At 40.4% G+C, this 134,614-nt stretch overlaps 4 protein-coding genes and 2 pseudogenes across 10 annotated transcripts; all 6 read right to left on the reverse strand.

Moving 5' to 3' along the window:
• Nucleotides 1–9,519: 9,519 nt before the first annotated feature.
• On the reverse strand, nt 9,520–10,258 carry LOC132867631 (free fatty acid receptor 2-like; annotated as a pseudogene).
• A 6,187-nt stretch (nt 10,259–16,445) lies between these two features.
• On the reverse strand, nt 16,446–17,817 carry LOC132867988 (free fatty acid receptor 2-like). Its single transcript, XM_060900957.1, has 2 exons — nt 17,786–17,817; nt 16,446–17,429 (listed from the first exon to the last, which is right to left on the reverse strand). Exon 2 carries the CDS (start codon nt 17,409–17,411, stop codon nt 16,446–16,448), a length of 966 nt encoding a protein of 321 aa, XP_060756940.1. The 5' UTR covers nt 17,412–17,429; nt 17,786–17,817.
• Nucleotides 17,818–25,862: 8,045 nt separating this feature from the next.
• Nucleotides 25,863–26,601, reverse strand: LOC132867632 (free fatty acid receptor 2-like; annotated as a pseudogene).
• A 6,199-nt stretch (nt 26,602–32,800) lies between these two features.
• LOC132867989 (free fatty acid receptor 2-like) lies at nt 32,801–33,766 on the reverse strand. Its single transcript, XM_060900958.1, has one exon. The coding sequence runs from the start codon at nt 33,764–33,766 to the stop codon at nt 32,801–32,803; it is 966 nt and encodes a 321-aa protein (XP_060756941.1).
• Nucleotides 33,767–42,267: 8,501 nt separating this feature from the next.
• Nucleotides 42,268–43,239, reverse strand: LOC132867991 (free fatty acid receptor 2-like). Its single transcript, XM_060900959.1, has one exon. It carries the CDS (start codon nt 43,237–43,239, stop codon nt 42,268–42,270), a length of 972 nt encoding a protein of 323 aa, XP_060756942.1.
• A 10,294-nt stretch (nt 43,240–53,533) lies between these two features.
• On the reverse strand, nt 53,534–117,699 carry LOC132867992 (myelin-associated glycoprotein-like). 7 transcript variants are annotated; one of them, XM_060900963.1, is made up of 10 exons: nt 117,604–117,699; nt 112,804–112,854; nt 99,594–99,947; nt 96,420–96,716; nt 87,860–88,126; nt 82,463–82,723; nt 68,204–68,470; nt 68,015–68,117; nt 62,615–62,759; nt 53,534–54,366 (listed from the first exon to the last, which is right to left on the reverse strand). In XM_060900963.1, exons 2-10 carry the CDS (start codon nt 112,838–112,840, stop codon nt 54,322–54,324), a joined length of 1,776 nt encoding a protein of 591 aa, XP_060756946.1. In that variant the 5' UTR covers nt 112,841–112,854; nt 117,604–117,699; the 3' UTR covers nt 53,534–54,321. The 7 variants fall into 7 exon arrangements, with proteins under 7 accessions (XP_060756946.1, XP_060756945.1, XP_060756944.1 ...); XM_060900962.1 differs by lacking the exon at nt 117,604–117,699 and adding an exon at nt 113,405–113,655; XM_060900961.1 differs by lacking the exon at nt 117,604–117,699 and adding an exon at nt 113,128–113,210.
• Nucleotides 117,700–134,614: the final 16,915 nt, after the last annotated feature.

Below are 134,614 nucleotides of genomic sequence, written 5' to 3' on the forward strand. Positions count from 1 at the left end.
AAGACATCTCCAGCCAATGGAAGGGATATTTAACCAAGAAGGAGAGTGAAGGAGTGCTGAATCAGATGACCTGGGCACTACAATCACTTGACCTAAACTCAGTTGAGATGGTTTGGGATGAATAGGAGCACAGAATGAAAGAAAATTCACCAACAAGTGCTCAAGATGTATGGGAAATCGATCCATTCATTATCTGTAGCTGCTTATCCTGTAGAGGGTTGCAGGCAAGCTGGAGCCTATCCCAGCTGACTATGGGCGAGAGGCGGAATACACCCTGGACAAGTTGCCAGGTGGGAACTCCTTGAAGATTGTTGGAAAACCATTTCAGGTGAAGTTGGTTGAGAGAATGTCAAGAGTGTGCAAAGCTCTCATCAAAACAAAAGATGGCTACTTTGAAGAATCTGAAATATCAAACGTTTTGCTTTGTTTGCTTACTACATAATTCCATATGTATTGTTTCGTAGTCATGATGCCTTCAGCATCTGTCTGCAATGTAGAAAATAATAATAAATAAACAAAAACCATTGAATTAGTAGGTGTGGCCAAACATTTGACTGGTAGTCTAGGTTGAAAAGGATATGCAAATCACTCCATTGTGTTTTTCGTTATTTATATTTTACACAGCATCTCAACTTTTTTTTTGAATCTGAGTAATAATTGCTACTTATGCACTCTAGACTTAACATCTGTATCAAAAGTGTGTTAGTACGTTCTCTTTCTGTATTTTCTGTTTTATTTAAGTACAGTTATTTCAGCAGAACAGTAATAGAACAGCATTATCTCCTGCATCAGGGTCAGAAAACTGAACCTATTTATCATCACAGAATCAGCTGCTCTTAGTCAAACTATCATCCTGCTGCCTTCACTTGCAACATGAGCAGCTCAAACATTGACTCATTAACTTCCTTGATGTCTCTAAAATTTGATATGAATGATCACAATACAAATAAAGAGCATCATTGCTGACGTGCAAACATCCATAAGCAATGGTTGCTATACTGATTTTTATTTCCTGAATTAATAATTATAATTTATGAGCTCTTTATTTGGCTATGTCATACTAGTAAATTTTAAACCGATTTAATAAAATGCTACCTAATTAAACTCAGACTTGCTTACTGAGGCATTCAGTATTAAAAGTGGAGATATCATTAATGATGCATCAACAACAGCGTTTCTCAGTCTTGTTGTTCCCAGAGACCACTTGAACTATAAAATAAATTTCACGGGCTCCTTCCAAATCTAATCCAACTATTCAAATATCATGCTCATTATTTATTGGCACCTTGGAGTGTTTTATTCCTTAAGTTTCCACCAACAGAACACATTAGGTCCAAGTTGATATTATTTATTTATAGCCTTGTTTTTGAGTTTTTAGGGTTTGGATTAAACCCATTCAGTTGACATGATCAAACATCAGTTAGTTGTGATTTCCAGCACTTTAAGAACCACTGATCTATCATATATTAGAAAAAGAAGGAAGACTAGATAGAAGTAATAGGGTAAGAAGAAAGAGAAAACATAGACGGTTGTCATTCTGACATCACAAATTATGGCTATATGAGTATTTGGGTTCTTTGATTGGATATTCTTTACAGTCGAACATTAAGGAACTAAAACTACAGTACAATACTGAACAGTTTCTCTTGCTTCTATGTCTAGATACAGTTCTAGGTTGTGTCACTTAAAAAAAAACAAAAAAACTTACTTAATGATAGTAATAAGCTCTGGTGTTATGATATCCAAAGAAGTCTTCTTCCTTCTTATTGAAACTAATAGCAATCCATATGCTATTAATTTATAATTTCAGCCGATGGGTCCAACTGCACTTGGGTAATTGGCCTAGAAATAATAAAACCTACAGACTTCACAAACTTCAGGATGTCTATTCAAATTTGATTATGTTGATGTCAGTTAGGAAGCGCAACACCCACTGACTGACAATGAGGATTCATTTGATGTCGCTGAGAGCTATGAGTGCTCAATTTGGAGCACTCAAGTGTTAACAAAACTCATTGCTAATGGAAAAGTATATCTAATGTGTGCTTTTTTTGCTTTTACTTTTGAGTAGGTTTTCTTTCAGTTTACTGGCAGCATTGCCTTTTCTGCAGAAGCCTCATGCATCCATATAGTTCACTAACACAACAAAACAGCATACGAGTACAAACCATACTGATAAGATACCACACAAACATTATTTTCTGCAAGTTGCTTTAATGTGGCATGCTGAAAGTGAGGCTTTTGACTTTAATGTAAGGACAGCTGAGATATCAGTTAAGATATCTTACATGGATAGAAAATGTTTCATTTTGCTTTGGTCATATTTATTTGCATTGTTTGGAGACGTTTCCTCAGCAATCTTTTGCACAATGTCTTACTGACATTTCATTTTCCACACAGCATGATTGCACAATACATACAGTGGGGCAAAAAAGTATTTAGTCAGTCACCAATTGTGCAAGTTCTCCCACTTAAAAAGATGAGAGAGGCCTGTAATTTTCATCATAGGTACACTTCAACTATGAGAGACAAAATGAGAAAAAAAAATCCAGAAAATTACATTGTCTGATTTTTAAAGAATTTATTTGCAAATTCTGGTGGAAAATAAGTATTTGGTCAATAACAAAAGTTCATCTCAATACTTTGTTATATACCCTTTGTTGGCAATGACAGAGGTCAAACGTTTTCTGTAAGTCTTCACAAGGTTTTCACACACTGTTGCTGGTATTTTGGCCCATTCCTCCATGCAGATCTCCTCTAGAGCAGTGATGTTTTGGGGCTGTCGCTGGGCAACACGGACTTTCAACTCCCTCCAAAGATTTTCTATGGGGTTGAGATCTGGAGACTGGCTAGGCCACTCCAGGACCTTGAAATGCTTCTTATGAAGCCACTCCTTCGTTGCCCGGGTGGTGTGTTTGGGATCATTGTCATGCTGAAAGACCCAGCCACGTTTCATCTTCAATGCCCTTGCTGATGGAAGGAGGTTTTCACTCAAAATCTCACGATACATGGCCCCATTCATTCTTTCCTTTACACGGATCAGTCGTCCTGGTCCCTTTGCAGAAAAACAGCCCCAAAGCATGATGTTTCCACCCTCATGCTTCACAGTAGGTATGGTGTTTTTTGGATGCAACTCAGCATTCTTTCTCCTCCAAACACGACAAGTTGAGTTTCTACCAAAAAGTTCTATTTTGGTTTCATCTGACCATATGACATTCTCCCAATCCTCTTCTGGATCATCCAAATGCTCTCTAGCAAACTTCAGACGGGCCTGGACATGTACTGGCTTAAGCAGGGGGACACGTCTGGCACTGCAGGATTTGAGTCCCTGGCAGCGTAGTGTGTTACTGATGGTAGCCTTTGTTACTTTGGTCCCAGCTCTCTGCAGGTCATTCACTAGGTCCCCCCGTGTGGTTCTGGGATTTTTGCTCACCATTCTTGTGATCATTTTGACCCCACAGGGTGAGATCTTGCGTGGAGCCCCAGATCGAGGGAGATTATCAGTGGTCTTGTATGTCTTCCATTTTCTAATAATTGCTCCCTCAGTTGATTTCTTCATACCAAGCTGCTTACCTACTGCAGATTCAGTCTTCCCAGCCTGGTGCAGGTCTACAATTTTGTTTCTGGTGTCCTTTGACAGCTCTTTGGTCTTGGCCATAGTGGAGTTTGGAGTGTGACTGTTTGAGGTTGTGGACAGGTGTCTTTTATACTGATAACGAGTTCAAACAGGTGCCATTAATACAGGTAATGAGTGGAGGACAGAGGAGCCTCTTAAAGAAGAAGTTACAGGTCTGTGAGAGCCAGAAATCTAGCTTGTTTGTTGGTGACCAAATACTTATTTTACCGAGGAATTTACCAATTAATTCATTAAAAATCCTACAATGTGATTTCCTGGATTCTTTCCCCCCATTCTGTCTCTCATAGTGGAAGTGTACCTATGATGAAAATTACAGGCCTCTCTCATCTTTTTAAGTGGGAGAACTTGCACAATTGGTGGCTGACTAAATACTTTTTTGCCCCACTGTATTTAAAGACAATTAAAAAAAACCAGTCATCAAAAATAAACCAATAAAAAAGTCATACTTGGTCACACCATTTCCTAAAAGACATTTTCAAACCCATTTCTGACCAGATGTTGTTACTGTGTCAGATTCTTTCCACCACAAAAGCAATTTTTTATCTCTTCTTCAGTGACCACAGAACACTGGACACAAGTGAGTGTCACTTAGGGCTCACACGGGACAGACCCAGCCCTGAATATGACGTTTAGATCATCTGGTTGCTTTGAAAAGTGTTCTCATCTAAGTGTTGAAGGTTGAGGGTCATAAACTATCAAAACATGGTAAGGAACATGGTAAGTATTTGTACCACAGAGTTGCCCTGCAACTTACCCTGCAAAGTACCCTTAAACTTTTTGGCCCCTGCAGAACCCTGGATAGCAAATACTGGATTTATTGACTCCAATAAATAGTTAAAAGCAAACATTGCATGTTGAAGGGCTGAAGACATGTTCTGGCTTCCTCCCCACATAAATAGCTCATTAAAATGAAATGAACTCATTAGACAATAAAGTCTGAATGGCAGAGTGACATAAATTACAACTTTGGGAAGCTCATGGTCCAGGGAGTGGGAGACGCATTGACACATCTTCTTCCTACGACGTGCTAAATTTGGAGGCAATTTTTGTGGTTGTACCTTCATGTTAATGATGACCAAATTTGGTACCAGCTGTTTGACCTCATTGGAACTTGCCTCAAACAAAATAAAGACACCCATTCATGTGGATCCTTCTATACTGTCTACCAACAGTGAAGGTCTTGCAAGACCCCCTAATTTGGTACTAAGAGGTTTGGAGAAGATCAAACTCCCTATGGACATTGTAATTCACCAGCATCTTTATCTTGTTTATTTTCAGTCTGGTTGCCTTGTTTCACTCGATTCTGTGTCATGCAGACATTTTCTGTCCCATTGCCAGTGTAAGTAGTCATAGTCCTGGGTCCTAGGAGACCCTTCAAGTTTCCCTGAAAGGCAGCTGAAGAGAAATAAAAAGTGATTGGGTCGAAGACTGTGTTGACAGTGGTGAGAAGCAAAGCATCAGCTTGCCAGCTTACATTTTTGTGGAAGATGTAGCCCAGGATGTGCGTGGTGTTGTATAAATGGTGGAGAAGAGGAAAGAGGATCGCAGATATACACAACTCCAGAATGTCTCTTGGAACCATTTCTAAACAACTGCAAATTCCAAGATCAGTTCAAACAGTTGTATACAGGTTTTTGTGAGGTATAGTCACTTGGTCAAGCCACTTTGCTTTAAGAAAACCCAAACTGTCACCCTCAGCTGAAAGGAAATTGGTTTGGATGGGTAGGAACAACCTGGGAACCACCATGGCACAGCTCTGCCATGAACTAGAAGCTGATGGATCACTATCTACAGTTCAGAAAATCATGGACTAAGAGGATGCTATCCAAGAAATAACCCCCTGCTCCAAAATTGACACCTTCAAGCTTAACTAAAGTTTGAAGCTGACCACAGGGACAAAGAAAAACCCTTCTGGAGGATAGCTGTATGGTCAGAATGAGATAAAGATTGAGTTGTTTGGTCACAGTGACCACCATGTACAGAGGAACACTGTACCAGCTGGTGGTGGTGGTAGCATCATCATGCTCTGGGGCTGTTTAGCAATCCAGTGGAACTGGTTCATTGTACAAAGTGGATGGAATAATGAAGAAGGAGGACTACCTCAAAATTCTTCAGCATAAACTATCAGAAACTTGAACACGACTTGGGACTTGAGAGTTACAGCAGGACAATGAACCCAAACATGCATCAGAGCTGGTTGTGGAGGATAAAGCAGGCTAACATTAAGCTTAAAACTAGTCCTGACTTCAACCCTATTGAAAATATATGGACCGTGCTTATAAGTCAAGTCCATGCCAAGACGAAAAAAAAAACATTTAATTGAACTCTATTAATTCTACTATGAAGAGTCGTGACATATCCAACCAGAATTCTGCCAGAAGCTTGTTCATGGCAAACAAAAATGTTTAGTTAAGGTTAATCTTGCGAAGAGACATTTTACCCAAATATTAGGTGTGCTGTATGTATATTTTTGACTATGTATGTATAATTTTGACCCTGGTTTGATTTCAGAAAATCCAAAAAAAAATTAAAACTTGTGCACCAAATTCTAGCGGTTTTTTTTTTTATTCAAGATGTATCCTGTACAGTCATTCTGTCACAGAAAAAGAACAGTTCAAAGAAATTACTGAAAGCCTAAATATTGCCATGACATTCATATCCAAGATGGCATTAGAAAAATTATTGGTGTCAGCCTGCCCTCCATCCAAGACCTGTACCTGTCCAGAGTCAGGAAATGGGCAGGTAACATCTCTGCAGACCCATCACACCCTGGTCACAAATTGTTTAAACTTCTCCCCTCTGGGAGACGCGACAGAACACTGTACGCAAAAACAACCAGACACAAGAACAGTTTTTCCCCTCAGGCTCTCTCTGTGATGAACAGCTAAAACCGGACTCAAATATCAGTAACATCATATGTGAAATATCTGCACACTCATACCGTCATTCTGTGCACACTGTATATTTATATTTATATTTACTAAGTCATCCTTGCACTATGCACCATTTTGCACCAAAAGATTTTTTAAAAATCCTTGTCTATATTTACCCTTCTACATGTACACTACCGTTCAAAAGTTTGGGGTCACTTTGAAATTTCTTTATTTTTGAAAGAAAAGCACTGTTCTTTTCAATGAAGATCACTTTAAACTAATCAGAAATCCACTCTATACATTGCTAATGTGGTAAATGACTATTCTAGCTGCAAATGTCTGGTTTTTGGTGCAATATCTACATAGGTGTACTGTATAGAGGCCCATTTCCAGCAACTATCACTCCAGTGTTCTAATGGTACAATGTGTTTGCTCATTGCCTCAGAAGCCAATGATTAGAATACCCTTAGGATTAGGATTAGGATGATTAGAAAACCCTTGCACAATCATGTTAGCACAGCTGAAAACAGTTTAGCTCTTTAGAGAAGCTATAAAACTGACCTTCCTTTGAGCAGATTGAGTTTCTGGAGCATCACATTTGTGGGGTCGATTAAATGCTCATAATGGCCAGAAAAATGTCTTGACTATATTTTCTATTCATTTTACAACTTATGGTGGTAAATAAAAGTGTGACTTTTCATGGAAAACACAAAATTGTCTGGGTGACCCCAAACTTTTGAACGGTAGTGTACGTGTTAGGTTAGACTACTGGTGAAATAATTACAAATAAAATTAAGCAGTTAAAAGCAATGGGGAGACTAATTGATTTGTAATATGATAGGTTAGATGCTTATTCAGTTACTATTTAAACAAGAGCTTTGCTAGTCATCATATCTCAGAAATGGCACATCTGGCTCTGTTTCCAGGTTGCCAAATAGAAATAATTCATTCATTTGGACTTATGACATTAAAACTTCTATTTCAATGGTGGAGAAGTTTCTCTTTTTGGCAGTGTTATGCCTCTCCATGTTGTAAAGCCTAGAGGCGTGGGCTCTAAATTGAGAATATTTAAATGATGATGGTGTTCAGCAACTACATTTATCAATGCCAGTCACTCTTATGCTGTGATTGGTGAGATATGAATGTTTTATGAATCAAATATGAACCCTGTTGTAGGATGGTTTCTACATGAGATTGATAAATTTGGACTGTTGTGTGATTCTTATTAATGCACAGTAAATGTTTCATACACTAAGAATTATGAAATATTTACCTGAACATCAGTAACAAAAATACACTGGCTGCTTTCAGAAATGTCTTTCTTGGTGAAAACCGTCAATAATTAGAAAAATGTGTATCACTTAAAACAACAATCAATCAAGATATTAAATTTGGACCTCTGAGGACCTCGGACCTTATTTAAATCTCTTAAAAGTGAATATGCACACAATTTGCATTTGAGATTCATCTTCAAACTGCCTTGAAGCAGCTTACCAAGCCTCAATCACCAAAAGAAGTGCGTGAGGTTGATATAAACAGTAGCTATGGCCATGCATGTGTGGGCGATGCAGCCTAGTGTGACACTGAATAATTTTCCAGTCTGACATCTTTCTGAAAACTTCCCTGGATCAGAAAATTATATGAGGTACAATGTTCTAGAACCAGCACATTAATATAAACCTGTGCAAGTTCATCACCTTACAGCCAGAACTACTGTCAACACCTTCTGATCAGATTTGAAAATTCAACAATACTGTGTTATAAAGGCAATTAAGAAACACTCAAGAAACTTGGTTAGAATTCATGAAATGCATTTCAAGAAATGTTATATGTGAAGTTGAAATTTGGACTAAATGCAAAATAATGTCAGTAATGTGGCTCAAATGGGAAGCAACTCAACATAAGATACCACACAAAAGTTATTTTCTGCAAGTTGCTTTAATGTGGCATGCTGAAAGTGAGGCTTTTGACTTTAATGTAAGGACAGCTGAGATATCAGTTAAGATATCTTACATGGATAGACAATGTTTCATTTTGCTTTGGTCATATTTATTTGCATTGTTTGGAGACGTTTCCTCAGCAATCTTTTGCACAATGTCTTACTGACATTTCATTTTCCACACAGTGTGATTGCACAATACATATTTAAAGACAATTTTAAAAAAAATAGTCATCAAAAATAAACCAATAAAAAAGTCATACTTGGTCACACCATTTCCTAAAAGACATTTTCAAACCCATTTCTGACCAGATGTTGTTACTGTGTCAGATTCTTTCCACCACAAAAGCAATTTTTTATCTCTTCTTCAGTGACCACAGAACACTGGAAACAAGTGAGTGTCACTTAGGGCTCACACGGAACAGACACAGCCCTGAATATGACGTTTAGATCATCTGATTGTGGATTGTGGTTGCTTTGAAAAGTGTTCTCATCTAAGTGTTGAAGGTTGAGGGTCATAAACTATCAAAACATGGTAAGGAACATGGTAAGTATTTGTACCACAGAGTTGCCCTGCAACTTACCCTGCAAAGTACCCTTAAACTTTTTGGCCCCTGCAGAACCCTGGATAGCAAATACTGGATTTATTGACTCCAATAAATGATCTATGCAGTTAAAAGCAAACATTGCATGTTGAAGGGCTGAAGACATGTTCTGGCTTCCTCCCCACATAAATAGCTCATTAAAATGAAATGAACTCATTAGACAATAAAGTCTGAATGGCAGAGTGACATAAATTACAACTTTGGGAAGCTCATGGTCCAGGGAGTGGGAGATGCATTGACACATCTTCTTCCTACGACGTGCTAAATTTGGAGGCAATTTTTGTGGTTGTACCTTCATGTTAATGATGACCAAATTTGGTACCAGCTGTTTGACCTCATTGGAACTTGCCTCAAACAAAATAAAGACACCCATTCATGTGGATCCTTCTATACTGTCTACCAACAGTGAAGGTCTTGCAAGACCCCCTAATTTGGTACTAAGAGGTTTGGAGAAGATCAAACTCCCTATGGACATTGTAATTCACCAGCATCTTTATCTTGTTTATTTTCAGTCTGGTTGCCTTGTTTCACTCGATTCTGTGTCATGCAGACATTTTCTGTCCCATTGCCAGTGTAAGTAGTCATAGTCCTGGGTCCTAGGAGACCCTTCAAGTTTCCCTGAAAGGCAGCTGAAGAGAAATAAAAAGTGATTGGGTCGAAGACTGTGTTGACAGTGGTGAGAAGCAAAGCATCAGCTCGCCAGCTTACATTTTTGTGGAAGATGTAGCCCAGGATGTGCGTGGTGTTGTAGGGCAATAAGTAGACCACAAAGACCAACAGTGTGCCAATGGCCATACCAACAGCCCTCTGTCGCTTCCCTTTATTGAGGCTGGCTGTGCGCCTGAGAATGAGGATGAATCTTGTGTAGCAGAAGATGCAAATTATGAGTGGGAGATAGTAGAGAATGAGGCATAGCTCCAGGCGCATGGGCAATATTACACTCAGCTGGGACTGAGTAAAGTTATTGTAGCAGTCAGAGTCCTGGCTTTCTCCCCCATTTCAGGTGATCCACAATGAATACAAAGCAGAGATGGGTTAACGTAGTGATCCAGACAAAGATGCTGCAGATGATTCCATACATCGGCTTCTGATGGAGCTTATATTTGACTGGGAATGCTACACACAGATAGCGGTCAATACTAACAGCCATCAGCAGCAGCGAGCTTGTATAAATGGTGGAGAAGAGGAAAGAGGATCGCAGATATACACAACTCCAGAATGTCTCTTGGAACCATTTCTAAACAACTGCAAATTCCAAGATCAGTTCAAACAATTGTATCCAGGTTATTATGAGGTATAGTCACTTGGTCAAGCCACTTTGCTTTAAGAAAACCCAAACTGTCACCCTCAGCTGAAAGGAAATTGGTTTGGATGGGTAGGAACAACCTGGGAACCACCATGGCACAGCTCTGCCATGAACTAGAAGCTGATGGATCACTATCTACAGTTCAGATAATCATGGACTAAGAGGATGCTATCCAAGAAATACAGTAACCCCCTGCTCCAAAATTGACACCTTCAAGCTTAACTAAAGTTTGAAGCTGACCACAGGGACAAAGAAAAACCCTTCTGGAGGATAGCTGTATGGTCAGAATGAGATAAAGATTGAGTTGTTTGGTCACAGTGACCACCATGTACAGAGGAACACTGTACCAGCTGGTGGTGGTGGTAGCATCATCATGCTCTGGTGCTGTTTAGCAATCCAGTGGAACTGGTTCATTGTACAAAATGGATGGAATAATGAAGAAGGAGGACTACCTCAAAATTCTTCAGCATAAACCATCAGAAACTTGAACACGACTTGGGACTTGGGAGTTACAGCAGGACAATGAATCCAAACACGCATCAGAGCTGGTTGTGGAGGATAAAGCAGGCTAACATTAAGCTTAAAACTAGTCCTGACTTCAACCCTATTGAAAATATATGGACCGTGCTTATAAGGTCAAGTCCATGCCAAGAAGAAAAAAAAATTAACTGAACTCTATTAATTCTACTATGAAGAGTCGTGACATATCCAACCAGAATTCTGCCAGAAGCTTGTTCATGGCAAACAAAAATGTTTAGTCAAGATTAATCTTGCGAAGAGACATTTTACCCAAATATTAGGTGTGCTGTATGTATATTTTTGACTCTGTATGTATAATTTTGACCCTGGTTTGATTTCAGAAAATCCAAAAAAAAAAATTAAAACTTGTGCACCAAATTCTAGCGTTTTTTTTTAATTCAAGATGTATGCTGTACAGTCATTCTGTCACACAAAAAGAAGAGTTCAAAGAAATTACTGAAAGCCTAAATATTGCCATGACATTCATATCCAAGATGGCATTAGAAAAATTATTGGTGTCAGCCTGCCCTCCATCCAAGACCTGTACCTGTCCAGAGTCAGGAAATGGGCAGGTAACATCTCTGCAGACCCATCACACCCTGGTCACAAATTGTTTAAACTTCTCCCCTCTGGGAGACGCGACAGAACACTGTACGCAAAAACAACCAGACACAAGAACAGTTTTTCCCCTGAGGCTGTCTCTGTGATGAACAGCTAAAACCGGACTCAAATATCAGTAACATCATATGTGAAATATCTGCACACTCATACCGTCATTCTGTGCACACTGTATATTTATATTTATATTTACTAAGTCATCCTTGCACTATGCACCATTTTGCACCAAAAGATTTTTTAAAAATCCTTGTCTATACATATATTTACTAGTGCTGTCAAGCGATTAAAATATTTAATCGCGATTAAAGGACATGGGACATGGATTTTTTTCTGGGTATAATTATGTATAAAGGACATAAGAAATGCCATCTAAATCACTACAGGGCGTCAAAAATGTGAAAATCATCACATTATTCAACTTTTTTATACATCAGCGTAAAACAATGATTCGTTAATTAGCTAGGTGGTCACGTGACCCGTGACGTCACAAAAACTTTCCAAGGAGCCAGCGCTTGGGTATCTAATGTAAACAGGTTACCGAAATGGACACCATCGACAGTGACATTCCCGATGTTTCACAGAGATGTGAAGTTAGACCCTATCAATTCGAACCGATAGCTGGAAATTCACATGAACATGGATCTTGTCTTTACTCTGACGGGTCAGATGATTCTGAGCGTGAGAGTTCATTCAATCCCCATGAAACTGAAAGCGGTTGGCTCGATAACACATCCTGGTAAGTTAAAAACAATTCTGCTCAAAGGCTAATGATCTGTTGAAAGAAATATTATTTTTGTATCATACATTGAAAGTTGGCGGCACAGTGGTGTAGTGGTTAGCGCTGTCGCCTCACAGCAAGAAGGTCCTGGGTTCGAGCCCCGGGGCCGGCGAGGGCGTTTCTGTGCGGAGTTTGCATGTTCTCCCCGTGTCCGTGTGGGTTTCCTCCAGGTGCTCCGGTTTCCCCCAAAGACATGCAGGTTAGGTTAACTGGTGACTCTAAATTGACCGTAGGTGTGAGTGTGAATGGTTGTCTATGTATCAGCCCTGTGATGACCTGGCGACTTGTCCAGGGTGTACCCCGCCTTTCACCCGTAGTCAGCTGGGATAGGCTCCAGCTTGCCTGCGACCCTGTAGAACAGGATAGTGAATGGGCTTGCTTTGTACCAATGTTTTTTTTTTTTTATTGCAGAGCATAACACGTCTTGTCACAGCCACTGACATCCATAACTTCCATATTAGATGAGAAAACCAAGGGACGAAAAATAAAGTGCATATCACTGTGAAAATAAAAAAATGTTTTATTTTACTCTTCATTAGTTTCTTTTGAAGAGAAGTATTTGCCATGAAAGAAGAAAAAAACAGATAACAAAAATAAAAACATGCATCATACGTTCAAAAACGTTCATCATAGTGTGGCACTGTATTATCTAATTCTCACTGCTTATAACTCTACACCTACCCGGTGGAGATGAGCTGGGAAACTGAAGACTGAAGGAACAGTATTGAAAAGTATTTTTCCAGTCTCACCTGTGAAAGGTAATCCCATGTGATCTCGTTTGGACGGTAAACCTGTTGGTACAGTTAAACGCAGCACATGAATGAGGCATCTTTATTCTCCACTTTGCCCCATCCAATATGGCGGCGAGGATGTTTATATGTCTATGCCTTTCTCCATCACTCACACGTACTCTTATTGAAGCAGCGCGCGACAAGCCTCAACAGGAACTACGGGTGAATCGCAGGGCCAAATTAGAATTTGCATTAACGGCAATATTTTTTTTAATCGCGTTAAATTGAGATCGCGTTAACGCGTTATTATTGCGTTAACTTTGACAGCACTAATATTTACCCTTCTACATGTACACTACCATTCAAAAGTTTGGGGTCACTTTGAAATGTCCTTAGTTTTGAAAGAAAAGCACTGTTCTTTTCAATGAAGATCACTTTAAACTAATCAGAAATCCACTCTATACATTGCTAATGTGGTAAATGACTATTCTAGCTGCAAATGTCTGGTTTTTGGTGCAATATCTCCATAGGTGTATAGAGGCCCATTTCCAGCAACTCTCACTCCAGTGTTCTAATGGTACAATGTGTTTGCTCATTGCCTCAGAAGGCTAATGGATGATTAGAAAACCATTGTACAATCATGTTAGCACAGCTGAAAACAGTTTAGCTCTTTAGGCCCTGTCCACACGGCAACGGATTCAGGTAACTCCGATACAATTGCTTATCATTTAGGCCTGGTGTCCAAAAGGCACCGGCGTTTTGGGTGCCCAAAACGCAATCTTTTTGAGAACGGGTTCCAGAGTGGAAAGATCTGGCAACGTTGCCATTGTGAAGTCGTCTGGATGAGTAGAACGGATTTGTTTACGATGACGTCACAACCACATGACTGTGAGTGCTTCACGCCGGGTAGAAGTGTAACGAACTCGATGCGAGTTGTCAACAAATCCTATAACTTGGTTCATGAAACGCGCTTACAAAATATTTTCACTGTGAATATTTATTGTGTAATGGTGCAAAGTGAGAGAGAGAGAGAGAGAGACTCTGCCCTTAGGGCAGAGTCAATCACGCCAGCAAAAATAGGGAAAAAAAGGAGCGATCTCACCTCTTCAGATGATGGTTTAAGTCCTACAATACATTCCTCAAAAAGGGCGTAGAAGAGCAAATTAATCCATCAACATGTAGCATTCAATTTATTCCGACCATTAAAGACGCCGCCTTCCGCGTAGAATCATATGTCATCCTCACCGCCATATTGGATAGGTCAAAGCGGAGAATAAAGATTCATGTGCTGCGTTTAACTGTACCAACAGGTTTGCCATCCAAATGAGATCACATGGAATTACCTTTCACAGGTGAGAAACAACAAATTAATCCATCAACGTGTAGCATTCAATTTATTCCGGACCATTAAAGACGCCGCCTTCCGCGTAGAATCATACGTCATCCTCGCCGCCATATTGGATAGGTCAAAGCGGAGAATAAAGATTAGCTGCGTTTAACTGTACCAACAGGTTTGCCGTCCAAACGAGATCACATGGGATTACCTTTCACAGGTGAGACTGGAAAAATACTTTTCAATGTATTTGGTCATTATAATGTAATTTTACAAACAGATTTTCCTGACTTTGTGGCTAATATGAAGTCTCGCGCATAATAGTTTATGCGCATGCGTCCTTACTTCTTCTATTGTTCTGGTGTCTCTGAAGGGACCGTCTTACAGCGCCCCTAGAGGTGTGGCATGTGTATTGCATCGTTTTCAGCAAGCGTTGCGTTGCCATATGGACCTGATATTTTACTGATCGTTGCCCATTTGGACGCGATATATTTTTAAATAACATCTCGTTGCCATTGTCGTGTGGATGTAGCCTTAGAGAAGCTATAAAACTGACCTTCCTTTGAGCAGATTGAGTTTCTGGAGCATCACATTTGTGGGGTCGATTAAATGCTCAAAATGGCCAGAAAAATGTCTTGACTATATTTTGTATTCATTTTACAACTTATGGTGGTAAATAAAAGTGTGACTTTTCATGGAAAACACAAAATTGTCTGGGTGACCCCAAACTTTTGAATGGTAGTGTACGTGTTAGGTTAGACTACTGGTGAAATAATTACAAATAAAATTAAGCAGTTAAAAGCAATGGGGAGACTAACTCATTTGTAATATGATAGGTTAGATGATTCAGTTACTATTTAAACAAGAGCTTTGCTAGTCATCATATCTCAGAAATGGCACATCTGGCTCTGTTTCCAGGTTGCCAAATAGAAATAATTAATTCATTTGGACTTATGACATTAAAATTTATATTTCAATGGTGGAGAAGTTTCTCTTTTTGGCAGTGTTATGCCTCTCCATGTTGTAAAGCCTAGAGGCGTGGGCTCTAAATTGAGAATTTTATTTAAATGATGATGGTGTTCAGCGACTACATTTATCAATGCCCGATCACTCTTATGCTGTGATTGGTGAGATATGAATGTTTTATGAATCAAATATGAACCCTGTTGTAGGATGGTTTCTATATGAGATTGATAAATTTGGACCATTGTGTGATTCTTATTAATGCACAGTAAACGTTTCATACACTAAGAATTATGAAATATTTACCTGAACATCAGTAACAAAAATACACTGGCTGCTTTCAGAAATGTCTTCCTTGGTGAAAACCGTCAATAATTAGAAAAATGTGTATCACTTAAAACAACAATCAATCAAGATATTAAATTTGGACCTCTGAGGACCTCGGACTTTATTTAAATCTCTTAAAAGTGAATATGCACACAATTTGCATTTGAGATTCATCTTCAAACTGCCTTGAAGCAGCTTACCAAGCCTCAATCACCAAAAGAAGTGTGTGAGGTTGATATAAACAGTAGCTATGGCCATGCATGTGTGGGCGATGCAGCCTAGTGTGACACTGAATAATTTTCCAGTCTGACATCTTTCTGAAAACTTCCCTATATCAGAAAATTATATGAGGTACAATGTTCTAGAACCAGCACATTAATATAAACCTGTCCAAGTTCATCACCTTACAGCCAAAACTACTGTCAACACCTTCTGATCAGATTTGAAAATTCAACAATACTGTGCTATAAAGGCAATTAAGAAACACTCAAGAAACTCGGTTAGAATTCATGAAATGCATTTCAAGAAATGTTATATGTGAAGTTAAAATTTGGACTAAATGGAAAATAATGTCAGTAATGTGGCTCAAATGGGAAGCAACGCAAATATAAATGATTTAATCTACCTTTTTCTTTACACGTCTGTGATATCATAGTGTATATTTCATCACAGAAAAAAAACCCATGAAATTCAAAAAGAAAAAAAAATCCATTTTGGTTGTTAGGATGTGCCTCATCTGATGAATTTGCCAAAATGTTTATTTTAAGCACAGTGTTTAAGGTGCACAACCACTATACCACTGATCTTGTAGTATCTCTATTGTCTGTTGTCACTATTGTGTCTGTCAAATTCTTTTTCAGAGTTCGAATCTCCCGCAGCACTCAAATTGGGAGGGGTGTTCAAGCCTAGACGGCGCCTGATTGAGAAAACTCTCCAGAGGGACACTTTGGTGGTGTTGCGATACACAGTTGAGGAGAAGTAGAAGATGATGGGGTCCAGGCAAGTGTTGAAGGTGCTTAGGAGCAATGTGTAGTACCTCCAGGATGGGCTGTCATTGGTGCTGAAGCCCACCACATGTGACATGTTGTAGGGCACAAAGCAAATCAAGAAGACACTCAAGGTGCCCAGTGCCATTCCAATGGCCCTTTGCTTCTTCTCTTTTGTTATGCGGGGCCTATGGTAAAGGATCCAGATGCAGTTAAGATAGCAGAACACACATACAAACAGGGGCAGTAAACAAAGAACCACAAAAAACTCCAGGCGCACTGGAAGTACAACTCTTTTCTGGTCATCAGTGAAGTTCTCGTAGCAGGTGTTCATTGGTTCAGTGTTATTATGGATGCCCATATGGACGACGAAAAACACAATTGTGCAGTGTGCACCACTGATCAGCCAGATGAAAATACTGCCAACAATGGCATAGAGAAGCTTGCGAAACTTCATGTAGGTCAGTGGGAAGACCACTCCCAAGTAGCGGTCAATACTGATAGCCATCAGCAACAGAGAGCTGGTGTAGATGGTGCTGAAAAAGACAAATGACATGATAGAGCACAGGACCTGGGAAAGGTGCCATTGCAGGCCTGATGCCGCCTCATACATCTTCAATGGTAGGAAAAGCAAGAAGAGCAGATCGGAGAGAGTCAGGTTCAGCAGGAGGACATCTGTGGGCGTGGGTTTTTTGCTAAGCTTCCTGATGAAGGCATAAATGGCCAGGATATTGGCTGGTAGGCCGATTAAGAAGGTTATAATGTAGGCTGCGAGAAGCACGAAGTGGTTTATCATTTTGGTAACTGCAGGACACTGGTGGAACAAGAATAAGAAACATCATGCAGCATTTGGAATGCAGTTTTTATTTACATCATATGATACATACACACACACACACACAATATATATATATATATATATATATATATATATATATATATATATATATATATATATATATATATATATATATATATATATATTGTGTATATAACACTGGGAAATACACTACTCATATTTTTCATACTAGCTCCATCTGGGACATGGAGAACCAAAACCGTGACATAAATCTCTATATGTCACTCATGAGAAAATCGATAAATTGTTTTTATAAATTTGGGTACTTTTTGTTTGTGAATGTGTCTATATAATAAAAAAGAAGCTCAAACATTGCCTTGAAGATATGATGTTTATCTTCTCTTGTTGAAGAACTTGCATTTTTCATACAAAACACATCATGGATCTGAGGGACACATTTAAATAATATTGGCTGGCTTTTTTTCATGGTCTATCAGATATATTCCATTCAGCTAGCATGATACTGAACTAGTCGAAGACGAGTAGCTGAATGGAATATATCTGATATACCACAAAAAAAGCCAGCCAATATAATAATAATAATAATAATAATAATAATTCTCATCTTCTTCTTATTATTATTATACTGTACATACACATTCCTTTCGGGTGTTCAACGCATCTTTCTCTTTGAAAATTCTCTCAAAATCTTCCATATTTAATGAAGCAAACCTGGCGGCCATATTTGTTTACAAATTGTCACAGTCGCTAGCTAGTGCGGAAGTTTTACTTCGCCGATGTGTGACATCATGTTGTCCTGACAACCATGCAATATCGTACACCATATTCAATGCTCGTTCTCCATTGGGTAGAGTGACATAATACACGTAGGTTAAGCGATATGCTAACAATATTACATGCTATAAAACCAAATTAATGAAACCTGCTAGAAGGGAATAGAGCACATGTTTTTATTCCATCGAAAAAGTGTCCTGTATATATAATAATTTCTGATATTTCACTCCGATGACATCATTCCCAGTGTTTTCCTGCAGACAAGACAAGAATTACGTAGCTTTGCCAGTCTTTGGTTGCCCCATCCCAATTTTTTTGGAAGGTATTGCAGGCATCAAATTGGAATGCACCGACTCATTCATAGGTTTTTCTTTATTTTAACTATTTTATACACTGTAGGATAATACTGAAGACATAAAGTCTATGAAATAGCATAGATGGAATTATGTGATAAACAAAAAAGTGGTAAAGAATCATAATATGTTTCATATTTTACATTATTCAAAATAGCCACCATTTACCTTGATGACACTTTGCACACTATTGGCATTATCTTACCCAGCTTCATGAGGTAGTCACCTGGAACACTTTTCAATTAACAGGTATGCCTCGTCAAAAGTTGATTAGTGGATGAGTTTCTTGCCTTCTTAATGCGTTTGATACCATCAGTGTTGATATCCAGTAAATAGCCCTATTCAAAAACTGTAGTAATCCATATTATGTCAAGAAACACTCTACATAAAGAGAAACGACAGTCCATCATTACTTTAAGGCATGAAAGTCAGTCAATCAAGAAAATTGCAAGAACTTTGAATGCATTTTCAAGTGCAGCAAAACCTTTCCATACCAACCAATAACAACTAACTCGGCTAAATGAAGCACTACAAGCATGCCCCCTGTCATGGTGGTGTAGTTACCGTCGCTATGGGGTCATATGATGGTGCAAAGCCTCTACAGAAAGAAGAGAACTGCTTGGCCAAGAAACGCAAGGAATGGATATTAGATCAGTGGAAATCTGCGCTCTGAACTGATGAGCCCAAGTTTGAGATTTTTGGTTCTAACTACCATGTCTTTGTGAGATGCGGAAAAGAGGCAACAGATGGTGTGGTGCCCACCATGAAGCGTGGAGGATGAGGAGGTGTAATGAATGATGTCAGGGTAATTTGCTGGTGGCACCGTTGGCAATTTATTGAAAACTGAAGGCACACTACCAAAGAATTCTGCACCAACATGCAATCCTATCTGTTTTATGATTAGTGGGACCATCATTTGTTTTTCAACAGGACAATGACCCAAAAGACATCTCCAGCCAATGGAAGGGATATTTAACCAAGAAGGAGAGTGAAGGTGTGCTGAATCAGATGACCTGGGCTAGGGTGCCACTGAGTCTAATGGCCAAAAATTTTTTTCAATATTTTCCTGGTCCCACCCTCTCATTTTGTTCCTTTTATGAAGCATAGTAATTACTCCAAATTTCATACAAATATACGCATATTTTTTGGTAGCTCAATGGGCTGAAATGTTTTCACAGAGTAACTATTCAGTAGCTGTTGCATGCGTGTATTAACACTCTTATTCAACACATTTGTGATAAAGGTCTACCTAAAAGCCTGGTTCACATGCGCATCATCTGCTCCGCAGAATGATTTGCAGCTGCTGCGTGAGCTGGAGAGCTACAAGAAACATGAAGCTGTTGCTAAAGCTGCAATAAAATCATTCTCTGGACACTTGTGGTACTTAAGTGAAATCCTCGTCGGTTTAGCATTCTTTGACTCTGCAGTGTCAGCTGAGGTGAAGTCAGCCATGGTGAAAGTCCTTGACAAGAAAACAACATATCATCCTTGATGCATTGCCTTCAACCCCACAGTACCTCAGAAGCAGTTGTTTGACTTTGTATCACAACACACCAAGCAGCTTTTCACAGCCTTTAACCTACCACAGAAATTCCTCATGAACAGTCCAGATACATGGAGCAGTGACAATGATTACATTGTTGGCCAACAGAAAGTGAGAAGTCTGAAAGTCGTCAATGATGCAACTGAGCGAGGGGTGGCCTTGATTCAGGCATTCAATGGAGTCCTGACCAATCAAGAAGAACAAAAACAGTTCTTGTTGCAAGTCGTGGAGAAACACCGCCATGACTTTCCAAACAGTAACAAATCCACCTTGACTGCACTCACTGCAGCTGCTGTTGACAACTAAATTGCGGACAACTAATTTACATTGTGACATTTTGGTCAGGGGCGGCACGGTGGTGTAGTGGTTAGCGCTGTCGCCTCACAGCAAGAAGGTCCTGGGTTCGAGCCCCGTGGCCGGCGAGGGCCTTTCTGTGTGGAGTTTGCATGTTCTCCCCGTGTCCGCGTGGGTTTCCTCTGGGTGCTCCGGTTTCCCCCACAGTCCAAAGACATGCAGGTTAGGTTAACTGGTGACTCTAAATTGACCGTAGGTGTGAGTGTGAATGGTTGTCTGTGTCTATGTGTCAGCCCTGTGATGACCTGGCGACTTGTCCAGGGTGTACCCCGCCTTTCGCCCGTAGTCAGCTGGGATAGGCTCCAGCTTGCCTGTGACCCTGTAGAACAGGATAAAGCAGCTAGAGATAATGAGATGAGATGAGACATTTTGGTCACTGTTTGTGTTAATCTGTTTGTGTTCAAAAATCATTTGTTGACTTTTGAAGTAACTGCTAGTAACTGTTTGATTTTCATGATTTCTGCAGTATTCTGTTTTTTTATTTTAAATTTAACATTATATGATTATATCAGAATTTTTCGGAAAATTACACATATTGTATAACTTTGGAACTGTTGAGCTACCAGTAAATATTATTATAATACATCCACACTTTGTCACATTTTTTCTTTTCACATTATGAACACATTTAGGGGGTGGGACAATGAAAATTAGAAACTTCATTTTTGAGTGGCACCCTAACCTGGGCACAACAATCACCTGACCTAAACTCAGTTGAGATGGTTTGGGATGAATTGGAGCACAGAATGAAAGAAAATTCACCAACAAGTGCTCAAGATGTATGGGAACTCCATCCATCCATTATCTGTAGCCGCTTATCCTGTAGAGGGTTGCAGGCAAGCTGGAGCCTCTCCCAGCTGACTATGGGCAAGGCAAGGCAAGGCAAGGCAAGGCAAGTTTATTTATATAGCACATTTCATACACAGTGGCAGTTCAATGTGCTTTACAGAGGTAAAAGCAAAACAGTAAGCAACAGAAAATAAAATTACATAAAATAAATGGGGAAGAAGAGAGAAACAAAATAATAAGAATTAAACAATAGTAGAAATAAAATAATAAAATGAAGTAAAAAACAGCAGAATAAAATAGAATAAAAGTTAAGTAAAGTTTAAAACATGCAGAGACTGTAAAAGTTAAGTAAAGTTTAAAACATGTAAAGATGAGGATATTTATCAGTTAGCAGAAAGCATCTGAGAACAGCTTGGTCTTTAGTCTAGATTTGAAGCTGCCAACAGCAGGAGCATTTTTGATGTCCTCTGGGAGTTGGTTCCATAGCTGTACTGCATAGTAGCTAAAAGCTGCTTCACCACACTTTGTTTTAACAACAGGTTTTACCAGTAAATTTTGCTGCTGCGATCTGGTAGATCTGATTGGGTTAGGCCGCTGCAACATATCAGAGAGGTAATTGGGCCCTGTACCATTTAGAGATTTGTACACCAGCAGCAATGCTTTAAAGTCAATTCTGTAGCTTACTGGAAGCCAGTGAAGGGACCATAGAATTGGAGTAATGTGCTCTGTTCTTTTTGTTTGTGTGAGAACCCTAGCCGGTGCATTTTGAATCACCTGAAGTCGTTTGATGGTCTTTTTTGGCAGGCCTGTGAAAAGGTCACTGCAGTAATCAACCCTACTAGAGATGTATAAGTTTTTCCAGATCATTTTTTGACATAAGTCCTCTTAGTTTGGAAATGTTTTTTAGGTGATAAAATGCTGATTTAGTGATTGCTTTCATGTGACTGTCAAATTTTAGCTCGCTGTCAATGAAAACACCAAGATTTTTAACCATATCTTTTGTTTTAATCCCCTTTGTGTCAAGAATAGTGGTAATCCTGAGTCTTTCATATTTTTTCCCAAATAGAATTACTTCTGTTTTATCTGTGTTCAGCTGAAGAAAATTTTGTGACATCCAGTTGTTGATTTGGTCGATACACTGGTAGAGACATTCAAGGGGGGCATAATCATTAGGTGATAGAGCAAAATAAATTTGGGTGTCATCTGCATAGCAGTGATACAAAATTAAGTTGTTCTTGATAATTTGTCCAAGTGGGAGCATATAAAGGTTGAATAGTAATGGTCCAAGGATCGACCCCTGGGGGACACCACAGGTCAAGGACATTGATGTTGAGGTACAGTTTCCCATGGTAACAAAGAAGCTTCTATCTTTTAAGTATGATTTTAACCAATTGATAACTTTACCAGTCAACCCAACCCAGTGTTCAAGTCGATATAGCAGTACGTTGTGATCAACAGTATCAAAAGCCGCACTGAGGTCCAGTAACACCAGGACCGATGTTTTGCCTGCATCAGTATTAAGACGTATGTCATTTATAACTTTAATCAGCGCTGTTTCAGTGCTATGACTGGCATGAAATCCTGACTGAAAGTTATCAAAACAGCTGTTTGATATCAAGAAGGCAGTTAATTGATTGAAGACAATTTTTTCAAGGATTTTCCCGATGAATGGTAGATTTGATATTGGCCTGTAGTTGTTTAATACTGAAGCATCCAGGTTATTCTTTTTAAGTAGGGGCTTTACAACGGCTTTTTTCAGGGCAAGAGGCGGAGTACACCCTGGACAAGTTGCCAGGTGGGAACTCCTTGAAGATTGTTGGAAAACCATTTCAGGTGAATTTGGTTGAGAGAATGTCAAGAGTGTGCAAAGCTCTCATCAAAACAAAAGATGGCTACTTTGAAGAATCTGAAATATCAAACATTTTGCTTTCTTTGCTTACTACATAATTCCATATGTGTTGTTTCATAGTCATGATGCCTTCAGCATCAGTCTGCAATGTAGAAAATAATAATAAATAAACAAACAAAAACCACTGAATTAGTAGGTGTGGCCAAACTTTTGACTGGTAGTCTAGGCTGAATAGGATATGCAAATCACTCCATTTTGTTTTTAGTTATTTATATTTTACACAGCATCTCAACTTTTTTTTGAATCTGAGTTGTAATTGCTACTTATGCACTCTAGACTTAACATCTGTATCAAAAGTGTGTTAGTACGTTCTCTTTCTGTATTTTCTGTTTTATTTAAGTACAGTTATTTCAGCAGAACAGTAATAAAACAGCGTTATCTCCTGCATCAGGGTCAGAAAACTGAACCTATTTATCATCACAGAATCAGCTGCTCTTAGTCAAACTATCATCCTGCTGCCTTCACTTGCAACATGAGCAGCTCAAACATTAACTCGTTAACTTCCTTGATGTCTCTAAAATTTGATATGAATGACCACAATACAAATAAAGAGTATCATATAATTGCTGACACGCAAACATCCATAAGCAATGGTTGCTATACTCGTTTTTATTTCCTGAATTAATAATTATAATTTATGAGCTCTTTATTTGGCTATGTCATACGAGTAAATTTTAAACCGATTTAATAAAATGCTACCTAATTAAACTCAGACTTGCCTACTGAGGCATTCAGTATTAAAAGTGGAGATATCATTAATGATGCATCAACAACAGCGTTTTTGAGTTTTTAGGGTTTGGACTAAACCCATTCAGTTGGCGTGATCAAACATCAGTTAGTTGTGATTTCCAGCACTTTAAGAACCACTGATCTATCATATATTAGAAAAAGAAGGAAGACTAGATAGAAGTAATAGGGTAAGAAGAAAGAGAAAACATAGCCGGTTGTCATTCTGACATCACAAATTATGGCTATATGAATATTTGGGTTCTTTGATTGGATATTCTTTACAGTTGAACATTAAGGAACTAAAACTACAGTACAATACTGAACAGTTTCTCTTGCTTCTATGTCTAGATACAGTTCTAGGTTGTGTCACTTCAAAAACAAAACAAAAAAAACTTACCTAATGTTAGTAATAAGCTCTGGTGTTATGATATCCAAAGAAGTCTTCTTCCTTCTTATTGAAACTAATAGCAATCCATATGCTATTAATTTATAATTTCAGCCGATGGGTCCAACTGCACTTGGGTAATTGGCCTGGAAATAATAAAACCTACAGACTTCGCAAACTTCAGGATCTCTATTCAAATTTGATTGTGTTGATGTCAGTTAGGAAGTGCAACACCCACTGACTGACAATGAGCATTCATTTGATGTCGTTGAGAGCAATGAGTGCTCAATTTGGAGCACTCAAGTGTTAACAAAACTCATTGCTAATGGAAAAGTATATCTAATGTGTGCTTTTTTTACTTTTACTTTTGAGTAGGTTTTCTTTCAGTTTACTGGCAGCATTGCCTTTTCTGCAGAAGCCTCATGCATCCATATAGTTCACTAACACAACAAAACAGCATACGAGTACAAACCATACTGATAAGATACCACACAAAAGTTATTTTCTGCAAGTTGCTTTAATGTGGCATGCTGAAAGTGAGGCTTTAGACTTTAATGTAAGGACAGCTGAGATATCAGTTAAGATATCTTACATGGATAGACAATGTTTCATTTTGCTTTGGTCATATTTATTTGCATTGTTTGGAGACGTTTCCTCAGCAATCTTTTGCACAATGTCTTACTGACATTTCATTTTCCACACAGTGTGATTGCACAATACATATTTAAAGACAATTTAAAAAAAAAAAATAGTCATCAAAAATAAACCAATAAAAAAGTCATACTTGGTCACACCATTTCCTAAAAGACATTTTCAAACCCATTTCTGACCAGATGTTGTTACTGTGTCAGATTCTTTCCACCACAAAAGCAATTTTTTATCTCTTCTTCAGTGACCACAGAACACTGGAAACAAGTGAGTGTCACTTAGGGCTCACACGGCACAGACACAGCCCTGAATATGACGTTTAGATCATCTGGTTGTGGATTGTGGTTGCTTTGAAAAGTGTTCTCATCTAAGTGTTGAAGGTTGAGGGTCATAAACTATCAAAACATGGTAAGGAACATGGTAAGTATTTGTACCACAGAGTTGCCCTGCAACTTACCCTGCAAAGTAACCTTAAACTTTTTGGCCCCTGCAGAACCCTGGATAGCAAATACTGGATTTATTGACTCCAATAAATGATCTATGCAGTTAAAAGCAAACATTGCATGTTGAAGGGCTGAAGACATGTTCTGGCTTCCTCCCCACATAAATAGCTCATTAAAATGAAATGAACTCATTAGACAATAAAGTCTGAATGACAGAGTGACATAAATTACAACTTTGGGAAGCTCATGGTCCAGGGAGTGGGAGACGCATTGACACATCTTCTTCCTACGATGTGCTAAATTTGGAGGCAATTTTTGTGGTTGTACCTTCATGTTAATGATGACCAAATTTGGTACCAGCTGTTTGACCTCATTGGAACTTGCCTCAAACAAAATAAAGACACCCATTCATGTGGATCCTTCTATACTGTCTACCAACAGTGAAGGCCTTGCAAGACCCCCTAATTTGGTACTAAGAGGTTTGGAGAAGATCAAACTCCCTATGGACATTGTAATTCACCAGCATCTTTATCTTGTTTATTTTCAGTCTGGTTGCCTTGTTTCACTCGATTCTGTGTCATGCAGACATTTTCTGTCCCATTGCCAGTGTAAGTAGTCATAGTCCTGGGTCCTAGGAGACCCTTCAAGTTTCCCTGAAAGGCAGCTGAAGAGAAATAAAAAGTGATTGGGTCGAAGACTGTGTTGACAGTGGTGAGAAGCAAAGCATCAGCTCGCCAGCTTACATTTTTGTGGAAGATGTAGCCCAGGATGTGCGTGGTGTTGTAGGGCAATAAGTAGACCACAAAGACCAACAGTGTGCCAATGGCCATACCAACAGCCCTCTGTCGCTTCCCTTTATTGAGGCTGGCTGTGCGCCTGAGAATGAGGATGAATCTTGTGTAGCAGAAGATGCAAATTATGAGTGGGAGATAGTAGAGAATGAGGCATAGCTCCAGGCGCATGGGCAATATTACACTCAGCTGGGACTGAGTAAAGTTATTGTAGCAGTCAGAGTCCTGGCTTTCTCCCCCATTTCAGGTGATCCACAATGAATACAAAGCAGAGATGGGTTAACGTAGTGATCCAGACAAAGATGCTGCAGATGATTCCATACATCGGCTTCTGATGGATCTTATATTTGACTGGGAATGCTACACACAGATAGCGGTCAATACTAACAGCCATCAGCAGCAGCGAGCTTGTATAAATGGTGGAGAAGAGGAAAGAGGATCGCAGATATACACAACTCCAGAATGTCTCTTGGAACCATTTCTAAACAACTGCAAATTCCAAGATCAATTCAAACAATTGTATCCAGGTTATTGTGAGGTATAGTCACTTGGTCAAGCCACTTTGCTTTAAGAAAACCCAAACTGTCACCCTCAGCTGAAAGGAAATTGGTTTGGATGGGTAGGAACAACCTGGGAACCACCATGGCACAGCTCTGCCATGAACTAGAAACTGATGGATCACTATCTACAGTTCAGATAATCATGGACTAAGAGGATGCTATCCAAGAAATACAGTAACCCCCTGCTCCAAAATTGACACCTTCAAGCTTAACTAAAGTTTGAAGCTGACCACAGGGACAAAGAAAAACCCTTCTGGAGGATAGCTGTATGGTCAGAATGAGATAAAGATTGAGTTGTTTGGTCACAGTGACCACCATGTACAGAGGAACACTGTACCAGCTGGTGGTGGTGATAGCATCATCATGCTCTGGGGCTGTTTAGCAATCCAGTGGAACTGGTTCATTGTACAAAGTGGTTGGAATAATGAAGAAGGAGGACTACCTCAAAATTCTTCAGCATAAACCATCAGAAACTTGAACACGACTTGGGACTTGGGAGTTACAGCAGGACAATGAATCCAAACACGCATCAGAGCTGGTTGTGGAGGATAAAGCAGGCTAACATTAAGCTTAAAACTAGTCCTGACTTCAACCCTATTGAAAATATATGGACCGTGCTTATAAGGTCAAGTCCATGCCAAGAAGAAAAAAAAATTAATTGAACTCTATTAATTCTACTATGAAGAGTCGTGACATATCCAACCAGAATTCTGCCAGAAGCTTGTTCATGGCAAACAAAAATGTTTAGTCAAGATTAATCTTGCGAAGAGACATTTTACCCAAATATTAGGTGTGCTGTATGTATATTTTTGACTCTGTATGTATAATTTTGACCCTGGTTTGATTTCAGAAAATCCAAAAAAAAATTAAAACTTGTGCACCAAATTCTAGCGTTTTTTTTTTATTCAAGATGTATGCTGTACAGTCATTCTGTCACAGAAAAAGAAGAGTTCAAAGAAATTACTGAAAGCCTAAATATTGCCATGACATTCATATCCAAGATGGCATTAGAAAAATTATTGGTGTCAGCCTGCCCTCCATCCAAGACCTGTACCTGTCCAGAGTCAGGAAATGGGCAGGTAACATCTCTGCAGACCCATCACACCCTGGTCACAAATTGTTTAAACTTCTCCCCTCTGGGAGACGCTACAGAACACTGTACGCAAAAACAACCAGACACAAGAACAGTTTTTCCCCTGAGGCTGTCTCTGTGATGAACAGCTAAAACCGGACTCAAATATCAGTAACATCATATGTGAAATATCTGCACACTCATACCGTCATTCTGTGCACACTGTATATTTATATTTATATTTACTAAGTCATCCTTGCACTATGCACCATTTTGCACCAAAAGATTTTTTAAAAATCCTTGTCTATACATATATTTACTAGTGCTGTCAAGCGATTAAAATATTTAATCGCGATTAAAGGACATGGGACATGGATTTTTTTCTGGGTATAATTATGTATAAAGGACATAAGAAATGCCATCTAAATCACTACAGGGCGTCAAAAATGTGAAAATCATCACATTATTCAACTTTTTTATACATCAGCGTAAAACAATGATTCGTTAATTAGCTAGGTGGTCACGTGACCCGTGACGTCACAAAAACTTTCCAAGGAGCCAGCGCTTGGGTATCTAATGTAAACAGGTTACCAAAATGGACACCATCGACAGTGACATTCCCGATGTTTCACAGAGATGTGAAGTTAGACCCTATCAATTCGAACCGATAGCTGGAAATTCACATGAACATGGATCTTGTCTTTACTCTGACAGGTCAGATGATTCTGAGCGTGAGAGTTCATTCAATCCCCATGAAACTGAAAGCGGTTGGCTCGATAACACATCCTGGTAAGTTAAAAACAATTCTGCTCAAAGGCTAATGATCTGTTGAAAGAAGTATTATTTTTGTATCATACATTGAAAGTTGGCGGCACAGTGGTGTAGTGGTTAGCGCTGTCGCCTCACAGCAAGAAGGTCCTGGGTTCGAGCCCTGGGGCCGGCGAGGGCGTTTCTGTGCGGAGTTTGCATGTTCTCCCCGTGTCCGTGTGGGTTTCCTCCAGGTGCTCCGGTTTCCCCCAAAGACATGCAGGTTAGGTTAACTGGTGACTCTAAATTGACCGTAGGTGTGAATGTGAGTGTGAATGGTTGTCTATGTATCAGCCCTGTGATGACCTGGCGACTTGTCCAGGGTGTACCCCGCCTTTCGCCCGTAGTCAGCTGGGATAGGCTCCAGCTTGCCTGCGACCCTGTAGAACAGGATAGTGAATGGGCTTGCTTTGTACCAATGTTTTTTTTTTATTGCAGAGCATAACACGTCTTGTCACAGCCACTGACATCCATAACTTCCATATTAGATGAGAAAACCAAGGGACGAAAAATAAAGTGCATATCACTGTGAAAATAAAAAAATGTTTTATTTTACTCTTCATTAGTTTCTTTTGAAGAGAAGTATTTGCCATGAAAGAAGAAAAAAACAGATAACAAAAATAAAAACATGCATCATACGTTCAAAAACGTTCATCATAGTGTGGCACTGTATTATCTAATTCTCACTGCTTATAACTCTACACCTACCCGGTGGAGATGAGCTGGGAAACTGAAGACTGAAGGAACAGTATTGAAAAGTATTTTTCCAGTCTCACCTGTGAAAGGTAATCCCATGTGATCTCGTTTGGACGGTAAACCTGTTGGTACAGTTAAACGCAGCACATGAATGAGGCATCTTTATTCTCCACTTTGCCCCATCCAATATGGCGGCGAGGATGTTTATATGTCTATGCCTTTCTCCATCACTCACACGTACTCTTATTGAAGCAGCGCGCGACAAGCCTCAACAGGAACTACGGGTGAATCGCAGGGCCAAATTAGAATTTGCATTAACGGCAATATTTTTTTTAATCGCGTTAAATTGAGATCGCGTTAACGCGTTATTATCGCGTTAACTTTGACAGCACTAATATTTACCCTTCTACATGTACACTACCATTCAAAAGTTTGGGGTCACTTTGAAATATCCTTAGTTTTGAAAGAAAAGCACTGTTCTTTTCAATGAAGATCACTTTAAACTAATCAGAAATCCACTCTATACATTGCTAATGTGGTAAATGACTATTCTAGCTGCAAATGTCTGGTTTTTGGTGCAATATCTACATAGGTGTATAGAGGCCCATTTCCAGCAACTCTCACTCCAGTGTTCTAATGGTACAATGTGTTTGCTCATTGCCTCAGAAGGCTAATGGATGATTAGAAAACCCTTGTACAATCATGTTAGCACAGCTGAAAACAGTTTAGCTCTTTAGGCCCTGTCCACACGGCAACGGATTCAGGTAACTCCGATACAATTGCTTATCGTTTAGGCCTGGTGTCCAAAAGGCACCAGCATTTTGGGTGCCCAAAACGCAATCTTTTTGAGAACGGGTTCCAGAGTGGAAAGATCTGGCAACGTTGCCGTTGTGAAGTCGTCTGGATGAGTAGAACGGATTTGTTTACGATGACGTCACAACCACATGACTGTGAGTGCTTCACGCCGGGTAGAAGTGTAACGAACTCGATGCGAGTTGTCAACAAATCCTATAACTTGGTTCATGAAACGCGCTTACAAAATATTTTCACTGTGAATATTTATTGTGTAATGGTGCAAAGTGAGAGAGAGAGAGAGAGAGAGAGAGAGAGACTCTGGCCTTAGGGCAGAGTCAATCCCGCCAGCAAAAATAGGGAAAAAAAGGAGCGATCTCACCTCTTCAGATGATGGTTTAAGTCCTACAATACATTCCTCAAAAAGGGCGTAGAAGAGCAAATTAATCCATCAACGTCTAGCATTCAATTTATTCCGGACCATTAAAGACGCCGCCTTCCGCGTAGAATCATATGTCATCCTCGCCGCCATATTGGATAGGTCAAAGCGGAGAATAAAGATTAGCTGCGTTTAACTGTACCAACAGGTTTGCCGTCCAAACGAGATCACATGGGATTACCTTTCACAGGTGAGAAACAACAAATTAATCCATCAACGTGTAGCATTCAATTTATTCCGGACCATTAAAGACGCCGCCTTCCGCGTAGAATCATACGTCATCCTCGCCGCCATATTGGATAGGTCAAAGCGGAGAATAAAGATTAGCTGCGTTTAACTGTACCAACAGGTTTGCCGTCCAAACGAGATCACATGGGATTACCTTTCACAGGTGAGACTGGAAAAATACTTTTCAATGTATTTGGTCATTATAATGTAATTTTACAAACAGATTTTCCTGACTTTGTGGCTAATATGAAGTCTCGCGCATAATAGTTTATGCGCATGCGTCCTTACTTCTTCTATTGTTCTGGTGTCTCTGAAGGGACCGTCTTACAGCGCCCCTAGAGGTGTGGCATGTGTATTGCATCGTTTTCAGCAAGCGTTGCGTTGCCATATGGACCTGATATTTTACTGATCGTTGCCCATTTGGACGCGATATATTTTTAAATAACATCTCGTTGCCGTTGTCGTGTGGATGTAGCCTTAGAGAAGCTATAAAACTGACCTTCCTTTGAGCAGATTGAGTTTCTGGAGCATCACATTTGTGGGGTCGATTAAATGCTCAAAATGGCCAGAAAAATGTCTTGACTATATTTTCTATTCATTTTACAACTTATGGTGGTAAATAAAAGTGTGACTTTTCATGGAAAACACAAAATTGTCTGGGTGACCCCAAACTTTTGAATGGTAGTGTACGTGTTAGGTTAGACTACTGGTGAAATAATTACAAATAAAATTAAGCAGTTAAAAGCAATGGGGAGACTAACTGATTTGTAATATGATAGGTTAGATGCTTATTCAGTTACTATTTAAACAAGAGCTTTGCTAGCCATCATATCTCAGAAATGGCACATCTGGCTCTGTTTCCAGGTTGCCAAATAGAAATAATTAATTCATTTGGACTTATGACATTAAAACTTCTATTTCAATGGTGGAGAAGTTTCTCTTTTTGGCAGTGTTATGCCTCTCCATGTTGTAAAGCCTAGAGGCGTGGGCTCTAAATTGAGAATTTTATTTAAATGATGATGGTGTTCAGCGACTACATTTATCAATGCCCGATCACTCTTATGCTGTGATTGGTGAGATATGAATGTTTTATGAATCAAATATGAACCCTGTTGTAGGATGGTTTCTATATGAGATTGATAAAATTGGACCGTTGTGTGATTCTTATTAATGCACAGTAAACGTTTCATACACTAAGAATTATGAAATATTTACCTGAACATCAGTAACAAAAATACACTGGCTGCTTTCAGAAATGTCTTCCTTGGTGAAAACCGTCAATAATTAGAAAAATGTGTATCACTTAAAACAACAATCAATCAAGATATTAAATTTGGACCTCTGAGGACCTCGGACCTTATTTAAATCTCTTAAAAGTAGAATATGCACACAATTTGCATTTGAGATTCATCTTCAAACTGCCTTGAAGCAGCTTACCAAGCCTCAATCACCAAAAGAAGTGCATGAGGTTGATATAAACAGTAGCTATGGCCATGCATGTGTGGGCGATGCAGCCTAGTGTGACACTGAATAATTTTCCAGTCTGACATCTTTCTGAAAACTTCCCTATATCAGAAAATTATATGAGGTACAATGTTCTAGAACCAGCACATTAATATAAACCTGTGCAAGTTCATCACCTTACAGCCAGAACTACTGTCAACACCTTCTGATCAGATTTGAAAATTCAACAATACTGTGCTATAAAGGCAATTAAGAAACACTCAAGAAACTTGGTTAGAATTCATGAAATGCATTTCAAGAAATGTTATATGTGAAGTTAAAATTTGGACTAAATGCAAAATAATGTCAGTAATGTGGCTCAAATGGGAAGCAACGCAAATATAAATGATTTAATCTACCTTTTTCTTTACACGTCTGTGATATCATAGTGTATATTTCATCACAGAAAAAAAAACCATGAAATTCAAAAAGAAAAAAAAATCCATTTTGGTTGTTAGGATGTGCCTCATCTGATGAATTTGCCAAAATGTTTATTTTAAGCACAGTGTTTAAGGGGCACAACCACTATACCACTGATCTTGTAGTATCTCTATTTTCTGTTGTCACTATTGTGTCTGTCAAATTCTTTTTCAGAGTTAGAATCTCCCGCAGCACTCAAATTGGGAGGGGTGTTCAAGCCTCGACGGCGCCTGATTGAGAAAACTCTCCAGAGGGACACTTTGGTGGTGTTGCGATACACAGTTGAGGAGAAGTAGAAGATGATGGGGTCCAGGCAAGTGTTGAAGGTGCTTAGGAGCAATGTGTAGTACCTCCAGGATGGGCTGTTGTTGGTGCTGAAGCCCACCACATGTGACATGTTGTAGGGCACAAAGCAAATCAAGAAGACACTCAAGGTGCCCAGTGCCATTCCAATGGCCCTTTGCTTCTTCTCTTTTGTTATGCGGGGCCTATGGTAAAGGATCCAGATGCAGTTAAGATAGCAGAACACACATACAAACAGGGGCACTAAACAAAGAACCACAAAAAACTCCAGGCGCACTGGAAGTACAACTCTTTTCTGGTCATCAGTGAAGTTCTCGTAGCAGGTGTTCCTTGGTTCAGTGTTATTATGGATGCCCATATGGACGACGAAAAACACAATTGTGCACTGTGCACCAGTGAACAGCCAGATGAAAATACTGCCAACAATGGCATAGAGAAGCTTGCGAAACTTCATGTAGGTCAGTGGGAAGACCACTCCCAAGTAGCGGTCAATACTGATAGCCATCAGCAACAGAGAGCTGGTGTAGATGGTGCTGAAAAAGACAAATGACATGATAGAGCACAGGACCTGGGAAAGGTGCCATTGCAGGCCTGATGCCGCCTCATACATCTTCAACGGTAGGAAAAGCAAGAAGAGCAGATCGGAGAGAGTCAGGTTCAGCAGGAGGACATCTGTGGGCGTGGGTTTTTTGCTAAGCTTCCTGATGAAGGCATAAATGGCCAGGATATTGGCTGGTAGGCCGAATGAGAAGGTTATAATGTAGGCTGCGAGAAGCACGAAGTGGTTTATCATTTTGGTAACTGCAGGACACTGGTGGAACAAGAATAAGAAACATCATGCAGCATTTGGAATGCAGTTTTTATTTACATCATATGATACATACACACACACACACACACACACACACACACTATATATATATATATATATATATATATATATATATTGTGTGTGTATATATATATATATATATATATATATATATATATATATATATATATATATATATATATTGTGTATATAACACTGGGAAATACACCACTCATATTTTTCATACTAGCTCCATCTGGGACATGGAGAACCAAAACCGTGACATAAATCTCTATATGTCACTCGTGAGAAAATCGATAAATTGTTTTTATAAATTTGGGTACTTTTTGTTTGTGAATGTGTCTATATAATAAAAAAGAAGCTCAAACATTGCCTTGAAGATATGATGTTTATCTTCTCTTGTTGAAGAACTTGCATTTTTCATACAAAACACATCATGGATCTGAGGGACACATTTAAATAATATTGGCTGGCTGTTTTTCATGGTCTATCAGATATATTCCATTCAGCTAGCATGATACTGAACTAGTCGAAGACGAGTAGCTGAATGGAATATATCTGATATACCACAAAAAAAGCCAGCCAATATAATAATAATAATAATAATAATAATAATAATAATAATAATAATAATTCTCATCTTCTTCTTCTTATTATTATACTGTACATACACATTCCTTTCGGGTGTTCAACGCATCTTTCTCTTTGAAAATTCTCTCAAAATCTTCCATATTTAATGAAGCAAACCTGGCGGCCATATTTGTTTACAAATTGTCACAGTCGCTAGCTAGTGCGGAAGTTTTACTTCGCCGATGTGTGACATCATGTTGTCCTGAGAACCATGCAATATCGTAAACCATATTCAACGCTCGTTCTCCATTGGGTAGAGTGACATAATACACGTAGGTTAAGCGATATGCTAACAATATTACATGCTATAAAACCAAATTAATGAAACCTGCTAGAAGGGAATAGAGCACATGTTTTTATTCCATCGAAAAAGTGTCCTGTATATATAATAATTTCTGATATTTCACTCCGATGACATCATTCCCAGTGTTTTCCTGCAGACAAGACAAGAATTACGTAGCTTTGCCAGTCTTTGGTTGCCCCATCCCAATTTTTTTGGAAGGTATTGCAGGCATCAAATTGGAATGCACCGACTCATTCATAGGTTTTTCTTTATTTTAACTATTTTATACACTGTAGGATAATACTGAAGACATAAAGTCTATGAAATAGCATAGATGGAATTATGTGATAAACAAAAACGTGGTAAAGAATCATAATATGTTTCATATTTTACATTATTCAAAATAGCCACCATTTACCTTGATGACACTTTGCACACTATTGCCATTATCTTACCCAGCTTCATGAGGTAGTCACCTGGAACGCTTTTCAATTAACAGGTATGCCTCATCAAAAGTTTAGTGGATGAGTTTCTTGCCTTCTTAATGCGTTTGATACCATCAGTGTTGATATCAAGTAAATAGCCCTATTCAAAAACTGTAGTAATCCATATTATGTCAAGACACACTCTACGTAAAGAGAAACGACAGTCCATCATTACTTTAAGGCATGAAAGTCAGTCAATCAAGAAAATTGCAAGAACTTTGAATGCATTTTCAAGTGCAGCAAAGCCTTTCCATACCAACCAATAACAACTAACTTGGCTAAATGAAGCACTACAAGCATGCCCCCTGTCATGGTGGTGTAGTTACCGTCGCTATGAGGTCATATGATGGTGCAAAGCCTCTACAGAAAGAAGAGAACTGCTTGGCCAAGAAACGCAAGGAATGGATATTAGATCAGTGGAAATCTGCGCTCTGAACTGATGAGCCCAAGTTTGAGATTTTTGGTTCTAACTACCATGTCTTTGTGAGATGCGGAAAAGAGGCAACAGATGGTGTGGTGCCCACCATGAAGCGTGGAGGATGAGGAGGTGTAATGAATGATGTCAGGGTAATTTGCTGGTGGCACCGCTGGCAATTTATTGAAAACTAAAGGCACACTACCAAAGAATTCTGCACCAACATGCAATCCTATCTGTTTTATGATTAGTGGGACCATCATTTGTTTTTCAACAGGACAATGACCCAAAAGACATCTCCAGCCAATGGAAGGGATATTTAACCAAGAAGGAGAGTGAAGGAGTGCTGAATCAGATGACCTGGGCTAGGGTGCCACTGAGTTTAATGGCCAAAAATTTTTTTCAATATTTTCCAGGTCCCACCCTCTCATTTTGTTCCTTTTATGAAGCATAGTAATTACTCCAAATTTCATACAAATATACGCATATTTTTTGGTAGCTCAATGGGCTGAAATGTTTTCACAGAGTAACTATTCAGTAGCTGTTGCATGCGTGTATTAACACTCTTATTCAACACGTTTGTGATAAAGGTCTACCTAAAAGCCTGGTTCACATGCGCATCATCTGCTCCGCAGAATGATTTGCAGCTGCTGCGTGAGCTGGAGAGCTACAAGAAACATGAAGCTGTTGCTAAAGCTGCAATAAAATCATTCTCTGGACACTTGTGGTACTTAAGTGAAATCCTGGTCGGTTTAGCATTCTTTGACTCTGCAGTGTCAGCTGAGGTGAAGTCAGCCATGGTGAAAGTCCTTGACAAGAAAACAACATATCATCCTTGATGCATTGCCTTCAACCCCACAGTACCTCAGAAGCAGTTGTTTGACTTTGTATCACAACACACCAAGCAGCTTTTCACAGCCTTTAACCTACCACAGAAATTCCTCATGAACAGTCCAGATACATGGAGCAGTGACAATGATTACATTGTTGGCCAACAGAAAGTGAGAAGTCTGAAAGTCGTCAATGATGCAACTGAGCGAGGGGTGGCCTTGATTCAGGCATTCAATGGAGTCCTGACCAATCAAGAAGAACAAAAACAGTTCTTGTTGCAAGTCGTGAAGAAACACCGCCATGACTTTCCAAACAGTCACAAATCCACCTTGACTGCACTCACTGCAGCTGCTGTTGACAACTAAATTGCGGACAACTAATTTACATTGTGACATTTTGGTCAGGGGCGGCACGGTGGTGTAGTGGTTAGCGCTGTTGCCTCACAGCAAGAAGGTCCTGGGTTCGAGCCCCGTGGCCGGCGAGGGCCTTTCTGTGTGGAGTTTGCATGTTCTCCCCGTGTCCGCGTGGGTTTCCTCTGGGTGCTCCAGTTTCCCCCACAGTCCAAAGACATGCAGGTTAGGTTAACTGGTGACTCTAATTTGACCGTAGGTGTGAGTGTGAATGGTTGTCTGTGTCTATGTGTCAACCCTGTGATGACCTGGCGACTTGTCCAGGGTGTACCCCGCCTTTCGCCCGTAGTCAGCTGGGATAGGCTCCAGCTTGCCTGTGACCCTGTAGAACAGGATAAAGCAGCTAGAGATAATGAGATGAGATGAGACATTTTGGTCACTGTTTGTGTTAATCTGTTTGTGTTCAAAAATCATTTGTTGACTTTTGAAGTAACTGCTAGTAACTGTTTGATTTTCATGATTTCTGCAGTATTCTGTTTTTTTATTTTAAATTTAACATTATATGATTATATCAGAATTTTTCGGAAAATTACACATATTGTATAACTTTGGAACTGTTGAGCTACCAGTAAATATTATTATAATGCATCCACACTTTGTCACATTTTTTCTTTTCACATTATGAACACATTTAGGGGGTGGGACAATGAAAATTAGAAACTTCATTTTTGAGTGGCACCCTAACCTGGGCACAACAATCACCTGACCTAAACTCAGTTGAGATGGTTTGGGATGAATTGGAGCACAGAATGAAAGAAAATTCACCATCAAGTGCTCAAGATGTATGGGAACTCCATCCATCCATTATCTGTAGCCGCTTATCCTGTAGAGGGTTGCAGGCAAGCTGGAGCCTCTCCCAGCTGACTATGGGCAAGGCAAGGCAAGGCAGGGCAAGGCAAGTTTATTTATATAGCACATTTCATACACAGTGGCAGTTCAATGTGCTTTACAGAGGTAAAAGCAAAACAGTAAACAATAGACAATAAAATTACATAAAATAAATGGGGAAGAAGAGAGAAACAAAATAATAAGAATTAAACAATAGTAGAAATAAAATAATAAAATGAAGTAAAAAACAGCAGAATAAAATAGAATAAAAGTTAAGTAAAGTTTAAAACATGCAGAGACTGTAAAAGTTAAGTAAAGTTTAAAACATGTAAAGATGAGGATATTTATCAGTTAGCAGAAAGCATCTGAGAACAGCTTGGTCTTTAGTCTAGATTTGAAGCTGCCAACAGCAGGAGCATTTTTGATGTCCTCTGGCAGTTGGTTCCATAGCTGTACTGCATAATAGCTAAAAGCTGCTTCACCATACTTTGTTTTAACAACAGGTTTTACCAGTAAATTTTGCTGCTGCGATCTGGTAGATCTGATTGGGTTCGGCCGCTGCAACATATCAGAGAGGTAATTGGGCCCTGTACCATTTAGAGATTTGTACACCAGCAGCAATGCTTTAAAGTCAATTCTGTAGCTTACTGGAAGCCAGTGAAGGGACCTTAGAATTGGAGTAATGTGCTCTGTTCTTTTTGTTCGTGTGAGAACCCTAGCCGCTGCATTTTGAATCACCTGAAGTCGTTTGATGGTCTTTTTTGGCAGGCCTGTGAAAAGGTCACTGCAGTAATCAACCCTACTAGAGATGTATAAGTTTTTCCAGATCATTTTTTGACATAAGTCCTCTTAGTTTGGAAATGTTTTTTAGGTGATAAAATGCTGATTTAGTGATTGCTTTCATGTGACTGTCAAATTTTAGCTCGCTGTCAATGAAAACACCAAGATTTTTAACCATATCTTTTGTTTTAATCCCCTTTGTGTCAAGAATAGTGGTAATCCTGAGTCTTTCATATTTTTTCTCAAATAGAATTACTTCTGTTTTATCTGTGTTCAGCTGAAGAAAATTTTGTGACATCCAGTTGTTGATTTGGTCGATACACTGGTAGAGACATTCAAGGGGGGCATAATCATTAGGTGATAGAGCAAAATAAATTTGGGTGTCATCTGCATAGCAGTGATACAAAATTAAGTTGTTCTTGATAATTTGTCCAAGTGGGAGCATATAAAGGTTGAATAGTAATGGTCCAAGGATCGACCCCTGGGGGACATCACAGGTCAAGGACATTGATGTTGAGGTACAGTTTCCCATGGTAACAAAGAAGCTTCTATCTTTTAAGTATGATTTTAACCAATTGATAACTTTACCAGTCAACCCAACCCAGTGTTCAAGTCGATATAGCAGTACGTTGTGATCAACAGTATCAAAAGCCGCACTGAGGTCCAGTAACACCAGGACCGATGTTTTGCCTGCATCAGTATTAAGACGTATGTCATTTATAACTTTAATCAGCGCTGTTTCAGTGCTATGACTGGCATGAAATCCTGACTGAAAGTTATCAAAACAGCTGTTTGATATCAAGAAGGCAGTTAATTGATTGAAGACAATTTTTTCAAGGATTTTCCCGATGAATGGTAGATTTGATATTGGCCTGTAGTTGTTTAATACTGAAGCATCCAGGTTATTCTTTTTAAGTAGGGGCTTTACAACGGCTTTTTTCAGGGCAAGAGGCGGAGTACACCCTGGACAAGTTGCCAGGTGGGAACTCCTTGAAGATTGTTGGAAAACCATTTCAGGTGAAGTTGGTTGAGAGAATGTCAAGAGTGTGCAAAGCTCTCATCAAAACAAAAGATGGCTACTTTGAAGAATCTGAAATATCAAACATTTTGCTTTCTTTGCTTACTACATAATTCCATATGTGTTGTTTCATAGTCATGATGCCTTCAGCATCAGTCTGCAATGTAGAAAATAATAATAAATAAACAAACAAAAACCACTGAATTAGTAGGTGTGGCCAAACTTTTGACTGGTAGTCTAGGCTGAAAAGGATATGCAAATCACTCCATTATGTTTTTAGTTATTTATATTTTACACAGCATCTCAACTTTTTTTTGAATCTGAGTTGTAATTGCTACTTATGCACTCTAGACTTAACATCTGTATCAAAAGTGTGTTAGTACGTTCTCTTTCTGTATTTTCTGTTTTATTTAAGTACAGTTATTTCAGCAGAACAGTAATAAAACAGCGTTTTCTCCTGCATCAGGGTCAGAAAACTGAACCTGTTTATCATCACAGAATCAGCTGCTCTTAGTCAAACTATCATCCTGCTGCCTTCATTTGCAACATGAGAAGCTCAAACATTAACTCGTTAACTTCCTTGATGTCTCTAAAATTTGATATGAATGACCACAATACAAATAAAGAGTATCATATCATTGCTGACGCGCAAACATCCATAAGCAATGGTTGCTATACTCGTTTTTATTTCCTGAATTGATAATTATAATTTATGAGCTCTTTATTTGGCCATGCCATACGAGTAAATTTTAAACCGATTTAATAAAATGCTACCTAATTAAACTCAGACTTGCCTACTGAGGCATTCAGTCTTAAAAGTGGAGATATCATTAATGATGCATCAACAACAACGTTTTTGAGTTTTTAGGGTTTGGACTAAACCCATTCAGTTGGCGTGATCAAACATCAGTTAGTTGTGATTTCCAGCACTTTAAGAACCACTGATCTATCATATATTAGAAAAAGAAGGAAGACTAGATAGAAGTAATAGGGTAAGAAGTAAGAGAAAACATAGCAGGTTGTCATTCTGACATCACAAATTATGGCTATATGAATATTTGGGTTCTTTGATTGGATATTCTTTACAGTTGAACATTAAGGAACTAAAACTACAGTACAATACTGAACAGTTTCTCTTGCTTCTATGTCTAGATACAGTTCTAGGTTGTGTCACTTAAAAAACAAAACAAAACAAAAACTTACCTAATGATAGTAATAAGCTCTGGTGTTATGATATCCAAAGAAGTCTTCTTCCTTCTTATTGAAACTAATAGCAATCCATATGCTATTAATTTATAATTTCAGCCGATGGGTCCAACTGCACTTGGGTAATTGGCCTGGAAATAATAAAACCTACAGACTTCGCAAACTTCAGGATCTCTATTCAAATTTGATTGTGTTGATGTCAGTTAGGAAGTGCAACACCCACTGACTGACAATGAGCATTCATTTGATGTCGTTGAGAGCTATGAGTGCTCAATTTGGAGCACTCAAGTGTTAACAAAACTCATTGCTAATGGAAAAGTATATCTAATGTGTGCTTTTTTTACTTTTACTTTTGAGTAGGTTTTCTTTCAGTTTACTGGCAGCATTGCCTTTTCTGCAGAAGCCTCATGCATCCATATAGTTCACTAACACAACAAAATAGCATACGAGTACAAACCATACTGATAAGATACCACACAAAAGTTATTTTCTGCAAGTTGCTTTAATGTGGCATGCTGAAAGTGAGGCTTTAGACTTTAATGTAAGGACAGCTGAGATATCAGTTAAGATATCTTACATGGATAGAAAATGTTTCATTTTGCTTTGGTCATATTTATTTGCATTGTTTGGAGATGTTTCCTCAGCAATCTTTTGCACAATGTCTTACTGACATTTCATTTTTCACACAGTGTGATTGCACAATACATATTTAAAGACAATTTAAAAAAAATAGTCATCAAAAATAAACCAATAAAAAACTCATGCTTGGTCACACCATTTTCTAAAAGGCATTTTCAAACCCATTTCTGACCAGATGTTGTTACTGTGTCAGATTCTTTCCACCACAAAAACAATTTTTTATCTCTTCTTCAGTGACCACAGAACACTGGACACAAGTGAGTGTCACTTAGGGCTCAGACAGGACAGACACAGCCCTGAATATGACGTTTAGATCATCTGATTGTGGATTGTGGTTGCTTTGAAAAGTGTTCTCATCTTAGTGTTGAAGGTTGAGGGTCATAAACTATCATAACATGGTAAGGAACATGGTAAGTATTTGTACCACAGAGTTGCCCTGCAACTTACCCTGCAAAGTACCCTTAAACTTTTTGGCCCCTGCAGAACCCTGGATAGCAAATACTGGATTTATTGACTCCAATAAATGATCTATGCAGTTAAAAGAAAACATTGCATTTTGAAGGGCTGAAGACATGTTTTGGCTTCCTCCCCACATAAATAGCTCATTAAAATGAAATGAACTCATTAGACAATAAAGTCTGAATGGCAGAGTGACATAAATTACCGTACAACTTTGTGAAGCTCATGGTCCAGGGAGTGGGAGACGCATTGACACATCTTCTTCCTACGACGTGCTAAATTTGGAGGCAATTTTTGTGGTTGTACCTTCATGTTAATGATGACCAAATTTGGCACCAGCTGTTTGGCCTCACTGGAACTTGCCTCAAACAAAATAAAGACACCCGTTCATGTGGATCCTTCTATAATGTCTACCAACAGTGAAGGTCTTGCAAGACCCCTATTTTGGTACTATGGGGTTTGGAGAAGATCAAACTCCCTATGGACATTGTAATTCACCAGCATCTTTATCTTGTTTATTTTCAGTCTGGTTGCCTTGTTTCACTCGATTCTGTGTCGTGCAGACATTTTCTGTCCCATTGCCAGTGTAAGTAGTCTTAGTACTGGGTCCTAGGAGACCCTTCAGGTTTCCCTGAAAGGCAGCTGAGGAGAAATAAAAAGTGATTGGGTCGAAGACTGTGTTGACAGTGGTAAGAAGCAAAGCATCAGCTCGCCAGCTCACATTTGTGTGGAAGATGTAGCCCAGGATGTGCGTGGTGTTGTAGGGCAAGAAGCAGACCACAAAGACCAACAGTGTGCCAATGGCCATACCAACAGCTCTCCGTCGCTTCCCTTTATTGAGGCTGGCTGTGCGCCTGAGAATGAGGATGAATCTTGTGTAGCAGAAGATGCAAATTATGAGTGGGAGATAGTAGAGAATGAGGCATAGCTCCAGGCGCATGGGCAATACCACACTCAGCTGGGACTGAGTAAAGTTTTTGTAGCAGTCAGAGTCCTGGCTTTCTCCCCCGTTCAGGTGATCCACAATGTATACAAAGCAGAGATGGGTTAACGTAGTGATCCAGACAAAGATGCTGCAGATGATTCCATACATTGGCTTCTGGTGGAGCTTATATTTGACTGGGAATGCCACACACAGATAGCGGTCAATACTAACAGCCATCAGCAGCAGTGAGCTTGTATAAATGGTGGAGAAGAATATGAACGTGGTAAGGGGACACAGGTAACCAGGGAGGAGCCAGCGCATTTCAGATGCTGCCTCGTACATCTTGAAAGGCAGGAAGAGCAGGAAAAGAAGGTCCGATATGGTCAGGTTGAGCAGGAGGAAGTCAGTGGGTGTGGGTTTGTCACGGAGCTTCTTGATGAAGGAGTACAAGGCGAGTGAGTTTGCTGGCAGGCCAATTAAGAAGGTAAAGATGTTGACTGACAGGATCACCTCCCCTGACACCATAGCTCTGAAAATTGTCTAAACAAAGGAGAATCATTCTTTTTAATAATCAGGTTTACTCAAAGGTTTACTTTGATTACTCAAGCCTAGATCTGTTTTTGAGAGCACAATTGAGACGGATAACAGAGGGTGAGTTTAAAACTACAATGTTTTTCATAAGTATTCTTAAGTTCTCAGTATAAACACACCAGTTCCTGAAAGGCCTCAGAGTTTGTTAGAGAACATACATAAACAAACAGCATCCTGAAGACTAAAGAGCTACCTAAACAATCCTGGGACAAAGTTCATGGACAAAGTAGAGTTTTGCAGGTTTTTTTTTTTTTTTTTACATATGCCAACCTTTGAACATCCCATTGAGCACTATTAAATCTATTATTTGACAAAGAAAAGAATATGGCACAAAATCAACTCTTCATGGGACAGATTCCTAAAGGCCAGCAACTCCTCTCCTGGAGGAGACTGTCCAGTGAAAAGTCAGTGGCTGGGTAAAGAGGACATTAGTAAGAGAAGTAATCAAGGGGACAAGGGTAACACCGAAAAGCTGGAGAGATCAGATAGGAGAAGCTGTTCACTGGTCAACCATAGCCTGGACCCTCTACAAAGCTGGGCTTTTTGGAAGAATGGTGAGCTATCTGAATTTCTGTTTGGAATTTACCAAAAATTCATGTTGGAGACTCGGGTAGAAAAAGTTCTCTGGTCTGATGAGACCCACTGAAACTCAATGATGCTGCTAATCATCCAAAGAACACTATCATCACAGTGAAACATGGTGGTGGTGGCGGCATCATATTTACCTTGATTGCTTGGTTGCTTCTGGATCTATTAGTTGCTTCTATGCCATACTTTTTCTATTTTTAAATAATGGATTTAATGGTGCTCTGGAGGATTTTCAAAGTTTGGGATATTTTTTAAAACTTGTCTTGATTGATATATTTCTACAACTTTGCCTAGGATTATTTTAATTTATTTATTTTTTTTGGTATTCAAGATCTTGTTGTTTTGGTATGTTGTCTAACAAACAGAAACAGATGTATTTAAAATCACTTGACACTTGAACTGTACACAGATCAGCTCTGTTGATCTAGAGTATCAGTCAAAATGTTGTACACCCCTACTCATTAATAGGTTTTTCTGAATTTTGACTATTTTCTACATTGTACAATAATACTGAAGATATCAACACTATGAAATAACATATGGAAAATATGTAGAATTATGTGGTGAACAAAAAAGTGTTTAAAAAAATGATTCATAATTTATAACTCCAAATCAGAAAAAGTTGGGATGGTATGTTGAAATTGACATTAAAACCGAAAACAATGATTTATAAATAATCTTTGACCTGTATTGCACTCAAAACAGTACAGAAGTATTATTTGATGTTTTACTTCATGATATTTTTTTTTTTCAAAATAAACACATCAATTTTGATTCTTGCAACACATTTAAAAAAATTGTTGGGACAGTAAAGCATTACTTTCTAATGATGCCATTCTTTTTCACAAAACTTAAAAGATGTTTAGTGACTGAAGACACCAAGTGATGAAGCATTTCAGGTGTTATTTTGTCTCACTCTTCCTGCAAAATATGAGAAAACAGGGCACTGACACAACCCCACACCATGATAAGCCCTGGCTTTTGGACTTGTTCCTGATAACAGTCTGGATGGTCCTTTTCGTCTTCAGAGCACACGGTGTCCATTTCTTACAAAAAAAACCCCTGGAATACTGATTCATCTGACCACATTACATGTTTCCACTGTGTGATGGTCCATGCCAGATGCTTCCAAGCCCAGAGACGTCAACGGTGCTTCTGGACACGTTAACATAAGGCTTCATTTTTGTACAGTAAAGTTTTACCTGGCATTACTGGATGTAACTTCATATAGATTAGATTAGATTAGATTAGATTAGATTAGATTAGATTAGATTAGATTAGATTAGATTAGATAAAACTTTATTGATCTCTTTGGGAGGGTTCCCTCAGGGGGAATTAAAATTCCAGCAGCATCATTATTGAATAAACAGAAAATAGAAAATAGAGAAAACGTCTAGATAAATTAAATATTAACATATACAAATATAAATACATAAAAATCTAGCAGGAGAGGTAATGCACATTATATTGCACATTTATATTGCACATTGTCCGGTATTGCTTTTTGTCAGGCTAGGCTACTGCTCCTTCCCGTCCTCTGTCCTCCTGTTACCCCCCTCCCCTCCAGAGAGGAGTTGTACAGTCTGATGGTGTGAGGGACAAAGGAGTTTTTAAGTCTGTTAGTCCTGCACTTGGGAAGGAGCATTCTGTCACTGAACAGGCTCCTCTGGTTGCTGATGACAGTGTGCAGAGGGTGACTAGCATTGTCCATGATGTTCAGTAGTTTGTCCATAGTCCTCTTTTCTGCCACTGTCACCACAGAGTCCAGCTTCATGCCGACCACAGAGCCAGCCCGCCTGATCAGTTTGTCCAGCCTGGATGTGTCCTTCTTGGATGTGCTGCCCCCCCCAGCACACCACGGTGTAAAACAGGACACTGGCAACCACAGACTGATAGAACATCCACAGGAGTTTCCTGCAGATGTTAAAGGACTGCAGCCTCCTCAGGAAGTACAGCCTACTCTGTACCTTCCTGTACAGGTGGTTGGTGTTGCAAGTCCAGTCCAGCTTGCTGTCCAGCCACAGCCCAAGGTACTTGTACAAATCCACAGCCTCCACCTCGACTCCCTCGATCAGAACTGGTCGTGACCTTGGTCTGGACCTCCCAAAGTCAATGACCAGCTCCTTGGTCTTTGAGGTGTTGAGCTGCAGATGATTCCTATTGCACCAAACGGCAAAGTCCCTCACCAGGCTCCTATACTCCTCCTCTCTGTCATCCCTGATACACCCCACTATGGCTGTCATTGGCGAACTTCTGAATGTGACACATCTCTGAGTTGTAGCAGAAGTCTGTGGTGTACAGGGTGAAGAGAAGAGGAACCAGCACCGTGCCCTGGGGTGCTCCGGTGCTGCTAATCACAGTGTCAGACGTGATGTCCTTCAGCCTGACATACTGCGGCCTGTCGGTAAGGTAGCTGGAGATCCAGGTGACCAGGCAGGGGTCCACTCGCATCCTGTTCAGTTTGTCCTGAAGTATAAGGGGCTGGATGGTATTGAAGGCACTCGAGAAGTCCAAAAAGAGGATCCTCACTGTGCCATTTCCCTTATCCAGATGCAGGTGGGCTCGGTGTAGCAGGTAAAGGATAGCGTCTTCCACACCAACACCTGCCCGGTATGCAAACTGCAGGCATGTTGCACCTGGGGCCTGAGGAGGCTGAGGAAGAGCCGCTCCAATGTCTTCATCAGATGTGAAGTGAGTGCCACCAGTCGGAAGTCGTTCAGCTCTCTGGGCCGGTTCTTCTTAGGAACTGGAACGATGCATGATGTCTTCCAGAGGGTGGGCACTCTCCCCAGCTGCAGGCTGAGGTTGAAGATATGTTGGCGTGGTTCAGCAGCACAGTTCTTCAGTAGTCGGGGACACACCTTATCTGGGCCTGCTGATTTCCTGGAGTGAAACTTCCTCAGTTGACCTCTGACTTGGTCTGCAGTGATGCATGGAGGAGTCTGTGTTGAGGTAGGGGAGGAGGTGGCTGCTGCAATGGCTGGGGGGAGGTGTATTGAGGGAAGAAGGAGAGATGGCTGCAGTGAGGGGGAGGGTGGGGGGGGACCTGGACTGGTTGAACCGGTTGAAAAAGTCATTCAGCTTGTCCGTCCTCTCCACTGTCCCCCTTACAACTCTGGTCTTTGTGTTGTGGCCTGTGATGGTTTTCACACCTTCCCAGACCTCCCTCATGCTGTTCTCCTTCAGCTTCTGCTCCATCTTTCTCCTGTAGCTGTCCTTAGCTTCCCTTATGCAGCATTTCACCTCCTGCTGTGCTGCTTTCATCACCTCCCTGTCCCTGTCCTGAAGGCGGCCTTCTTCCTGTTGAGGACAGCTTTGACTTCCTGTGTTACCCATGGCTTGTTATTAGGGTAACACCGTACAGTCTTAGCGGGGGAGACCACGTCTGCACAGAAGTTGAGGTAATCCGTCAGACAGTGTATCAGCCCCTCTGTATCCTCACAGTGTGGGCTAAGCAGCACATCCCAGTCCATTGTGTCATAACAGTCTCTGAGGGCATCTTCCATTTCAGGGGACCACCTCCTGATGGAGCTAGTTGTTGCAGGATGCCTTTGGACGAGGGGGGTGTACTTCGACTGTAGACGAACCAGGTTATGGTCAGACTTCCCTAGTGGGGGGAAGGGTGTGACTCTGTATGCATCCCTCACATTATCTCATCTCATCTCATTATCTCTAGCTGCTTTATCCTGTTCTACAGGGTCGCAGGCAAGCTGGAGCCTATCCCAATTGTCCTGTTGTTCCTTGTTGGACAGTCCACAGCCTGGTAAAAAGCAGCCAAAGTAGAGTCCAAAGTAGCATGATTAAAGTCCCCAGAAATGATCATAAATGCCTCAGGGTGCTGTGTCTGCAGTCTTGCTGTGACAGAGTGAATCCTCTCACATGCAGCAGCTGCATCTGCCCTCGGAGGGATGCAAACACAGATGGTGATCACGTGACTGAACTCCCTTGGCAGATAATATGGCTGCAGGCTAATGGCTAGCAGCTCTAAGTCTGGGCAACATAAAACTGTCTTTACAGATATATGTCCCGGGTTACACCGGTGGTTGTTCACATAGATGATGAGTCTCCCACCTTTGCTTTTCCTGCATGCTTTAGTGTCTCTGTTGGCTCTCACAGCAGTGAATCCCTGCAGGTCCACATTAGCATCCGGTACAAGGTGGGCTAGCTATGTCTCTGTAAAGATAAACAAGCTGCTCTCCCGGTAAATCCACTGGTTGTTCAGTGCGGATAGCTCATCAACTTTGTTTGGCAGCAAGTTCACATTCCCCATAATAACAGAGGGAATGGATGGTTTGCAGCACCGCTGGTTGTCTGCTAGCTTAGCCTTTAGCTTAGCCCCAGCTTTGCAGCCCCTGGGTCTCCTCCTCAGTTCCGCTGGGATGGGATGTCGTATCCCGGCTTGTCCCATTGTTTTCAGGCCCAGCAACTCCTCTCTCGAATAAGCGAGAAAACTGGCTCCTGGTTGCATGTTAAAATTAAAAATATCCATGGGATATGAAGAAAAACACACTATGTCTTCGTAAAAAAAATAAATAAAAAAGAAAGGTTAAAAAAGCTAAAAACTACAGAGCTACTGGAGAGGCAGCTGTCTCCCACAATGCCAACTGTTTAATTAATTGTAGTGCTTGACAAAGGTTTGCCAAAGTAATCCAGAGCCCATGTGATTATATCAACTATAGATGAATGATGGTTCTTGATTCAGTGCTGTCTGAGGGATCAGAGATCACGAGTGTTCAGATTAGGCTTGAGCCCTTGCCCTTTATGCACCAAAATTCCTCCAGATTCCTTGAATTGTTGAATGATATTATGCACTGTAGAGGGTGAAATATCCAAATCCCTTCCTACCTTTCTTTGAGGAACATTTTTTAAACATTCCAATAATTTTCTCATGGATTTGTTGACAAACTGTAGCTCCTCAGCCTGTCATTGCTCCTCAAAGACGAGGCCTTTCCTGGAGACTGATTTTGTCCTAAATTATGATTACAATTACCTGTTGACATCATCTGTTTCAAATCACATCATTATTTGTTTTGTTTTACCTCATTAATAGCCATAAATGTCCCCATCACAACTATTTTTGGAATGTGTTGCAGGCCTGAAATGCAGGAATGGATGTATATTCATCTCATCTCATTATCTCTAGCCGCTTTATCCGTCTACAGGGTCACAGGCAAGCTGGAGCCTATCCCAGCTGACTACAGGCGAAAGGCGGGGTACACCCTGGACAAGTCGCCAGGTCATCACAGGGCTGACACATAGACACAGACAACCATTCACACTCACACCTACGGTCAATTTAGAGTCACCAGTTAACCTAACCTGCATGTCTTTGGACTGTGGGGGAAAACGGAGCACCCGGAGGAAACCCATGCGGACACGGGGCGAACATGCAAACTCCGCACAGAAAGGCCCTCGCCGGCCATGGGGCTCGAACCCGGACCTTCTTGCTGTGAGGCGACAGCGCTAACCACTACACCACCGTGCTGCCCCAATTTAGAAATCACCATTTTCTTTTTTTTAAATTTTCATTTTCCATGCCATCCCAACTTTTTCTGATTTGGGGTTGTAGATTTTTCAAAGTAGCCAGCATTTACCTTGATAACACTTTGCACACTATTGGCATTATCTTAACCAGCTTCATGAAGTAGTCACCTGGAATGCTTTTCAATTAACAGGTGTGCCTCTTCAAAAGTTAATTAGTGAACTTGTTTCTTGCCTTCTTAATGCACTTGAAATCATCAAACAGTAAATAGTAAATTATAAAAATACAAATAATAAAATAGCCCTTTTCCATACACCACTGTACTAATCCATACAGTATTATGTCAAGAACCACTCAACTAAGTAAAGAGAAACAACATCCATCATTACTTTAAGACATGAGGTGACTTAACTAATATAAATAAAGAAAAAAAACCCTTTGAATTAAAAGGTGTGTCCAAATTTTTTACTGGTACTGTAATTTATGATTAATTTATGGGTTTTACAGGAATGGCGTGAGTAAGATTCAAGATTCAAGATTTTTATTTGTCATATACACAATAACAGACACAGCAGTTTATTATTGGGTAATGAAATTCTTATTTGCAACTGCCCGACCAAACTACGCTTACCAAAATAAAAATAAATATATATATAAAATATGAAACATAAAATATAAAGTGCATATGGAATGCAAAATATAAAGGTAGAGTGAAAAATGCTAACATTTAAAAAAAGGGAGAGGCAAACAATGTGCAAACATTATAATGCTACTATCTCAATTATGCAAATTGCTATATTGATAATTCCTTCCTTTTAGTATTATGTGCTATGTTGTGTAGATTCATGATATAAAAAAAAAAAAACAGGTATGTCTGTTTCAGTTTCAGGGTATAACCCAAAAGTTCAAGGAAGTGAAAACTTAAAGTGCATATCACAGGTAAATTCAGGAGCAAGCTCAATGTAATTGTCCTATTTTATATTAAACTTTGGTCAAATATCTGTCACATTTTGCATTTTGTGCAATTTTTTTTTACCTTGCGCAATACCAGAAAAATTCAGTTGAAATCAAGCCATTTGAGGCGAATTGGTCCGCCTCTGAAAAAACTTGGCATTTGGATTTCCCGGCAAACATTGATTTTCGTGACATCGCGTGCGGGACGCCTCCCTCTGAATCCTACATCAGCGCTGGTTTGTTTATGAGAAAATGACCTGGTGGTTTTCTGCAAATTTCTTCAATGTTATCACGTAATTATTAAAATGGTTAGCAGATGTATCGTAGGAGGGTGTAGCAACACCGATCTTGATGGGATTAGTGCTCATCATTTTCCAAAAGACCGGACAATGAGAGAGAAATGGGAGCGCTTGGTCTACACAGGCTGTGCACTGAAACCGTGCAAAGCTCTCGCAGCCTGCTGGCGCCTCCGCAGGTAACGTCACGAATCTGGCACCAGACTCCCTTGGGATTTTTCCAGATGTGTTTTGTTATTTTATTTTTTTCCTCTGTAGACAGATGGCCTTGTGCAAAATTACCCTTCTGGATGAGTGTGTAAAGGGACATACTTTCATATAAAAAAAATGAAATTGGTCCAGGATATGCACTTTAAGGCTCTGTGAATGCTTTTCAAAAAGTATTGGAAGCTGAGACCAACAAACAGTCTTTCCTTGGGCACTCGGATGTTTTGCGCTTTTTCAGATATAAATACTTCAATACCAGGTGTTTAGTGTTTTGCATTGCTTGGGGATAGGTTTCTTGTTAACTAGGAAAGAGGGATGACCCCCAAGGACTGTTTGTTATTAGTTTTGTTCTTAGTTTGTTATTAGTTTTGTTTGTTGTTTATTAATTTTATTCGCACACTCACGTTCTCCATTTTTCTCTCCTGTTTCAAATTTGTATCCCACAATGCCTTGCGCAAATGGGGAAAGCCCACCACATGATGCATGACGTAGTATCTTGAATTGGACCATGGTGAAGCAGGAAAAAATAGCGGAGAATTTAGGGCCACATGGCTCTAAATTCATTAATTGTTCTATTTAAAAAACCTAATAAAATTGGAAGTCTGTGATTCGAATTCAGTAGCTTTCAGTCCACTAAACAAAAATAATTGGATGTCAGGGAAAATTCTTTTTATGACCTAAACTTGAAAAATCTGAAAGGCAGTCTACCTTTAATCTGTGCTGAATAGGTGTTGTTTATTCGAATCTTATTTGTCAATAATTTCCGAGTCAGAGAAGGCAAACTAAAGAAAACATACACAATTTTTGATGTGGCAAATACATTTTTATTTGATGAAACTAAATCTTTGTAACATCTTTGTAGGACTTTTAGCATAATTGTTTTTTTTCTTTTTAATGTAACTTACTAACTAGAACATACAGTTGATAAAGAATTACTGTAATCATTATTTCGCTTAACCTTTACAGTCATTATTAAACCAATGTTTCTGTTGCAAGCCGTTACAGGAGCAGTCATATTTGCATATGTTTTATAAAGGAGTCAGCATATAGTGCCTTCCATGATTAATGTCCTTGCAGCCCCCCCATAATGATTAGTAAAAGGGGGTAGGAAAAATCACCTTTTGGTGAAGTCGCTTCATCTCACACTGAAAAAATGAGAAAAATCCAACCTCTAATTGAAATTGATTCATTCAGAGAAATCCAAATCCCTTATCAAGAAATAAGTATTTTCAACAAAAATACTTGTGCCACTATTATTGGCACCCCTGTGTTTAATACTATGTACAATCTCCCTTTGCCAGCAAAACAGCACTAAGTCTCCTATAACATTTTATAAAGTTGGAGATACACAGCAGGGCATCTGAGCCCATTCCTCTTTACATAATCTCTCCAGAACATCCAGGGTCCTCGACCTTCTCCTGTGCTCTCTCCTCTTCAGCTCACCCCACAGGTTTTCACTGGGGTTCAGGTCAGGGTACTGAGATGGCCAGGGCAGAAGCTTGATTCTGTGCTCAGCAAAACATTTTTCTGTTGATTTGGACATATGCTTCAGATCATTGTCCTGCTGGAAGATCCAGTGACAACCCAGTTCTAGTTTCCTGGCAGAGGAGCCAGATTTAGATTTAAATGTTCTGGTATTTCATGGCGTCCATGATGCCGTATACCTTAACAAGGTTTCAGGATCTTTGGAGGAAAAACAGGCCAAAACAAACATCACAAAACTTCCAACATATTTTAGAGTTGGAATCAGGTTCTTTTCATTATAGCCTCCTTCTTTTTACACCAAACCCACCTTGAGTGTTTATTGCTAAAAAGCTCCATTTTTGTTACATCAGAACAGAGAACATGGTTCCAGTCAAAGTTGTCGTAGCATTTCGCAAACTTCAGGCGTTTACATTTATGGTTAACTGACAAAAAAAAGCTTTCTAACCCTTTTTACTAATCTTTACAAGGGGTGCTGATAATTGTGGAGGGCACTGTATATGGCTCTTATAAACAGGACTAAATAACACAATGTTGGCTTGTTTTTTAGGTTTAATATTCCTCTGACTTCCAAAGTCTCATAACAGACCATTATTTTGTATTTGATATAATTAGGATTGTAGTATTACAGAAATATAATAAACACTATTGAAAAAAATATTGCAGTAATAAAGCCTTAAACCTTAAATTATAATAATTTTTTAAAAATGATATACTTACATTAAAGGCAGCAATATGAAATGATAAAGATGAGTCTTTTCTTTTCTGTCACTGCTGTTGCTCCTAAATCAGTCCAAATTCCTCAAATAAATGCATTGTTACCCATATCCATTGACCTTCAGTAAAATTTTACTATTTCATTCATAAACTATTCCTCTTCATTCTTTCTGATCCTCATTTGTTGCTTTCCTGCTTGGTCTGACCTGCGTCTTGATAAGTCCTCCAAGGATATGATGCAGTATTTCCTTCTGGCTAAGTAATAAACACAAATAAATGAGGCTTGTAAACCTTGGGTGACTTTTTTACGACCAGGAAGGGCCATCTGTTTTTATTCGGGTATGCGTAGAGCAGCAACCCTTTATAACCCTCTCTAACCATGTGATGCCTGTTTATATAAGGGACATCTAAACCATTCCACCTGGATGAGTTTACACCAATCTGAGCATTCTTTCTTTGCTCATCTTTTTACAACAAAAATAACTTATTTCCTCAGCCGATATCCAAAGATCTTATAATGGTGTTTTAATTCAATTCAAATAACTCAGATAAGACATGGTTCAATACACTGTTGCTATGGGGATTTTTCCTCTCACCAAATTCATTTTCAGACAAGAAATCCATTCTTCATTAAAGCAATATTGTATTTCAGATTTTGTCTTATATACAAAAACAGATACTCAAAAGTACAAGTTTAATTCATTAAAAAAACCTGCTTATGTATTATTTATTAATATATTACATTACATTAATGGTATTTAGCAGACGCTCTTATCCAGAGTGACATACAACACACCCAGAGCAGCCTGGGGAGCATTTAGGGGTTAGGTGCTTTGCTCAAGGGCACTTCAGCCATTCCTGAAGATCCAGGGAATTGAACCGGCAATCTTTTAGTCCCAAAGCTGCTTCTCTAATCATTACATCATTACATTACAGGCATTTAGCAGACACTGTTATCCAGAGCGATGTACAACAGGACACTGACACACCTACAGTGGGTAGCCTGGGGAGCAGTTGGGGGTTAGGTGCCTTACCAAGGGCACTCCAGCCATTCCTACTGGTCTAAGGAATTGGACCGGCAACCTTTTGGTCCCAAAGCTGCTTCTTTAACCATTAGGCCAATATATTTTTTTTAAATTGCAGCAATACATATACATTAGACCATATATATATTTTCAGTTTGGACAGTGTGAAGGTAAATATATGTTCAGTTCAGAAATGTTAAAACTACAACTGCATTAGTGAAGAAAACATTCAATTCAACACCTCGCCAGCTTGATTCCTCATGATTCAGGAACTTGTATCATAATTTGCGTAGATACAGGACTCTGCTTCCTATTAAAGGGAGAAAGAACACATAAAAATCAAACAATAACAATCAGAAATTGATTTAAAAGTAATACAATTGTAAACAGGCGGTGGTGTAGTGGTTAGCACTGTCGCCTCACAGGTCCTGGGTTCGAGCCCAGTGGCCGGCGAAGGCCTTTCTGTGTAGAGTTTGCATGTTCTCCCCGTGTCCGCATGGGTTTCCTCCGGGTGCTCCGGTTTCCCCCACAGTCCAAAGACATGCAGGTTAGGTTAACTGGTGACTCTACGTTCACACTGCAGGCTGAAGTGACTCAAATCCGATTTTTTCGACCATATGTGACCTGTATCCAATCTTTTATTGACAATATGAACGACACAGATCTGATTTTTTCAAATCCGACCCAGGCCGTTTGGATATGTGGTCCTAATTCCGATTCCTATCCGATCTTTTCATATGCGACTTCAGTCTGAACTGCCAGGTCGCATTCATCCGACTTACACGTCATCAACAAGCCACAAACGTCACTATTCTGCGCTGAAGTAGGCGGCGGGTCTCTCAAAAAAAGTTCCTTTGAACGGCGGTTGCAGTCACTACCCCGCAGAACGCCTGAGCCAGAACCCTTGCCCTCTTCCTTCTCAACCTCCTCCTTAACATCAGGCTATTGTGCATGTTCTGGCTCCGTCGCAACAACAACTGCATCATTGCCAGGTACTCCATGCTGGCTACTGTCATACACAGGAAACTTTAGGTTACTTCCGTAAACACTGGCCATGCTCACTGCGTGTGACGTCGTCGTATCCTGCAATGCGCATGCGGAACACTTTTAGGTCGCTTTTCGTTCATACTGAGGATCACATACAAGTCGCATATATTTGTTAATGTGAACGACCTCACAAAAAAATCGGATTTCACAAAAAAATCGGAATTGAGCATTAAGCCTTGCAGTGTGAACGTAGTGTAAATTGACCGTAGGGGTGAATGTGAGTGTGAATGGTTGTCTGTGTCTATGTGTCAGCCCTGCGATGACCTGGTGACTTGTCCAGGGTGTACCCCGCCTTTTGCCCGTAGTCAGCTGGGATAGGCTCCAGCTTGCCTGCGACCCTGTAGGACAGGATAAAGCGGCTACAGATAATGGATGGATGGATAATTGTAAACATTCCTCACCAGGAAAAGACTTAGATGAGTTAGTTGAGGATATTCACAGGTTTGCATATTATTGTGCGATATAGATTTTTTTCCCCTACTTGCAATTTACCATTAAAAAAAAACGTGATAAACAATTTAATTGTCCAGCTGAAAACTTTTAGCTTAAAAAAAAGACAGGAAAAGGAGCTTTTCCACCATTTCATGTGCTGTGCAGTCTGCAGTTGTGAACTGCTTGCTGGCAGCGGCAATAACAAAACCTCAGCTGGAATGTGGAAATTAAGGTGATTCTATAGTAATACTCAAGCAAACAACAATCAATATAATTATTTTTAAATTTAATCACTTCTAATTATCATCAGCATTAATGTTATTTATACAGTAAACTGTGAGCTGTGTTACTTTGTTGTAGGCCTACAATCTTTTTAGCTCAAACTTTTCATCCTTTTCTTTCTCTTTTGCCATTTTTCATTATTTACAACTTAATTTTTTTGGTGGCATCCCATAATTTATAATCAGATGCTAACTATGTACTTGTCCAATGTTACCCAAGTCAAACATGCGTTAATAGATTTGATTTCATATTAATGAGCTCAAAACCTATTTGCTCCATTTAGCTTAAATGCCCTGCGAGCCCTGATAATATGGGGGAAAGGGGGCGGGGCTTCCAGGTGGTCTCAGTTAACATGGGCGAGGTCAAAACACAAATCTTAAATCATTCCTGATTTATACGTCGACTGGTGAATCTCTTATTTTATTAGGGTGAAAACGCTTGCTTTTCGGCATATTTTTGAGTGATAAGTCATGATAATTGTTGCATTTTCTCGTGCATTTTCCATATGTGCGCGTATGTTGTGGAACGATTTGTCACTGTCTGTAAGAAATATTCTATCCTTTGACACTTTTAAATGAAAACTTAAGCCATTCTGATTTTATGCATAAATTATTTTTCTTGGTGATAACCTAAAAATAATTTTTAAACTATCACTATTCAATTTGCCGTGTTATGAGTCTGATATGATTGTGTCAGGATTTTAACGTGATAATTATAATTATTCTATCCACATTCACTGGATTGATCGCAAATGATCGCTCTGGGGCGGCACGGTGGTGTAGTGGTTAGCGCTGTCGCCTCACAGCAAGAAGGTCCTGGGTTCGAGCCCCGGGGCCGGCGAGGGCCTTTCTGTGTGGAGTTTGCATGTTCTCCCCGTGTCCGCGTGGGTTTCCTCCGGGTGCTCCGGTTTCCCCCACAGTCCAAAGACATGCAGGTTAGGTTAACTGGTGACTCTAAATTGACCGTAGGTGTGAATGTGAGTGTGAATGGTTGTCTGTGTCTATGTGTCAGCCCTGTGATGACCTGGCGACTTGTCCAGGGTGTACCCCGCCTTTCGCCCGTAGTCAGCTGGGATAGGCTCCAGCTTGCCTGCGACCCTGTAGAAGGATAAAGCGGCTAGAGATAATGAGATGAGATGATCGCTCTGATTGGCTACTGTACTACTAGGATATCAGCTCAGTAGAGAAAAACAAATGGGTGGAGCATGTTGCTGAACCAATCAAGGATGAAATAAAAACTCTACTCGAAAACAAAACCCCAAAACATACAAAAAAAAGCAACAAAATATGGAATAAAAGTATTTGATGGTAAGAACATATCTTTTTTTATTTTTCAAGAATTATTATCACATTTTTCACAAATTGTGACTGTCATGTCACCAGTTTGTTTACATTCTAAGCGGAAATGATTTTGTTGGATGTTTTGTATAAAATTTTTATTTATCAAATTTGCAAAAAATAAAAATGCTCTGCTTCTCAAAATCCAGTGGATGTTGATAGAATAAAACAGTTATTCCACTCAATCTCATTGTACATGGATTATAGCCGACTTGATGTCTAGCCGCTATCAGCTCATTTACGACTCAATTTTGTAGAATAACTGTTAAATATTCTTCTGATATTGTACGAGCATTGGGATTTTATGTAATGTGCTTTAAATGTAGGGATGTCCCGATCTGATCACGTGATCGGAAATCGGGCCCGATCACGTGGTTTCAGACTCGATCGGAATCGGGCATTACCTCCCGATCAGGGATCGGATATATATCTATATAATATATTCTCATTTTTAACGCATCAATAGCTATGCGTTGGCACAGAGTGAGACCAGACCTCTTGTCTCAACACAGCAACATCAACTCGTGCGGCATGACATCACTTTGTAGCAGAGACGCTATTGGTTATTGGCTGCCTGTTGCCGGCAAAGTTGAACACGGAAGCAGTTCGAAACGGAAAGCAAAGCATGTCTGCGGTGTGGCAGTATTTCAAAGTTGATGACAACAACATTGCCATAGCAAACTGTGAAATATGTAAAGTTGGGATTTCAAGGGGTGGACAGGCATTTAATATGACAAACCTGATACGGCATCTGAAAAACAAACACCCGACACAATACAGCGAGTTTACACACGCAACGCAGCCAAAGACGACTCAGCTCACGCTGCAGGAGAGTTTAAAAAGGAAAGAAAAAATGCCCCGTGAAAGCGCAAAGGCACAGGAGACCATAGCCAAGATAGCACAGATGATTGCAATGAGTGACCTGCCGTTCGCCTTTGTAGAGAACCCTGGGTTTCTTATGCTTATGGAGCACGTAGAACCACGATTTGAAATGCCATCTCATCACTATTTCACCGAGAAAGCTCTGCCAGCCCTTCATAAGAAGATTTCTGACACACCACGTGTCCTGTTATCAGATGTACCCCATGTTTCATTCACCACAGACATCTGGAGTTCATCCATGGCTCCCATGGCTCTACTAAGCCTTACTGCACAGTGGATTGATTCAAGTTTTGTTTTGCGCTGTGCGACCCTACATGCCCAGGAATTTCGCGGATCGCACACTGCAGAACGCATCCAGCAAGCGATGGAAAATATGCTAATCAACTGGGGAATTGACAAGCAACGGGTCCACATAATTTTGCACGACAACGTGGCAAATATGAAGAAAGCTATGAGGGATCTGGGGGTGCCGAGTCTGGGCTGCGTAGCCCACTCCTGTCAACTCTGTGTGCATGAAGGCCTGCTGTCTCAGCGCAGCATGACCGAGACCCTGGCCAACGCAAGGAAGATAGTAGACCATTTTAAACACTCCCCGTTGGCCTACTCTCGACTAGAAGACATCTAGATGGAGCTTCATATGGATATTAAGCGCCTACAGAAAGATGTACCGGTGAGATTCATCTTGTCATTCTTGAATATATTTTTATTTTATTATTTATTTCCCATACACTTGATTTAGTAAGCCACATACATTACGTGCTCTGCACCTAATTTGCACAAAAAATAAAGTGAACCATGTTGTTTTATGTGCAGACACGATGGAACAGCAGCCTCTACATGCTGCAGAGCCTACTGGAACAAAAACACGCTCTTAGTGTGTTTGCAGCTGAGCGCACTCTACCAGCTACACTGTCAGCTCACCAGTGGGAGCTGATGAAGAAGACTGCTGATGTGCTATCCCCCTTTGAAGAGCTGACCAGGGATGTGAGCAGGGAGACTGCAACGGCAGCTGATGTGATCCCTGCCATAACAGGTAATTTGTATTTTAATTTATTAGTTTATACTGTAACATTTATTGATGTTTGAAAAAAAAAAAAGATCTCATGCATTCATTAAGTTCTCTCATTAGTCCTCAAACGTGTTCTGTCTCGGGAGGATGATGATGATGACCAGGGAATAAAAACAATGAAGAGGACTCTCCTGGAGGCAGTGGAGAAGCGCTTTGCTGATGTTGAAACTGAGCCACTCTACTACATCACCACTCTTCTAGATCCCAGATACAAAGATGGGCAAGTATAGTAAAATTAAAATGCACCTCTAAATGTTTATATAAAGTCAAGTCATCCCCAGACACCAGTACTAAGCCATTTTATTTTTTAAATTTCTTTTTAATTTAGTTTTGAGAAATTTAATTCTAAGGTTAGATCTTTTCATTTTTATATTATTTATTAATTGAGTACATGTGTAGGACGTTGCCTAACTGAAGAGCTGTGCTTTGTGGTGTCTCAGTCTTGTCTCATTATTTTGAATTGTTAATCTGTTTCTAGCTTTTTCACAAAGTCAGCCAACCTGTTGCTTGCAAAGGAACATCTTATCCAGGAGGTGACAAAGGCAGAGGAGAGGAGGACTGCCAGTGCAGTGGCAGAGGAAAACGAGGCCACAGCAGAGCCAGTGAGCAAGGCACCACATCATGAAGCATGTAGCAGCCTGGACATCGCCTTTGAGGAAATCTTACGAGAGAGGCAGTTACAGGGACGGTCTGTGAGTACCACATCAGCAGAAACTCAAGTGCAGACCTACCTCTCAGAAAAAAAAAAAAAAACACCCCTAAGAAAAGTGACCCACTTCAATATTGGAAAGAACATGCCATTCAGTTTCCATCTATGGCTGCTGTTGCAACCCAGTATCTCAGTGCCCCCTGCAGCTCTGTGGACAGTGAGAGACTTTTTAGTGCTGTTGCAAACGTGTTGGATGACAAAAGAAACAGGCTCAAACCTGAAAGGGTAGAAATGCTTGTTTTCATCAAGAAAAACGTTCCTTTCCTTAATTGAAATTACTGTATACCACTGCGTTCTTAAAAGCAAATTACCGGCACTGTGGCACTTTTATTTTTTTATTTGTTTACATTCCTGCCAGGTATTTTAAGGTTATGTTTTTAATTTGTTATTTATTGTTCAAACTACCTCACGTAAGTGCTCTGTTTTCTGTTGTTGGATGTTAAAATAAGGTGTTAAATAAAAAATGAGGAACATCCTGGATCCGTTTCTTTCCTCGTCTTTATTATTTTTTTATGGATTATAAGAAGTATCGGATCGGGACTCGGTATCGGCAGATACTCAAAATCAGATGATCGGTATCGGATCGGAGGGCAAAAAAACCTGATCGGGACATCCCTATTGAAATGTATGTGTGTGTGTGTGTGTGTATATATATATATATATATATATATATATATATATATATATATATATATATATATATATATATATATATATATATATATAACATTACTGGATATTGCAAATTGCAATATGTATTGCAAACAATAAATTGCAAAACAAATTCAATTCAAATTGCTAAAAAAATGAGTCATGGTTATTATCAGGCTGTGTAATATTTGTTTTTCTGAGCTGTAACTGCATTATTTAGACAGCAGAAGGCAGAATAACATACAATAACAGGAATGTGTGACTTCCCTGTGGGCAGAAGTAACAGCTCTCAGGCCATAAAAACACACAAAAAAACAGAACGAAAATGGGAAAGAGTTGTTGTGTGATTGATTGTACAAATAGATTTCACAAGAAATCACAGCTCTCTTTTTACAGACTGCTGAAAGATAAAAAAAGAGAAGAAAAATGGAAGTAGAAGAAATTTTCATAAAAGTTTATTCAGAAAAGAATTACTTGTTATTACCTCGCTTGCGATGGAGTAAGAGGGCAAGGTATTGTAATCAGTGCGGTTTGTTTGTCTGTCTGTTAACAATCTAGTGTCTAGACGGTTGCACTGATTGACTTCAAATTTTCAGGGTAGGTGGGCAATGGTCCATAGATTATCTGATTAATTCTTGGGGATAATCAGGTCAAGGTGAAGGTCAAGGTCACTGGAAAGGTCAACCTTTTGGTCAAAACAACATTTTCCATTATAACTCAAACGGTTGCCGATAGACAAATGTTTACTATTATGAGCATATAGGAACTCCCATATGGCCTTTCATTTGGCACCATGATCTTTGGCCTTGAGTGACCTTGAAATGTCAAACTCAAGGTCACGGATTTTCAGAGGGCTGTACTGTAACTTGAAAACAGTTGATGGTAGACAGATATTTATCATTATCAGCTTATAGGGAGTGTCATATGGGCTTTCGTTTGGCACCATGACCTTTGACCTTGAATGACTTTGAAATCTCAAACTCAAGGTCATGGATTTTCATCGGACTATAACCTGACAGCTGATGATTGAGAAATATCATTATCAACATATAGGTATAAAATAAGTGCTGCCGGACGAGGTTTGTTTTGCCTGGCAACACTTGTTACCTTTTTTATTTTTAATAAAAGGAATATTTTAGTTAATATGCTCTTATATTTTACTGTGGCGGGCGGCACGGTGGTGTAGTGGTTAGCGCTGTCACCTCACAGCAAGAAGGTCCAGGTTCAAGCCCCGTGGCCGGCAAGTTCTGTGCGGAGTTTGCATGTTCTCCCCGTGTCCGCGTGGGTTTCCTCCGGGTGCTCCGGTTTCCCCCACAGTCCAAAGACATGCAGGTTAGGTTAACTGGTGACTCTAAATTGACCGTAGGTGTGAATGTGAGCGTGAATGGTTGTCTGTGTCTATGTGCAGCCCTGTGATGACCTGGCGACTTGTCCAGGGTGTACCCCGCCTTTCGCCCGTAGTCAGCTGGGATAGGCTCCAGCTTGCCTGCGACCCTGTAGAACAGGATAAAGCGGCTAGAGATAATGAGATGAGATGAGATGAAAGACTAAGAAAATAAATGTTCCTTTTTTTGGTAATAGAATTCTCTTAATTTCATTTCTTTTTCCAAAAATATTATGAATCAATGCATGAAATGTGTGAATCGTTATATGCCAATGAGATTCAGATTTGGATTTCTAAATTGATCCTGTACTGTGATCAAATAGAATTCATGATCTGAATCTAAACTGCAATTGATATAAGAAAATTTGAACTTTGGAAGATGTCTCCAGTATCAGGACTTTGTAACAGTCAGAATTAAAGCTGTTCCTGAAACAAAAAAAAAAAAAAGAGAGAGGCTGGTGAAGGAATGATTGTTTATAGCTGCTATAATGTAAATAACAATGGGACCTAATTTGATTTGTGGAGATTCCTTGATATTAGATGTCACTTTAAACAAATAAAAAGTGGGTTTTTTAAAAATAAATAAAAACGGGCTGTTGGTCAATTCCTGTGGTATAAGAGGAATAAAACGCTTGTTATTGAAAAGACATATATTTAGAGTCAGTGGCGTAACAATGAGCTGATGGGACAAATCTGCTGTGTTAAAGTATTGCATAGTGTACATACAAAAGAAAAATGTTTGCTAAGAATGTGTGTTGACGTTACCTGATCTTCATACTGGTAAGCCGGTTGACCCTGGACTGTGTTAACATACAGGTCTTCATCTGAATTGAGACAGTACTCATGGCACTTTTTACCAGGGGTCATGTGCTGGGCAGTGTTGAGGTTTTCATGTGGCTCTGCATGGCTTCTAAATACACAAAGTCATGCTCGTTAGAGGCATATACAGTATATTATGAAAGAGTATCCTATGGCATGAGCTACTTCAGGTAAAATCATGTGCTCTGATTGGTTCCTTGGCAGGTAGTATTTTCCTGTAATGCCTGTGGGCAATTATGGACTTTCTTTCCAAGGCACTGGCTTTCAATGTTCCAAAAAAACAAAAACAAAATGACAAAAAAATATGAATTGGAAATCAAAAACAGATGAAACACAAAAGACAAACAAGAGTCAGCGAGTTATTCAAGAAATGAGCAAGGAGAAGCATTCAGAAACCTCTAACCACAAACAGAAATTCAGTTTTGAAACTGCAAGCCATTTATTCTGCATGCGTGACTCAACTACAGTATGTTACAAATATGATGTGACTGAAAGCAGCGTCACGCCTCATTATAATAATGAGTGTGTATTTTAATCTTAGAAATAAAAAAGTCATACAGCTCCTGGGAAAAATATGGAATCACTACTCTTGGAGGATGTTCATTCAGCTGCTTTACTTTGTAGCAAAAAAATATAAATAAATAAATAAATAAATAAATAAATCACAGATATAACACAAAATTATTTTATTATATATTTGTAAAATATATCTAAAAAAATTAAATGAAGTTGTTGTAATTAATGACACTTTTTTTTAAGTCAAGTAGAGGAAGAAAATTATGGAATCATTCAATGATGAGGAAAAAATTATGGAATCACCCTATAACTTGCATTTCTAAAACAAATACCCACACAAACCTAAATATGCAAATGAGTCTGCAGTTAAAAGATAGTGCTTGTAGACCTTAAGCTGTTGCGCTTGGCTGATTAACAGGAGACATGGCCCCGACAAGAGAGCTGTCAGTTGAAACAATGGAAAGGATTATAATAAAACTCCTTAAAGGTGGTCATTCAACACAGTGTGTGGCAAAAGATGTTGGTTGTTCCCAGTCAGCTGTGTCTAAAATTTGGAGCAAGTACAAACAAAATGGAAAGAAGAAGAAGCCTTTATTTTTGTCACATGTACACTCAAGCACAGCAAAATTCCTCCTCTGCATTAACCTATCTGAAACAGTGAATGCACACACATACCCAGAGCAGTGGGCAGCTATACTACAGCACCCAGAAAGCAAGTGAGGGTTAGGTGCCATGCTCAAGGGCACTTCAGCCATTCCTGCTGGTCTAGGGAATCAAACCAGTGACCTTTTAGTCCCAAAACTGCTTCTCTAACCTGTAGGCCATGGCTTCCCCCAAGGGAAGGTTGTAAAAGGAAAACATAGAGGTAGACCAAGGAAGACATCAAAGCGTCAGGACAGGAAACTCAAAGCAATATGCCTTGAAAATAGAAAATGCACGATAAAAGAAATGAAAAACAAACGGGCAGAAACAGGAGTCAATGTTTGTGACCGAACTGTATTGCCACAGAATGTTGGCAATGCTGAGCAAAACTGACTTTTGTAGAGCGGGTACATGAGGCTTAATGCCCATTTTATCAAGATTGGCATTCAAGTTCTTTGGTACAGAGCCCAATGCACCTATCACTATAGGGACTACTGTAGTCTCCATATCCCATATCCTGGCAGTGCCTAGCCTCAGATCAGCATAGTTGTCAAGTTTCTCAATCTCCTTCTTAGTCCTTCTGTGCCAGCATTTAGCAGGTGCTCACAATGTGTGCTATGCTCTCAACCTTTTTGCCACATAACCTACACTTATCAGATTCAACTTGAAGGTAGATATTCATTCTGACAGAGTTTGTATTCAGTGCCTGGTCTTGGGCAGCAACCAACAGACTTTCAGTTTCATGCTTCAAGTCACCCTTCACAAGCCAATCCCATGAGCTCTCTATCTTTAACATCTTGGTGTCTCGATCAAACTGCCCATGTAATGACATAGCCTCCTTTAAAGCAACCTTCTCTTTCACTATCCTTTCCTTATACTCATCGTTTTCCCTCAATGTTTTCCTTCACCTGATTGTTTACGACTACTACAGTATATACAGTTGTGGTCAGAAGTTTACATACAGTGACATGAATGTCATCTTGGATATGACTGTCATGGCAATATTTGGGCTTTCAGTAATTTGTCTGAACTGTTCTTTTTCTGTGGCAGAATGTACAGCATACATCTTTAATTAAAAAAAAACTAGAATTTGGTGCACAAGTTTTAATTTTCTTTGGGTTTTCTGAAATCAAACCAGGGTCAAAATTATACATACAGAGTCAAAAAATTTACATACATCACAACTAATATTTGGGTAAAATGTCTCTTCGCCAGATTCACCTTGACCAAACATTTTTGTTTACCATGAACAAGCTTCTGGTAGAATTCTGGTTGGATATTTCATGACTCTTCATGAATAGAGTTCAATTAATTTTTTTTTTCTTGGCATGGACTTGACTTATAAGCACGGCCTATATATTTTCAATAGGGTTGAAGTCAGGATTTGTTTTAAGCTTAATGTTAGCCTGCTTTATCCTCCACAACCAGCTCTGATGTGTGTTTGGGTTCACTGTCCTGTTGTCACTCCCAAGTCCCAAGTCATGTTCAAGTTTCTGATGGTTTATGCTGAAGAATTCTGAGGTAGTCCTCCTTCTTCATTATTCCATCCACTTTGTGCAATGAACCAGTTCCACTGGCAGCAAAACGGCCCCAGAGCATGATGATCCTACCACCACCACCACCACCAGCTGGTACAGTGTCCCTCTGTACATGGTGGTCATTGTGGCCAAACAACTTAATCTTTGTCTCATCTGACTATGCAGCTATCCTCCAGAATGCCTTTTCTTTGTCCATGTGGTCAGCTTCAAACTTTAGTTAAGCTTGAAGGTGTTGATTTTGGAGCAGGGGGTTATTTCTTGGACAGCAGCCTCTTAGTCCATGGTGATCTGAACTGTAGACAGTGATCCATCAGCTTCCAGTTCATGGCAGGGCTGTGCCATGGTGGTTCCCAGGTTGTTCCTGACCATCCAAACCAATTTCCTTTCAGCTGAGGGTGACAGTTTGGGTTTTCTTGAAGCAAAGTGGCTTGGCAAAGTGACTACACCTCACAATAACACAATGACAACTGTTTGAACTGATCTTGGAATTTGCAGTTGTTTAGAAATGGCTCTAAGAGACATTCCAGAATTGTGTATATCTGCAATCCTCTTTCTCAGATCTGCACTGAGCTCCTTGGACTTTCCCATTATATCGTGTGTTGGGTAATCTAATGACTGCTGTAAACAAACCCTTTTTATGAAGGCACAGAGAAGCTACCAGCTGTAGTCAATCATGATCACTAACAGGAAGTTAAGAGACCTCGGCCTTGGCAAGATAAGAGACATTTTGGAAGTTTCAGCACCTCTGAATTAATAATCTAAGTGAGTGTATGTAAATTTTTGACCCAATATGTATAATTTTGATCCTGTGTTGATTTCAGAAAACCCAAAGAAAATGAAAACTTGTGCACCAAATTCTAGTGTTTTTTTAATTAAAGATGTATGCTGTACAATCATTCTGCCACAGAAAAAAGAACAATTCAAAGAAATTACTGAAAGCCCAAATACTGTCCTGACATTCATATCCAAGATGACATTCATGTCACTGTATGTAAACTTGTGACCACAACTGTACTTCAGCAGATCCTCTTTGCTGCTAGCCAGATACAGGTCTAAGGATCTACGCTCACTGGCTACACACTCCTCAACTCCAATTAGACCATGACTTCCACATTTCTGTGGCATGTACAGATGCAGCACATTAGCTCATTGGTGGAGAGCTCCATACTGTTCCATCATTTTCCTGGTGTTTCTGTCCATTTCATCAAACTCCTTCTTAATCCACCTTACCACTGCTACACTGTACCTAACAACTGCAACTATCCACAAGTTGGTCACCATGACCAAGTTTTTACCATTCAGTTTAGCTTTCAGGAGCATTTTCAGTCTACTCGTGTATGACTCCTTTACATTTTTCTTCATTTCTTCGTCAAGAATAGAGTCGAGTTCAAGAATTCCTAGGTACTTGTATCTGTCCTCGTCCGGATCGGCAATGGACTCTCCTGCTGGTAGGTTAATCTCACGATTCTCCTTTTGCACACCTCTTTGCATGGTAAGCACAGCACATTTTGTAATGCCAAATTCCATTCCGATGCCTTTACAACAAAGACAGATGGTCTGAACCAGAGAATCAATCTCTGCCTCATTCTTAGCAAACAGCTTGAGGTCGTCCATGAACAGAAGGTGGTTAAGAGAAGGTCCTGCTTTCTCCAGGTGATATCCTATTTCTGTCACTTGTAATACAAATGTTAATGGTATTAAGGTGATAACAAATAAAAACGGTGACATCGTGGTGTAGTGGTTAGCACTGTCACCTCATAGCAAGAAGGTTCTGGGTTTGAGCCCAGTGGCTGATGAGGGCCTTTCTGTGTGGAGTTTGCATGTTGTCTGCATGGGTTTCCTTTGGGTGCTCCAGTTTCCCCCAAAGACATGCAGGTTAGGCTAATTGGTGGCTCTAAATTGACTGTAGGTGTGAATGGTTGTTTGTCTCTATGTGTCAGTCCTGTGATGACCTGGTGACTTGTCCAGGGTGTACCCTGCCTCTTGCCCATAGTCAGCTGGGATAGGCTCCAGGATAAGTGGTTATGGATAATATTTAACTTTTTTTTTCCAGATCCATGAATTATCAACTTTTTGGGAAATTCCTCTAAAATATTCTTCTGAATGTAGGATGGAAATGAATTTGTACCATTTCATAAATGCAGATTAAGGTTCTGAATATATAAAAATAAAAAGGTTTTACAAATACAATATAATTTACTGCGGTTCCACTCTCATGCAGTTTACAAAGGAAATTGATATCGTGTATATGATAATGACATAAATTGACACTTACCAGGAAATGAGTTTTTCAGGGCTATATGATGTAATATGATGTAATTGTAAAGTGGGTGGAGCTTAAAGCCTTAAAAGGTGCTATGTATTAAGTAAACATGGTGGATCACGAGAGGATAAAAAGAGTTTTAATGGTTTATTTGTAATAATATAGCATAAGTTGTGTTATAGATTGAAAAATCTGTAAAATGATTGATGTGACCAAAATTCGTGCTTTATATTGCTTTAAGAGAGAATTAATGTTTTCAGCTCCACTTTGTTATTTCGTAAAATATTTGATTTGGACTGTGTATTTTCGTCACTACAAAAATATACATATTTTTGCTTTATTGTAACTTCAGGGAATTTTTTTATTTTTAAACATGCAAAGCTTTACCTCTTTTTCCAAATCTTGATTGCTATCACAACAAGTCCTAAAACAATGGACACCACGGCCACCACGGCTACCCCAGCCACCAGCCCTGGAGATGAAGCATTCCCTTGAAGCAGAGGAAAAAAAATCATTAACAAAGACATCAAACTCTTGTTTGTGTTTGCTTTCAAACCACACCAACCTGAACAGTACCTTCAGAATGGACATGTATCTGTTTGATTTCAGTGGCCACATCGTTTGTTGCTGTGCAGATGACATTGTGGCTCTTTGGTCCAGTCAACTCTGACACCATCATGCTTCCATTGCGCTGTGTTGAGGTGTTGTAGGATGGAAAAAGTGCACTGCTGCCATCTACGGTCCAAGAGATGACAGCATTTGGGTTGGCATCTGCTTGACACACACACCGTAGTGTTCCATCTGTTATGGAGCAAAATGAGCTCGGCAGGATGGATGGAGAGTCTGAGATGCAGGGTGGGAGATAAAAAATACAAAATACATGAGTTGGCAAATTAAAGGCTTGAATGTTACAAGAACGTGTTAAATTAATAAGTAAAAAGGAAAGAAATGCAAACATGTAGTGTTGTAGGACATGAGACCAGTCTCAAGACCAATTTTTGAAGGTCTCGGTCTTGTCTCAAAATAACATAACTCCTTACTAATTTGAAATTTGTCTTCCTGTTAATGGCTGTCACCCCTCCCCACCCTCTTCACACCCACTGGTCTGGTCCTGGTCTTGCCTCAGTCTCGCCCTGCCTTGGTCTTAGTCTTGACTCGGTCTTGCCCTGCACACACTGATCATGGTTTTGGTCTTGGTCTTGACTTGATCTCAACCCCTCAAAGTCTTGGTCTTGACTCAGTCTTTTCCTGCACACACTGGCCATGGTTTTGGTCTTGGTCTTGACTTGATCTCAACCCCTCAAAGTCTTGGTCTTGACTTAGTCTCATTCTGCCTTGGTCTTGATCTCGGTCTTGACTTGATCTCCTCAAAGTCTTGGTCTTGACTCGGTGGGGTGGCACGATGTCATAGTGGTTAGCACTGTCACAGCAAGAAGTTTCTGGGTTTGAGCCCAGCAGCCGGCGGGGGCCTTTCTGTGTGGAATTTGCATGTTCTCCCTGTGTCTGCATGGGTTTCCTCCAGGTGCTCCGGTTTTCCCCACAATTCAAGCATGCGGTTAGGTTAACAAGGGGCAGCCATGGCCTGAGCTTGGGCTGAAGTGCTCTTGAGCGAGGCATCTAACCCCAACTGCTCCCCGGGCACTGTAGCAGAGATGCCCACTGCTCTGTCTGTGTGTGTGCGTGTGTGTGTGCTCATTGCTCACTTGTGTGTGCATATGTGTTTTGGGGTAAATGCAGAGGAGGAATTTCACTGTCTGTCACAAATTTATTATTTATTTTTATATATAATTATATTTTTTGTATTTTTATCCATGTATTCACATGTTTACTATTTATTGAATGCACTCGTTTCGGTGGGGTTAGTTGCCTGTGGACCATTGGGGGTGGGTCCGGGGCATCATGGATACATGGGTAGAGGTCTGCGCGGGTCGGATTTTTCAGTCCCGCTCCCGCCCCCGCCCGTGCCCGCATTGTGCAGTCCCACTCCCGCCCACGCCCACAAAAAAATTATGATTTTCAGTCCCGCTCCCGCTCGCGCCCACAAAAAAATTATGATTTTCAGTCCCGCTCCCGCCCGCAAATCCCGCATGATGCAGACGTTCGCGTTATTTCTCAGGAAAGTTCTTGTCTTGACACAGCGTGATGGTGCCCCGCCCCCTACTTTGAGTGGATTTGAGCATAAATATCTACAGCTCACGTTTGTTATTGTTTACCTTGTTTCTGAATTCAGCATGTAGTATCTCTAATAATAATAATTAGTGCCGTCAAATGATTAAAATGTTTAATCGCAAATCGTACATTTTTATCACATGAGAAACCATTGTAATTCTCTGAGCAGTATAAAAAAGTGAATGGGCTTGCTTTGTACTAATGTTTTTTTTTTTTTATTGCAAAGCAGAGCTAGTAAAATAAGTGAATTGATTTACTGCTTGAGTTAGTCTACAACTTTAATCAGAGAGACATGTTACACAGTGCCGGTAGGCTTGACTCAATGCTATCCCAGAAATCCTTCCTGTAATATGCAAATTTGGCCGCCTCTGATTGGACAGCCAAATTTGCATATTACAGGAAGGATTTCTGGGATAGCATTGAGTCAAGCCTACCGGCACTGTGTAACATGTCTCTCTGATTAAAGTTGTAGACTAACGCAACAAGTAAATCAGTTCACTCATGGTTCTCTTGCTAGCTGGGTGTGAACTGTGAGTCATTAGAGTGATCAAAGAATTTCCCGTTAGAATGATCAATGGCAAGTTTAAGATGCCATTTCTCACTTAATCTGCAATCTGACTTTCTCTGCAAATTTAGGCATCTTAAAATGTTTTTATTAATGCCAAATAAAATATCCAGCACGAATTATATATGATAGACATAAATTAATAATTTATAAATTTTATTTCAAGCACGTTTTTAGTTAGCGGGACTGCAGCTTATCACCGCTCCCACCCGATCTTAAAATGTTTTTATTAATGCCAAATAAAATATCAAGCACGAATTATATATGATAGACATAAATTAATAATTTATAAATTTTATTTCAAGCACGTTTTTAGTTAGCGGGACTGCAGCTTATCACCGCTCCCACCCGCGCCGCATATGTGCACTCCCGCTCCCGTCCGCGCCGCATATGTGCACTCCCGCTCCCGCCCGCACGCGCATATGTGCACTTCCGGTCCCGCCCGCGCCCGCAATGAGCTTTCAAAATTTGTCCCGCGCCGCACTGTTTTGCGGCGAGTCCCGCAGGACTCCCGCAGGAGTGCAGGGCTCTATGTATGGGTCCCTTGTTAAGGGTCCCTTGCTATCCATGGCCCCTTTGTCCTCGCCCTTCGGGCTTGCGGATGGCTGAATTCATTGAAATGAGTGTTTATATTGTGCATATATATATATATATATATATCTTTTAGCTCTCCTAGTATAGTATTTACTGTTTTAGGAGTATTTTGATTAAAGAATTAAAGAATGTGCTTGAGTGTACATGTGACAAATAAAGGCTTGCCTTCTTCTTCAGTCTCACCCTGCCTTGGTCTTGACTTGATCTCAACCCCTCAAAGTCTTAGTCTTGATACACCCTGGTCTTGGTCATGACTTGGTCTTGGTTTAGGTAACCTTGACTACAACACTATAAACATGACTACTCATAGCTAGATATTTCAGAGTTTGAATACTCAGAAGTAGAGTGGAAGTAAATTCTGAAGAACTGGACAGTATGTCCTTTTTTTTTTACTATCTGCCTTTTTAGTTCACACAGAAGTTAAATACTACAAAAGGCTACCACTGTGATAAAAATTATATTTCCACAGAATGACGTGAAAAAGAAAAATCATCCAGTGAGAGGAGGTTTGGCAGGCGGAAATGCTCGGTTGATGAAAGAAGTCAGAGGAGAAGGCTGCTGGAAGTCAGCTAACCACAGTGGTGAGCAGGAAATCATTTCAAAGCACACATGTCAAATCTTGAGGGAGATGGTTGACAAAAATAGAAGACCACATCAGATTCTGCTCCTGGCAGCCAAAAACAGGACCCCCCGATTCACATCAAGGTTTGACATGTTGTTTATTCTGAGATGCCTTTCTGATCACCATGTTTGTAAAGAGTAGTTATTTGAGATATTACAGGGGTTTTTTTTTTCAGCTCAACCCAATCTTGCCATTCTCCTCCTACCTTTCTCATCAATAGGGCTTTTTTTGCCATGGAGAAAATTCATTACTAGCCCTTAACCACTGAGAAACAACTATATAGCCTGTGTATGTGAAAGCAGATACAATACAATACAATAAGTAGAGCTAGCAGAAGCAAAAGGAGCTGAAATTAGACTTCGATTCACTGCTTCCTAAATGAAACTGAGCCAAGTCATGTATGTAAATTTAAAGAAAGTACCTCAGTATTTTTTTTAAATAACACCATAGAGCAAAAGCTAAAGTTAGCAAACTTAACATCTCTCTAAAGTGAGCCTGAGAAGGCAGGGAACTTGTATCTGGCACAGATTTTACAGTTCTCTTTAGGATCTTTCTTGTTGGATATCTAATAATCCACCCTGCTGGTATTCCTGACCCAACTCTAATATGTAAGGGTTAAATAAAACACATGGGGTGTGTTGTTCTAGGAAAAAAATGATGACAGTTTGGTATGATAAGTTTGGTGCGGTTCCTGTTCCTACACGAAAGTTGATGTTATTTTCTTATAATTTGTTTCCTACATTTAGTTATTTATTAAAGGAGCCAAATGTAACTTTTCAAGCCCCCTACTGCTTGTGAGGCATATTGCAAGAATAAAATTATATATATTATATATATATATTATTAAGTCTTTCCTTTCCTACCACCCTCGTCCTAAGCCCTCTGTTAAAACTACAGTATGTATGTATTCCATATGAGCTACAGGTTAAAGCGAGATGGCCTTTCAATTTCATAAAATCGGTGAAATTTAGTTCCCTCTAAAACTTGGTCACTGTGATATATGTTTATTTCTGTAATATCTCAGAAAACATCAGGCCATTCTGTGGCTGGCAAGTTATTTAATTTGAAGGGATTCCTGAGCAAATAATGTGCATGAAATTGCTCGCTTTGCGCAGTCAAGCAGACAAAGGGAGTCCGGTGTGTGCATGCGCAGGTATACAGTGCCTTGCAAAAGTATTCATCCCCCTTGGTGTTTGTCCAGTTTTGCTGCATTACAAGCTGGAATGAAAATGGATTTTTGGGGGGTTAGTACCATTTGATTCACACAACATGCCTACCACTTTAAAGGTGCACATTGTTGTTTTATTGAGACACAAACAATAATTAAGATGAAAAAAACAGAAATCTGGATTGTGCATAAGTATTTACCCCCTTTCATATGAAACCCCTGAATAAGCGAATATCCCATGGAGCACTATTAAATCCATTATAGCAAAATGGAAAGAATATGGCACCACTACAAACCTGACAAGAGAAGGCCGCCCACCAAAACTCACAGACCAGGCAAGGAGGGCATTAATCAGAGATGCAACAAAGACGCCAAAGATAAAACTGAAGGAGCTGCAAAGATCCACAGTGGAGATGGGAGTATCTGTCCATATGACCACTTTAAGCCATACACTCCACAGAGTGGGGCTTTATGGAAGAGTGGCCAGAAAAAAGTCATTGCTTAAAAAATCATGTTTGGAGTTTGCCCAACAGCATGTGGCAGACTCACCAAACACATGGAAGAAGATTCTCTGGTCAAATGAGACAAAAATTGAACTTTTTGGCCATCATGGGAAATGCCATGTGTGGCACAAACCCAACACCCTGAGAACACCGTCCCTACAATGAAGCATGGTGGTGGCAGCATCATGCTGTGGGGATGTTTTTCATCTGCAGGGACAGGAAAGCTGGTCAGGACTGAAGGAAAGATGGATGGCACTAAATACAGGATAATTCTAGAGAAAAACCTGTTTAAGTCAGCCAGAGGTTTGAGACTGGGATGAAGATTCACATTCCAGCAGGACAATGACCCTAAAGATACTGCTAAAGCTACACTGGAGTGGTTTAAAGGAACACATTTAAATGTCTTGGAATGGCCTAGTCAAAGCCCAGAGCTCAATCCAATTGAGAATCTGTGGCATAACTTGAAGCAGTTTTGCCTTGAGGAATGGGCAAAAATCCCAGTGGCTAGATGTGCTAAGTTAATAGAGACATACCCCAAGAGACTTGCAGCTGTAATTGTAGCAAAAGGTAGCTCTATAAAGTATTGACCTTTTTTTGGGGGGGATACTATGCACACTCCAGATTTCTGTTTTTTTATCTTAATTATTGTTTGTGTCACAATAAAAAAAAACGTTCATCTTTAAAGTTGTAGGCATGTTGGGTAAATCAGAAGGTACTAACCCCCAAAAAATCCATTTTAATTCCAGCTTGTGATGCAACAAAACAGGACAAACACCAAGGGGGATGAATACTTTTTTTTTACAAGGCACTGTACTTTCTTTTTCTTCTTCTTTTGGGTTATATGGCAGCTGGCATCCACAGTGTTGCATTACTGCCATCTACAGGTTTACCTTTGACCATGCACTGACAGTTCCATCATTCTGTTGCTAAACGAACAGCTGATCACACCGAGGTGCTCGCTGACCGCTGATATTTATTAGTTTGGTCCTGCGTTTCCTTTCCTTCACAATATAACGTCTTTTCTTCTTGCTTTCCGTTACTGTAGTCGGCCTTTCACATTTCATTCGCATACTCACGTCCTCCATTTTTGTCTCCTGTTTCAAATTTGTATCCCACAATGCCTTGCGCTAACGGGGAAAGCCCACCACGTGATGCATGACGTAGTATCTTGTATTGCATCATGGTGAAGCAGGAAAAAATAATGAAGAATTTAGGGCCACATGGCCCTAAATTTATTAATTGAAGAAGAAGAAAACTTTATTCGTCACATGCACACTTCAAGCACAGTGAAATTCATCCTCTGCATTTAACCCATCTGAAGCAGTGAACACACGCAGAGCAGTGGGAAGCCACACCAGAGTGCCCAGGGAGCAGTCAGGTGTCAGGTACCTTGCTCAAGGGCACCTCAGCCCAAGGCCGCCCCATGTCAACTTAACTGCATGTCTTTGGATTGTGGGGGAAACCAGAGCACCCAGAGGAAACCCACGCAGACACGGGGAGAACATGCAAACTCCACACAGAAAGGCCCTTGCTGGCCGCGAACCCAGAACCTTCTTGCTGTGAGGTGACTGTGCTAACCACTACACCACCATGCCACCCTTGTTCTATTTTGTTCTATTAAATTGTTCTATTAAAAAAAAAAACTAATAAAATTTGAAGTCTGTGATTCGACTTCAGTAGCTTTCAGTCCACTAAACAAAAATAATTGGGTGTCGGGGAAATTATTTTTATGACCTACACTTGAAACATCTGAAAGGCAGTCTACCTTTAAGGAAGAAAAGAATTGCTGACCAGCTCTGTTTCAAGTGTCCAGAGGTAATTTCAACACCAAAAAAAGAAAAAGAAAATCCTGAAGAAGAAGCAGATAACAAAAATCCACTGCCCTGCAATGACGTGAATCACAGTTTTGTAAAGGTATCTTTCAGATGATAGATTTAAAACAGACCTAGAAACACTTTTAAAAATTACAAACCGCACCTTTAAAGAACCACAAAAAAAAAGCTTATCATTTTACCAAGACACCAAAAATCCCTCCATTCTATAGACTTTCTCATGTTGGAAAACATAAATGACTGTTACAAAGAACCAACACTGGAGACTCCTTCCCAAACATCTTCTCACACAAAACTTCAGCATATCAACGATTCCACACTGAATAGACGCAGTCTGAAGTTTAGAGAAGCAATGTCAAATCAAACACTACTTTTACGCTGGATTGCTACTATACTGTCAGACTCCCTACTATACTGTCAGACTGCTGTTCCTGTTTACATTGTTCATTCTGTTTATATTGTCATTCGTCACATTTAAATTTATACCATTAATTCTGTTCACGGTGCCACATTTGTCATATTTATACTTTCTGGATTGCCACTGTCTTTTCTTAGATAGCTTTAGCTTGTGTGTGTGTATATATACAGTGGTGCTTGAAAGGTTGTGAACCCTTTAGAATTTTCTATATTTCTGCATAAATGTGATCCAAAACATCATCAGATTTTCACACAAGTCCTAAAAGTAGATAAAGAGAACCCAGTTAAACAAATGAGACAAAAATATGATACTTGGTCATTTATTTATTGAGGAAAATGATCCAATATTACATATCTGTGAGTGGCAAAAGTATGTGAACCTCTAGGATTAGCAGTTAATTTGAAGGTGAAATTAAAGTCAGGTGTTTTCAATCAATGGGATGACAATCAGGTGTGAGTGGGCACCCTGTTTTATTTAAAGAACAGGGATCTATCAAAGTCTGATCTTCACAACACATGTTTGTGGAAGTGTATCATGCCATGAACAAAGGAGATTTCTGAGGACCTCAGAAAAAGCGTTGTTGATGCTCATCAGGCTGGAAAAGGTTACAAAACCATCTCTAAAGAGTTTGGACTCCACCAATCCACAGTCAGACAGATTGTGTACAAATGGAGGAAATTCAAGACCATTGTTACCCTCCCCAGGAGTGGTCGACCAACAAAGATCACTCCAAGAGCAAGGCATGTAATAGTCGGTGAGGTCACAAAGGACCCCAGGGTAACTTCTAAGCAACTGAAGGCCTCTCTCACATTGGCTAATGTTAATGTTCATGAGTCCACCATCAGGAGAACACTGAACAACAATGGTGTGCATGGCAGGGTTGCAAGGAGAAAGCCACTGCTCTCCAAAAAACTTGCTGCTTGTCTGCAGTTTGCTAAAGATCACATGGACAAGCCAGAAGGCTATTGGAAAAATGTTTTGTGGATGGCTGAGCCCAAAATAGAACATTTTGGTTTAAATGAGAAGCGTTATGTTTGGAGAAAGGAAAACACTGCATTCCAGCATAAGAACCTTAACCCATCTGTGAAACATGGTGGTGGTAGTATCATGTTTTGGGCCTGTTTTGCTGCATCTGGGCCAGGACGGCTTGCCATCATTGATCGAGCAATGAATTCTGAATTATACCAGCAAATTCTAAAGGAAAATGTCAGGACATCTGTCCACAAACTGAATTTCAAGAGAAGGTGGGTCATGCAGCAAGACAACGACCCTAAGCACACAAGTCGTTCTACCAAAGAATGGTTAAAGAAGAATAAAGTTAATGTTTTGGAATGGCCAAGTCAAAGTCCTGACCTTAATCCAATCAAAATGTTGTGGAAGGACCTGAAGTGAGCAGTACATGTGAGGAAACCCACCAACATCCCAGAGTTGAAGCTGTTCTGTATAGAGGAATGAGCTAAAATTCCTCCAAGCCCATTGTGACAGTTCATATGAGTGGGAGGAGCACAGAAGGACGGCAGGCCAGAACTGAGTTCACAAAAAAATATTTATTCAGCTTTTCAGCTTATCTAATTGTCTCCCAGTCACACACGGGCACACACACACAGGTCGTCTGGCTGGGGAGAGAGCTCTCCTCCTCTGCTCTCTCTCTCTCTCTTTAAATAGGGCGCGGTCACTGGGGAAGACGCACAAACACACGTTAATAGACATCAGGTGCAGTGATTCTGCCACTTACCTTCCCCGACTCCGCCCTCTGGTTACAGACTGATGCTTGACCATGCCCCCACTGCCACATACCCCCACCGCCCGACTCAGGCCGGGCGGCCATCCGGCCTGCAGCCAACTCCCCCCCCCCCCCCCCCCCCGATGGGAGAGGAAGTCTGCCATGACCATCTGCGCCCCCGGCCTGTGGATCCCCTTGAAGTTAAAGGGCTGGAGTGCCAGATACCAACGGGTGATCCACGCGTTGGCATCCTTCATGCGGTGGAGTCACTGGAGGGGCACATGGTCTGAACAGAGGGTGAAAGGGCGTCCCAGCAGGTAGTAGTGGAGGGTGAGGACTGCCCACTTGATGGCCAGACACTCCTTCTCTATCGTGCTGTAGTGCCCCTCACACACTGACAGTTTCCGGCTGATATACAGCACTGGACGGTCCTCCCCCTCCACCTCTTGGGACAAAACAGCCCCCAGTCCTCTGTCCGACGCATCTGTCTGTAATATAAAGGGGAGAGAAAAGTCAGGGGAGTGTAACAGTGTCCCCCCACACAGTGCAGGCTTCACCTCAGAGAAAGCCCGCTGGCATTGCTCCGTCCACTGGACCGGATCTGGTGCCCCCTTTTTAGTGAGATCAGTCAGCGGGCTGGTGACGTCCAAATAATTAGGTATAAACCTACGATCGTAGCCAGCCAGCCCCAGGAACTGTCTCACCCCCTTTTTGGTCTTGGGCCTCGGGCAGGCCGCAATTGCTGCTGTCTTGTTAATTTGGGAATGCACCTGCCTGTTGCCCAAGTGGAAGCCCAGATACCATACTTCCACCCGCCCAATCGCACACTTCTTCGGGTTGGCTGTGAGACCCGCTCCCCTCAGTGACCTAAGGGCGGCCCTCAGATGTTGCAGGTGCCGCAGCCAGTCATTACTATAGATAATGATGTCATTGAGGTATGTGGCCACATAGGTGGCGTGGGGGTGGAGGACCCTATCCATCAGCCCCTGGAATGTAGCGGGTGCCCCAAACAGCCCAAAAGGAAGTGTGACAAACTGGTGTAAGCCAAACGGTGTGGAAAAGGCCATTTTTTCTTGGGATAATGGAGTCAAGGGGATCTGCCAATAATCCTTTGTCAAATCCAGTGTCGAGTAAAAGCAAGCCGTGCCTAGTCGATCGAGCAACTCATCAATAGGAGGCACTGGGTATGCATCGAAATTAGACACCATGTTGACTTTTCTATAGTCTACAGAGAACTGAACCGACCCGTTGGCCTTGGGTACCAAGACCACCGGGCTGCTGCAGTCACTGTGGGACTCCTCGACGATGCCCATTTCAAGCATGGCCTCGAGTTCTTCCCGAACCACTTTTTTCTTGTGTTCGGGTAGCCTGTAAGCGCGGCTGCGCACTACCACCCCTGGGGGCGTCTCAATGTGGTGCTCTATGAGGTCGGTGTGGCCGGGCAGGGGCGAGAAGACATCCAAAAATTCGGTCTGCAACTGGGCAACCTCCGTGAGTTGGGTCGGGGAGAGGTGGTCTCCACAGGGGACCGGAGAGGTACGCTATGCCAATGTTCCCTTTTGAACCTCCGGCCCCAGCTCCGCCTTCTCTGGAACCACCAACACCAATGCCACGGGGACCTCCTCGTTCCAGAGTTTGAGCAGATTGAGGTGGTAAATCTGTAGCGCCCCACCCCTGTCCGTTCGCCTCACCTTGTAGTTGCCGTCCCCGACTCGCCGTGTGACCTCAAAGGGTCCTTGCCACTTGGCGATCAATTTGGAGCTCGATGTGGGCAACAGTACAAGTACTTTATCTCCCAGTGCGAACTCCCTAAGGCGCGTACCCCTGTCGTACAGGCGGGTTTGCTGTTCTTGGGCCTGCCGCAAATTCTCCTGGGTTAGGTGTGTGAGTGTGTGGAGTTTTGCATGCACGTCAATAACGTATTGAATTTAATTTTTACTTGGTGACGGTCCCTCCTCCCAATTTTCTCACAGCACATCTAGAATGCAGTGCGGCTTACGCCCATATAACAATTCGAACGGGGAGAACCCCGTGGAGGCTTGTGGGACCTCTCGCACTGCAAATAACAAGGGTTCGAGCCATTTATCCCAATTACGTATGTCCTCACTTACGAATTTTTTAATTATATTTTTGAGGGTGCAATTGAACCGTTCAACTAAACTGTCCGTTTGTGGGTGATAAACACTGGTGCGGATCGGCTTAATTCCTAATAACCCATACAGTTCATTCAATGTGCATGACATAAACGAGGTGCCTTGATCAGTCAGAATCTCTTTGGGGATTCCAACTCGGGAGATGACGCGGAAGGGCGCTTCCGCAATACTGCATGCTGAGATATTGTGAAGAGGCACTGCTTCCGGGTATCGCGTTGCATAGTCCACCAGAACTAAAATAAAGCGATACCCTCGTGTTGACCGATCTAATGGCCCGACGAGATCCATCCCAATTCTTTCGAATGGGGTCTCGATTAATGGGAGAGGGCATAAAGGCGCTTTTGGAATGGCCGCTGGATTTACTAACTGGCATTCGCGGCACACCGTACACCACCTACGGACATCGCCGTGAATCCCTGGCCAATAGAACTGGGCCATTATTCGGGTTGGGCCTTATCCTGCCCTAAGTGTCCAGCCATGGGATTAAAGTGAGCCGCCTGGAATACCAATTCCTGGCTGCTCTTTGGAATCAAAAGCTGCGTGACTTGCTCTTTAGTCTGAGTGTCCTGCGTCACTCTGTATAATCTATCCTTCATAATAGAGAAATAGGAGAAAGACGGGGTGGCGTTTGGCTGGAGCGTTTGACCATCGATTACTCTCACTTGGTCAAACGCATGCCACAGAGTCGAGTCTCGCGACTGCTCTAATGGAAAATCCGCGAGGGATTCCCCGAGAGAGGGAGGAGGAGCCTGCTGCTCCTCACTCTGACGCGGAGATGACGTAGACAGTTCTGTGACAGCTGCTCCCGCCAATGCAACACTGGGACCTCCCCCTGCTGAACTACGGCAGTACCCACTCTTCACTAAATGACTCATTAACTCCCCAAATCCTGGCCAATCAGTCCCCAAAATTATCGAGTGGGTAAGGCGAGGATTAACCACCGCCTTTACTCTAAATTTTTCCCATTGAAAAAAAATGTGGACCAACACTAAAGGGTAGTTGTGAACATCCCCATGTGCACACAACACCTTCACCAACTGTGCTCCCCCCAATGCCTCGTCTTGCACCAGGCTTTGGTGAATTGAGGTCTGATTACAGCCAGAGTCCACCGACACCTGATATGTATCCCCTTGGACACTCACCGGTATGCGATACGCTCCGGCCCGATCGAGGGTGGCTCCTGGCGTGTTGGGGATCCAAACCACCGCGCCCACCTCCATTGCCAAGCACTGCTGTTGGAGGTGGCCCGGCTCCCCGCAGCGCCAGCAAACCGGCCCGGGCTTCCTCTCTGCACCAGCACTCTGGGGCTCACTCACCTGAGGGGGGGAAGAGACAGACACAGAAGGGGGAAATGGGAGGGCAATGCAGGTGCGGCAGGCCAGCTGGGGTGGGGCTGGCCCCCGTCTCCACGGTGGGGGAATGGGGAGAGGACGGGACACAGAAGGGGAGAGAGAGAGAGAGGGGAGAAGAGGATGTCCGCTGTCCTGCCGTCGGAACAGCCGCCAAATGGTCCTCCGCCAGCTCGATGGCCTGATCCAGCGACGCCGGGAGGTGGCACTGGACCCACTCTGCGGTCCCTTCAGGTAGACGGGCGATGAACTGCTCCAGTACCACCTGATCGATGATTCCCTTGGTGTCGCGGTTGTTGGCCCTCAACCACCACCAGCAGGCATCCCGGAGTTGCTGGCCAAACGCGAACGGCCGGCCGACTTCCTCCAGGCGCAGATCGTGGAAGCACTGTCACTGCTGTTTGGGGGTGCGCCCCACACGCTGGAGGACGGCCCGGCAGAGGTCCACGTAGACCAGCCGGTGGTCGGCGGGGAGCTGTAGCGCGGCCAGCTGCGCCTCGCCCGTTAGCAGGGGGAGGAGGCACGCCGCGCGCTGTTCCACCGGCCAGCCCGAGGCCTCTGCTGCCTGCTCGAAGAGCATGAGGAGGGCCTCGGGGTCGTCATGCGGGCCCATCTTATTTAGGGTGAGGGGGGAAGGGCCCGCGGCGGTGGAGGTGGTGGACCCTGCCGACGCGAGGAGGTGCCGGAATGCCTGTCGATCTTCCTGCTGCACCAACACCAGGGCCTCGAACCATTGTTCTTGCTCCTTCCGGAGGGCGACTAGCGCCTGGTGCTGGCTCTGCTGGGCCGTGGCGAGGGCGTGGACTAGGTCCGCGGAGGGGGAGGACTCCATGGGGCTGTTGTTTTCTGTGCTCTGATCCCGGGGTTCAGCACCACTGTGACAGTTCGTATGAGTGGGAGGAGCACAGAAGGATGGCAGGCCAGAACTGAGTTCACAAAAAAATATTTATTCAGCTTTTCAGCTTATCTAATTGTCTCCCAGTCACACACTGGCGTGCACACACACACAGGTCATCTGGCTGGGGAGAGAGCTCTCCTCCTCTGCTCTCTCTCTCTCTTTAAATAGGGTGCGGTCACTGGGGAAGACACACAAACACACGTTAATAGACATCAGGTGCAGTGATTCTGCCACTTACCTTCCCTGACTCCGCCCTCCGGTCACAGACCGATGCTTGACCACACCCCCGCTGCCACACCCGTGTGCAGGACTGATCAACAGTTACCGGAAACATTTAGTTGCAGTTATTGCTGCACAAGGGGGTCACACCAGATACTGAAAGCAAATGTTCACATACTTTTGCCACTCACAGATATGTAATATTGGATCATTTTTCTCAGTAAATAAATGACCAAGTATAATATTTTTGTCTCATTTGTTTAACTGGGTTCTCTTTATCTACTTTTAGGACTTGTGTGAAAATCTGATGATGTTTTGGGTTATATTTTTGTAGAAATATAGAAAATTCTAAAGGGTTCACAAACTTTCAAGCACCAGTGTATATATACACCTTTTTTTTTTTAAAGTTTATATCGTTTACCTATATTTTATATTTCATGTTTATTACTGTTTGCACCCCGGATAAGAGGGAAACGCAATTTCAATTCTCTGTATGTCCTGCACATATGGCATTATTGACAATAAAGTTGACTTAAACTTGAACTTAAATATAGAGCTCTACAACACCCTGCTCATGGTTTTAGAAAGGAACATAAAAGGAAAATACATCAACACTACTCACAATGGACACTGAGTGATAGCTTCTTGGATTCACCACGTCCGACTGAGTTAGTGGCAATGCAGGAAACAGACGTGTCTCTCATCACATCTTGAAGGACAAGAGTACTTCCTTTGTAGTGGATGGTGGTGTTGTTTCGGGTAACAAGCCACTCATAGAGTGTGGGGACAGGGCTGCTGTCGCTGGCACATCTAAGTAAGATCTTCTTACCCTCGACCACAGCGCTGCTTCCTTCATAATCTACTCTCACGTCTGCAGGGGCATCTGATAAAATTTATTAAATATAAAATACGTTTATGAATGCAGCCTCATTTTGATATCCTATAATTATAAAACAGGAGGATTTTTTTTGGCAAACGACCCCAAGCCTTGACTGCAATATTCTTTTTTTTTACTCCAGATTTATAACGTGCAACATGAGCAGCACTTTTTTTTTTTTTACATAATGTGCTGCTTTCTTGACTGAAAGTCAAGCATTTTTCTATAACATTTCATTTTTTGGTGATTTCAAGCACAACAACAAACTCTTAGACCTTTCCACTGTCATCTTGACTGTTGTCATGAGCTACATCTCGAATTAAAATATCTGAATTTACAATCAAAAGTACTTACTAATCTAGAAAATCAAAAAAAGTGGTACGCAAAACAGCTTTCAATAGATCTGACAGTTATACAGTTCTGGTCAGAAGTTTACATACAGTGACATGAATGTCATCTTGGATATGAATGTCATGGCCATATTTGGGCTTTCAGTAATTTCTTTGAACTGTTCTTTTTCTGTGGCAGAATGTACAGCATACATCTTTCATAAAAAAACACACTAGAATTTGGTGCAGAAGTTTTAATTTTCTTTGGGTTTTCTGAAATCAACACAGGGTCAAAATGATACATACAGGGTCAAAAATTTACATACACTCACTTAGATTATTAATTCAGAGGTGCTGAAACTTCCAAAATGTCTCATATCTTGCCAAAGCAGAGGTCTCTTAACTTTCTGTTAGTGATCATGATTGCTTATAGCTGGTAGCTTTTCTGTGCCTTCATAAAAAGGGTTTGTTTACAGCACTCATTGGATTGACCAACGCACAGTAAAATTGGAAAGTCCAAGGAGCTTGGTGCAGATCTGAGAAAGAGGATCGTAGATATACACAACTCCAGAAGGTCTCTTAGAGCCATTTATAAACAACTGCAAATTCCAAGATCAGTTCAAACAATTGTATCCAGGTTATTGTGAGGTGTAGTCACTTGGTCAAGCCACTTTGCTTCAAGAAAACCCAAACTGTCACCCTCAGCTGAAAGGAAATTGGTTTGGATGAACAGGAACAACCTGGGAACCACTATGGCACAGCCCTGCCATGAACTAGAAGCTGATGGATCAATGTCTACAGTTCAGATCACCATGGACTAAGAGGATGCTATCCAAGAAATAACCCCCTGCTCCAAAATTGACATCTTCAAGCTTAACTAAAGTTTGAAGCTGACCACATGGACAAAGAAAAAGCCTTCTAGAGGAAAGCTGTATGGTCAGATGAGACAAAGATTGAGTTGTTTGGCCACAATGACCACCATGTACAGAGGGACACTGTACCAGCTGGTGGTGGTGGTAGGATCATCATGCTCTGGAGCTGTTTTACTGCCAGTGGAACTGGTTCATTGCACAAAGTGGATGGAATAATGAAGAACGAAGACTACCTCAGAATTTTTCAGCATAAACCATCAGAAACTTGAACACTACTTGGGACTTGAGAGTTACAGCAGGACAATGAACCCAAACACACATTAGAGCTGGTTGTGGAGGATAAAGCAGGCTAACATTAAGCTTAAAACAAGTCCTGACTTCAACCCTATTGAAAATATATGGACCGTGCTTATAAGTCGAGTCCATGCCAAGAAAAAAATTTAATTGAACTCTACCAGTTCTACCATGAAGAGTCGTGACATATCCAACCAGAATTCTACCAGAAGCTTGTTCATGGTAAACAAAAATGTTTAGTCAAGGTGAATCTTGTGAAGAGATATTTTACCCAAGTATTAAGTGTGCTGTTTTTATGTATATTTTTGACCCTGTATGTATAATTTTGACCCTGTGTTGATTTCAGAAAACCCAAAGAAAATGAAAACTTGTGCACCAAATTCTAGTGTTTTTTTATTAAAGATGTCTGCTGTACAATCATTCTGCCACAGAAAAAGAACAGTTCAAAGAAATTACCGAAAGCCCAAATATTGCCATGACATTCATATCCAAGATGACATTCATGTCACTGTATGTAAACTTCTGACCACAACTGTATGTGTGTGTCACGTAAGGCACTGAATGCGGATACAAATGCAATTAAAGAGTTTATTAATAAACAGGGCAGAAAAATCAAAACCATGGTTCAAACTTGTAGTCAGTTTCAGGCAAAAATTCAGGGGACTTTCTGTGCAAACAACAATATCAAGAGCAAAATGCAAAATAACAACAAAAAAAGAGGAACCGAGATCAAAACCAGAGTGACAATACCAATCGGAGCACAGCTTGGTAAGTTCAGGGGAGAGTTCACTGAGTGTTACTTTGCACTTCAGCATTGTCCAAAGTCTGTAACCCTGTTCCACAACTGTAGTAATCCATACTGTATTATATCAAGAACTGCTCGACTAAGTAAAGAGAAACAACATCCATCATTACTTTAAGACATGAAGTGACTTTTAATTACTAAAAATAAAGAAAAACCCTGAATTAGATGGTGTGTCCAAACTTTGGCTAGTACTGTGTGTACATGTGTTAACTGAATTCCATGAGAGCAACATCTGGCTTTCGTACTATCTTACTATTGTTGGGTGTTAAATACTGTATTAAGTCACACTATCAAGAAAATACGCTGAAATAATATAACTCAATTTTTCATATACTGTACTGTTTTGCATAAGTATTGACCTCCCTTGAACGTTTTCACATGTGACAACCTGGAACTAAAATGGACTTAACTGGGAACTTGATATATTTGGCAGTTTATTCGGACATTTTGTCAGAAGTTGAGTTCATAGCCCTGGGTTTATTGCGATATTTTCTCTTTTTGTGGAATAACTGATACTAGCGTTTTCTCCCCGAATCATTCAAATCAATTCAGACTGCCTATTGCATAGAGATATAGCCAGCAGTTTATCCCCTTCAGACTTGATGTGTACAATTGTACATGTGACATTCCATAGCATTTTTCCTTGTGTCCAAAGGGGATATGTTAAAGCAGACAGAAAAAGAAATATTTATTAAAAAAAAATAAATAAAGCAAGCAGAGGCAAAAGAAGCTATAAATTAGACTGAGACACATGGCTTCCCCAACTAAACCGAACCAAATAACTAAAGTACCCCATTATTGTTTAAAAAAAATGACAGGGAAAAATCTAAAGTTAAACTTAACGTTGCTTCATGTGAGTCTGAGAAGGCAGTCAACTAGAAAGAAAGAAAGAAAGAAAGAAAGAAAGAAAGAAAGAAAGAAAGAAAGAAAGAGGAAATGAGAGAAAGAAATGAAGAAAGAAAGAAAGAAAGAAAGAAAGAAAGAAAGAAAGAAAGAAAGAAAGAAAGAAAGAAAGAAAGAAAGAGGAAATGAAGAAAGAAAGAAAGAAAGAAAGAAAGAAAGAAAGAAAGAAAGAAAGAAAGAGGAAATGAGAGAAAGAAATGAAGAAGGAAAAAAAGAAATAGGAAATGAAAAAGAGAAAGAAAGAAAGAAAGAAAGAAAGAAAGAAAGAGGAAATGAGAGAAAGAAATGAAGAAAGAAAGAAAGAAAGAAAGAAAGAAAGAAAGAAACGAAGAAAGAAAGAAAGAAAGAAATGAAAAAGAAAGAAAGAAAGAGGAAATGAGAAAGAAATAAAGAAAGAAATAGGAAAAGAAAGAAAGAGGAAATGAAGAAAGAAAGAAAGAAAGAAAGAAAGAAAGAAAGAAAGAAAGAAAGAAATGAAGAAAGAAAGAAAGAAAGAAAGAAAGAAAGAAAGAAAGAAGAAATGAAAGAAAGAAAGAAGGAAAGAAAGAAAGAAAGAAAGAAAGAAAGAAAGAAAGAAAGAAAGAAAGAAAGAAAGAAAGAAAGTCAACTTCACAATGCTTTTAGGATCTTTCTTGTTGGATATCTAATAAATCCATGTTCCAATGTCTCTCATATCCCTGTGGTCTCGTGTTAGCAGCACAGTGTTAGAAGACATGGCCAAAAGTTTGTGGACACCTGGCAATCACACTCATCTGTGGTTTTTCCCCCAAACTGCTGCCACACACCAAGTGCACATATGTATAGGATGCCATTGTATTCTGGAGCATTACAATTAAACTTCACTGGAACTAAGAGGTCCAAACCTGTTCCAGCAGGACAATACCAGTGTGCTGAAACTGAGCTCCATGAAGATATTCATGGCCAAGTTTGGAGTGGAAGAACTTGAGTGTCCTACACAGAGCCCTGACCTCAACCCCACTGAATACTGGAACACCGACTGTACCCCAGGCCTCATCACCCAACATCAGTGAGGCCTGAACTCACTAATGCTCATGTGGTTGAATGATCACTAATCCCCACAGCCATAACTCCAAAATCTAGTGGAAGGACTTCGCAGAACAGTGGAGTAAAGGGGGAATAAATCTGGAATGGGGAGATAAATAAGTACATTTGGATGTTATGTCCATATGTAGTCCACAATTTTTTGGCCATATAGGGTATATACTGTAACAGTAGCCAATTGGGGGCATTTGTGAGCTCAGTTGGTAGCTGTTATATAACATGGGAGAGCTGGCTGGTGGGGGAAAATTGTTTTCTTTGGTAGACAGCTGGTACAAAATGATGACGTATTAGGAGAAACACATTAGAAATATTCATCCATCCATCCATTATCTGTAGCCGCTTATCCTGTACAGGGTCGCAGACAAGGTAGAGCCTATCCCAGTTGACTATGGGCGAAAGGCGGGGTACACCCTGGACAAGTTGCCAGGTCATCGCAGGGCTGACGCATAGAGACACAGACAACCATTCACACTCACATTCACCCCTACGGTCAATTTAGAGCCACCAATTAGCCTAACCTGCATGTCTTTGGACTGTGGGGAAAACCGTAGCACCCGGAGGAAACCCACGCGGACACGGGGAGAACATGCAAACTCTACACAGAAAAGCCCTTGTTGGCCGCTGGGCTCAAACCCAGGACCTTCTTGCTGTGAGGCGACAGTGCTAACCACTACACCACCATGCCGCCCCCATTAGAAATATATTATAGAAAATTAATCAATGTCTTTAGAAGCATGAATTCAACTGGTATAAAGAGGAATATTATCTTGTTTTTTGTCATTTTTTAATGCATTATCACACACTATTTTATGCTGGATCGCTACTCTCTGTGGCTCAGGAGGTGCAAAAGAAACTAAAGAACATCAAGACGGCTTACAATGGACATTAAGCGATAGCTGCTTTGATTCAGTCCGTCCAATGGAGTTAGTGACGATGCAGGAAACAGATGTGCGTCTTCTGACATCTTGAAGGACAACAGTACTTCCTTTGTGGCTGGTTGTTGTGGTGGTGTTGTTTTGGGTGACAAGCCACTCATAGAGTGTGGGCAAAGGCTTGCTGTTGCTGGTACATCGAAGCGAGATCTTCTTCCCTTCCATGACCGTGTTGCTTCCTGCGTAATCTATTTTCACTTCTGTAGGGGCATCTGATAAAAGGTGTTAAAGGTTTCTGTAGTGTCATTTTGAAACATACAAAACACTTTGTTGGTTGAATGAATGTTCCATTCATCAAGCTATCGCTTGATGTCCATTGTAAAAAAAAAAAAAGTTTTTGAGAAACCAAACATGTCAGCATTAAAACAAATGAATTTTTGTCGTGTTTTCTGAACACTAAAAAAATTTGACAGACATGATGCACATTTTTATAAACACACTGCATGCATTTTTAAATGCTCTGCATTTTTGTTTGTACTTTGCACGGTATCGAGAGACGCTGGGAGGGTGGAGGTTGTAGGGTTAGAAATGTGAATTGTTGGTGCTAAAGAAGGCAACTGGACTTGCTTGAAATTCTTGAAGACATTTCACCTCTCATCCGAAAGGCTTCTTCAGTTCTGTCTGACTAGTGGGGAGTTCCAGGTATTTATCCACTAGTGGACCAAAACCAACCCTAAGGAGAGTTGTTGAGGTCACATGGGTTGTTGACCCTCTCATACCCCTTTTCCACCAAATCAGTTCCAGGGCTGGTTCGGGGTCAGTGCTGGTGCTGGTTCACAACTCGTTCAACATGCGAGCCAGCTGAGAACCAGTTTGCTTTTCCATAGCTTGCGGTGCTAAGGGAAGCCACGTCATTACGTTGCTGTATACGTCAGTTACGTCGTTGTATACGTCAGTTATGTCGCTGTATACGTCAGTTACGTTGCTACGTTTGCATAAACCTTGGCGCGAATATCGAAGCAAAAACAACACGGAAGAAGCAGCAGCAGCAACAACAATAATAATAATGGATGACTTCAAGTTTGTACAGCTGCTGCTTCTCGTCGCTTAAAAATGGCGATCTTTCGCGGTCTTGTTATTGTTGTTGGTCTTAACAACTCCCCCCCCCCCCCCCCCCCCCCCCCGCTGACGTAAGCGGTTCTTTCCTCTGGCCCAGCAGAGAGTTGGTGCTAGCCTGGAACCGGTTTTTCTGGCCCCAGAGCCAGTTCTTTGTCATCAGTGGAAACAGAAAACCCAGTTCCAAACTAAGCACTGGCCCCGAACCAGCCCTGGAACTGCTTTGGTGGAAAAGGGGCGTCAGTCATCCTGTAGGTTGTTATCCACTAGAGGATAAGAATGAAAAGTGAAAGACCAACTACAGTAACGGAAAGCGAGAAGACGTTATGTTATATACGAAGGAAAGGAAACGCAGGACCAAACTAATAAATATTGGCACTCAGCGAGCACCTCGGTGTGATCAGCTGTTTGTTTAGTGACAGATTAATGGAACTGTCAGTGCATGGCAGGGGCGGAGCTAAGGGGTGGCCGGGGGGGCCGTATGCCACCCCAGGGCATTCCTTGGCCCCGCCCTGGCCACCCCAGGGCCGGACAATAAAATTTATAAAACCGATATGTCCCACGAAATGTTAGTTCCGCCCGCTGGATTTTTGTTCCGCCTATTTGGTGTCTGCGGGGATGCATATTACCGTAGCACATAAACATTTCGCGCGTTCAAGCAGCAGGTGGTATCAGATAGTCATGCTCTAGTCCGACAACACAACAACCTACGAACTACGTGAACGTGCAATTAATTTGGGATGTAAGTTATTCATCTCTTATACTCTCTTCAAGTTTTCTCACTTTGTTGACATACAGTTACAATTCTGTCCTCAGACAATTCAGAGTTTCCAGAAATCTCCCGAGTTTCCAGAAATCTCCACTTTGCCCGGGGTTTTCAAAAGTATCTGTTTTCAGTGACTGAAACCTTCATTTACATGTAAATGCAACCATATAGATAAATATGAGTCTTTATAGATATCCGGCTACAGTGGGATTTGTGCTGTGTGCATACATAGATAGATACTAGATACACAGAAAGCAAAACGTCGGTGGTTTTCAATTGTACGACTCAAAAGAGAAAATTACGTCGGCAAGTTGGCTGTCTGTGAATCACTTTGCTCACTCTAACCGCAGAATACAACTTTTAAAGTTAATGTTTGTCTGTTGCATGAAAATATAGAGATGTTGTGTGTTACTGGTGGGAGTACACATTGACTAATAATTGTCTGTCACACTCATACATATACAACACTCCTGCATTCTCTCAATACACACTCTCCCCCTACCCCTCTCATGCACCACATTTCTATATTTACCGTACATGTAACACACTCACTCATACACAACACTTATGCACTCTCTTAACACACTGTCTATCTCACTCTCACACACGCACACAATTTGTGTACTACATTTCTATATTTACATGTAACATTCATACACTCTCAACACAGACACACAACTCATGCACTAAATTTTTTATTTAAATGTAACACTCATGCACTGTCTTAACTCTCTCTCTCTCTCTCTCTCTCTCTCTCTCTCACTCATATATGAACACATACTTCACTCTCAACACACACTATGTCTTTCTCTCACTCACTATAAGATACAACTCATGCACTCTCAACACACACCCTCTCTTACACACACACACACACACACACACACACACACACACACACACACACACCATTCATGCATGATGCACTACATTTCTATATTTACATGTAACACACTCACTGGTATACACAACATTCATGCACTCTGAACACACACTCACCCACACACCACCCATGCACTACATTTCTATATTCACATATAACACACACAACACTCATGCACTCTGAACATACACTCTCTCTCACACACACAACTTATGCACTTCATTTTTGTATTTACATGTAACATATCTTCACACACACACACACACACACACACACACACACACACACACACACACACACACACAATTCGTATACTACTGCTCATATACAGTTAGGTCCATAAATATTTGGACAGAGACAACATTTTTTTTCTAATTTTGGTTCTGTACATTACCACAATGAATTTTGAACAAAACAATTCAGATGCAGTTGAAGTTCAGACTTTCAGCTTTAATTCAGTGGGGTGAACAAAATGATTGCAGAAAAATGTGAGGAACTAAACCATTTTTTAAACACAATCCCTTCATTTCAGGGGCTCAAAAGTAATTGGACAAATTAAATAATTGTAAATAAAATGTTCATTTCTAATACTTGGTTGAAAACCCTTTGTTGGCAATGACTGCCTGAAGTCTTGAACTCATGGACATCACCAGACGCTGTGTTTCCTCCTTTTTAATGCTCTGCCAGGCCTTTACTGCAGCGGTTTTCAGTTGCTGTTTGTTTGTGGGTCTTTCTGTCTGAAGTTTAGTCTTTAACAAGTGAAATGCATGCTCAATTGGGTTGAGATCAGGTGACTGACTTGGCCATTCAAGAATATTCCACTTCTTTGCTTTAATAAACTCCTGGGTTGCTTTGGCTTTATGTTTTGGGTCATTGTCCTTCTGTATTATGAAACGCCGACCAATCAGTTTGGCTGCATTTGGCTGGATTTGAGCACACAGTATGTCTCTGAATACCTCAGAATTCATCCGGCTGCTTCTGTCCTGTGTCACATCATCAATAAACACTAGTGACCCAGTGCCACTGGCAGCCATGCATGCCCAAGCCATCACACTGCCTCCGCCGTGTTTTACAGATGATGTGGTATGCTTTGGATCATGAGCTGTACCATGCCTTCGCCATACTTTTTTCTTTCCATCATTCTGGTAGAGGTTGATCTTGGTTTCATCTGTCCAAAGAATGTTCTTCCAGAACTGTGCTGGCGTTTTTAGATGTTTTTTAGCAAAGTCCAATCTAGCCTTTTTATTCTTGAGGCTTATGAGTGGCTTGCACTGTGCAGTGAACCCTCTGTACTTACTTTCATGCAGTCTTCTCTTTATGGTAGATTTGGATATTGATACGCCTACCTCCTGGAGAGTGTTGTTCACTTGGTTGGCTGTTGTGAAGGGGTTTCTCTTCACCATGGAAATTATTCTGCGATCATCCACCACTGTTGTCTTCTGTGGGCGTCCAGGTCTTTTTGCATTGATGAGTTCACCAGTTCTTTCTTTCTTTCTTTCTTTCTTTCTTTCTTTCTTTCTTTCTTTCTTTCTTTCTCAGGATGTACCAAACTGTAGATTTTGCCACTCCTAATATTGTAGCAATTTCTCAGATGGGTTTTTTTCTGTTTTCGCAGCTTAAGAATGGCTTGTTTCACCTGCATGGAGAGCTCCTTTGACTGCATGTTTTCTTCAGAGCAAAATCTTCCAAATGCAAGCACCACACCTCAAATCAACTCCAGGCCTTTTATCTGCTTAATTGAGAATGACATAATGAAGGAATTGCCCACACCTGCCCATGAAATAGCCTTTGAGTCAATTGTCCAATTACTTTTGGTCCCTTTAAAAACAGGGTGGCACATGTTAAGGAGCTGAAACTCCTAAACCCTTCATCCAGTTTTAATGTGGATACCCTCAAATGAAAGCTGAAAGTCGGGACTTTATGTCCATTATATAACTACAACTTGAATATGTTTCAGTAAACAGGTAAAAAAACAAAATTTGTGTCAGTGTCCAAATATATACAGTGGTGCTTGAAAGTTTGTGAACCCTTCAGAATTTTCTATATTTCTGCATAAATATGACCTAAAACATCATCAGATTTTCACACAAGTCCTAAAAGTAGATAAAGAGAACCCAGTTAAACAAATGAGACAAAAATATTATACTTGGTCATTTATTTATTGAAGAAAATGATCCAATATTACATATCTGTGAGTGGCAAAAGTATGTGAACCTTTGCTTTCAGTACCTGGTGTGACCCCCTTGTGCAGCAATAACTGCAACTAAACGTTTCCAGTAACTGTTGATCAGTCCTGCACACCGGCTTGGAGGAATTTTATCCCATTCCTCCATATAGAACAGCTTCAACTCTGGGATGTTGATGGGTTTCCTCACATGAACTGCTCGCTTCAGGTCCTTCCACAACATTTCGATTGGATTAAGGTCAGGACTTTGACTTGGCCATTCCAAAACATTAATTTTATTCTTCTTTAACCATTCTTTGGTAGAACAACTTGTGTGCTTAGGGTCATTGTCTTGCTGCATGACCCACCTTCTCTTGAGATTCAGTTCATGGACAGATGTCCTGACATTTTCGTTTAGAATTCTCTGGTATAATTCAGAATTCATTGTTTCATCAATGATGGCAAGCCGTCTTGGCCCAGATGCAGCAAAACAGGCCCAAACCATGATACTACCACCACCATGGTTCACAGATGGGATAAGGTTCTTATGTTGGAATGCAGTGTTTTCCTTTCTCCAAACATGACACTTCTCATTTAAACCAAAAAGTTCTATTTTGGTCTCATCCGTCCACAAAACATTTTTCCAGTGGCCTTCTGGCTTGTCCATGTGATCTTTAGCAAACTGCAGACGAGCAGCAATGTTCTTTTTGGAGTGCAGTGGCTTTCTCCTTGCAACCCTGCCATGCACACCATTGTTGTTCAGTGTTCTCCTGATGGTGGACTCATGAACATTAACATTAACCAATGTGAGAGAGGCCTTTGGTTGCTTAGAAGTTACCCTAGGGTCCTTTGTGACCTCGCCGACTATTATATGCCTTGCTCTTGGAGTGATCTTTGTTGGTCGACCACTCCTGGAGAAGGTAACAATGGTTTTGAATTTCCTCCATTTGTACACAATCTGTCTGACTGTGGATTGGTGGAGTCCAAACTCTTTAGAGATGGTTTTGTAACCTTTTCCAGCCTGATGAGCATCAACAATGCTTTCTCTAAGGTCCTCAGAAATCTCCTTTGTTCGTGCCATGATACACTTCCACAAACATGTGTTGTGAAGATCAGACTTTGATAGATCCCTGTTCTTTAAATAAAACAGGGTGCCCACTCACACCTGATTGTCATCCCATTGATTGAAAACACCTGACTCTAATTTCACCTACAAATTAACTGCTAATCCTAGAGGTTCACATACTTTTGCCACTCACAGATATGTAATATTGGATCATTTTCCTCAATAAATAAATGACCAAGTATAATATTTTTGTCTCATTTGTTTAACTGGGTTCTCTTTATCTACTTTTAGGAATTGTGTGAAAATCTGATGATGTTTTAGGTCATATTTATGCAGAAATATAGAAAATTCTAAAGGGTTCACAAACTTTCAAGCACCACTGTATGGACCTAACTGTATATCTACATGCAGTGCACATACTTTCCCCCTCTCTCTCTCTCTCTCACACACACACACACACACACACACACACACACACACACACACACACACACACCACTCATGCACTACACCTCATCTATGTCATGTGTTACATCAGTGTAACACTTTCACTAACACAACATGTTGTAAGTGTTTACATATGTTGTATGTATGAGTTAAGTATACAAGTATTTCCTTTTCCTGAGCAAAGCACTCTTTATTCAAGCCTGACTAATATCCTTACTACTTCCCAGGTGCCTGGGACAGGTGATCTTTTAGTTTTTACTTTTGCATTTTAGTAGTGATCGTTAAAATCCTGATGCTTAACTAGAGTAAACAAGTTAGATGGTTCCTTTGTTTTGCAGATGCTTTATGTTACATAAATAAATTAATACATTAATTTCTGACCTCTTGGCTCACATGGGTTTTGTTCATGAGTTAGGCACCAGATATGCCACCAGATACATCAGAATACAGGAAATCAAATCTAGCTAATTCAAAATTTCCCGGGGAAAGACCTCCGGAACCCCCCCCCCCCCCCCTTTATTTAGTCACAGCATGGCCACCCCTTGTATATCCTTGGCCCCCCTTTGGCCACCCCATGTAAAAAATCCTGGCTACGCCACTGGTGCACGGTCTAAGGTAAACCTGCGCATGTGTACACACGGAGTTCCTCTGTCTGCTTGACTGCATGAAGTGAGCGATTTCATGTGCATTATTTGCTTTAGTCCCCCAAATTAAATAACTTCCCAGCCACAGAATGGCCTGATATTTTGTGAGATATTACAGAAATAAACATATATCACAATGACCAGATTTCATAGGTAATTAAATTTCACTGATTTTATGAAATCGAAAGGCCGTCTAGCTTTAATAACTCATGGTTTCATGATATTTGATCAAATTTGACATCTCATCTCATCTCATTATCTCTAGCCGCTTTATCCTGTTCTACAGGGTCACAGGCAAGCTGGAGCCTATCCCAGCAGACTACGGGCGAAAGGCGGGGTACACCCTGGACAAGTCGCCAGGTCATCACAGGGCTGACACATAGACACAGACAACCATTCACACTCACATTCACACCTACGGTCAATTTAGAGTCACCAGTTAACCTAACCTGCATGTCTTTGGACTGTGGGAGAAACCGGAGCACCCGGAGGAAACCCACGCGGACACGGGGAGAACATGCAAACTCCGCACAGAAAGGCCCTCGCCGGCCACGGGGCTCGAACCTGGACCCTCTTGCTGTGAGGTGACAGTGATAACTATGGTACTACACCACCGTGCCGCCCTTCAACAAACATCTCATCTCATCTCATTATCTCTAGCCGCTTTATCCTTCTACAGGGTCGCAGGCAAGCTGGAGCCTATCCCAGCTGACTACGGGCGAAAGGCGGGGTACACCCTGGACAAGTCGCCAGGTCATCGCAGGGCTGACACATAGACACAGACAACCATTCACACTCACATTCACACCTACGGTCAATTTAGAGTCACCAGTTAACCTAACCTGCATGTCTTTGGGGGAAACCGGAGCACCCGGAGGAAACCCACACGGACACGGGGAGAACATGCAAACTCCGCACAGAAAGGCCCTTGCCGGCCCCGGGGCTCGAACCCAGGACCTTCTTGCTGTGAGGCGACAGCACTAACCACTACACCACCGTGCCACCCTTCAACAAACATATTTTGACTAATTTATTGAACATTAGCTCTATATGCTTTTTCCTAGATACAGTATATACTACTAACTACTACTGCATGAATGGATTAACGATATAAATTTATCATTTAGAATTAATTTAATTGAATTAACAATCATTAGATATATGTCGTACATGTGTTACCTGAATTCGATTAAAGCAACATCTGCATAACTTGCTTAATATCTAGGAAACAGCATACAGAATAAGAATTATAAGCTAATATTCAATAAACTGTTAGCCTACTTGGTGTTGAATACAGTATTAAAGTGGTATAATGAGATAATATAATGGAATCTCAAGACCACACATAATAATGAGATATTAAGCTGAAATAATGATGGAGTACTCGAACAACCTGTTGAATGCACCTGCTGAGGATTTTCTGATCTCAGCTTTTGTTTTGATGTCTAATATGAAATAATGTGTATAGACTTTACTTACATAAGACGTTCAGTGAAACTGATGAACTCATTAAAGCTTGTCTATTGAGAATGCTCTTGCAGCTGAGAAATGCAGCCTGGTCTTGGTTAGTTATGTTGAATGTAGCAGTGGCCTCAGTTACCCATAATCCAGCCTTGTCATACGTGTGGCGCAATACATTAGAAATGGATTGCAAACCCAGCCAGGACATCTGAGGTGGAGATGAGGGGCAGGAATAGTGGAATTTGCATGTTGCAGTGAAAGTCTTCCCTTTTATCTGTGGGCTTTCCACAGAAATCTGAGGTGTCATAGGTTCCACTGTGAGAGAAGAATAGATGTTGGAAAGATTTCACACCAGAACACTTAACATCTAACATAGTGATAGGAAGAACATGGAATGTCTAGTGATAGAAGTAGTGTTGTAGTCAAGACCACCTAAACCCAGGCCAAGTCATGACCAAGTCCAGAGTGTATCAAGACCAAGTCATGACCAAGACCAAGGCAAAGCAAGATCGAGTCAAGACCAGGACCAGACCAGTGGGTGTGAAGGAGTGGGGAGGAGAAGGAGGAGGAGGGGTGACAGCCGTTAACAGTAGCGAAAATTTCGAATTAGCAATGAGTCAGGTTATTGGTTGCATTTGAAGCAGGAAGCTTTACTGTATATCCAATCGTAGTAACGATGTTAACAAATAAATCAGACAATGCACAGGCAATTTAATGAAATCCCCACAGTCATGGTCTTGACTGGTCTTGAAATAAAATCCCGAGTCTCTATGTCCAAGACCAAAACAAGACCGGGTAAAAATGCGGTTGATTCCGAGACGACACTGAGACCTTCAAAAAGTGGTCTTGAGACCGGTCTCGAGTACTACAACACTAGATACAAGATCACAATATTGTGTTTAAGGCTTTACATTGTATGATTTTTTTCAAGCTGATTTTGCTGTTCTGGACAATAAAAATCGCACATCGTAAAATAATTCAACATAAAAGAATAGTGTTCTTAGAGCGCATAATGTGATGTGAATTTTATTTTCAATTAAAATCTTAAGGTGATGATACACGGGGCAACTTTTCGGATGTTGCCGAGCAGGTGCGCTTTGACATTTTCCCACTGAAATCAGGCAACGTAATTTCTATTTTAACGATTTTGATCATTTTGGGCAACTTTTAAAGATCATCCAATCAGAATGCGAATCACATGACCACCTGAGAGCTTCTGAAATTTTCAACAAACATGGCGGCATCTCCAGTAGTGGAGCAAAGAAAAAGAAAGACAACTTATATCTTTTCATGCCAGTAAATTGTTGTGTAAACCCATCCATCCATTATCCATAGCCGATTATCCTATACAGGGTCATGAGCAAGCTGGAGCCTATCCCAGCTGACTATGGGCGAGAGGTGGGATACACCCTGGACAAGTCACCAGGTCATCGCAAGGCTAGAGACATGCAACCATTCACACTCACACCTACAGTCAATTTAGAGTCACCAATTAACCTAACCTGCATGTCTTTGGACTGTGGGGGAAACCCACACGGACACAGGGAGAACATGCAAACTCCACACAGAAAGGCCCTCGTAGGCCACTGGGCTTGAACCCAGAACCTTCTTGGTGTGAGAGGACAGTGCTAACCACTACACCACTCTATGTGTAAACCCATAGTGGTAAACTTACCTCATCAAATGCTTAGAAAACCAGCAGACATCTATTTTTATGTGCTCAGGTTGTAATTAAGACATCGATATGTGTGTATATATATAAATTTTTTCAGTTAAGTGTAAACTGCTGTTAACTAACCACCACTCCATAGAGATTGAATGGGATTTCGCTAACTAGCAGTGGTTTTTGCTAACCTAGTTGGCTGAAAGTTATCACTAGCTATGTAGGGATAATGTTAGCTCTCTTGTGTCAGGTTAAAAGTGATGGGCAGCTCATGATTTTTTTTTGTGTGAGTTGTAATAGAGATTGTCAAACTTATCGTCTGATCTAAAAGTGACAAAAGTGACAGCTGCAAATGTTTCAGTGTCCATCTTTGCAGTGTCTGTCTCCCTGGCAATAGATCTGCTCTTATCTGATTGGTTGTTGCCAATCGTCTGTTGCCCTAATTAGTTGCCCTGTGTCTCACCTGGTTGCCCGTTGCCGGCAACATTGCCCAAAAAGTTGCCCCATGTATTATCACCTTTAGAGTGAGAGTACGATGATACAAAACCCACAGCTACAAATATAATAGTGACAATGGCAAAACAGCTTCAGCTAAGCAGGACATTCCCTTCCTTTACAAGAAAGTAGATAGGTGAAGGTGGAACCAGCTGTATTTATATTACAAGTGACAGCCTTTTTTTTTTACCCAATTTGGTCACCTGCCATTTCCGACTCATCAGCCAGCTCTACCCTATCATCCACCCACACTTTGAGGAAAGTGCTATCTACCGTCTTCTGCATACATTAGCTCACAAATGGCCACGATTGGCTAGTTGGCTCGCTGTGATTGACAGCAGAGAGAGAGTATATCATCCCTCGCATGGCATTTTTGCTCCTCTGGTTCCTCTCCTTGTTCTTGGGCGTGGCTTCACTGGAACTTGACCCTGCAAGCTCAATAATTTTCTGTTGCGCCACTTGGGCGCTATGAGTGATAACTTTAGCAGGTTAATGTGCTTCTACTTTCAGATTTGTACTGAAACATAAATGCACACTTCATGGACAGAACTATATGAACACCCTGATTAATTTGTAGATTTAGTTCAGTTATATCCAGCGTATAAAATAAAGCATATAACCATATAGACCCACAGTAAAATGGGTCGTACCAAAGAACTGTTTCTAAGAAGTTTGTTTGTCAAAGCTTTACGGAATCGATTTCTATGTCCGAGTGTTCGTATGCGACCTTATCATCACTATGCTCAATGCCAAGCATTGACTGGAGTACTGTAAAGCACAGTGCTTTGAAATAAGTTCTGGTTTTTACATCGCAAGTCCATAATCATGCAAGTCCAAGGTTTTGGAAGGAGACTTTCAACAAGGGCACGATATTCGCATATTTTTGGCCAAATACAGTGTATACACATATATTAGGAGTGTAACACAATGCCACTGTTTGTATCTGTCCAGAACACATCATCTGCTCATTCTGGATAATGTAATCTTATTTGGTTATATCCCTAAGGTATAGTGTATATTATGTCTATACTCACAAACTTTTATTTCTATGCTTTGGTCATAAAATCCTTTGTTCTGCCCATCAGGTTTCCAGATCCATACATACAGGGACACCGTGCCGTCTTGTTGCTGGACATTCTCAATCCTTAAAGTGCAGTTTCCCTCTTGGGCATTTCCCGGGACTGATGTCCTTCCTTTAAACTCAGCTATTATCTCGCTGCGGTCGGTGGAGTACACCACTGGGTAGCCTATTGATTTATACTTATACCATGTGACTTTACTGTAAGGGTCAGTGCTGCATGGCACTAACACGCAGGTCCCCTTGATGGCGGTGACTGATTGTTGCACGGTTGCCTTCCAGCAGCGACACCCACTGCCTAAGAGTAAAACTGCGAAGATAAGACAGACTCTTAATTTCTTGTTGTTTACAAATCAGAAAACACAACTTATAGTTTCCTGGGTTTGCATTTGGTAGGTACAACCCCGATTCCAAAAAAGTTGGGACAAAGTACAAATTGTAAATAAAAACGGAATGCAATGATGTGGAAGTTTCAAAATTCCATATTTTATTCAGAATAGAACATAGATGACATATCAAATGTTTAAACTGAGAAAATATATCATTTAAAGAGAAAAATTAGGTGATTTTAAATTTCATGACAACAACATATCTTAAAAAAGTTGGGACAAGGCCATGTTTACCACTGTGAGACATCCCCTTTTCTCTTTACAACAGTCTGTAAACGTCTGGGGACTGAGGAGACAAGTTGCTCAAGTTTAGGGATAGGAATGTTAACCCATTCTTGTCTAAAGTAGGATTCTAGTTGCTCAACTGTCTTAGGTCTTTTTTGTCGTATCTTCCATTTTATGATGCGCCAAATGTTTTCTATGGGTGAAAGATCTGGACTGCAGGCTGGCCAGTTCAGTACCCGGACCCTTCTTCTACGCAGCCATGATGCTGTAATTGATGCAGTATGTGATTTGGCATTGTCATGTTGGAAAATGCAAGGTCTTCCCTGAAAGAGCCGTTGTCTGGATGGGAGCATATGTTGTTCTAGAACCTGGATATACCTTCCAGCATTGATGGTGTCTTTCCAGATGTGTAAGCTGCCCATGCCACACGCACTAATGCAACCCCATACCATCAGAGATGCAGGCTTCTGAACTGAGCGCTGATAACAACTTGGGTCGTCCTTCTCCTCTTTAGTCCGAATGACACGGCGTCCCTGATTTCCATAAAGAACTTCAAATTTTGATTCGTCTGACCACAGAACAGTTTTCCACTTTGCCACAGTCCATTTTAAATGAGCCTTGGCCCAGAGAAGACATCTGCGCTTCTGGATCGTGTTTAGATACGGCTTCTTCTTTGAACTATAGAGTTTAGCTGGCAACGGCGGATGGCACGGTGAATTGTGTTCACAGATAATGTTCTCTGGAAATATTCCTGAGCCCATTTTGTGATTTCCAATACAGAAGCATGCCTGTATGTGATGCAGTGCCGTCTAAGGGCCCGAAGATCACGGGCACCCAGTATGGTTTTCCGGCCTTGACCCTTATGTACAGAGATTCTTCCAGATTCTCTGAATCTTTTGATGATATTATGCACCGTAGATGATGATATGTTCAAACTCTTTGCAATTTTACACTGTCGAACTCCTTTCTGATATTGCTCCACTATTTGTCAGCGCAGAATTAGGGGGATTGGTGATCCTCTTCCCATCTTTACTTCTGAGAGCCGCTGCCACTCCAAGATGCTCATTTTATACCCAGTCATGTTAATGACCTATTGCCAATTGACCTAATGAGTTGCAATTTGGTCCTCCAGCTGTTCCTTTTTTATACCTTTAACTTTTCCAGCCTCTTATTGCCCCTGTCCCAACTTTTCTGAGATGTGTTGCTGTCATGAAATTTCAAATGAGCCAATATTTGGCATGAAATTTCAAAATGTCTCACTTTCGACATTTGATGTGTTGTCTATGTTCTATTGTGAATACAATATCAGTTTTTGAGATTTGTAAATTATTGCATTCCGTTTTTATTTACAATTTGCACTTTGTCCCAACTTTTTTGGAATCGGGGTTGTAGAAGTGGAGGATTGCCATTATTTTCCAAAAAGTGTGGAAACTTTTACAGCACAGCAACATATACTGTATGTTATAGCTTTGCATGATTGCTATATATGTTCTTTTTTTTTCTACCCAGTAGGCCTGTTACTACAGCAGGTAAAGTAGGAGTAGAAATGTCCTTTTACAATTTATACCTCCTAAACAATAGGATTTTGGTGACATTATCTGTATCGCTGTAAATCAGTATATCAGTATTTATTCTATCCACATTCACTGGATATGAGCAATCGAGTGCTCTGATTGGCTACTCTACTACTAGGCTATCAGCTCATATACTGTGAGTAGAGAAAACAAAATGGCGGAGCGTATTGCTGAACCAACCGAGGACGAAATAAAAACTCTACTCGAAAATAAAGCCCCAAAAAATACAAAAAAAGCAACAAGATATGGAATAAAAGTATGTGATGTTAAGAACGTATCTTTTTTATTTTTCAAAAATTATTATTATCGCATTCTTCACAAATTGCTCCTGTCATTTTGCCAGTCTGTTTACATTCTTCATCTTTAAGCATTAAAATTTGTTGATTTTTTTTTTTGAGACTGGTTCAAAAGCTCAAAGAAGTTTGAAAATTACAGAATTTAAATGTCCAAGGAAGAATTAAATAAATGCCTCAAGCTATTCTATACCTCGGCATGACAGCAAGACGGCACTTTCTACAAAAAAACAAAACAAACAAACAAACAAACAAACAAACAAACAAACAAACACTAAAGCCAATTTGTGCAGCCATAGATAGGTTTTTAAGAAGTCCACCTCAGTGGAAATGGTTTTGTCGGATGTTTAGTATAAAGTTTTTATTTATTGAATTTGAAAAAAATAAAAATGCTCCGTTTCTCAAAATCCAGTGAATGTGGATAGAATAAAACAGTTATTCCACTCAATCTCATCATACATGGTTTATAGCCGACTCGCTGCTATGCACCTTACCGGCTATCAGCTCATGTACCACTCGATTTCATGAAATAATTGTTAAATAGCAGCTGCTCCTGATATAAATGTCCAAGCATTTAGAAACCATTAGAAACTATGAATGCATTGTAACATACTACACAGGAAAAATCAGATTTTCAGATTTTAAAATGTCATCTTAATGTTTCACAGCCTGTACTGAAATTAGCTTAATTTTGTCTGTATTGTCTGAAAAGAAGAATAAAAATAGCTTATGATTAATTGGATTGGAAAGCATTTTTGTTTCATGAAATCACAAACATATCAAGAAGATTACATAAGAAAAATATTTTATATTAATCAAAGGTGAGACCGTAATAATAAAACAAGGCATTAAAATCATTTTTTCCAAGCAATTTATTTAAAAATACACTCAAAAAGAAAAAAGACTCATTGAATGAACATTAAAAAAAATCATGGAAAGTATTTCCACACAAGTAGATGGCTTTCTTTGAACAGTAAGCAGTTCTGTTGGTCCTTGGGTTGAATCAATTTAATTTATTTCAGCTGAATTAACTTATTTACTATGGTTAGGTCCGACTTGATGTACTTGGGTTCAGTCGATAAAATTTATTAGGGTTGATTCAACTTAACTATAAGGATTCATCATTCATCTCATTATCTCTAGCCGCTTTATCCTTCTACAGGGTCGCAGGCAAGCTGGAGCCTATCCCAGCTGACTACGGGCGAAAGGCGGGGTACACCCTGGACAAGTCGCCAGGTCATCACAGGGCTGACACATAGACACAGACAACCATTCACACTCACATTCACACCTACGGTCAATTTAGAGTCACCAGTTAACCTAACCTGCATGTCTTTGGACTGTGGGGGAAACCGGAGCACCCGGAGGAAACCCACGCGGACACGAGGAGAACATGCAAACTCCACACAGAAAGGCCCTCGCCGGCCACGGGGCTCGAACCCGGACCTTCTTGCTGTGAGGCGACAGCGCTAACCACTACACCATCGTGCCGCCCCAACTAATTTTTACAATTGTAAAATTGCACAACTAAATTAGATTGATCTAAAATAAGTTGGGCGAACAGGATTGCTTAATGCTGAAAGAATGTCATTTCATCACACAACTTTCCATGATTCAGTTATGTTACTTCAAAGACTAACTTTTGAATATAAACAACAAAATCTATTCCCTGCTTAGTGTCAAGGGTGGAAACAAAACACAAACAGGAGATCTTGCAATAAAACCGTAACTGTATTTAAGTGTAACAGTGTGCCCATGTCTTTGTAATCACATTCCCTTTGAACATTTACAGTGAACAATGACTTGAATTTAAATGTTAAGTGTTAAGTTTACAGCTTGTTTGGCATCAATAGTGGAACCCTAACACAAGATAAACAAAAGGTCCATCCATTCTCTGTACCCGCTTATCCTGTGTAGGGTCGCAGCCAAGCTGGAGCCTATCCCAGCTGACTCTATGGGCGAGAGGCGGGGTACACCCTGGACAAGTCACCAGATTATCGCAGGGCTGACACATACTGTAGAGACACACAACCATTCACACTCATTCACACCTACGGTCAATTTAGAGCCACCAATTAAAGCCTCACTCACAACCCGCCGTAAATGTTTTGGACATGTACGGGTCGCAGGGTTCGGTAGGTCGCAGCCGTGCTGCAGGGTTGCGGTGAACCCGGGGGAAAGTTTGGGGAAGGAGTACGGACAAAGTATTTGTCAAGTACAGGTTGCACACCTGACTTCCTCGAGGCGTGGGGAAAATTGCGCCGTTAGCCCATGGAAAGCGTATGTCTGATGCACATGATCAGTGCGTGTTCAGTGATTGCGGAATGCGTGTGACTTGCATTTTACCAGTTTCCTGCGCTCCGAGTACGGGCCGCACTTGTGAAGCATGTGTGATGCATGTGATTAGCACGTTACAATCACTCATAACTTGCGTGTGATGCAAGCCAGGAGTGGGTATAAAACCAGCGTGTCTGAATCTGTCTTTCGACTGAAGAATCTCATCTCATCTCATTATCTCTAGTGGCTTTATCCTGTTCTACAGGGTCGCAGGCAAGCTGGAGCCTATCCCAGCTGACTACAGGCGAAAGGTGGGGTACACCCTGGAAAAGTCGCCAGGTCATCACAGGGCTGACACATAGACACAGACAACCATTCACACTCACATTCACACCTACGGTCAATTTAGAGTCGCCAGTTAACCTAACCTGAATGTCTTTGGACTGTAGGGGAAACCCGAGCACCCGGAGGAAACCCACGCGGACACGGGGAGAACATGCAAACTCCACACAGAAAGGCCCTCGCCGGCCACGGGGCTCGAACCCGGACCTTCTTGCTGTGAGGCGACAGCGCTAACCACTACACCACCGTGCCACCCCGACTGAAGAATATTGGATATTTTGTGGGAAAAATTAAAAAATTTTCAGTTTAAAGTTTAGAAAATGCGACCCAAGAAGAAGCGAGCAAAAGTGAAGTAACCCAGCCTGAAACAGCAGAGGAGGAAGAAGAATTTGATGATGATGGCAGCAGCACCGGCGAGCCCTGCACGGACAGGGAGAAGTATACCTTCAAGCTGGCAGAAGGCACAGCACCCCACCAGAGTTTTTTTCACAGGTAAATGCACATGCTTTAAACATTCTTTTCAGTATCTATATGCTCATGTAATTAATATTATATATGCTGATTTTCATGTATGTTTCAGCTAACGACACCCAGAAGTGAGGACATTGCAATCCCATCATCGTTATCAGGCCATTGTGCCATGCTCAGTCAGTGCGTTTACATGCACATCCAAATCGAGCTACTGTCGGTAACCGACCTAAGGGTCCCAGCAGGGGTGCCAGAGAAATCCAATCCTACATGTACACAAGGAAATCGAGCTATTGTGTGAGGTACATTGTGCACCCGAGCCACAGGTGGCGCTACACGCCCCATCGTGTTGGTACACTTCCAGTTGTCATCATGAAGAAGAGCTATTCAAGAGTATAAACAAAAAGTTATCAGTTCCATGTTCACAAAGTTATCAGTTCCGTGTTCTCTTCTGCTGCTCGCTACTACTACTGTTGTCATGCCGACCGAGGCTGTTGTGTTTCCCGCTTGTGGTCTCGTCACTCGTCACTTCTGGAAGGGGCAGTGCTGAAGTAAGTAGCTCGACTACGTAGCTCGATAGGGTTTACATGCACTAAGTAGCTCGGCTACAATCGCATAATCTAGGTCGCCTAGCTCGATTACGAGAAATCCAGTTCGGTTCGATTTCAGCCGAGCTAAGGTGTTTCCATGGCATTTAGAACTTCAATTTCAGTCGAGCTACGGCAGAAATTCGATTGTCTCTATGTGCATGTAAACGCACTGAGTGATAAGGACAAGGACATCCCGACACCCCGTCCCACCACTCAGCAGGAGCAGGACAGCAGCTCAGAGTCAAAGTGTGTTTCAGTGCTCAAACTGTTGAGCTAGTTAGTTGGGATTTTTTACAATGTAATAAAATGCATTATTCCCTTATACTCATGTTTTATTATTTGACGTTTGCATGGTAAATTAACATATAGTCAAATAAAAACAGCAAATGAGGTGGTCTTCTTCCCTTCTACAATGCTACATGCTACATGATCGGTTCCTTGGTTCCTCCCCAATATATATACCCAGAGTCTTACCCCTCGTGTCTCATGCAGGTCGTGTGCACTGCATGCAGGTCGTGTGCGCTGTGTGCAAGTCGCGTGCGCTGTGTGCACACCACACGTGCGGTAGAAAGTGAGATGTACGTCTGTTTTGGGGGCCACACAAATAGCAAGTGTGGAATACTTGTGTAGTACTTCTGAGGCACGTCGCTCATACAATGACCGTGCGTCACTCATGCGTCTTACTGTCATCGCAAAAAGCCCCTACTAGCCGCGCTGCTGACTTGGTTCAGGCGTACAAAAGGAGTACGGGTCCCGTACATAGTGTATGCGTTCATGATTTGTCGCAAGACCCGTAGAATTTGCATGTTCAGGACCAGAAGTCTCCATAGGCAGTCTGCGACCTTCTATGACGCTGAACACACGCAAGTGTCAAGCACGGTTTTGCCAAATTTTTTACCATAAACCACCCGTACGGCGGGTTAACCTAACCTGCATGTCTTTGGACTGTAGTGGAAACTGGATCAAACCCATACAGGCACAGGGAGAACACGCAAACTCCACACAGAAAGACCCTCATCGGCCACTGGGCTTGAACCCAGGACCTTCTTGTTGTGAGGTGACAGTGCTAACCACTACACCACCGTGTCACCCCCCTGTGCTGTTTCCCTTAATTTATTATCCTTCTCCTCTCACAATATTTTCTGTGATAATGGCCTTGATTTTCCTGGTTACGCGCTGAAACTAGATAGCCTCGGTTCAGTTTAACATTAATTAGTCTAATTCATGTGAGGTTGTTGAATTTCATGCAAATGCTACATGATTATTTATTTCATAGAAAATACATACTACACTTACGTAAATGTAACAGCAAGCCTTTTTTTTTAGTGTAGATGATTATGAATGGTTGTACAAACTAGTACTAGTACTATTGGGCCACTAGTGTTAACAAAAATAAATAAATAACTTGTAACTGCTGTAAACAAGCTTTCAAACTTCTAATGCGATACCAACATAAAGAAAAAATTTCTGCCGTTTTATTTAAAGCGTATTGAGAACATGCAACATTCACATTGCAGTATGTGCATGAAGACAAGTCATGCTTTTTAGAATTCTCATCTCATTATCTCTAGCCGCTTTATCCTGTTCTACAGGGTCGCAGGCAAGCTGGAGCCTATCCCAGCTGACTATGGGCGAAAGGCGGGGTACACCCTGGACAAGTCGCCAGGTCATCACAGGGCTGACACATAGACACAGACAACCATTCACACTCACATTCACACCTACGCTCAATTTAGAGTCACCAGTTAACCTAACCTGCATGTCTTTGGACTGTGGGGGAAACCGGAGCACCCGGAGGAAACCCACACGGACACGGGGAGAACATGCAAACTCCGCACAGAAAGGCCCTCGCCGGCCACGGGGCTCGAACCCAGGACCTTCTTGCTGTGAGGCGACAGCGCTAACCACTACACCACCGTGCTGCCCTGCTTTTTAGAATTTATTCTATAAATAAAAGTAGAACCATATCCTGTCTTTTTCATGTAAATGAAAAAAAAACAACAGTTCAGTAACTTTTCAGAAAGGTGCATGCATTTGTGTTTGCAGTATCATTCAGTCATAGTTCATAACCCCATAACCACATGTAGCACATAACCACAAGCCCTATCTGTGCAAACTGGTTTCAACTGAATGCCCATAATTATCTGTCTATCATCATCATCTGGTTTCTGCAGTGAAGATACAAACCTACCTCAGGGGGAAAAAAATTATAATGAACTCTTAATGCTGCGCTTGTTTTAGAAAAGCCTGTAGATATTTTTTCAGAAGTATAAAGAAGAATAAAATATATACTGTATATGCCAGACCAGAATTAATTTAGGGGTTTCACAGCAATGTGGATATGCAGTTATAACGTTTCTATTTCTCACTTTGTAAATAAGTTTACAGACTCTATTGATTTATTTCCTCCCACTTCAATCTTAGGGGTTAGTGTGTGTAGATTCATGAGATGCAATCTCAATTAAATCCATTTCATTTGTAGGTTGTATCACTATGTGGAAAGGTTTAAGGGGGTGAATACTTATGCAAGGCTCTGTACATTCATTCACAGATGAAGCACAGAACTGTTTCAGGGTAAAACAGCATATAGTCTATGGTGGTGATGGGAGGGCTAAAATTTAATGCCTATCAATTGTTGAGTAATTAAAGGATTAGGGTTGTTAATAATAATAAGGGCGGCACGGTGGTGTAGTGGTTAGCGCTGTCGCCTCACAGCAAGAAGGTCCGGGTTCGAGCCCCGGGGCCGGCGAGGGCCTTTCTGTGTGGAGTTTGCATGTTCTCCCCGTGTCCGCGCGGGTTTCCTCCGGGTGCTCCGGTTTCCCCCACAATCCAAAGACATGCAGGTTAGGTTGACTGGTGACTCTAAATTGACCGTAGGTGTGAATGTGAGTGTGAATGGTTGTCTGTGTCTATGTGTCAGCCCTGTGATGACCTGGCAACTTGTCCAGGGTGTACCCCGCCTTTCGCCCGTAGTCAGCTGGGATAGGTTCCAGCTTGCCTGCGACCCTGTAGAAGGATAAAGTGGCTAGAGATAATGAGATGAGATAATAATAAGTAGTAGTAGTAGTAGTAGTAAATTGCTCCGGATAAGTATCTCATTCTCATTATCTCTAGCCGCTTTATCCTTCTACAGGGTCGCAGGCAAGCTGGAGCCTATCCCAGCTGACTACGGGCGAAAGGCGGGGTACACCCTGGACAAGTCGCCAGGTCATCACAGGGCTGACACACAGACAACCATTCACGCTCACATTCACACCTACGGTCAATTTAGAGCCACCAGTTAACCTAACCTGCATGTCTTTGGACTGTGGGGGAAACCAGAGCACCTGGAGGAAGCCCACGCGGACACGGGGAGAACATGCAAACTCCACACAGAAAGGCCCTCGCCGGCCCCGGGGTTCAAACCCGGACCTTCTTGCTGTGAGGCGACAGCGCTAACCACTACACCACCGTGCCGCCCCCGGATAAGTATATAATATTTATTTAGACTATAATAGGTTATACTGTAGATAACTGTATTTGAGATAGACAATATTAGTTTTAGTTCAAACTTTGTTATAGATTTTTATTTGATGACTTCTACATTATCGACTAAGTTTAAAAAAAAATTTGATGCTTTCCAAACATTAGTTTTCCAGCACAAAATTAAATTTTAGATAAATCTGTTTGGGGTAGCACGGTGGTGTAGTGGTTAGCATTGCTGCCTCACAGCAAGAAGGTCCTGGGTTCGAGCCCAGTGGCTGATGAGGGCCTTTCTGTGTGGAGTTTGCATGTTCTCCCCGTGTCTGCGTGGGTTTCCTCCGGGTGCTCCAGTTTCCCCCAAAGACATGCAGGTTAGGCTAATTGGTGGCTCTAAATTGACCGTAGGTGTGAATGTGAGTGCGAACGGTTGTTTGTCTCTATGTATCAGCCCTGCAATGATTGTCCAGGATGTACCCCGCCTCTCACCCATAGTCAGCTGGGATAGGCTCCAGCTTGCCTGCAACCCTGTACAGGATCAGCAGTTACAGATAATGGATGGATGGATTATAATAGACTATAGATAGCTGTATTTATTTTGAGATCTACAGTATTCATTTTAGTTCAAACTTTGTAATAGATTTTTATTCGATGGACTTCTACATTATCGACTCAGTTTAATCCTTTGATGCAAAACATGGGTCAAAAGTGACCCGGATGAGATTTTATCTTCTATATCTTTGCAATAAATTAATTCCATCATTCAGTATTCAAGGTATTCCTCAATTAACTTGTTTTTGATCATCATACATCCTTATTTTATTTTTTCTTTTCTCACTTTTTGAATAAAAACCCTTTTTGTATCACTACCCTTCTAATGCACAACATGGGTCAAAAACGACCTGCATTCATTTTCCAGGTTATTTCATGTATGGCTGACAGTTTCTATGATCTACTTTTGAAATAAATTCATTTTGTCATTTACTTTTCCAAATATGCAGTAAATATCTTGTTTTTGTTTCGCACAAATCATCGTTTTTATTTTTCCTTTCTTAAGTTATGAACAAGCACAGCTTTTGTAATTCTACATCAAGTTTACACACATGGGTCAGAAACGATGTCTTGTGTCAGACATTTCACAGCTCAGCACAGCGCCCTTTGCCCATCTAATACATGGAAGTAATGTTTTTCAATTGTTCTAACATTACCTTAGAAAAAAACTGATTATGTTTAGGTTACCTTGAGAGCGAGTAGATTACTTGTCAGAAAGTTACAAGTAATTACTATTAGCTACCGAGCTGTTGACATATTCTACTTTAGTTAGCTAATTTTATTGTAGTTGGCTTAGCTAACGACATAGTTAATAAATAAATAACTGGCCCCATTCACTGCTAAAGTAATTACTTGAAACAAATTATTATTATTATAGTATTAAGACATTTAATTTTAAATCACACTTGGATGACCCATGTGTAGTAATATAAAAAGTATTTTTGTTCATAAAGTAGGAAAGAAAAAATTAAATTAATGATTTGTGGTAATTAAAAACAAGATATTTAAAGAATACTTGGAATATTCAATCATAAAATAAATTGATTTCAAAAGATAGAGCAAAGAAAAACTCAGTCAGCATGAAATAACCTGGAAAATGAATGCGGGTCATTTTTGACCCATGTTGTGCATTAGAAGGGGTGTGCATATGTTTTGCATCAAAGGGTTAAAAAAAAACATTTTAGATGCTTTCCAAACATTAATTTTCCAGCACAAAATTAAATGTAACAGAAAAATGTTTGTATATCAGTAAAGAAAGTAGCATATTAGCCTACATAAGAGAGCCACTTTTCAGACAAAAAAACATCATGAAGCAAGTGCGAGAGTCAAAATCTCCAGTAGAACTGCGGCTCATTTCCTAATAACACTACACACACTGTACCTGAGACTATAACAGATATGGAATGGACTGTTTCATTTATTACTGTTTACTGTTCTTTATAACATTTTTAATATCGAAACATTCTATAATTATATTATTTTTTGAATGCATCCTTTGTTAATAATAATAATAATAATAATAATAATAATAATAATAATAATAACGAGCAAATATATAATAACAAGAAACAGAATAAATAAAAATACAATAATGTGGATAAATATATTAAAACATGATGATTTGTATTGATAATGGAAACTTTCAGAAATAGTGTGAAAATGATAATAACTTAGAGGTTTGAGTACAGTGGACAATTTAGATTTAATCTAGAACATTTTTAGTGATATACAGTACATAACCAATAGTTTGAGCAAAATGATTTAACACAGAGTTTTTAAGTACAGAATCCAGACTGCTGAATAATTTAGCCGCAGAATATTTGAACGATCTACGGTATAACCAGACTTGGATGATATTTCGACCATGTAAATGCTCTACAGCATTTTGTTCTTAGTGTGCAAGACTTTTGTCTTTTATATACTCAAAGGAGATTAGGAGCTGCAATCCTTGAGGAATGGGCAGAGACCTGCAGCTGTAACTGCAGCAAAAGGTGACAATTAAGATAAAAAAATATATATATATCTTAATTATTGTTTGTGTCACAATAAAAGAACAATATGCACCTTTAAAGTGATAGACATGTTGTGTAAATCAAATGGTGCTAAAACCCCCAAAATCCATTTTAATTCCAGCTTGTAATATGACAAAACAAGACAAACACCAAGGGGGATGAATACTTTTGCAAGACACTGTATATACACAATATGAAATCAAAAAATTGTGCTAACTAATTTTAACGCTGCAGTTGGTAATGTTTAAAAATGCATGTATACCTCTAATAATGCTATAATTTCAAATACACCTTAATAAAAGTGTCAATCACAATATGGTACGCAAAGAGTTGTCTTGTATTTTTAATTTCTGTGTACATTTTTTCTGGCCCAGAAATGGCTTTCAATTGTAATACAGCTGCGAAGATTTGCGCTCTTTTCTTTAGAAGTACTGTATACTCACTGTATAAATTCGACGCAAGAGTGCTTTAGGTCAAGAACATGGCTTGTTACATTTTTATTACTGTCTCAGGAAGTTCTGATAATTGCAAACCGCCCCTTTAAGGTATTTTATATACATATTACAACTGTACAGTGTATTGGCTGTCAGTTGCTTCATAAGTGCAGCATACCTGGTTGAGCTTTCAAGACACTGTAGATGTATATTTATATTTTTTTCCTATAGTTTTTTTTTACATCTTTACTGCACTCTATTTTTTGTTGCTGTCTATTCCTGACTCTTTTCTATCTGTGAGTTGCTGAAACATGTCAATTTCCCCACAGAGGGATGAATAAAGTTTATCTTATCTTATCTTATCTTATCTTATCTTATCTTATCTTATCTTATCTTATCTTATCTTATAAGACAGCGGACTCTTAGCCCGTCTAACCCATGAGCATAGCATTGACAGAGCGCAGAGCATATCCTTCACGAGCAGATGCATCATTAAGATTCAGGCTTTTCCTCCTTCCACTTAATAACATTCATTAGTGCAGTCACTTTACCTGCAAAGAAGATCTTGAGTGTCACAAATCGATCCATTACTGGAGTCTGGCCTGGAGAAAACAAGACATAAAAGGACACTTCACCCATTTTACCAGGGTTCTACTAGCTTTTCTTCACAGCTGAACCAGTGAAAGAGTTTTAGAGATGAAGACAAAAGAACAAGACGAAGGGAAGCTGGTCGTTGAGTAACAGTTTGAACTTTCTATCATATTCAGAATATTGTGTCATAAAATGTAGCGCAGAGTGTAAAATGAAACTATTTGACCTGAAACATAGTTAAGACTTGAGAGACAATAAGTTGCCAGTGGATCAAATAATCTTACCTGGACTCTGTCGATTTATACCGAAAAACTAATTATAATCTTTATCCTGTAGCTCTTCCCTGGACTCCTTTTTACTCATCACAGCTTACAATGTGTCTTCATTCTTCTACATCTGTATATATACCGCAACTATTTATAATACCACAAATGATTGGCACCCAAAAGCAGATGTCGACAACAGAGCAAATGAAGTGAAATTGGAACACTTCTACAATTAGGTCTACCACACTGAATGGAAAGGTTAAAAAACCAAGATCATTCGCAGGCATCTTCCTACCTTTAAAGGGGCCAAACAGTTTTGGTGTTGTGCAGCTCACTTCCTTGTAGTAATGTGAAGGGATGGAGCACTGTAGGAGATCAGTAGCTCAGTCCAAGAGATGGAGGAAATCAGCTTATCTGACACTAACAACCATTTTCCGTGTCCAAACACCAAATTAGAGATTTTGTCGCAAGATTTGGTGACTTGTTAGATCCTTTTAGCACCTTTAATTTTAAAAAAAAGAGCCTCGTGACAAATTTAGTGCCTTCTTCCCCTCCATCATGTTAGTGATTGTCTTGAACTTGATACGGCTCTACAGCTCAAATCCCAGCCTCTATTAGAAACTACAAGATTCAAAAGCAGGAACTGAGAATCTTATTGTAGTCTTTGTTTGTTTCCCCCCACCACCATACCACACCACCCTTCCTCTATTTCAAGAAGTTGTTTCTTAAATAGTGAAGATGGAAAGTGAGGCAAGAAAATACTTTGAGATTATGAAATGATGGCCAGATGAGTGAAAACGTTTTGTAGCTATGATAGATTTGTACAAGGCTTTGGATATGGTGAAATATCCCATAATGCTTAAAGCAATGGAGCTCTATGGTTTTGGGATGAACTTTAGGAATATGATCAAGTGCTTTTACTGTCAGACCAATCGCTCAGTGTCCCGAGCAGATGGTACGGTACATCTCTAGACTTTACTATTAATAGGCGTATCAGACGCTCGCTGGCCATGCTGTGAAAATTGTCCATGCAGACGTTCATCAAAGTTTCCAAACCTGTCACTGCTTAACTCTTGAATATTTTCTATTGTGAATATTATCATTAAAAAGCTTTCCAGAGAAATGTATCTGGTTAAGATCTGTTCAGTACTTTGGGAGTAATGGCAGGTTGAACAGAGTAAAAACTCTCTGCTTGTGGGATGTCAGGAAACTGCTGGTGCTCTTTTTGAGTCACGGGAAAGCAGTCAGTCTCTCTCTTTCTCTCTCTCTTCTGATCAGTTTCCCACTGGATTACTCATCAATATCAATCAGATAACTTTTATAGGGATGTTTTCTCGCTCTCACTGTTTCTGATGAAGGATTCAGCAAAATTTTCCATCAGCTAATTTTGATGTTATGAATCTCAGGAGACTTTGAAGTGAGTTTTCATAGCTTTACCTACTTATTTCATCTCATCTCATTATCTCTAGCCGCTTTATCCTGTTCTACAGGGTCGCAGGCAAGCTGGAGCCTATCCCAGCTGACTACGGGCGAAAGGCAGGGTACACCCTGGACAAGTCGCCAGGTCATCACAGGGCTGACACATAGACACAGACAACCATTCACACTCACATTCACACCTACGGTCAATTTAGAGTCACCAGTTAACCTAACCTGCATGTCTTTGGACTGTGGGGGAAACCGGAGCACCCGGAGGAAACCCACGCGGACACCATGCAAACTCCGCACAGAAAGACCCTCGCTGGCCACGGGGCTCGAACCCGGACCTTCTTGCTGTGAGGCGACAGCGCTAACCACTACACCACCGTGCCGCCCATCAAATCAAACCAATTCATGTAAATAAATAACTATTTTAGAATATAACTATAGTTGTTTTAATGAAAAATATTGAGATGTTAGTGTTCATGTCTGTGAAGATTCTCAGTCATCCAGGTCATAGTAACTGTGGGTGGTAAAAGAGATCTGTGGATGTGGCTCACCCACAGATGCTAGTGGTTGGAATGAGATTTTAAAAAAACTGGAAGTCAGAAACGCGAGTGTCAATTTCAGTTCAGTTAATGTGGCTGGTTTATTGGATGTGGCTCACGCAGTTTTTTCGAGGTTCGCCTTGAAAGCTGTGCATATTAATCGAAATAATAATTTATATTCTTTCATATAAACACTAGTAGGCCCTACTTTTGAGAAGCACAGAGGCCTACAGAGCACAAAGAGGGTATTATAAATAATCTTTTATTACTTTTTTATTGAGTATACCGATTTAATGGTTTTACCAAATTAGCATAATTAATACTAATTAAATACTAATTTGCATAATTAGTTTGTACTACTTTTTCACACTTTGTATTTAGTATACAACCATCTATGTGCCTCCAATTTCCATATAAATATCTTGAAAAAATAAAGTTATGAAGAAAAAACATTTGCTCTCATTGGTTAATGAAGCCCATTTTGGACCATGTGATCCTCGTACAGAATATTACAGCAGTTTCGAAAAATTAAGCCATTTTTTCCAATCTTTGATTTGTAATACCTCAAAAACAGCTAAACATATTTTAATTCTGTAAAAAGTATGTTGTTCTGCATTCAATTCTGAATTCAATGAGAGCAGTTTCATGCAATTTGGACTGAATTTGAATTTTCACCTGATATGCCTACTATTAACAGGGGGATCAAATGGGGGGGGGGGGGGGTCTGCATTCACTATACTTGATTCTGGTAGATGTCTTGGCAATCTTCATTAAAAATTCAGAGACTTACCAGCGTACTGTCTTTGGCAAGAATATACATAGTTATGTATCAGTCGCCTTGCTAATGGCACAACATTATTTCATAACAACATTGAACAGGTTCCTAAAGTCATCACATTGATAAATTGTTTTTTCAAAGCTTCTAATTTATGTCTTAATTTGAAAAAATATGAGTTATTGCCAATTCAAGATTCTCCTCACACAGTAGCTTGTGATATTCCAGTGAAAACAGCAGCTAAATATTTGGGGGTGTATATTACCAAAGATAGAATTTTAAGTGAATCTTTAGATAATATTGGCTGGCTTTTTTCATGGTATATCAGATATATTCCATTCAGTTAGCATGATATTGAACGAGTCGAAGACGAGTAGCTGATCGGAATATATATGATATACCACGAAAAAAGCCAGCTAATATTATTATTATTATTATTATTATACATACACACTCTCTTTTCCAGTTTTTCGATGTCCGTTGGTATGTTTTAGTCTTGTAAACAGAGAGGAACCGTCAGGGCCTTCTATCATATCAGCATTCTCAAAGGCCAACGCAAGCTTAACCGCGAGTCAGTGCCGTCAGCCCAGCAGTGAAGTCACCTTCCAGTCGGTGTAGCGTTCATCAGTAGTGTTAGCGAATGCTAATAAAGTGGTCAAGCCAGTGCTATTGAGAGCAAATAGCACAGACTAACAACCGAGAAACTAAGATTTCTGTCTCCAGACTCTTCTTCCATGCTGCACACTCACTACAGTATTTTTCACTCAGACTTAAGTATTCATTTTCCTCTGTATTTACTTAGTTACTTTTAAAATCAACATCAACAGTTACACACAATGGAGAGACCTGGCACCCTGCCACTAATCCCTTGTAAAATCCTTTGCCCTGTTGCTTTTTTGGTGCCTGGCTCAGTTTTGGCTGAACGCAAGTCCCAGCTCTTATAGTAATGGTTCACCACTGCTTGTAAATATGCATGAAGAATATCTAATATAGTTCTGGTAGCCTTTCGGGTGTTCAATGCATCTTTCTCTTTCCTGGTGAACAAAGAAATGCTTCTGTGCATGCACAGCAAAAAACTTTCTCATTGGATATTTGCATCAGCTCTGATGTGTGACATCATGTTGTCTTGACAACCATGCAATATCGTAAACCATATTCAACGCTCATTCTCCATTGGGTAGAGTGACATAATACACATAGAATAAGCGATATGCTAACAATATTGCATGCTATCGAACCAAATGAATGAAACCCGCTAAAAGGGAATAGAACACGTTTTTATTCCATCGAAAAAATGTCCTGTATGGATAATAATTAAATATATGGAATAAGACTGATGAACGTAAATCTAGATTAGACAAATGGAAAGACTGTCTATGTGTATTTACCCAGCTTATTCCCTCTCAGTCGTTTTAACTGAAGCTATCAAATTAATCAATAAGTTGAATTTTGATTATTTACATATAGAAAAGGAAAATTTATTATTTGAAAACAGGAACCTTGGTTAAAAAGGATTGGGATGGTGGTTTTGACTCCTTAAACAGGACTTTAAAAATCAAATGGTTGAGGTCCTGTCCGTCTTGACAATAAAGTTTTTCTTACTAGTTAGATTGGTGCTCCACTGGATGTTATCATGCTAATATGGCCCCAATATGGTTAGTGATGTCAACCGCTACATTTCTATACTCTCCCAACACTACATGCCCAATTTGGTCACCCCAAATATCCAGTGCCTCAGCCCAACTGACTCACCAGCTTGATGATGATGATGATGATGATGATGATGATGATGATGATGATGATCTTCCTACCTTACACTCCTACAGATTATCTTTTTCTGCCAAAAGGCTCCTAAGTTTCTGTTACACACACTACACCCTATATCCATCAAAGAAACTTCCTCTTTCCTTAAAACATTGTCATCAGTTTCTGTTTTTTTTTTCTCAGTGCAGTTGGCACAACCCTAAAATACTGTAAGTCTGATGACAAAATTTGAACTGAAACTGAGAAAACAGAACAAGTGGTTATTTTTTGCATGCTAATTGCTCATCTGTGTTTGCTTTTCTTCTTTCACAGGAAGTTCGTAGAACCTTCACTGATGAAAGTTATCAGGGTATTATGGTTCTTGGGGTCTGAGAGTGAATGAGTGTGTGGGAAAAACTGTCTTCAGTATGTCTCTGCTCAGTAGAGGGCTTTGACGGAAAACACAGAAAACACCGTTGCTTTATTTGGACACACAGCTGTTTCTGGTCTGCAGGCAGATCATGACTTGTTTTATACGTGATATGGTGGTCTCAAAGACTGTTTCAAAAATGCCATTTAACAGGTTCTTTAAATGGTGAAAATAATAGCTTCTGAGCTTAGTTTGTGTAATCATGACAGAATTTAGTAGAAGCAGGGAGGCAGGTAAATCTTTTGAGTGACTAACGATTTTAAAAAATGCTTTTTCATGGATATAATTAAAATTCTAGCCTGTCTATGATGTACAGAACCAAATATTTCTATTGTAAGAATAGAAGCCATGACCTAATGGTTATAGAAGCAGCTTTGGGACTGGTTTGATTCCCTGGACCAGCAGGAATGGCTGAAGTGTCCTTGAGCAAGGCGCCTAACCCCAACTGCTCCCCAGGTATGTTTTACGTCACTCCGAATAAGGCTAAATACCATGAATGTATTGTAAGACATATTGGTAATGGGAAATTATAGGGGAAAATGAGTCTATTACCAGTAAGTTTTATTTTTTCATCCTGACACCCTGTAGGCCAATTGGCCTGTCAGTTGCCAGCCTCTTACAAGGCTGTCTGTGCCTATCAAGAGCACACTTAGGCCCTGTCCACACAGCAACGGATTCAGGTGAATCTGATAAAATTGTTTATCGTTTCGGCCTGGCGTCCACACGGCACCAGCGTTTTGGGTGCCCCAAAACGAAATCTTTTGAGAACGGGTTCCAGAGTGAAAAAAATCTGGCAACGGAGCTGTTGCGAAGTCGTCTGGATGAGTAGAATGGATTTGTTTACGATGACGTCACAACCACATGTGCTTCACGCCGGGTAGAAGTGTAACGAACTCGATGCGAGTTGTCAACAAATCCTATAACTTGGTTCATGAAACACGCTTACAAAAGATTTTCACTGTGAATATTTATTGTGTAATGGTGCAAAGTGAGAGAGAGAGAGAGAGAGAGAGAGAGAGAGAGAGAATAGCCCTTAGGGCAGAGTCAATCCCGCCAGCAAAAATAGGGAAAAAAAAGGAGCGATCTCACCTTTTCAGATGTTGGTTTAAGTCAAAAAAGTCAAAAAGGGCGTAGAAGAACAAAGTAATCCATCAACGTGTAGCATTCAATTTATTCCGGACCATTAAAGAATTCTGGAGGATATCAGAATGTTGGCGTACCGGCTTCCATCTACCCCTGTTCATTCCTCTTTCCGCGTCTCCATTCAAAAAACGAGCACGTGATTTAAAGGGACTATATCCATAGGATAGGGAGTGAGAAAGTGTGTGCATGTGACAGTGACAGGGATAGTCACTGTGCGCATGCGCAGTTATGCACATGCGTCTACTTCTATTGTTCTGGTGTCTCCGATGGGACCGTCTTACAGCGCACGTAGAGGTGTGGCATGTGTATTGCATCGTTTTCAGCAAGCGTTGCGTTGCCATATGAACCTGATATTTTACTGATCCGTTGCCCATGTGGACATGATATTTTAAAAAAAAATCTTGTTGCCGTTGTCATGTGGATGTAGCCTTAATCTACCGTCGGCTTGCTAGGCCTGTCACAGCTTCACAGCCATTCACACTCACATTCACACCTACGGTCAATTTAGAGCCACCAATTAGCCTAACCTGCATGTCTTTGGACTGTAGGGGAAACCGGTGCACCCGGAGGAAACCCATGGAGACACGGGGAGAACATGCAAACTCCACACAGAAAGGCCCCTGTCGGCCACTGGGCTCGAACTCAGAACCTTCTTGCTGTGAGGCAACAGTGCTAACTACTACACCACCGTGCCGCCCCGATAAGTATTATAATATAATAGTTTAATGTTTGACACAGCAGACCAAAAATATATATATATTTGAAAGTAAAAACCTTTGTGCATATAAGTAAACTTTTCACACCACACAATTTGTCAAAAAAAATAATACTCAACCTTAGACAGTATCAGACAGAAGCTTTATTACATTGAAAACTCGACTATCAATGTAACATAAGCTTTACTCAATAATGCCTCCAATATGCATTAAAGCACTCTATAATTATAAGTAATGCTCATTCATTCATTCATTCATTTTCTACGGTATGCGCAACTTCTTATCCATTGTGGGTCGCGGCTTACCTGGAGCTAATCTCAGCTGACATTGGGCAAGAGACAGGGTACACCTTATCATGGGGCTAACCCAGAGACAGACAGCCATTCACACTCACATTCACACCTATGGGCAATTTAGTTTAATTTAGCCAGTTGACCTAATCTGCATGTCTTTGGACTGTGAGAGGAAACTGGAGCACCCTGAGGAAACCCACACAGGCACGACAAGAACATGCAAACTTCACATAGAACAAAAATGCATCTGCCATTATTGGAGTGTGTAGGAACTTTCAAGCTGTAATCCATGACTTCTTGATTAACAAGAGGTGACACAGAGGGCAAAATCCCTCAACATCAACATGGGCAAGATAAGAGAACATCCATCAATCCATTATCTGTAGCCGCTTATCCTGTTCTACAGGGTCGCAGGCAAGCTGGAGCCTATCCCAGCTGACTACGGGTGAGAGGCAGGGTACACCCTGGACAAGTTGCCAGGTTATCGCAGGGCTTACACAGAGACATACAACCATTCACACTCACATTCACACCTACGGTCAATTTAGAGCCACCAATTAGCCTAACCTGCATGCCTTTGGACTGTGGGGGAAACCGGAGCACCCGGAGGAAACCCACACAGACACGGGGAGAACATGCAAACTCCACACAGAAAGGCCCTCGAACCCAGGACCTTCTTGCTGTGAGACAACAGTGCTAACCACTACACCACTGTGCTGCCCCAGAATGACTGAGCCCATGTTTACATTAGACCGTATCAGCGGATCATCAGATTAACGTTTTTAAAACGATTAGTGTGCACACAGCAATACCAATACACGATTTGCGTGCATACAGCAACACCAATACACGGATACGCTCGACTCCGCAGGCATCTTGCGCTCCAAATCACTCCGCCCTGAACAGCGAGTGCCCTCTGGAGGGTGCGCACTCCGGCCCTGCGCAGCTCACAGAGCGCACGAGTGAAGCACACTAGCAGTGTTTTCGGGACTGAGCCGCTGTGTGTGTGATCCCAGCGCATATCACTTACTACTTGCAAGTGGAAGGATGGCAAGCCTAAAGACAATCATAACTACACAATGGGCAGTATTTGCATCAGTATTTGCAGTATTTTCATACTTTTATACTCTTTAATGAAAGGTGATACAAGGCAGAAGTCCGCGCCGTTTTTCAGCAGTCGCGTCACATGACCAACGCCAGCGAATCAGGAAGGTGGATGTCACAGTGACGTTGTCCAATGACGACGCCAGCTAGAGCTCAGCACAGTGTATCCGCGTATCTCAATGTTTACACAGCACCGGAGCTGACACGATCTGGATTGAATACGTGGACCCTGGCGGATTCCCGTTTCCCGGCGTTTCCAGGCGGTTTAATGTAAACGGACAGTGCATCCGCGAAGAAAACGAGACAGATACGGTCTAATGTAAACTTGGCCTAAGTGTATTGACCTTCATAAATCAGGGAATGTTTATTTTTTAAAAAATAAATAGCTACTTGTCTGAAAACGTCAGTTTCTACTGTTAGGGCAATTATAATAATAAAAGTGGACACCAACTGGAACTGTTACAAATTCACCTGGAAGAGGACCCAAGTTTATTTTGCCCCCATGTACAGTGAGGAGGAGGGTAAGAGAGGTACAAAAATCCCCAAGAATCAGTGTTGGTGATTTACAAGAAAAAGTAAAATCTTGGGGTTTCCAAGTCTCCAAAACCACCATCAGACTCCACCTCCATGCCAACAGATTATTTATAAGGTTTACCAGAGAAAAGTCTTTTCTGTCAGTTAACCACAAGCATAAGCGCATGAAGTTTGCAAAACCTTACTACAACTTTGACTGGAACTGTGTTTTCTGGTCTGATGTGACAAAAATGGAGCTTTTGGGTAATACTCGCGGTGGGTTTGGTGTAAAAAGAAGGAGGCTATAATGAAAAGAACCCGATCCCAACTGTAAATATGGTGGAAGTTCTGTGATGTTTGTTTGGGGGCTGTTTTTCCTCCAAAGACCCTGGAAACCTTGTTAGGGTCATTAGCATCATGGACTCCATGAAATACCAGAACATTTTAAATCAGAATCTGGCTCCTCTGCTAGGAAACTAAAACTGGGTCATCACTGGATCTTCCAGCAGGACAATGATCTGAACCATATGTCCAAATCAACACTAAAATGGTTCACTGAGCACAAGCTTCTGCCCTGGCCATCTCAGTCCACTGACCTGAACCCCAGTGAAAACCTGTGGGATGAGCTGAAGAGGAGAGAGCACAGGAGAAGGTCAAGGACCCTGGATGATCTGGAGAGACTGTGTATAGAGGAATGGTCTCAGATGCCCTGCTCTGGATCTCCAACCTTATAAAATGTTCTACACTGCAAAAACTGGCTATCTAACCAAGTCTTACAATCTTATATTCAGATAAAAAAACTTTTTGATCTCGTTTTGAGAGTGATATGCTAAGCAATAGCAGATTGTGTAAAATTATTAATCTTGTTTTGAGAATATATGTCGTTTATTTCTTCCTAAGTTGCTAAATCATAAAATTAGTTACAGTACTTTAAATGCATATTAGGCCAAATTATATCACTGCAACACTGTTTGAGATCACATTCAATCTTTCACAACCATTTTTAGTTGTGAAAACTTGCTTCAAGACCTCCCAGTAACAATCATAAGCTCACTTTAGTTAAATAATGATGACATAGTGTACAATGTATGTCATTAATTGCATTATAACTTCAATGTTTCAAGCATTTGTTGCTATTTGACGAAGCAATTCAAATAAATATTGTTGAAGAGGATACTGTGCTTGATTTCATTTAGTGTAAATGCTTTGTCTTATTTTAAGACAGAAAACCTAAAAACAATTCTTGAATTCAGACTATTCATCTTGTTTAGTTGCTCCTGTTTTAAGATCTTTTCTTTCAAAATTAGAAACAACAATCAAAGAAGCACTTACAGGCTAATTTTGAGTTTATTTAACTTAATGAAGAGCTTGAAATGAGTGTTTAACCACTTGTTTTAAGATATTTCTCACTTGTCTAATGCCTATATATTTTTTCTTATTTCAAGAAATCTTACCAAGTGTAATTATTTTACTGCACTGGCAGATTATTTCACTTGATTATAGTCTAAATCAGGGGTGCCCAAATTGATCCATAAAGGGCCATGTGGCTGCAGGTTTTCATTCCAGCCATGCAGCAGCACACCTGATTTGGCTCATTCAATCAACTGAACTGTCTTCACACAGTCAAATACTTGCAGCCACACCCACCCTTGATTAAAGGGTGGGTGTGTCAGTTGATTGAATAAGCCAAATCAGGGTGCTGCTGCATGGCTGGAATGAAAACCTGCAGCCACATGGCCCTTTATGGATCAATTTGGGCACCCCTGGTCTAAATGTTCTCAAATTTATTATGTTTTTCCTTATATTAGGATGGCTAGTTTTTGCAGTGGGGTGGCACAGTGGTGTAGTGGTTAGTGCTGTCGCCTCACAGCAAGAGGGTCCGGGTTCGAGCCCCGTGGCCGGCGAGGGCCTTTCTGTGTGGAGTTTGCATGTTCTCCCCGTGTCCGTGTGGGTTTCCTCCGGGTGCTCCGGTTTCCCCCACAGTCCAAAGACATGCAGGTTAGGTTAACTGGTGACTCTAAATTGACCGTAGGTGTGAGTGTGAATGGTTGTCTATGTGTCAGCCCTGTGATGACCTGGCGACTTGTCCAGGGTGTACCCCGCCTTTCGCCCGTAGTCAGCTGGGATAGGCTCCAGCTTGCCTGCAACCCTGTAGAACAGGATAAAGCGGCTACAGATAATGAGATGAGTTTTTGCAGTGTAGGAGACTCAGTGCTGTTTTACTGGCAAAGTATTAGATGCAGGGGTGCCAATAATAGTGGTGCATGTGTTTTTGTTGAAAATACTTATTTCTTAATGAAGGATTTGTTTTTCTCTGAATAAATTTTAAAGGTTGGATTTTTCTCTTTTTTTTTTCATGTGAGATAAAGCCACTTCAAGGAAGGAAAAACAAATCCCAGGACTTCAAATGAACCCGCCCCTTAGTTTGTTTTATCTTTTTTTATTGGTTGCCAGCTGCTCTGTTGAGAAACATGAGTAGCCAATCGGAAGTCTGCCATTTTTTAAGCCTATCTTAAGACATCTTGTGTGGGCACGCGCTGTAGCGTCGGGCGTCACTATAGTTACACGGAGACTCCAACATCGCGCCTTCTCATTGGTTCCTTCTTGTCGACCTCGGAATAAGGCGACACCCGGTTGGTTCACGGGTTTGTTGTGATGTTGACTGCAATTTGACAATTAACTCACGACCTTGGGATTAAAACTTCCAATGGCCGCTGGTGTTTTCGATAAAATACAGGTGAGAAAAGCTCCACAGCCTACAGGAGGACAGTTTGTAGCCTGTTTAACCTGTCAGTTATTGATTATTTACATATTTAATATTTAGCCAAAAGACTTTCTGACCAAACAGAATTCTACTGACTTCTTTAATACCGCAGTAAAGTTTTGCAATTCTATACAAACGTTTATAAAATAAACTTCCACTCTTTTCCCTGATAAAAAGATAGTCTAATGCGTAAGGTAAAAACAAACACACAAAAAAAGACAGAAGTTCAAATGAGAAGTAAGTATGGAAGCATGCTAGTATGGATGTATGTTTGTATATCCATAAGTAAGTATGGAAGTATGCTAGTGTATGCATATGTAAGTATGGAAGTATGCTAGTATGGATGTATGTTCGTTTATCCATAACTATGGAATTATACTCATAGGGATGTATGCTCGTGTATGGAAGTATACTAGTATGGATGTATGTTAATGTATCCATAACTAAGTACAGAAGTATGCTAGTATGATAGTGTATGCATATGGATGCATGTGAGTGTATCCATATGTAAGTATGCTAGTATGGATGCATGCAAGTGTATCCATAAGTAAGTATGGAAGTATGCAAGTATAGAAGTATGATAGTGTATGCATATGTAAATATGGAAGTATGCTAGTATGGATGCATGCCAGTGTATCAATAAGTAAGGAAGTATGCTAGTATGAATATATGCTAGTGTACACATAAGTAAGTATGGAAGTACCGTATAAGTAAGTACAGAAGTTTGCTAGTATGGATGTAAGCTAGTGTATCCATAAGGAAGTATGCTAGCTTGGATGTATGCTAGTGTATCCATAACTAAGTATGGAAGTATACTAGTATGAAAGTATGATAGCGTATGCATGTGTAAATATGGAAGTATGCTAGTATGAATGTATATGAGTGTATCCATATGTAAGTATGCTAGTATGGATGTATGCCAGTGTATCAATAAGTAAGTACGGAAGTATGCTAGTATGGATGTATGCTAGTGTATCCATAAGGAAGTAGGGAAGTATACTAGTATGGATGTGTGCCAGTTTATCCATAAGTATGAAAGTATGCTAGTATGGATGTATGCTAGTTTATCCATAAGTATGAAAGTATGCTAGTATGGATGTATGCTAGTATATCCATAAGTAAGTATGGAAGTATACTAGTACGGATGTGTGCTAGTTTATCCATAAGTATGAAAGTATGCTAGTATGGATGTATGCTAGTTTATCCATAAGCATGAAAGTATGCTAGTATGGATGTATGTTAGTGTATCCATAAGTAAGTATGGAAGTATACTAGTATGGATGTGTGCTAGTTTATCCATAAGTATGAAAGTGTGCTAGTATGGATGTATGCTAGTGTATCCATAAGTAAGTATGGAAGTATACTAGTATGGATGTGTGCTAGTTTATCCATAAGTATGAAAGTATGCTAGTATGGATGTATGCTAGTTTATCCATAAGTATGAAAGTATGCTAGTATGGATGTATGCTAGTTTATCCATAAGTATGAAAGTATGCTAGTATGGATGTATGCTAGTTTATCCATAAGTATGAAAGTATGCTAGTATGGATGTATGCTAGTTTATCCATAAGTATGAAAGTATGCTAGTATGGATGTATGCTAGTTTATCTATAAGCATGAAAGTATGCTAGTATGGATGTATGCTAGTGTATCCATAAGTAAGTATGGAAGTATACTAGTACGGATGTGTGCTAGTTTATCCATAAGTATGAAAGTATGCTAGTATGGATGTATGCTAGTTTATCCATAAGTATGAAAGTATGCTAGTATGGATGTATGCTAGTTTATCCATAAGTATGAAAGTATGCTAGTATGGATGTATGCTAGTTTATCCATAAGCATGAAAGTATGCTAGTATGGATGTATGCTAGTGTATCCATAAGTAAGTATGGAAGTATACTAGTATGGATGTGTGCTAGTTTATCCATAAGTATGAAAGTGTGCTAGTGTGGATGTATGCTAGTGTATCCATAAGTATGAAAGTATGCTAGTATGGATGTATGCTAGTGTATCCATAAGTAAGTATGGAAGTATACTAGTATGGATGTGTGCTAGTTTATCCATAAGTATGAAAGTATGCTAGTATGGATGTATGCTAGTGTATCCATAAGTAAGTATGGAAGTATACTAGTATGGATGTGTGCTAGTTTATCCATAAGTATGAAAGTATGCTAATATGGATGTGTGCTAGTTTATCCATAAGTATGAAAGTTTGCTAGTATGGATGTATGCTAGTGTATCCATAAGTAAGTAGGGAAATATGCTAGTATGGATGTATCGTATGCTAGTGTATCCATAAGTAAGTATAGAAGTATGGATGTATGCTAGTGTATCCATAAGGAAGTAGGGAAGTATACTAGTATGGATGTGTGCCAGTTTATCCATAAGTATGAAAGTATGCTAGTATGGATGTATGCTAGTGTATCCATAAGTAAGTATGGAAGTATACTAGTATGGATGTGTGCTAGTTTATCCATAAGTATGAAAGTATGCTAGTATGGATGTATGCTAGTTTATCCATAAGTATGAAAGTTTGCTAGTATGGATGTATGCTAGTGTATCCATAAGTAAGTAGGGAAATATGCTAGTATGGATGTACCGTATGCTAGTGTATCCATAAGTAAGTGTAGAAGTATGGATGTATACTAGTGTATCCATAAGTTAGTATGGATGTATGCCAGTGTATCTATAAGTAAGCATGGAAGTATGCTAGTATGGATGTATGCTAGTGTATCCATAAGTTAGTATGGATGTATGCCAGTGTATCTATAAGTAAGCATGGAAGTATGCTAGTATGGATGTATGCTAGTGTATCCATAAGTATGAAAGTATGCTAGTATGGATGTATGCTAGTTTATCCATAAGTATGAAAGTTTCCTAGTATGGATGTATGCTAGTGTATCCATAAGTAAGTAGGGAAGTATGCTAGTATGGATGTATGCTAGTGTATCCATAAGTAAGTATGGATGTATACTAGTGTATCCATAAGTTAGTATGGATGTATGCCAGTGTATCTATAAGTAAGCATGGAAGTATGCTAGTATGGATGTATGCTAGTGTATCCATAAGTAAGTATGGAAGTATACTAGTATGGATGTGTGCTAGTTTATCCATAAGTATGAAAGTATGCTAATATGGATGTATGCTAGTTTATCCATAAGTATGAAAGTATGCTAATATGGATGTATGCTAGTATATCCATAAGTAAGTATGGAAGTATACTAGTATGGATGTGTGCTAGTTTATCCATAAGTATGAAAGTATGCTAGTATGGATGTATGCTAGTTTATCCATAAGTATGAAAGTTTGCTAGTATGGATGTATGCTAGTGTATCCATAAGTAAGTAGGGAAATATGCTAGTATGGATGTACCGTATGCTAGTGTATCCATAAGTAAGTATAGAAGTATGGATGTATGCTAGTGTATCCATAAGTAAGTAGGGAAGTATACTAGTATGGATGTGTGCCAGTTTATCCATAAGTATGAAAGTATGCTAGTATGGATGTATGCTAGTTTATCCATAAGTATGAAAGTATGCTAGTATGGATGTATGCTAGTATATCCATAAGTAAGTATGGAAGTATACTAGTATGGATGTGTGCTAGTTTATCCATAAGTATGAAAGTATGCTAGTATGGATGTATGCTAGTTTATCCATAAGTATGAAAGTTTGCTAGTATGGATGTATGCTAGTGTATCCATAAGTAAGTAGGGAAATATGCTAGTATGGATGTACCGTATGCTAGTGTATCCATAAGTAAGTATAGAAGTATGGATGTATGCTAGTGTATCCATAAGTAAGTAGGGAAGTATACTAGTATGGATGTGTGCCAGTTTATCCATAAGTATGAAAGTATGCTAGTATGGATGTATGCTAGTTTATCCATAAGTATGAAAGTATGCTAGTATGGATGTATACTAGTATGGATGTGTGCTAGTTTATCCATAAGTATGAAAGTATGCTAGTATGGATGTATGCTAGTGTATCCATAAGTAAGTATGGAAGTATACTAGTATGGATGTGTGCTAGTTTATCCATAAGTATGAAAGTATGCTAGTATGGATGTATGCTAGTTTATCCATAAGTATGAAAGTTTGCTAGTATGGATGTATGCTAGTGTATCCATAAGTAAGTAGGGAAGTATGCTAGTATGGATGTATGCTAGTGTATCCATAAGTAAGTATAGAAGTATGGATGTATACTAGTGTATCCATAAGTTAGTATGGATGTATGCCAGTGTATCTATAAGTAAGCATGGAAGTATGCTAGTATGGATGTATGCTAGTGTATCCATAAGTAAGTATGGATGTATACTAGTGTATCCATAAGTTAGTATGGATGTATGCCAGTGTATCTATAAGTAAGCATGGAAGTATACTAGTATGGATGTGTGCTAGTTTATCCATAAGTATGAAAGTATGCTAGTATGGATGTATGCTAGTTTATCCATAAGTATGAAAGTTTGCTAGTATGGATGTATGCTAGTGTATCCATAAGTAAGTATGGAAGTATGCTAGTATGGATGTATGCTAGTGTATCCATAAGTATAGAAGTATGGATGTATACTAGTGTATCCATAAGTTAGTATGGATGTATGCCAGTGTATCTATAAGTAAGCATGGAAGTATGCTAGTATGGATGTATGCTAGTGTATCCATAAGTAAGTATAGAACTATGGATGTATACTAGTGTATCCATAAGTTAGTATGGATGTATGCCAGTGTATCTATAAGTAAGCATGGAAGTATGCTAGTATGGATGTATGCTAGTGTATCCATAAGTAAGTATGGAAGTATACTAGTATGGATGTGTGCTAGTTTATCCATAAGTATGAAAGTATGCTAGTATGGATGTATGCTAGTTTATCCATAAGTATGAAAGTATGCTAGTATGGATGTATGCTAGTGTATCCATAAGTAAGTATGGAAGTATACTAGTATGGATGTGTGCTAGTTTATCCATAAGTATGAAAGTATGCTAGTATGGATGTATGCTAGTTTATCCATAAGTATGAAAGTATGCTAGTATGGATGTATGCTAGTGTATCCATAAGTAAGTATGGAAGTATACTAGTATGGATGTGTGCTAGTTTATCCATAAGTATGAAAGTATGCTAGTATGGATGTATGCTAGTTTATCCATAAGTATGAAAGTATGCTAGTATGGATGTATGCTAGTGTATCCATAAGTAAGTATGGAAGTATACTAGTATGGATGTGTGCTAGTTTATCCATAAGTATGAAAGTATGCTAGTGTGGATGTATGCTAGTGTATCCATAAGTAAGTATGGATGTATGCTAATGTATCTATATGGAAGTATGCTAGTATGGATGTATGTTAGTGTATCCATATGGAAGTATGGAAGTTATGCTAGTTTGAATGCAGATCACTTTGCACTTATGAAAGTATGTAAATATGCATTATTAACTATATACAGATTTTTCTTTATTCTATTGTTTGTATCTATAGTATGAGATTATAGATCACTGTATCTATTTAGAGATACAGTTTTATATAAATGCAGTATTAGTTTTCTTACACATTTTATTATAGAGTTTTATTTTATGACGTCTCCATTATCGAATCAGAAAATTTTTTTTTAGATTTTTCCAAACATTAGGTTTCCAGCACAAAATGAAATGTTAAGGAAATCAGCATAAGATTCTTTTTAGACAAAAAATATAATGAAGCTTTTAGGTTTTGCTGCAAAAATAAAAAAATAGGATAGTCAATACCTCCAGAAGATCTGTGTCTGGTCCTGCAAGATACTCAATAAAACCTACAGCTCATTTCCTTATGAAACTGCACTCACTGGACCCGAGACTACTATTTAAAAACAAAAACAAAAGGTCATCAGACCAGATATTGACTTAAGAAGAAACAGAAACCTTTATTTGTCACATGCACACTTCAAGCACAGTGAAATTCATCCTCTGCATTTAACCCATCTGAAGCAGTGAACACACACACAGAGCAGTGGGCAGCCACACCAGAGCACCCGGGGAGCAGTCAGGGGTTCGGTACCTTGCTCAAGGGCAGCTCAGCCCAAGGCCACCCCACATCAACCTAACTGCATGTCTTTGGATTGTGGGGGAAACCGGAGCACCCGGAGGAAACCCACACAGACAACATGCAAACTCCACACAGAAAGGCCCTCGCCAGCCGCTGGGTTTGAACCCGGAACCTTCTTGCTGTGAGGCAACCATGCTAATCACTACACCGCCGTGCCTTTGTTTCATTTATTACTCTTTACTCCTCTAATTATTACTGAACGCCTCCTTTAATTATTTTTGAAGCCATCTTTCCTAAGACTTTTGCACATTACTGTATATACACTCACTGGCCACTTTAATAGGAACTTGTTCTTGACTCTAAGATTCCGATTCTTGACTGCAGTAGTGTTTTCTGTTGCATGCTGAGATGCTTTTATGCTCACCAGGGTTGTAAAGAATTGCTATGAGTTACTATATCCTTCCTGGCAAAAAAGCTCAAACCAATGTGTCCATTTTCCTCTGACATCTTTTATCAACAAGGCATTTGTTTCCACACACACAACTGTCCCTCCATCACTCACTCAATGTTTTTTGTTTTTTGCACCATTCTATCTGTGTAAACTCTAGAGACTGTTATGTGTGAAAACCCCAAGAGGAGATCAGCAGTTTGTGAAATACTCAAACCAAAAATACTCACGCCCGTAGTCAGCTGGGATAGGCTCCAGCTTGCCTGCGACCCTGTAGAAGGATAAAGCGGCTAGAGATAATGAGATGAGATGAGAAAAATACTCATCTGGCTACCGACACCCATGCCACAGTGAAAGAAAGTCACACTGAGGTCACAAATTTTACCCACTTTGATGTTTGAAGTGAATATTAACTGAAGCTCTTGATGTATATTTGTATAATTTGATGCATCGTGCTGCTGTAAAGGGATTGACTGATTTAGAGAACTGCATCAAATCGCAGGTGGATGGGTGTTCCTAATAAAGTGGCCAGTGAGTATATCTATTTTATTTTGTTTGTAAAATTGGCTTCAGTGACGTGATCCATGGGAGGGAAAAAAAAACTCCTCACAAGCAATTAGTCCTCTTTTCCTCAACGCTTATCCAAATGTCAGTGTTGTGCCATGTTGCATTTCTTCACCATTTAATGAGGAATCCAGTCCAGTGTGTCTAGTTCTGTGTTTTAAGTGCATATTCTAGCATAAAAGTACGCTAGTATGGAAGAATGATAATATGCAAGCATGTTAAACATGAAATTAGGTAAAATATATAAGTTCTCAAATATGGAAGTATGCAAATATGTAAGTTTGAAAATGCTTGCAAGTATGCTAGTATGTTAATTAGGAAGTATTCAAGTATGGAAGTAAAATAATATGTAAGTATTTTGCTTCTATGGAAATATTCAGGAAGGCAAGTGTTCTAGTTTGGAAGTATGTACAGTAAGTACGCAAATATGGAAGTATGTTAATATGTAAGGTGTTAGTATATACAGTTGTGGTCAGAAGTTTACATACAGTGACATGAATGTCATCTTGGATATGAATGTCATGGCAATATTTGGGCATTCAGTAATTTCTTTGAACTGTTCTTTTTCTGTGGCAGAATGATTGTACAGCACACATCTTTAATAAAAAAAACACTAGAATTTGGTGCACAAGTTTTCATTTTCTTTGGGTTTTCTGAAATCAACACAGGGTCAAAATTATACATACAGGGTCAAAAATCTACATACAGCACACCTAATATTTGGGTAAAATGTCTCTTCGGAAGATTCACCTTGACTAAACATTTTTGTTTACCATGAACAAGCTTCTGGCAGAATTCTGATTGGATATGTCACGACTCTTCATGGTAGAATTGGTAGAGTTCAATTAAATTTTTTTTTTTCTTGGCATGGACTCGACTTATAAGCATGATCCATATATTTTCAATAGGGTTGAAGTCAGGACTTGTTTTAAGCTTAATGTTAGTCTGCTTTATCCTTCACAACCAGCTCTGATGCGTGTTTGGGTTCATTGTCCTGCTGTAACTCCCAAGTCGTGTTCAAGTTTCTGATGGTTTATGCTGAAGAATTCTGAGGTAGTCCTCGTTCTTCATTATTCCATCCACTTTGTGCAATGAACCAGTTCCACTGGCAGTAAAACAGCCCCAGAGCATGATGATCCTACCACCACCACCAGCTGGTACAGTGTCCCTCTGTACATGGTGGTCATTGTGGCCAAGCAACTCAATCTTTGTCTCATCTGACCATACAGCTATCCTCCAGAAGGCTTTTTTCTTTGTTCATGTGGTCAGCTTCAAACTTTAGTTAAGCTTGAAGGTGTCAATTTTGGAGCAGGGGGTTATTTCTTGGATAGCAGCCTCTTAGTCCATGGTGATCTGAACTGTAGACAGTGATCCATCAGCTTCCAGTTCATGGCAGGGCTGTGCCATGGTGGTTCTCAGGTTGTTCCTGACCATCCAAACCAATTTCCTTTCAGCTAAGGGTGACAGTTTGGGTTTTCTTGAAACAAAGTAGCTTGGCAAAGTGACCACACCTCACAATAACTTGCATACAATTGTTTGAACTGATCTTGGAATTTACAGTTGTTTAGAAATGGCTCCAAGAGACATTCTGGAGTTGTGTATATCTGCGATCCTCTTTCTCAGATCTGCACTGAGCTCCTTGGACTTTCCCATTTTACTGTGTGTTGGTCAATCCAATGAGTGCTGTAAACAAACCCTTTTTATGAAGGCACAGAGAAGCTACCAGCTATAACCAATCATGATCACTAACAGGAAGTTAAGAGACCTCGGTCTTGGCAAGATGAGAGACATTTTGGAAGTTTCAGCACCTCTGAATTAATAATCTAAGTGAGTGTATGTATATTTTTGACCCTGTGTTGATTTCAGAAAACCCAAAGAAAATTAAAACTTGTGCACCAAATTCTAGTGGTTTTTTTTATTATTATTAAAGATGTATGCTGTACATTCTGCCACAGAAAAAGAACAAAGAAATTACTGAAAGCCCAAATATTGCCATGACATTCATATCCAAGATGACATTCATGTCACTGCATGTAAATTTCTGACCACAACTGTAGCATGTACTATGCATGCTTGTATCCAAGTATGCTAGTTTGCAAATCCAGAAGTAGGAAAGTATGCTAAATAGTGTGCAAGTGTAACACAACTTGACGAGTATGCTAGTTTACAAGTATGTAAGAATATAAATATGTTAGTATGAAAGTATGCAAGTATGTTAGTATGAAAGTCGGGACAGAAAGCAAGTATGAAAATATGCAAGTGTAACAAGACGTAAGAAGGCAGTATCTAAGTATACTGATCTAGAAGTACGAAAGCGTGCAAGTGTGCAAAGTATGTAAACAGGAAAGTATGAATGTAAGTAAGTAGAAAGATATATAAACAATCTACAACCCCGATTCCAAAAAAGTTGGGACAAAGTACAAATTGTAAATAAAAACGGAATGCAATGATGTGGAAGTTTCAACATTCCATATTTTATTCAGAATAGAACATAGATGGGGGTGTCGTGGCTCAGGTGGATAAGGCGCCCTACCATAAATCCGGGGACCTGGGTTCGATTCCAACCTGAGGTCATTTCCCGATCCCTCCCCATCTCTCTCTCCCGCTCATTTCCTGTCTTTACACTGTCCTATCCAATAAAGGTGAAAAAGCCCAAAAAATATCTTAAAAGAATAGAACATAGATGACATATCAAATGTTTAAACTGAGAAAATGTATCATTTAAAGAGGAAAAATTAGGTGATTTTAAATTTCATGACAACAACACATCTCAAAAAAGTTGGGACAAGGCCATGTTTACCACTGTGAGACATCCCCTTTTCTCTTTACAACAGTCTGTAAACGTCTGGGGACTGAGGAGACAAGTTGCTCAAGTTTAGGGATAGGAATGTTAACCCATTCTTGTCTAATGGAGGATTCTAGTTGCTCAACTGTCTTAGGTCTTTTTTGTCGTATCTTCCGTTTTATGATGCGCCAAATGTTTTCTATGGGTGAAAGATCTGGACTGCAGGCTGGCCAGTTCAGTACCTGG

The sequence above is a fragment of the Neoarius graeffei genome, chromosome 19 (genome assembly GCF_027579695.1).
Source record: "Neoarius graeffei isolate fNeoGra1 chromosome 19, fNeoGra1.pri, whole genome shotgun sequence".
In the NCBI taxonomy this organism is placed as follows: Eukaryota; Metazoa; Chordata; class Actinopteri; order Siluriformes; family Ariidae; genus Neoarius; species Neoarius graeffei.

What these genes read in the sequence shown, in the direction of transcription:
- LOC132867988 (XM_060900957.1), bottom strand. Translation starts at nt 17,411, where the DNA reads ATGATAAACCACTTCGTGCTTCTCGCAGCCTACATTATAACCTTCTTA.
- LOC132867989 (XM_060900958.1), bottom strand. Translation starts at nt 33,766, where the DNA reads ATGATAAACCACTTCGTGCTTCTCGCAGCCTACATTATAACCTTCTCA.
- LOC132867991 (XM_060900959.1), bottom strand. Translation starts at nt 43,239, where the DNA reads ATGGTGTCAGGGGAGGTGATCCTGTCAGTCAACATCTTTACCTTCTTA.
- LOC132867992 (XM_060900960.1), bottom strand. Translation starts at nt 112,891, where the DNA reads ATGGGTGAAGTGTCCTTTTATGTCTTGTTTTCTCCAGGCCAGACTCCA. An exon ending in ATCAAGATTTGGAAAAAGAG is followed by an intron (nt 62,760 to 68,014) that starts GTAAAGCTTTGC and finishes TTGTGTATTTAG; the next exon opens with AAGCCATGCAGAGCCACATG. An exon ending in CTTACCAGTATGAAGATCAG is followed by an intron (nt 54,367 to 62,614) that starts GTAACGTCAACA and finishes TCCCTTTAATAG; the next exon opens with GAAGCAGAGTCCTGTATCTA.